At 44.1% G+C, this 126,836-nt stretch overlaps 1 protein-coding gene across 7 annotated transcripts; it reads left to right on the top strand.

Moving 5' to 3' along the window:
* Positions 1 to 10,339: 10,339 nt before the first annotated feature.
* On the top strand, positions 10,340 to 123,521 carry DDX4 (DEAD-box helicase 4). 7 transcript variants are annotated; one of them, XM_075932449.2, is made up of 21 exons: positions 10,340 to 10,463; positions 10,914 to 11,001; positions 16,243 to 16,306; positions 30,911 to 30,985; positions 33,233 to 33,283; positions 39,881 to 39,931; positions 45,708 to 45,806; positions 46,124 to 46,201; positions 56,424 to 56,465; positions 59,339 to 59,386; positions 59,487 to 59,531; positions 62,094 to 62,236; positions 77,238 to 77,390; positions 80,755 to 80,909; positions 82,443 to 82,572; positions 93,917 to 94,083; positions 95,427 to 95,572; positions 99,350 to 99,449; positions 111,833 to 112,103; positions 112,281 to 112,388; positions 122,783 to 123,521. In XM_075932449.2, the coding sequence occupies exons 2-21, from the start codon at positions 10,930 to 10,932 to the stop codon at positions 122,858 to 122,860; spliced, it is 2,076 nt and encodes a 691-aa protein (XP_075788564.1). In that variant the 5' UTR covers positions 10,340 to 10,463; positions 10,914 to 10,929; the 3' UTR covers positions 122,861 to 123,521. The 7 variants fall into 7 exon arrangements, with proteins under 7 accessions (XP_075788564.1, XP_075788569.1, XP_075788567.1 ...); XM_075932454.2 differs by having other exon boundaries at positions 10,413 to 10,557; XM_075932450.2 differs by having other exon boundaries at positions 10,429 to 10,557; positions 45,711 to 45,806.
* The last annotated feature ends 3,315 nt before the right edge of the window (positions 123,522 to 126,836 follow it).

The following is a 126,836-nucleotide window of genomic DNA, read 5'->3' as shown; positions in this document are numbered from 1 at the left end:
CCTGCAGGCACCCTCTGGCAGCCCCGACGTCTCCCGCGCATCCTCGGAGGCCGGGGAAGGATCCACCGGTGAGTCTTGCACTTTGCACTCACAAGGGTGCGGGGGGGAGGAGCATGTCACTCAGGCCACGTGAGCTGCATGCTGTGTAGCATTAGGCAGGAAGCAGCACGTGCAACCACGTGCAGTCTGGAGACCAAGTGGCATGTGGCCGCGGCAAGCAGCTCCAGGGCACGCCTGGAACCGTGCTGCTCACACACATCCGGCGGGACCAGGGGGAAGGGTGGATGCCGGCTGGAACCAGCCAGGGCCCCAGGGACTCAGGCCAGAGCCTGCACCTCCGCAAGGGTGCAGCACGCAGAACAGCAGGCACACTGTCCCATGCCTGGCTGTGAGGCACAGCCAGCTGCTCCTGGGAAAACCACAGCTTCACAGCCCTGTGAACGTGGCCCCCACTGAGCCCCTCGCCTGCTCCCAGTGCCTTGGCTGGCTCCCCGAGGGAAGTCCCCACTGCGGCCACACATGTCCCTGGGCTACATGTGTGAGGGATAGTGGGAGGGAGAAGGGGGGGAAGTGCTCGGGCAGCCCCTAGGGCCGCCTGAGTTTTGCTACAAGGATCGGACACTCCCCAGTCACTCTCCTGGTTCCGTCCAGGAGATAACCCACATGATGGGGATTTGAGAGCCCAGACCACGTCTGCCAGATGTGCTCCCAGGCACTGTGTGGGGATTCATCTCGCTCCCTGTCAAACACCAGTGATTAGCCCAAAGCCTCACAGCCTCCACCGGCAGAGAGTTCTACAGGTTAATGCAACACAAGCTCCCTCCCGCCCTCCACGGGGCCAGGACACAGACTGGTGGTTACAATACATGGAGGAGGACCCTACTCCAGGGGCGGTCCTCTTTGCAAACATACAACACAGAGGGCAGGGGGGGGAACCGAGTGGGCCCAAGCCACACTACTATAGTGTCACCTGGGCTCAGGGGTGGAGGGCATGAGGTGTGGGGACAGTGGCCGGGCTGCCTGACTGACCCAACCTTTCTTCTCTTCCCTGCAACGGGACCAAGCTCAAGCCGGGGACCCTCCAGTCCGGCAGCAGCAGAGGCACCCCCAGCTGCCCAACCACCGAGGCAGAGGCTCTGCCACTGTAGCCAGACATGAACCCCATCTTGTTTTTCCCCTCTACCCCCCCCCCGCCAGAGAGCAAGAGAAAGGCAGTCAGCCTTTGATGCCCTGGGAACGCAGGTGTGCTGCCTGTCCTTGACTCTACCATAAACAGAAACCAGACAGTAAATGGGCTAGCTGACGACCTGGGGCCTCCCGTCACCCTGATGGCTAGTACCAGTAGTTGACACGCCTGTACTGTTCCAGGAGAGGAATCTTCGCCCATCACATACCAGAGGTGCCCATTGTCTGCATTTTCCCAGGTGTGAATTATGCTTTGCACCCTTCGTGGGAAACTTGGCATTCAAAGCCATTTTTCCTAATTGGCCACTTGAGCCCAGGAAGAAGCCTATATGACCCAAGGGGTATAAAGAGGGGTTTAGTAGCCCACCCCATTTGAGCTCCAATCATCTACACCTGCTGGCAGGTATTGATTGTCTCCCGAGGTGTGTGGGACGCCCAACCTCGTCCTACTTCTTCCCTAGGGATTGAAAGATGCTGGTCACGCCAAGTCTGGAACGCAGGGATGAGAATTATACCTGCTAGGTGTCTATTTTGCACGGCACGGGGTCCGACCTAGCCGGCATTTAAAAATGGCGCCGGCTGGCTTTATGCAAATGAAGCCCAGGAAATTCAAATCCCGGGCTTCATTTGCAACTCCGTATGACTACATTACCTCCCCCTAGTTCGAACTAGGGGGTAGTGTAGACATACCCTGAGGTATCTATGTACTTTTTTTACTGCCTGTGATTGACTGACCTTTGAGAAAGTGCTATCACAAAACACAGGGGCTATGTCTACACTGCCCGTTTTGTGCAAAAAATATGCAAATAGGCAAAGCGTGAAATGTCGCCGCACCTCATTTGCATAATTAATTAGGCTGTTTTTGCGCAAGAGGCTTTTGTGCAAACCCCCCTTTTGCGCAAGAGCTGTTCTTCGTCATTTTTTTCAAGAACCTGTGTAAACAACTCCTTTTTGCGCAAAAGCCAAAAACAGAGCCTCATTAATTATGCAAATGAGGTGCAGCGATATTCCACGCTGCACCTCATTTGCATATTTTAACGCAAAATGGGGGTAGTGTAGACATACCCTAGGCTTCTGCCGAGGTGGGTATTTTGTCACTGTTATTAATATTGATGATGTAGATAGAACATCTTGACATTTTTGTCAAATTGTTTTTTCTGCTTGATTGGGGGTTTAATTATTCAGACTGTGTGTTGCTTGTTTTGTTAACACAAATTTCACATCTTGTCTGATGAACACTTAAGAGATTCTATACTCTCAGAATCTGTTTACACTTAAAATGCTACAGTTGCAGGGCTTCAGTGCAAGTGGTCCACCTGCTTGAGAGGCAGTAACTATGTCACCAGAAGAATTCAATGGAAGAAAGGGACTTCGGTTGTCTTAAGTATGCTGCATAAGTCTGTGGATTATTCTCACCCTTAACCAATGTAGTTAAATGTATCTAATTTTCTAGCTCAGTCCAGGTCTCACCCTTTCTCTTAAGATCAGAATGATCATCTCTCATATCCCCAAGAAATCTTCTAACAAAGGAAGATCAGACTTGATATTCCTCACATGTGTAAGGTTAACAAAAAATAAAATAGTTTAAGAAACCTTTTCAGAATTTATTTATATACACAGAGCAATAAAAAAGCACAACATTAAGTTTTTCTCAGTCAGTGTAAATTATTGTAAACAGCTGTAGCTCCCACCGTTTTCCAAATGAAGTATAAACCCAGTGAATATAGTCCAAAGTTGCTCCCCTCCTTGAGTTTTTCTGTATTGTTAACATAAAATTTTTTTCTCTTCATAGTCTAGCTGTTCCTAGGATAGAATTGCTATTCACGTCCCCTCTCATCCACACTTTCTTGAAGAAAGTACTCCAATATGTATTGAAGGTAACAAGGCCCATCACACCTGATATATATCTGGGTGAGTTAACCAAACTAATTCTGCATCTTGTTATAAAACCTGACAGAGTGAGTAAACAAACAAACATTTAAAACTCTTGCATTCTGATGCAGGGTCTCAGAATCTCACGCTGTAACTCCTGTAATGGTGCATTTGAGATATTAATCCTGGAGAAATTCTGCGACACTGTACATGTGCATAACTAACAAGTTGTGCATATTTTTAACTGGGCAGAAACTGAGACTGCTGGAAAGTTACTGCAGTTCCGCCTTTTGACCACCAGAGGCTCGGTGGTGCTAAAGTAGAGCCACAGCTCCCTGATAGCTAGGGAGGGAAGAGGAAAAGCCTGGTTTATTCACCATGCTTGTCAGGCCAGGCCCCCTAGAGCAGCAGTTCCCAACCTCTTCCAGATGGGGACCCATTTGACAATTCAGGAAGACTTGGTGACCCAAGGCAATTCAAAAACAGGGGGAGAAGAGGGGGCAGAGACACCTGGGGAGACACTAGGCAACCCTTTTGAAATGTAATGGCGACCCATTTTTGGGTCCCGATCCATAGGTTAGGAAACCATGCCCTAGACCATGCATGAAAAAAAATTAGCCAAACTCCTCTCTTTCCCCAGTGCCTCCACCTCTTCAGTGCCCTGCTGATCAATTCCTTTCCCTCCCTCCCAGCATCTCTTGCATGCTGCAGAACAGTTGTTTTGTGGTGTGCAGGATACATTGGGAGGGAAGCAGCAGGGCAGGAGAGAGGAGTAGGCAGAAGGGAATGAGTGGGGACGGGGTTGACTAGGGATGGAGCAGAAGTGGGAAGAGGCTGGGTGGGGGCTTGTAGGAAAGGGTGGGTTGGAGGTTGGCCTGAAATGAAATGGGAAACCAACCACCCACGTCCTCCAGATACAGAGGAAGTTGGTGCCTACTATGGGGCCAGGTCAGGACAGACAGAGTGGAGCTTCTGGGGGTCAGACAGGGGCTCATAAGGGCTACTGCTACTGTGGGAGGACAGACAAGGGCAGGGGCTGAATGGGAATTGAAGCACAGGGCCACATGGAGATGGAAGAGGGGATGCAGAGCCACACAGGGACAGGGGGGCACAGCCACACATGGGAATAGAGGGAGGGATACAGAGCCACCTAAGGGCAGTGGTTGGCTGAGTGGGGGCATAGAGACAAATGGGGACGTGGAAGGGTGTACAGGACCACACGCGGATGGATGTCTGAGAAGGGGGGAGAGACATGTCCATAGGGGCAGATGTGCCTGAATGAATGGGAGAGGCTGGCTCAGCCAGGGACTGCATGGGGGAAGGTCCCTTAATTCCTTTCTGCTCCCGCAAAAGACCTGTTTTATATTTTTCATACCCATACCCAACAATCCTTCAAGTTTACACCCAGGCTCCTTCCCTGCAATTACTTCCCCCTCCTTTAGCTACACTGCCCTGGACCTCCCCAAGCCTCTGTATGGCTTCTGAGGGGTGTGAGAAATACAGTTCTGTATTATAGTTTAAATTAATTATTACTCAGAGTTCTGTATTAATATGCCTAATAAGAAATCTATTTGTCAAATAAACATTTCCTGAATTTTTTTTGTGATCTGCATTGTAAGAGACATACTTATTGACAGGTATTTTTGAAATAAATTACCAACAATAAATGAAAATGGTATGATTATATTATGTTATTTTGGCAAGCAAAATATGCAGAATTTTGCAAAATGTAAAAATATTATGTGCAGAATTTTTAATGTTGTGTACAGAATTCCCGCAAAAGTAATTTCATAGGGAGAGCAAACTGAATTGCTTAGGTGGCGAGGAGTCCTGTGGCACCTTATAGACTAACTGAAGTGTAGGAGCATAAGCTTTCGTGGGCAAAGACCCACTTTGTCAGATGCATGACGAAGTGGGTCTTTGCCCACGAAAGCTTATGCTCCTACACTTCAGTTAGTCTATAAGGTGCCACAGGTCTCCTCACCGCTTTTGCAGATTCAGACTAACACGGCTACCCCTCTGATACTTGAATTGCTTAGGATTCCAACATACTGTCATTCACAAAAAGAAAAACAATCCACAAAGCAAAAAGAAAACATCCATACTACTCCCCCCCCTCCAAAACAGCTTGCATAAATTATCCAAATGAGGCACAATATGCTAATCTGCACCTCATTTGCAAATTCACTGCAAAACTGGCAGCGTAGACATAGCCTAAAACAGTGGTTCCCAACCTTTTTGGCATCACGCCCCCTTTTTTAGTTTTGAGAAACCCTCATGCCCCCTCCCCCTCAATAGCAGCAAAACTTGTTGAGAGAAAAAAAAAAAAGGAACTGACCGGGGTTGGAAAACAAAAATAGCAGCAAAACTTGGGAAGAGAGATTAATTTTGGGGGGGTCTGGGTCGCCTCACGCCCCCCCTGGAATTTCTTCATGCCCCCCAGTTTGGGAACCCATGGCCTAAAAGATCTCTAAGTGGCTGTCTTTTTACAGACCAATTCTACAAGTCAAATACACAGAGAAGGGTTGGAATTACAATTCATCCAGAAATTTAATTCTCACACCTATGGCCTCAATCGAGATAATGGATGGCTGGGATATATCAACCAAACAAACAATGAAGGCGCCAACAGCTCTTTGTCTGTATAGATTCTTGTGTTAGTACTCTTCCCTTCTAATTGCTGTCCTATGATCCTTATCTGCTTCTTTTAACTATCCAGGTGCTTACAGATTACCAGTTTTGCCTGTTTGATTTTCCCTTTGTTATTTACATACCCTCTGCTTGTTTCCCTCTCCCCTTCCATTTTTTTCTTCCCCCGACCCCCTTCTCACGTATTTATTTTGGGTCTGGACGTCCTAAACTCAAAACTCCGGTTATCTGAAGAAGTGGGCTGTGCCATGATACCATCTACATATTTTGTTAGTCTCTAAAGTGCTACCAGATTATTTGTTGTTTTTAGTTTATTTGTGAAAGTTGTGTGCATGGAAAGGAGAAAAACCCATACTAAAGCCTTGAAGCAGTGCTGGCAGATAGTTAACTAGCACATTGTAATAAACTGCATATGTCATTTTCACATGCAATATTTCAAAATAATACATATACTTTTGTACAAGTCAGGCACTGAAAACTGAATAAAAGGGGATATTTGTTTGGTGTAAACTCTGTCTCCAGGTTTACAGGATCTTTTGAAAAAGGCTTCTATTTTCGAAAGAACTGTGTCTAGACTGTGGTTTTACTTTCGAAATAGGGCTTTTTCGAAAGAGTGCCATGATGCGATTATGCAAATGAAGCACAGGAAATTCAAATCCCGGCTTCATTTGCAAATTTCGAAGTGCCTAATTTATATCCCTCTGTTGAAAGAGGGATGTAGTCTAGACACACCCTATGTAAACCACCTCCACAAGGGGAATGAGTAGCTAACTGCTGTAGCATGGTTCATGCAGGTGCTTTACAGTGCTGAAACTTGCTATGCTCTGGGTGGTGTTTTTTTCACAGCCCTGAGCCAGAAAATTGCAGCACAGTAAAGTGGCAGTGTAGACTTAGGGCTTGTCTACACTGGCAAGTTACTGTCCTGTAACTTTTACTCTCAGGAGTGTGAAACTACCCTTCCTCCCACCCCAAGTGCAACAAGTTATAGTGGTTTAAAGTACCAGTGTGGACAGTGCTACATGGCTAGGAGCCCAGCACAATTACTACTTCCCTTCATGGAAGTGGTTTACCTAGGGTCCTGCTATGGTGACACTGTCACATTAAAGTGCGGCCACTGCTGCATTTTAAAGTTTTAAATGAAGACAAAGCCTTAGCCTAAGATGTTAGTTTAGTTATCTTTTTTTCTTGATTACTGAGGCTTTTTCTATATTAGAGTAATCTTACATTAATTTATCCCTCTGGATCAACTGGAAACCATCTTGAAGCCAAACACAGAAGTGATTCAATCAGTTAGGGAGGCAGCAATAAGCATAACTTATCCCAACATGTTTATAGGAGTAGTCTGAATTGGTGGTTGCTCAATGGATTGTGTCCCCCCATGTGGCCACAAGATACTGGCACAATTGGCGATGTGAATTCAAAGAGGTCTTCTCTGACAACTGTCAAGACTGACAGTTCCTTTCAGTTGGTGAATTCCTTCTATTCCCTCAGTCATCTCCCCACCCACATTATTTCTCCAGATCCATACAAAACCAATATGGAATGCAGAGCACCTGCATGACTCACAAAAAATTATCCCTTTGAGGAGATGACCCTTTTGCCTTTAAAAGGATTAACAAGCTAGCTCAAACACTGTATTTAACAGACTATCTTGATTTGTTCATCTGGTCCAATTATTCAAGGAATCTGAATAATGGGTAAATCCCCAAACACTCTGCACAGATGTTATACAAGGCTGATGTGGGTGTGGCTGGTGTGGATGCACTCAATTTTATTCCAGTGTTAAATTAGGCCAAACAGTTACACCCACAAGAAATTGGTTCTTGAATGTCCCTCTGCTACGCTTCTGCACAATGGCATACACACAAAGCTTACCCAACAGCGACCCCCACACCTCCTCTTGTGAAATGATACACATAGGCTGGAATCCAGAAACGGATATATGCACTGCAATACTGTGGCACATCTAATTTCTAGTTTCCTAGAAAAATCACAGGAACAATGGGGTGATATACAAATTCTGAAATAGGTTCCTAGGGTCCAGGTACAACAAGTGGAGATAGATATTCATCACAGAATGCAATCCACAACACCTAGCACCCTAGGCACAGTGCCAACTAAGTTAGCCATGGGAGACTGGTGCCTAAACACAGAGTTCAGGGAGGCACCTATCTCTGCTCAGTGAGCCACAAACAGGAACCCATCTCTTGGAGTCAGGTGTCTAAATCATTTCTTGTGGGAACAAGTCTAGGCACCTGCCTTGCTCAATGCAAAGTGGCTGGAAAGTGCATAAGAGCCTTTGTTTTTCTGTTTTTATTTTATTTATTTTTTCCTGAGAATTCACCGGTGTCTATTGTCACAAAAAGCCAGATCAAAATCAGTGCAAAAACTATTACTTTTTCTGGGTTAATATTGGGATTTATTGTGGTGGATGGGAAGAGAAGGGGAAAAGTATTCAGCAGAATAATGCTTTGAATTCTGTTCATCAGTGTGGTTTGCTGCAGTACAAAAATAGAACTGGACATATAATGCTATCTCTGAGTTTAAGAAAACAATATCTCTCTAATCCCCAAATAAAACTTTTATTTAGAAAAAGTTTACTGTTGTAGACTTAGAACTATTAACCTGTCCATGTTTAAGTTTAATAATTGGGCCTCAGAATTTGCTGTGCATACCCTCAATTTAATCCTTTCTCCTGTTTTGTTTTAAAAAAATCTACTTTTGAATATTTCCTTGTGTTCTGAAACATATTCTGATAGAGATTTGTTTTCTTCCCATTTTAGTGTATCAAATCTTGAAACCATTATCTGTTAACAGCTTGAAATGTGTACATAATGGGCAGTGGAGCTGATAGCCTCTGTGGATCCCCCAATAAGGGAGGGACGGCTCTGTTCCCCTGGACATGGTGGAACCGAGGGCAGAAAAGGTATGGCTGAAAGCAGCTGGCCCTCAGCACTGTTCAGAGCAGGGTGCAGGATCTTCCCAACTCTTAGCGCTGCCCAGAGTGTGCAGGATGGCACTCCAGCAGCAATTTAAAGGGTCCAGGGCGCTGCCTGTCACTGCTATTTTGGTAGTGGTGGCAGCCAGAGCCCCAGCCTCTTTGAATCTTCAAGTCCCAGGGCAACCACCAGGGAAACTACCCTCTCTCCTGCCCCCTGACGGCAGGCCTAATGGTGGGCATAAGATTCATTGGTGCTCAGCTGCCTGTTTGTTAGTTGTATGAATCTTCTGGACAAATACATAACCTTAGACAGCTTTGCACATGCCTGTTTGTTAGTTGTATGAATCTTCTGGACAAATACATAACCTTAGACAGCTTTGCACATATATTAGCATAATACATATATTTCATGCAATGTTTCATTAGGAAAATACAAATTTGTATATATTTGAATCATATAAAAAAGGGTCAAAATTAGAAAAAAACAGGCAATACTTTTTATAAAATTTGGAAATATTTCAGTAAAAGTTAGTTTAAACTGAAAGCAATGGGGCTTAAGGATTCAGTACCCATCTTGTTACTTTTAGCCCAGTAGTAAAGGTACTCACATAAGACGTCAGAGTCCCAGGTTCAATTCTTCTCTCTGGCTGACACAGAGTAAGAACCCTATTTAAATCCCATCTCTTGGGAACTTATTTCAAACCCCCAACTAAGGAACATCTTGTAGAAGCTATTCCACTATGGATAACTAATGAAAAAGTATTTAGAACAGGGAGATGGTATCCTGAGTCTTCTATCTCCTAGGTCCATGCCTTGATCAGCAGGTGGGCTACAGAGTCATTCATTTCTCCTCTGTCCCTATTCCAGTGTAGATACTTGGTCTCATTGACCTAGAAAAAGAAATGCCTCTGTAGCTTTGCTGGTTTGGTAGAAACAAGGTAGCTTCACATAAGTCTATCCAATAGTTCAATGGTTAATGTACCTTTCTTAAGATGAATAGGAAACCTCTATATGAATTCTTTCTACCTTTTTTGCAGAGGGCTAAAAATTCTGATGACCTGTGCTATCTCCCCCCAGATTTTGAATGGGGCCTTATCTAGTAGGCAACATCTGAGCCCATCTTATGCCCTTTATCTGTATGTGAGGCAGGGAATAGTCTGCCAATATTCCCCTCAATTTGTGGTTTGCTCTGGGGCTTAAGCAGGAGCTAGGCCTCTGGGAGCCCAGACTGCATACACAAAAACAAAACTATTGGAGCTGTGCAAACTTTACCCTGAAAACTAGGAACTGAGAGAGTGAGATGCCTATAATGTTTTGTAACCATTTGGTGTATGGCAGTGGAGGCCAGAGCTCTATGGTGTGTACCTCTGTGGATCAGGGTGACAGTTCCTTAAATAGTCAGAGCTCTACCACAAAAGGCTCGAACTTGCAGTCTCGTCTTCCCGCTCACAAAGCAAGCTGCGGAATGTCTCACTGGGGCTCCCGGGCGGGAGGCTAAGACAAATATCACTATCCGATGACCCGCAGCTCATTGTTCAGCGCCGCTTCTCCAGCGCCCCCTAGCGCTTCGCCAGGCGCCGTGCTTAGCGTCACAGAGCCCCACTAATCGTCCCTAGACCGGCCTTGGCGCCTTCCTATCCTGGGGCGCGCAACCGCCTCAGACAAACGTGGAGCCAGCGCCACGTGCTCCCGCTCAACTTCCACGGCTGAGAGCCTGACTCACAAGCTCCGCCCTCAGGGCGCTACGGCTGCCGCGGGCCCATTGGTGGGCGGGCGCGGCACGTGACACAAAGACGGGCAGCTGCGCGGGGGGTTGGTAAGGTAGTGGCACGTGCGGCGGCTGCTGAGTGGGAGAAGCCTCGTTGTAGGGGCGCGCGCGCGGCCTTTGTGACGCGTGAGGAGCGGAGGCGGTGAGAGGGCGCGGGGTTCCCGCCACGCCGGGGGCAGAGTCGATGGTTTCGCTGGTCTAGAGAGCGGGCGGAGTTTGGGTGGGAAGCCCCGCGGAGAGAGCGGGGTTGAGGGCGGCGGCCTGCTTGGGCCAGCAAGTAGGGGGAGTCCCGGAGGGACGGAGTGGGAACTATGGGGCACTGCGGAGAAGGGCAACCCTGGGTTGGAGGAGGTGAGGGACTCCTGGAGGATTCGGGCTTTGCAAGCTCTTCCGCTCCCGGGCCGGCTCGGGGACCTCGCGAGTGCCTTGTCCGTTGCTCTGCTTGGCCGGGCAGCTTCCCGTGGCCGCCGGTAACAAGGCCTTTGCCCTCTCACGCAGATTGAGCGCCTGCAGCATGGGAGACGAGGACTGGGACACCGAGATCCAGGGCCGCGTGGCTTCCTTCGTACCAAACTTCCAGCCGCTGGTAGGAGACCATGAAATGGGGGCAAAGGGAGGCCGGGCCCGGCTTCATTTCAGCGTGCCCCATGCCTCTTTGTAACCTTAATCCAGGCCAGGGGAAATCAGCAGGATCCTTCTCTCTTTCTTTAGAGTGGTAGGCGACTTCGTTGCAGGCCAATAGTTTATGGAAAAGCAAAGGAGTATTTATGTAGACTTCCAATGTGTTAGTAGGGGCAGATTGGTTTTGTAAGATGTTAATGTTTGTTAGGGATCTTAGATACTGTGTAACTTAAGTTGTGTAACTGCATGCATTTTTTTTGGTGGTTACATGACTTTTCAGTAGACCTTGGGGGCGGGGCTGGCAGTGAATGTGCTGTGGCCCCACTCCTGTAGAGCACCCTGCTTTGCTGTCTCTCTAGCAGCAGCAGCATGGGATGCTAGGTGGAAGCTGGTCCACAAGGAGAGCTAGTCCGAAAGCCAGTTTTCCTCCGGGTCTGGCTGCATGTTGCCCTACACTGATGCCTCTGATACAGAGGCAGCAGTGTGGGGTGGCAGCAGCTCCTGATTGTGTGGGGGTCTAAGCTCCCCACAGACAGTGGATGCTCTGTGGGATGCAGAGCAGCCTTGGTCTTCAGGGAGCTTGGACTCCTCTCACCCACCCCCCATGGGCAGAGGCTGCTCCTTGGCAGCCTCACCTCCCTGCAGCTTCTGATAGAGGCAATGGAATGGGGGCGGGGTAGGGGGTACCACGGAGCTGGTGCTTGGGTGAACTGGCTTTTAAGTTGGGCGCCCCCCCCCCCCCCCCAACACTGGCTCCTGCTTGTCTGCCTTTGCTGCCTCTGTAGGAGGCAGCAAGGGGGACAGTTGGGTCTGTGGAAGCCCATATGTGCGGGGGCCTGTCTTGAAAGTCCTGCGCATATCTGCTCCAACCTGTCCCCACTCATCCTCCTTAGTGCTGCCTCTCCATTGGAGGCAGCGGTGAGGGGGCACAGGCAGATCCAGTACTTGTGGGGCACTTGCTTAAAGCCAGCTCCTTATGGGCACTGGCTCCTGCTCTTTCCCCCCCCCCCCCCCTTGCCACCTTTGTATCAGAGGCAGCAAGGGGAGTGGGAGTGTGTGTAATTGAGAAGCCCAGGCTTATCGGTTAATTGTTTATTCGACTATGCTTACATCCCTAATGTTTGCCATGAATTGTGTAAATAAAACACTCTTAACCTTCCAGTGTATTGGAAATACTCAGAAAATTATCCTATTCTCAAGTTCTTTTCCCTTGATCACCATTGGATTCTTGTCTTATAAGCAAAATAAAGTTAAAAGTAGGGTACCTCCCCAGTCTTGCTCACTTAATCTTCTGTTTTTGTTTTTCTGGGTTTTTTTTTGTTTTGTCCTTTACTATTTCCTTTTTTTCTGTCTTTTTTTTTTTTTTTTTTTTTTTTTTTTTCAAACTTCCTCCAGGGAGGTTATCAGTACTTGGAACAGTCTCTATACAGCACAAGTGCCTGTCTTCCTCTATATAGAATTTGCAGCATGAGGTATCAGCCAGCTCCCCAGAAGCAGGCCAACTCCCCACGTGCACTGGCTTCTGGTTCCCACTTTGTGGGAGCTGGTTGCACTGTGGGCTCCACAGTATAAGCTTTACACTGCAGAGCTTGCAGTGTGTAACCACTTTTTAACTGTTACATTATTCACTGATGTTAATTAGCCCTAACTCCCTGTACAAGGATGGGTGGCAGAAGGGTCACACTTGAAGTTTTATTCTCCAATTGGGGGGAGGGTTCCAGTAAACAAAAGGAGTGAAATCAGTTTCTCAATTGTTAGAGCTCCCTGAAAATCTCCACTTACAATCGTTAAAAGTCCCAGGTCTCAAAATATAATATCCTTGCTTTTCTAACTTGCTTAGGTCTCTGCTTGTAGTGATGCATGTAACTGATCTGTAAATTTTACTTCAGTGTTTTCTTTATGGATTTATAAAGGATTGGGTAGCTAGTTATTCAATACTTGATGTGTACATTGGGAGGGGAGGGAAAAAGTTGCACAAAACTTACCATATGCTGGCTGTGCAAAAGCATTATGGGCAAATTTTAAAAAAATCAGTCTAAGCCAGGAGTATATGAAAAATTATATTGATTCATATGTTATCAAAGGAACTGACTTCTAGTATACACATCCTATTCCTCAGGCAAGTGTGTGTCAAAAGAATAAAAATTCTGCATGCATATTGAACATTTCTGCAAATGTTATCAAAATAACACTATATAATCATGCCATTTTGAAATATTTTGGTATTTATTTCAAAATACCTCTTGGTAAGTACATCTGTAACAGTACACGCACATTCCTTCCAGAGTTAAAAAAACCTCTGACAATCCAGATCTTGTTTCTCTGCTCTTTCCCTTCCCCTGGGGCCAACCAAGAATCCAGATACTCTCACCCTCATGAGCGGGGGAGGGAAAGGGATACTTCAAAGTGGCAGTGCCTGTGCAGGCACTGCCACTCTGAAACCCTGAGGCAGCAGCAGCACAGCTGATCCCAGGATCAGCTGTGTGGCGGGCTGCCCCTTTAAAACACCTCCTCTGTGGGAATTTGAAGGGGCAGCCCTGGAGCCCCGGGGCAGCTGGGGATTCCCAGCTGATCCTGGGCTCCCTGTGGCTGACCCTGGGGTTCCTGCAGCACTTCCCCGGAACCTGGGGTCAGCTCCCCTGTTTGCTCTCTGAATCTTGCGGAGATAGCAGTTTCAAAGGGGCATCGGCCGCACAGATGATCAGCTGTGTGGACGTTGGACCTTTGAAACTGCTGCCTCAGGGTGATTAAAAGGGCAGGGGAGCCCATAGCACTGGGCCCGGGGTCAGTGGGGTACTGAAAGCCCCCTGCTTATCCCAGCCTCCATGGCTTTGAAATGCACAAGAGCCCCTGCTGGGGACTCTTGTGCATTTCAAAGCAGGCACCCATGTGCAGCCCAGAGTCAGTGGGACTTCCCCTGCTGGGGCTCTTGTACATTTCAAACGAGGAATGCAGAAGTGCTTATTGACTAGTCGATGGAAATTCCATCGACTAGTCAATTGACTGCATTTTAACATCCTTGATTTATATTAAAAATATATTAAGCAGAAATATTTGTTGAAGTTTCAAAGAAGGTCAAGCCTTCTTATAAGTGAAGTGTTAAACCAGCTTTTGACAGCAGTAGTCTCTCCTGCAGGCTAGATAATATTTTCTTCATTTCAGTTTATGCAACTATTTCAGTTCAATGACTTGTTCACTGATAAATTGGGAATTGAAGGGGGGGAACAAAGCCTGTTTTTCCTCTTTCAGTCTATGGGTTAAAAGCAAGCATCTCATCAGAGGATGAGATCTACTAGTTCTAAAGTTTTGAAGGACATGATGAACAAACAATTCAGTTCACTAACTATAGCTAATATAGCCTTGATGTAATAATTTTTTTCTTAGATACTCAGTTGAGTTGAGGTAATTTTATTTAATACTAACATCAAAATGTTGTTTGCCGGTTTCCATCAGAATTTAGCACAAATTATTAAAAACATGAAACCAGAACTTTATAATTTTATAATCTGTTAGATTTGTTCAGATTCTTAATTTCTGTATGCTAAACTATATAACGGATTAAATCTGTATAGTTTAATATTCTGTTTAGCAAAAAATGTCAAATTTTGTATAAAGACTATATTTATTTGCCAGTGAACACATTTAAAATGGTTATTGACCAATGAGTTTTTCTTTAGAACAATAACTAAAAATGCAAAGGTGAAACAAGATTAATATTGGTTTTAAATCTAGGTTTCCTGCTTGCTGATACAAATCATCACTAAAATCTGTAATTTAGATTGCTTTGATTTAACTCAATCCACATCGTTAAAACCAAAATAAACTTCTCCAACCCTTCAAATATAATAGACTAACATTAATAGAACTGCATTGGTGCTTGATAAGAAATGGGTAAATTAGAGTGGTTTTTTTTTTTTTTTTTTTCAGTGAAGGTGCAGTCAGTGGTGAAACCACGGAAATCAAACATGAATGTTAAAATGAATTGGATTTTTGGTTAGACTTAAATGCTTGCAGAAAGCAAACCAGTATAACTGAAATTTTGATTTAAAGTGTGTTAAATGATGATTAACATCATTTTATGATTTAATTGTAAAATCTCGCTATGAACATACTTCTGTGATGTTCTCCAGAAGAACCAGGGAAGATCAGGTGTAACACTCCTAATTTTCTAATGTGTAAAAGTAGGAACTTGCTTCCAGTTCATCTAAAGAAAAGTAAAGCACCAAAAAAGGCCATTTAAAAAAAAAAAGTGTGGTACTTGTTCTGGAGAATTGACTGTGTTTCTGTGTTAAAGGGACTGGTCAAAAGAAAGTATGCATTTGGCTGCCCCTAAAATATGGGTGGTGTTTTTGTTAGGGGTGTTATCGTGCATCTACACAGCAGGGCTTACCTTGAAATACGCTATGCAAATTAAGCTACATCAATTGTGTAGCTTGTTTTGAAACTTCTTATTTTGAAATTGGGAGCGTCTATGCAGCGCCTATTTCAAAATGGGAAGAGTGCTCTCTGGCTTATTTCTTGTACAATGAGGGTTACAGGAGTCAGTGAAGTCCTCAAGCTTGGCTGTATTTTGACAATATTTCAAAATAACTGCCTGCTGTATTGATGCAGGCCGTTATTTTGAAATAACACTAGTTATTTCGAAATGATGTTGCTATGTAGAGGTACCTTAAGCCACTAGTTGAGTAATCTACTATCTGATAAGGGTAGGCACTACTTGACTTTCAGTCCACCCCACCCATTGCTGCTTCTGTATCAGAGTCCCAGACCTACCCCCACCAGGGCTCTGCATTTCAATGTAATAGCAGCTGGGCTACCTGTGTGCCTGACTCTACTACATTTGAACTGCAGTGCAGCTCCTTAGCGATTAATCGTATAGTCAATACAAATTGTATCAACTACGTGATTAGTCAGTTATCCGCTTCTTAACATCTCTAGTTTGTGTCCTGGCAGTATGTGAAAAATGTTGCTCAGTTTAATCATTTAACAACTGTAGAAGGTAAAGATTTTGAGAGCTGCTAATGTTTGGCATATTAAATGGAAAATATTCTTAGGCTTGAAACATGATTTTGTTAGAGCATTTATTATCATCTTGGTGTATTGTGTAATCTTGTAATTGATAAATTTGCAATTGAAGTATTTTTTTTCTTCACTTAGTCCAGAAGTATGTATAATAAGGTCTAATGTGTCTTGCTGGCTCTTCTAGGATGATAATTCTGGAAGAACCAATGACCACTCTTTTAACTACAATCAAAGCATAAATTCAGCAGGTATGTGGTGTAGCATTTCTATTTGTAAGCATTTGTGTTTTGGATCACTTTAATGGCTTAGGAGGTATAGGAGGTTTGCAGTCATACCATCCAATGAGTATTTTTTAGTACATGACATTACAGTAAAGAACATTGATTATAAAACAGCCATTCTTTTATTCTTTAGAAAATGGATCATAAGCTTGCAAAAGTGAGGTTGAGTTTGTTCTTACTGTTTTTAAGAGCTGAAAATAAAATAAAATGTTAATTTTAGAATACCTAAAATAGAGAGGATGACTTTGGGAGTTTAAAGAGCTGCTTATAAACGTTTAACATTAGCAATTAATATAAATTCAGACACAAACTTAAAACTTTGTATTTTGTTTTCACCACGTATTAATAGTCTAAGCAATGTCTAAGATTGCTTTAAGTGAAAGAGTAGAAGAAAAATATTTTTTAGTTTGTGCATATTGCACATTTTAGAATTTACCAAGGCAATAGCTAACTGCTAATCAGATACACTAGGCAGCTAGAGAATGCCCAGAAACTTAGTCTGAATCATATAAATTTGTAAGGCACTGTATAGACTAGCTTTAACAGAAGTAACATTATATAAGTAGTAATTATGCTTGCCTGATTACTAAAAATGTTCATATTACTCAAGAAATCTCATTTGAACCTCTGCATGAAGAGTTAATGGTATAACTTCTGAAAATTGCTTAGTAAAGCTATTCATGAGGTCAAATCTTGGCCATTTTTCAGTAATGTTTCAATTTGTGCTTAGAATGTGGAATGTTCAGAAGCAGCTGATTAATTTAGGAGCTGAATATTCTCACTGACAGTCAACAGGATGTAAAAACTTATGACACTTTTATCCAGCATGTAGTGGGGATGTTAAATTGTGATTAGTCAATAAGGGCTAGCACAGCGTTACGGCTTTGAAATGCAGGGGCTCTTGTGCTTTTCAAAGATTGAAAATCCTCATGTAGCCCGGGATCAGTGGGGGCTCTGGAGTGGGGTTGAGGACGACAGGTTTGGCATGGCAGGGGCTCAAGCTTTAAGGGAGGAGTTAGGACTGGGACAGAAGGGGCTTACCTTGAATGGCTCCTGGTCAGTGATGTAGCAGGGGTGCTAAAGCAGGCTTTTTTTCCTCTACTGTCACTGCAGACCATGCTGTGCCCTAGAAGCAGCCAGCAGCAGGTTTCCAGCCAATGGGAATGCAGAGCTAGTGCTCAGGGGAGGAACAATATGTGGAGTACCTGTGCACTCTCTTCCCCTGCCCCCACCTAATGCTGGACATTGCTAGGGGACAGCCCAGTCTGTGGTGCCAGGACAGGTAGATTGTCTGCCTTATCAACCCTACTGGTCACCCGATCATCCTGCAGCAATGAGACCCAATGTCTGATGTTCCACAACACAATACTGGGTTGTAACCTGCAGTTGGAAAACCACTGGCCTGCCTGCTACTCAGGAAGGGGGTGCCCTTAGACCATAGAGAGAAATCTCTTCTTTCTGTGTCAGTTGTGTCTGTTATCAGCAGGGCTCAACGATTAGGGCAATCTACTCTCCAATGGTGAGTAGATTTTAGCCTGGCATGGTGCCACAGCGCGGTCTGCGCATGCGCAGCGTACCAAACCGCATGGCTGGTGAGCAAGGCTCGCTGCTGCTTGTCAAGCCATGGCTATTGGGTTGTTGCAGCATCACTGCAGTGCTGTAGCTATGCTGGTTTGGTCCCCATAATTTAGACGTGGCCTCAGTGTCTTTTAAAATGGCATGAAGCAGACACACTAACAGTAAAATGATTGTATGTAGGTAACTGATGATTATCAGGGAAAAAATTTCCATATAAATTGAGCCATATTTCCTGTTGTCAAGTCACTGATAAAGTAGGGTCAAGATTTACTGCTGTGGTGTAGGGACAGGTCTCGGGCTCTGTCCGTGATGATAACCAGAAGGCTGCTTTTGTGTGTGCTCAGTGATGTGGGCCCATTGACTACAGCAGACTCTGTCCCCGAAGACCACAAGTCAGATAAGGATCAAAGATGCCCAGCCAGGTTTATTGTTTAACAAAGTGCAGTAATAGTGATCAGTAGACTCTACCGAATCAGTACGTTTATGTACTCGTAACAATGGACTCAGTTCAACCAGTGGGAAACTTGTACTGCCCCCGGCGGGTCAAAGACTCCCCCCCCCTCCCCCCCCCCCGACACCACTCATATATACAGGTACGAACAAGTTACACATTTCTCCTTACATTGTCAGGTTACTACCCTCTGACACTGCTTAGATACCATCTGTCACCCTGTACCTCGTTATCTGATTAGATCATCTCTATCCATCATGGTGTCATTTTAGACCATTTCCTGAATCTGAGTCTGTGTCTGTGGGGAATGTGAGTTCCAAGGTCTTTTTAATGAATTGGTGTTAACATATGCTTTCAAGTTATGCCCAGTACCAATTACTATTTTAGAGTCAGTACCTAGCACCAATTACTGTTCTGCACCTGGGCCTATTACCAATTAGTGTTTTGCTCTTCTGTCCTGTTCATGCCAAGTTTTGTGAGCAGGGGCAGCCTCTTGCTCACAGCTTAGCTTTGTCTCAGACCAGGCCTATGTTACATGAGCTTTTGTTTTAGGCCTTCGTATTACTACACCTCCATCAAGGAGAAGTCTTGTTTGTAGCTTTCAACTGTCCAGATTTTCCCATATTACATTACAACTTCTCTGAATCAAATTTTCACCTGGTTGTGCAGTATACAGTGTACTGGTTATCACTTCCTAACAGAAGTGGTTGCATTTTGGTGTTTAAGTGGATGTTGTATGCTTGATTTGAAAAGTGCTCTATTTCATTCTTAACGTGGCGTGGTCCATAAATGATAGCCATATCTGCATGGCTTATGTCTTACTGAAGCAAGATAAGGCTTTGAACTTAGTATTCATGCAGATAATTCTAAAGTGAATTTAACTTTCCTGTCTGTTGTAGGAGTCAAACTGACATGTAATTGCTGCTTATTTTCTTTGTGTAAGGTATAAATTACTGGAGGGGACCTCAAGAGGTCATCAAGTCCAGTCCCCTGCTCTCAGCAGGACCAAACACCATCTAGATCAGGGCTACTCAACCTGTGGCCTGTTTGTTTGTGGCCTGTGGTGCCGTGTGGGTTTACGCAGGGCCCGCAGGTGGGATCCTGTGAACATATGGGTGGAAGTCCGCAATATTTACCTGTTTTTAATATCAGCAGAACTGACTTAACACACAGACCCCATTTGTGTAGTCTTTCCTTAATCTTTGTATTCAAGCCCATCAGTGTGAAAGAAGCTATTTGCATATATATTTGCATGCATATGCAACCATACTTAAGTTGCAGCCCTCAGCATGTTCTGAGAGGATCATTGTAGCCCCTGGGGCTTCCAAAGTTGAGTAGCCCTGATCTAGAGCATCCCTGATAATTATCTGTCCAACCTTGTCTTAAATGTGTCCAGTGTTGGACACTCCACAATCTCCTTAGGCAATTCATTCAAGTATTTAAGCATTCTGACTGTAAGGAAATATATTCTAATGTGACGTCTAACCTAAATCTCTCTTGCTGCAATTTGAGCCCATTGCTTTTTGTTCTATCAGAGGCCAAGGAGAACAACTTTTCTCCCTCCTTCTTGTAATATCCTTTTAGATACTTGAAAACTGCTATAGATTCATAGATTAATAGACTTTAAGGTCAGAAGGGACCATGATGATCATCTAGTCTGAGCCCCTGCACAATGCAGGCCAGAGACTCTCACCAACCCCCTCCTAGAATAATTCTCTCCCCTATATCTCAGATATTGAAGCCTTCAGATAGTTTGAAGACCCCAAGATGCAGAGAATCCTCCAGCTGTGATCTGCTATTGTGTCCCTTCTCAGTTTTTTCTTTTCTAAACTAAACAAGCCCACTTCTTTCAGTCTTCCCTCTGCAGTCATGTTTTCTAGACCTTTAATCATTTTTGTTACTCTTCTCTAGAGGTGATCCCGGCAATTATAGACTAGTAAGTCTAACGTCATTACTGGGCAAATTAGTTGAAACATTAGTCAAGAATAAAATTGTCAGACACATAGAAGAACATAATTTGTTGGGCAAAAGTCAACATGGTTTCTGTAAAGGGAAATCATGTCTTACTAATCTATTAGAGTTCTTTGAAGCGGTCAACAAATGTGGACAAGGGGTATCCAGTAGGTATAGTGTACTTAAATTTTCAGAAAGCTTTTGATAAGGTCCCTCATCAAAGGCTCTTGCATAAATTAAGTTGTCATGGGATAAGAGGGAAGATCCTTTCATGGATTGAGAACTGGTTAAAAGACAGGAACAAAGGGTAGGAATAAATGGTAAATTTTCAGAATGGAAAGGGGTAACTAGTGGTGTTCCCCAAGGGTCAGTCCTAGGACCAATCTTATTCAACTTATTCATAAATGATCTGGAGAAAAGGGTAAACAGTGAGGTGGCAAAGTTTGCAGATGATACTAAAGTGCTCAAGATAGTTAAAACCAAAGCAGACTGAAGGACTTCAAAAAGATCTCTTCAAACTAAATGATTGGCCAACAATGGCAAATGAAATGTAATGTGGAGAAGTGTAAAGTAATGCACATGGGGGAAAAAATAACCCCGGCTATATATACAATATAATGGGAGCTAATTTAGCTATAACTAATCAGGAAAGAGATCTTGGCATCATCATGGATAGTTCTCTGAAGACGTCCACGCAGTGTGCAGCGGCAGTCAAAAAAGCAAACATGATGTTAGGAATCATTAAAAAAGGGATCGAGAATAAGATAGACTATTTTATTGCCCTTATATAAATCCATGGTATGCCCACATCTTGAATACTGCGTACAGATGTGGTCTCCTCATCTCAAAAAAGTTATATTGGCATTAGAAAAGGTTCAGAGAAGGGCAACTAAAAGGATTAGGGGTTTGGAACAGATCCCTATGAAAAGGGATTAGAGAGTGGGACTTTTCAGCTTGGAAAAGAGAAGACTAAGGGGGGGGATATGATAGAGGTATATAAAATCATAAGTGGTGTGAAGAAAGTGAATTAGGAAAAGTTATTTACTTGTTCCCATAATATAAGAACTAGGGGCCACCAAATGAAATTAATGGGCAGCAGGTTTAAAACAAATAAAAGGAAGTTGTTGTTCTTTGAGTGACTGCTCATGTGCATTCCATGTAGGTGTGTGTGCACACATCGTCGGAGATTTTGCCCTCCGCAGTACCAGTCGGGCCAGCAGGGAGCCCCCTGGAGTAGCACCGGCATATTGGCCAATATATACCCCCGCTGGCCCTCCACCCACTCAGTTTCTTCTTACCGCCGTGACGGTTGTTGGAACAACCCTCAGCTCTTGTTAAGCAATCGTCTCCAGTATTTTATTTTGTTTCCAGTTAGTCAGGCTAAAGAGCTGCAATTTAAGTTAAGACTCTTGTTGCTTTCTGTTTGTTCCCTGCCACGGCATGCCATATGCCCATGGTGGGGCATGCCCTGTCCACAAGGGTTCAAGCCCTGTAAGAAGTGCCACAGGCCCATGTCCTGTGGCAAGCCGCATTCAGCCTGCCTAAAGGCATTCAGCCTGCCTTGGGGGAGGCTCATCTCACAGAAGCCTACAAAATCTGCAAAGCTTTCAAACCCTGCACCAAGCACGTGAGAGTCGCGCCTTAAGGTCATCCTGATGGAGGTGGTCCTCAGGCCGGCACTGGTGTCGGACCCGGCACCGGTCTCCCAGAGCACAGCGGCGTTGGTGTGGGACATGTCAGTGCAGCACATTTCCCCGACACCACGTAGGCCCCAGCACCTGTCCCAGGCCCTGGCACCTCAGAAGAAGAGACAGCCTATCGGGCAGGTCCCCACCAAAGCATGTGCCCTCCAGCGGGGCATATGCCAACCACAGGTCCGGAGCCTGGGCCATCTTGGTCAGGCAGGCGTTCATCCCAGCACAGGGAACCCAGCCCTCTGGGGGACTTTCCTGAGCCTTCCCCCTCAGAGGCCCTTGAGGCAGTGAGGGTCCTCATAGACTGGTCTCCCTCCTCCTCCTCCCACTCGGACCCCCTCCAGATGTCATGGGGCGGGTCTGCACTGACTTCCTTCGAGGTCGCCTGAGGACTTGGCACTGGGGGCCAGGGATCATGGCTCAACTCACCCTGCTCCGCTGGCACTGTTCGCGGTGCTGACAACTGTCACCCCAGCAACCTCTGGGGACTGGGCATGGCGCAGTACCAATGTTCAGCCCCGTGCTTGGCACCGGCCCCTGCAGTACCTACCTCTGCACAGGGCTCCTGCACTGCCATACTGTCGCCTTCTCCCCTGCACTGTGGTAAACCCAAATCCATGGCCAGGAATGCAGCAGCATCTTTGGTGCCCACGTCGGCCCCCACCTGGTCCGCCTCTGAGTACTTGTCTGACTCTGAGGTGGAATCCATTTGGTTATCTTGGGGCTCCAGGTCCCGCTTCTGGCACCATGGTCTGTCCTGTCTCTACCAGCAACAGTGGGTGCAGTGGGTCCCGGTGCCGATGTTGCCACAGACGTGGCCCCTGCAGCCTCCTGGCCAATGGCTATTCTGGACACCCTGGGCATATCACCAGAGCCAGGGTGTGGACCCATCCAGGCTGAGCTCCGTCATTTTGGGCCCACAGGCCACTCCATTGGCGACTCACCCCCCCCCCCCCCCCCCCCCCGACCTGGTCTCTTAACTCGGGCCATTTGCTACCTCCTGGTCAAACCTCCCCAGGCCCTTCGGGAAGCGCAGCACTTGTGAGCTAACCTCCCTTGTCCTGAACATTCGGGCCTTCACAAGACTCATATGAGGCACACCAGGACCTTCTACGCCGACTGGTAGTCCAGGCGGAGAAGGTGTCCGAAGACTCGGACCCTATGATAGACATTGTTCAATTCGACACTCCCTCCCTAGTGTTTGCTTATATTCATCCTTTGTATTTTGACCTAGTTTCCGTTGTTTTTATATGACTTTTTTGACTTTTAAGATCTTCTGGTTAAGCCAACGTGGTCTCTTGCCATACTTGTTATCTTTGCTATGCAGTAGAATAGTTTGATGTTAGGCCCTTAATAATGTCCTTTAGAAAAGTTGCCAGCTGTTTTCATTTTTTTCCCAGCTGTCTTGCTTCCTATGGGATCTTAACCACCAGCTCTCTGAGTTTACTCAAGTCTGCCTTCCTGAAATCTAATCTCTTTTTATTTTGCTGGTCTCGCTTCCATCATTCCTTAGAATCATGACATCTCAACCAGTTCCTCTGTATTTGTTAAAATCAAATCTAGACAGCTTCAGTAGCTTTCTCAACCTTCTGAAATAAAAAAGTGTTTAATGCATTCCAAGAACTTGCTTGAAAACGACTAGAGCATGGCATGGATTATCCAACAGATGTCTGGATAGTTGAAGTCGTGCATCACCACTAAGTCCAGTGCTTTCGGTGATTTTGTTTTTTTTAAAAAAAGCATCATCCACCTCTTCTGCTTGGGTAGGTGGTCTGTAGTAAACCCCTATCAGGGCTCGACAAATCCGTTTATCTACTCGCCCGTAGATTTCAGCTCGTCGCCCCGTTCACCAGCAGTGCGTGCATGTGCAGTGTGGGTCTGTCGCATGCACAGTGTGGGGCTGGCAAGTGGATTTTGCCACAGTTTGTCGAGCCTTGCCTATCATGACATCCCTTTATTTTTTTACCCCTTTTAACCTAACTCTGAGAGACTCAAGACTGTCTCCTATGTCCATCTCAATTTCAGTTGAAGTTCATACATTTTTAATATATAAGGCAACACCTTTATATTAAGGTGTCTGTGGGATGAAGTTACTGTGTGCGCTTATTTGTCCATTTCAGTTTCCTCTTCTGTTTCTTTAAAAAAATGTATTGCTACCAATGACAGAAGTTTGAAAGAGCATTTCTAGTTGGTGATGAAATAAAACTTGTGGAGGTGACTAGAAGAATTGCACTGTTCCTTATCAGCTTTATGGTTTAAGCTGGGTTTGAAAACTTCGAGAAGAACCTTGGAAGTAGGGATGTTAATCTACTGGACTAGTCATTATGGAAGGGCAGTTAAAACACTCACTTCGGGCTCATACTGGGTGTCAGCACAACTCCCAGCTGCTGCTCTACACTCTTCAAGGGACAGAGCAGATGTTGTACCAAGTTGCTGGCTCAGTCTGTGGTCCCCCACCGGGTCTCGGTACAACCCTCCCCATGCTGCTACTCTGCATTCTGAAAGGGACAGAGCAGCTGTCCCGGTGGTCTCGGTACAAGTCCCCTTCCCTCCCCTTGCAGCCCTTTCCTGCTGCCACTCCACATTCTGAAAGGGACAGAGCAGCTGATCCTGTGGGTCTCAGCACAAGCCCCTCTCCTTGCTGCCTTCTGCATTATTGACAGGGGATCTGGTAGTGAGAGCACTCAAGTTCAATGTGTTGGATCCACATACTGCAAATGTTGCACACCAGAGTCCTGTGGAAAAAGGCAAACGTTTCTTGGTTTCATTGTATTTCTCAGAGAAAGTCACAGTAGGGTTACTAGGTAAACTTTCCCTTCCTGAAAAGAAACCGAGCACTTGAACACATTGCTATGGAGATTGCTTCTCCACTTGAAAGACCTTGTAATATGAGTTAGGCCTTCATCCTACAAATGCTCATTGCCGTTGTGCTTGTTAAATTATTTGAGAGTCACTGAGGCACCCTGAAGAACCAAGAGAACGACACTAGAAAACAAAGATCTGGCATCCACCCGTAATAACTTTCAAAGCCTGGCCCTGTCTCCAAAGAAATTATAATTCCACTTGTGTGGAATCCATAGAAATTGTTTGGGGGCACACAACTCACCTAGTGAGTGTCACTGCAGCCCGAGGGCTGGAGTTCAGTCAGACATGTCAGGTTACAACTACTTTGATTCCTTTAAAAAAACAAGACACCATGGCTACGTCTACACTGGCACCCTTTTCTGGAAATGCTTAAAACGGAACAGTTTTCCGTTTTAAGTATTTCTGGAAAAAGCGCGTCTACATTGGCCGGATGCTTCTCCGGAAAAGCACTTTTTGCAGAAAAGCGTTGGCCAATGTAGATGTGCTTTTCCGGAAAAAAGCCCCGATCGTCATTTTCGCGATCGGGGCTTTTTTGCGGAAAAGACTCCTGTGCTGTCTACACAGGCCCTTTTCCAGAACAGTTTTTCCGGAAAAGGACTTTTGCCTGAACGGGAGCAGCATAGTTTTTCTGGAAAAACACTGACAATTTTACAGTAGATCGTCATTGCTTTTCTGGAAAAGCAAGCGGCCAGTGTAGACAGCTGGCAAGTTATTCCGGTAAAGCGACTACTTTTCCGATATAAGTGGCCCAGTGTAGACACAGCCCATGGTTACTGGAGTTCTTGTCCAGCCAGAACTTCTCTCTCTTCTCCCAACCCCATTCCCCCGAGCCCTCTGGGGCTCAAAGGGAGTCCCAGTGCCTTCTCATGCTGACGAATGCAGCTGGAGATCAGACTCTCTCTCTCTCTCTCTCTCTCTCCCGGCACACCTCTCTCCCTCCCCCCCTTCAGGTGGGCTGAAATTGAGGTGGACTGTCCTCTACCTGCTGCCTTAGCACAGCTGCAGCTCTCACTTCCAGTCTCTCCCAGCCCCCTTGCCAGCCCAGCTAGGGCGGCATAGAATGTAATGCTCCTTTGCTGGTGTAGCAGGGGGGACTTCCTTTGGCTGTCAGGCTGGAATGCTACAGGTGGGCAACCAGGACTGAGCCAGCAACTTTGCATGCAGGCTCCCCTGTCCCTAATAATGAAAAGCAGCAGGGGGTAGGCTTGTGCTGAGACCTGTGGGATTGGATGCTCTGTCTCTTTAAGAATGCAGCATGGCAGTGGGGAGAGGGAGGAGAGAGGAGAGGGGCTTGTGCTGAGACCAGCTGCTCTGTCCCTTTAAGAATGCAGAATGGCAGTGGGAAGGGAGTGCAGGGGGAGCCTGTGCTGAGACTAGGGAGATGGCTGCTAAGTCCCTTTCAGAATGTTGAGTGGCAGCGAGGGGGAGGGTTGTCCTAAAACCCAGCAGGGCACCGGAGGTTGAGCTAGTGTCTGCGCCAGTTCCTCTCGTCCCTTTAAGAGTGCAGAGCGGTGGGGGGAGAAGGGAGGGATCAAGTAGTCAATAGTGCTACCTGATGAGCTTATCGGGTAGTCAACTACTCGTTCACATCCTTACTTGGAAGATGGATTGTTTTCCGTTGGCATATCTTAAAATGGATGACTTCAAGGTCTACTACATAGTGTTGTAGTTAGGGAACTACTCAGATTATTATTATTTTTTGTGGTTAAGTAATAGAGTAAAACTCTGATGGTCCGGCACTCCTGATGGTCTGGCACCATCAGGAACCCAGAAGTGCTCTGGGCAGCCGGACCATTGGAGCTGCTCTGCCCCCAGCTTCCCCGATTCAGCAGCTGAATCGGGGAAGCCGGGGGCAGAGCAGCTGGGGTGCTGCCGGGTAGGTCCCGTAGCGCTGCCCCTCGGGGCTGCGGGACCCAACATGGCAGCACCCCAACTGTCCCTGATTCAGCCACTGCTGAACTGACCAGCGGCTGACTCCAGGAAGCCTGAGGCAGAGCTGCTCTGCCCCAGGCTTCCTGGAATCAGCCTCTGATCAGTTTCAGCAGCACCTGACTTGGGTACACCTGGGACAGAGCAGCTGGGGTGCTGCTGGGTGGGTCTTGCAGCTCCAAGGGTTGGTGCTACCAGACCAACCTGGCAGCGCCCCAGCTGCTCTGTCCCAGGCATCTGGATTCAGCCGCTGTTGAAACTGACCAGCGGCTGACTCCAGGAAGCCTGGGGCAGAGCAACTCTGCCTCTGGCTTCCTGGAGTCAGCTGCTGATCAGTATCAGCAGCGGCTGAATCAGGACGCCTGGGGTAGAACAGCTGGCGGGCTGCCTGGTCCGTCCAGGAGCGCTGAGGAGTGGTGCTGCGGGACCAACCTGGCAGCACCCCACTGCTCTGCCCCAGGCGTCCCCAAGAGCAGCTGGGGTGCTGCCGGGTTGGTCTCGCCGAGCCAAGGGTCGACGCTACTGGACCATCCCGGCAGCACTCCAGCTGCTATGCTGCAGGCGTCCCCGATTCAGCCATTGCTGAAACTGACCAGCAGCAGCTGAATCAGGGACGCCTGGGGCTGAGCCAGACTATCGGAAGAGGGGGCTATGAGAGGTCTGGGGTGGCATCCCCCCCACCCAGGCCCCTCATAGCCCCCCCTTCCGATAGTCTGGCAAATCTGATAATCCGGCACCCCCTGGGTCCTAAAGGTGCCGGATTATTGGAAGATTACTGTATGTGCATACTACCTTTAGAATCTTTAAAATCTGAAGGCATCTAGAATCTTAGGTGACAGATGGCAAATGTTCATAAATTTGTATATTTAAAGAAGAGAGAATGAGCACCCGTAAGATGCATTTCTTTTTTAGTTTGATATTCATAAGAATACTTTCCTGACTCATTAAATCAGATTTCACTTTTTTAACATAAAAATTCAACCCTGTCAGATTCATCTACTTTGGTCTTGGCAAATTGTGTTTTCTTTCTGGGAGGGAAATCTTTGAAGACTTAGCATTGCTTGATGCTGAACTGGGACTTTCTTTGGAGTTGTTTGAACCTTAGCATTAGGTTTCCTCTGAACTTCTATCTCTTCTTTGGGAGTTTTGGGGCATTTGATGATGGCCTTTGTTTTGGCCTTGATACCAAGGAGAACTAGAGGCTGGGAAAAATCTAATTCTTGGTGTATTTTTTGACTGTCTGTTTTTAAAACGCCCTGACTCCTTGGGCACTTAAGGATACTTCGGGCTCTTACGGGTCACCAAATGAAATAATAGGTAGCAGGTTTAAAACAAAGAGAGGAACTTTGACTGTGCGCTGCATGAAGAGAATCTGTGGAACTCCATGTCAGAGGAGGTTGTGAAGATTAAGACTTGAACAGGATTCAAAAAAGTGCTAGATAAATTCGTGGAGATTAGTTCCATCAATACTTACTAGCCAGGATGGGTAGGACTGGTGCCCCTTGCCTCTGTTTGTCTGGAAATGGATGACAGGAGAGGGATCATGTGATTGATTACTTGTTGTTTTTCACTCCCGCTGGGAATGTACTAAAATATTCTCTAATATAAATAAAAACAAGGCAAGAGAAAATGGGAAGAAAAACATTTCCAAAACAGTTGGAGAGGTTGGAATAGGTGTAATACAATCTTTTCAAACCCAAGAGTCAAACTGTATCCAAATTCAGAACAAGTTATCAACAAAGAGCCATATAAGACTATCCATTTGCATTACTAAAAGTATACAACTTAATATTATTAATCATGTCAGTTACCGTGAATGAAACATTGTGCTCACAGACTTTATATAAGGGGACCTCTGCTGCTGCATCTTTTCACACATTTCTTTGAAGTTTACGTCATAACTCGTCAAATCCAGTTTCATGCATGTATTCAGGTTATCTTCTGTCAATCTTACGGCAGGGGTTTGGGGAGTTTGATAGGGATATTAAGGACTAGTTGATCCGCATCCCCTTTCCCCCTTGCTCTCTCTCTCTGCCTGCCTTGTCCCGGGCTCCAGGCTGCTTTGAAATGCTGCACGGAGTCCCCAGCTGATCCTGGGGTCCCCCCAGCATTTCAAAGCAGCAGCGCTGGGCTCCGTGCACTGTTGCTGCTTTGAAATGCCAGGTGGAGCCTGAGATCCCCAACTGACCCTGGGATCCACCTGGTATTTCAAAGCGGAAGCACCAGTGTGGAGCTCCGAGTCAGCAGGACTTCCCGCTGGGCCTGGGCTCCCTGTGGCATTCCGCCTCTGAAATGTAGATCGAATAGTCGATGGAAATTCCATTGACTACTTGACTTAATGTATTCATTGCTAGTTAACATCCGCAGTGTGTGGGAGTGCAGAGGCAGAGCATGGTGCTGGGAATGGGAAGTAGAGTATGTTGGAGGACCCTGGGGCTGGATTACCTTACCTGCCCAGGGCTGGCCTGCTGCATCCATATAGCAGTAGGCTAGGATTGCTGCAGGTGGATCATGGCCTCCTGTCCTCCCCATACCACAGGAGGAGGAGCGGATACTGCTGCCAGCCCTTCCTGCAGCCAGATCAGGGCTGGAGTGCGGGGCTTGCCTGCGGATAGAGGCTTGGCCTCAGGATGCTGCATCCAGATGAGGGCTGGGTTCTGATTGGAGCATTGTTGGCCAAGCTGCTGTGGGAGCAGCTGCACTGCAGCCCCAGTCTCAGCTCCAGCACACGGAGCAAGCTGCCATCACAGCCTGCCTTGGCCGCGGCTTTGGACCTGGGGAAGGGCTGAAGCAGGGGGACAGGACCGTGTGTATTGCCAAAAGAGAGGTATTTGATGACCTACTGAGCTATAAGTTGCTGACCCCTGTGTAATAGCTAAGTATATTTTTCAAGTTGTATATTATTTAAGTATAACCATGTTATAATCCAGACTATGTTGCAGTTTAAAGCATTCAGTGAAACTCTATTAATGAAGAAGAGGTTTTTGTTGTATTTAATTTTTATTTCTATGAATAAATGTGTATTGAATCAATGCAAGATTTCTTTAGAAATTATTTTGCGATAATTGCATCAATAACATTGTACTTCATGATATAAATTACCTACCCTATCCCTACTTTAAGGCAATATTCATTAGGAGCATGTTCAGGTTTTTCGTAAAAGTGCCAAAATACCTAGATAGGCCAGCTTAACAGAATGCAGTTTTAAGTGCTTCAGTTGTGCACATTTTGTATCTTTCTAAATTTAAGATTAATGTTCTTGCACTCTTTCCTATACAAGTTACTCCAATAAGTCAATTTGCTGATATACAATGCCGAGGAATGCCGTCATTATACCTTTTTTGTCCTTGTTTGTCCGTCCATGAACACCATTCTGTTTTGTTGTGAGCATGTTTTTAGTTTGTCTAAACTAAAAGATTGTTGTAGTATTGTCGCAGATAAGAGTGTACATACGGCAATTTTAAAGTAAATGTTTCCAGTGACAACTTCAGTTAAATAACATTGGATTTAGTTGTTCAGGACCAAAAAAACCCTCCCCAAAATCCAACCCTGAGAGCCAACTATGTTCATATTGTCTGGTTTTCTGTATGATAAGTAGTATGTTTGCTACCTTACAAGACCAAAATTGGACTCTTGTTTTTAGCACAACCTAGTAACTACAGATTGAACCTCTCTAGTCAGGCACTCTCTGGTCCCGCAACCTCCTGGCATAATTTTAGTTAGCTTGGATGCCCACCTACCAAGGGTATGGCCAAGCTTCTTGGGTCCCGTAAAGTTTGACCGTCCCCAGTACTTGCTCTGTGTTCTGTGCTGTTATTTAGCTCTAATGTATTCCTAAATGTCTTTTAAGAGCCTAGTAAAAAGTGGAAGTGTTGGTAATGCTGTTAGGCAAACTTCCTTTGGTTTTGCAAATTCTCTGGTTTGGCACCAGTTGGGTTCTGAGGTGCTGCACTAGAGAGGTTTTAATCTTCTGTAGGCTGTTTCTTGAGAGTTGATTTCTCTAATGGCTGCAGGTATAGCTTATTCCTAACTTTGGTTATTTTGGAATAGTTAAATGTATTGATATCTGAATCAGTAGTTCTGTCTGTTTTCCCCCCACAGATGCTGGTGTGGGACCTATCAGAAACCAACCCATGCGGGGTGGTTTTGGTACTGGAAGGAGTTTTGGGAACAGAGGTGATTTTGTATTACCTAAAGTTTTATTCATATCAATTCTTAATTTGGAATTAAAAACAAAGGCCTGGTACTAGTGTCCTAGAACTTTTGCTCTTAGAAATTGATTTTTTTTGTACTTGTTTAAATAAATTGGTCCTTGCTGATTAAGAGCAAGAGAAATTTAACTTGCTTTGTAAACTTGCTTTGTAAATGTCTTAAGGATGGCCATTGGTAGAGTGATTTCCTTTAATGGGAAATAGATCTGATTGGTTCCTTGTTGCAATTGAAAGGTTGATTGTGGATATTTCTCATCCTGACAACATATTTCAAAGGAATTTCATAATTTCCAGTGTTTTATAATTTGACATTTAATGAAAACCCATGCAAACCAATAATATATTCATAATTCATGTTCAACAGATCAAGACTTTAAAAATAGTTCACATATTGTTCTTGGTACAAAATAATTATATGGTAGAGATGAACATAGCAGTTCTAGGGTGCTACTTGTACGTACAGAGTATTGTGTGTGAGTGATATATAGATATATTGGAAGAAAGCTTCTCTCTCATGCTTTTGTGCAAACTGGTGTGGAAGAGATTAAAGACCATTTTTAAATGTGGGGATAAATTTGAGACCGGTTAGGAATCAGAGTTTTGCCCATATGGAGTGGGGGAAATGGCTTGGGACTAGGGGTGATCAAAATAATTTAATATGGTAAGTGTGTATCCTTTAAAAATCGTAGCAGTTACAGGCGCTGCGGCTCTGTAGTATAAAGCTAAGCTTTATACTGCAGAGCCTGCTGTGATGCCTCCCCAGGAGCACAGCCATCAGCCTCTGCCTGCTGGACTTAGCTGCGACAGCAAAGTCTCCTCCCTGGGAGTGGAGCTGGCAGAGTTTTTATCAGTTGGCTTTTGCATCTAGTAACTTCCCAGCAATTGATGACACAGCCTTAAAAGGGACTATTGCTGTTCTCATGGATAAAGCTAGAGTATGAAAGGTTGAGATTTTTAGAATTAATATCTAAATATGGAGATGACATACCATAGATTTAAGGTATGACTTAAAGATGGGTTGTTTGGCTAATTTGTGTAACTGATACAATTTGTGTTGACTACAGGTTGGACCTCTCTGGTCCAGTGCCCAATGAAGGAATTTGCCAGACCAGAGGAGAGCCCCTGTCATCTGCTCCCCAGATCACCTGCCCCCCTGCTGCCAGCTCTGGCTGCTGCATGCTCCCTCCTCCCCCCTGTGGCTGTGCTGCGTCGGCCCTGCTATTGCAGCTGCTGTCTCTCTGGCCTTGGCTGTGCTACTGGGGCTGTTGCGGTCCCTGCTGTGCTACCAGCCCTCTTGCTACTGGGGTTCCCAGCCAGGACTCTCTGGTCCTGCAACACCTCTTGCCGGACCACAGATGTTGCTAAATGAGGGAGTCCCAGTTTTGGGAGGTCCAACCTGAATGTGATTAGAGGGCTGCCCTGCAGAGCTATAGCAGAGGTAGCTCCTGGAGCTGGCGTGAGCTAGGATTGAGCAATCATGGCTCTCATTGGCTCTGGACTACTAAAGCTCAGCATTTTACATGTAGAAATGCTTTGTCCCAGTAGTCTGGAGCTGGCACGAGCAGGGACTGCTTTGTCCCAGCTCATGCAGGCTCCAGCAGCCCGTTTGTGGCAGCCCGGGCCGGCCACTGTGAACAGGGGCTGCTTGGTGGTAGTAACCTTCCCTATTACTCCCTCTTGCCCTCACTGCTGCCTTTATTGGGCTGGGGATTGAGGGGCAGGCAGCATCACAGAGACAGTGCTGGGATGAACTAGCTTGTAAGCACACTGGCTCCTGTTTGTGTCTCACTTCGCTGCCTCTCATAAGAGACAAACTAAGTGGGTGGGGTGGGAAGGAAGCAAGCAGTTGAATACTCCACTTGAGTACCCCATAAGCTTGTGCTTATTAGGTAGTCAAGTAGTTGACTATTCTCTTAGGTCCCTACGTAAATTGGTCTATTCTCTCTTCCCCTCGCTGGTGGGATAGGGAATCATCAGTTTTTAGAAGATGTTGGGATGGCTGCCTTCATTGCCAGGCCAAAATCCAGTGTGATTTGCCTTGGGTACCTCCTATGTAAAAAGATCTAAAAAAGGTCTCCACATTCAAGTTACTCTGATCCTAATATTTTTTTGATGTTTGGGGTGAGTTGCTGTGGTCTGTGCTACCTTTCTGATTCTATGGTAATAACAGTGTTGATTCTTCTACTACAGCTTATTTGTCTGTTCTTTATAGCTGCATTGGGAAATAAATTTGAAGAAAGAAACAACTCTGGATTTCAGAGAGGTGAGCTTGATTTTTCTAGTTCATTTTATAGCATAATTCCCCATCAGCGCATGTATACGTATTGTAGAAATGTCATGCTGAACTGTTTGTTAGCGAGGTGGTTTGATATGATTGTGGCTGATACTTTAGTGTGTAAATATGTTCACATGTTAAATATTTTAGGGAGCAAATTAACTGCTTCATGTGGCATATTTTATAATTGCTATTACAAGTATACCAGTGTTCCCTCTTGAAGCTCTTGTGTTGAGACTTCTATGATGACACTGTTTTCATATCTATGAAAGCTTTTCATTGAAAGAATAGAATATTAATGCACATGGTAAAATGCAGTGTTAACTGGTCTTGATCTGAACAAAAAAAGGTTAATATGTCCAAGGCTGAGGGTACAGTTTAGCAATAAACTTAGAGAGAGCTCCCCCTCTCAGTAAAATGTAACCTCTTAGGAAAAACATGCCTTAATTGTTGGTCAGAGAAAAAAGCATAAAATTAAGCTAATGGTTATCAAAAAATATTCTTAATGTTTAAAGGTTAATGGTTGAGATTGTGGTTCAGAGGAATTTGTTCGGTGGTTAAGGTCTTGTCTTTTCTGTCCTGTATGGAATCACATACAGAGGGATTGTAGCTTCATGCTGTAATACTGCATTGTATGCCATTCTTTTCAGGAATTGTCCACTCATTTTTCTGAGTTCTGAACTTTCCTCCAGATATGTTGGTAGTGCCTCTCTTCCTGCAAATAACCAGTGTAGCTCACACATCCTTGCTCTTTCAACTTTTATGTTGGATTCTGTCAGTGGCTGGTAACACTTTGAATTTCTACTGTCCTTACTATTACATCTGACTCTCTTTTTGGGACAGCAGCAAGTAAAATCTTTGCCAAGGGTTATCAGAAAATGCCCTGTAAATAGAAAAATGGACATTCTCTTTGAGGGACTCCAAAGCTTCCTCAGGGATTGACAAGAACCACATATCCTGGTATGACAGCCAAAAGTACAGGGACTTTTTAGAAACATGACTGAATTCAGCATCTAAGCAAATAAATTATAGACTCAAGACTGGCAGCAAAGACCATATCTGTTCTGGACAGTAGATAATAGTTAATATCAAATCCTCTGCTTCAAAATTCTCGGGTAAAATCCTCTATGGATAGAAGCTTAATAAATGTGGTGGTAACCACAACCAAGGACCCAAGCACTCAGCCAACTCAGAAATCTAAGGATTAGGATTACTCGTACTGACAAAATCTTTGTGTTTGTTCTGAGAAGCATGGGACACTGGGTTCAAGTCTTTGTTCTGTCACAGTTCTGATGCAACCATGAGCATATCACTTGGCTATTGCCCTTGAGTTTCTCACCTGTAAAATGGACATAGCAAATTACTGCTATGTTACAAATTGCTGAGGATAAATAGGTTAAAGCGAGAAGCAGTTAAATGGTATGGTAATGGTAGCCTAGTATTTATCTTAAATAGATAACAGTAAGAAAGTTCCAAGAGAAGGCACTCTGCTTTTCTGGGATAAAACCTGTATGGGCAAACTTTGGTCAGAGAATGGATCCAATACCACTTCCGAATCCTACTAAAGTGTGGTTCTATTTGTGTTTATCTCTACCCAGAAGTAGGCCTGAGGGAACGCGTGTTAGTCTGTTTAGAGTGTGGTTCCATTTTATTTCAAACAAGTGATATGTGGAGATAGCAGTACTTATGCTGTACATTTTTTCAGACTTTTTTTCCACAGTTCAGGATGATGAAACATGACATTTCCACCTTTTTTAAAAAACAAATAATTCTCCTATATCTGCCTACCCTGCCACCACACACCTTGTAGCTCCTAAATGTAGGAGCAATAAAACTATGCTTTGAGTAAAAATGTTCAAGGGCTCTCCATACTTATTAATACTGATTTTTAAAAAAAACAAACGGGGGGAGGGGAGGGAGAGGCAGTTAAGGCTGCCTAAGACCAACTGATTTTTAGGGGGAAAAGGAGGGAATGTGGGTTTCTATTTTTCTTTCCTGTTGCTTTTTGTTAATCTGACAATTTGAAGTTGGGAGAGCTCTGGATCCTAGAATGAAGAACATGTTAGCTCTTCTTCATGTAGGTTGATCTTTTCACCATGCATGCATCCCAGCTAAGTTCTGCAGGTACCTCTATGGAGTTATTCTATTAGACCGGGGTGGGCAATAATTTTTGCCCAGGGGGCCACTTCAAAATTTCTTGAAGTAGCCCTGGGCCATCCCGGGAGGGGGGCTACCCCAGCCCCATACCATTATTGGTCTGGGTGGAGGAGCCCCTTTGCCCCCCCTTCCACTAGGCACCCATGCCCTGGAAGAGGCTTGGCATGCTCCCCCAGGCCAATCAGGTGGGGGAGTGCGGGAAGCCTCCTCCCGCCCTGTGAGGAGCACGTATCACTTTTGAGCTTCACGCAGCTCCCTGCCCCCAGGCCCTGATTGGCTTCAAAGTGCAACATGCATTTGGCATGGTCGAAGGAGGCTTCATGTGCTCCCCCATCCCCAGGTCAACTGGGGCCTGGGGGAGCATCAGGGCCTCTGCTGGCCCAATCTGGCCCGCGGTGACCCTTTTGCCTACCCGTGTTGGACTCTGAGAACAAGGCTGTGATTTGGCAACTTCATAGATGATTCTGAATTGCCTTTAGTATTTTCAGAAAAACAAGTACAACCTCAATTTTTCGTTAGGGGAAGAAGTCTGTTGTATAACAAATATTAGATGATTACTTTACATTTCAGATTAAAGGAGAAAACTATGGGTAAACTTAATTATTTTTACATGTTTGGCAACTGATTTTCAACATAAGCATGTGTTCTACAACAGTTGAAACTGAAGAGTAACATTGTAAAAGTGGGTGGTTAGTTAAATTATTAAAGGGAGGAAAAAATCAAGTATATCCGTCAGTGCTTGAAGGTGTTACCTGCACAAGTTTCTTTATCCCTGCCACGCTTTTGGGACATAGGCCTTTACCCAAATCCTAGGGCTTAGGGTGTAACTTCCTGCAGGTCTGTAGGATCTTTTGCCACTGAAAGAGCCTTGCACAGTAATATCCTTACTCTATATTTACAATTACCACGCTTGCAGAATACACATGTTAAGCATACTTTGTCATGCTCACCAATCCTGATACAGGTAGGCAAACCTGCCTGTTGGCCAGGCAGGGTCAGTCTGTCTAGATCCTAGTTGCTGCACATCATGGTTGTGCAGAAGAGTTCTGGCAACTCGGGTCTTTGAGGTGAGTTCTTCTTCCAAGTCTTTATTCCTTCTTGCTGTTCCTTTCTTCCTTTTCTCTTTCCTCCTGGTCTCCTTCTTGGACCCTAGTCTATATAGCGAAACTTGAGTCCTGTTTAGCTATACTGTAACTAATTACTTAAGAATAATTTTACTAACCAGTCATATCATACTGTAACAATTATCTAACCAATCATACCCCACCACCTTAGTTGATTGATGTCTAGCAAAACGAATTATTCAGCAGACAAACAATTGAAAAGCCAACAGAGATCATACAGACAAACGATAGGAAAAAGAGGACCATAATCGTGCAATGAGGATTCACAACCTCAACGATAAACAGTTTATTGTGAGATGGAATACTGTTAAACTAAGTTTTCTTTGACCATCTTGAGATCTATTTCTTTATCTGGTGACAGTAGGTGCCATTAGGACAGGATCTTTCTAATAGCCTTGTGTGACACTATTTTAATACAATTAAATATGATGTGAGTATTTAACTACAAGCTTTACAGCTAATGGCTGCTGCTCTTCAATCTAGCTGCAGAGAAAAGCGTTGGCTACAGGAAAAACCATATTCTTAGAGGCAATATACAATTTTTCACTTACTGAAAGCCATCAGTAAGAGAGAGTCTCTTAGAATGACTTAACACTTTATTCAGGTTTACTCCCACCACTATAGTTGTTATATCCTCTTCAGGACTAATTTCCAGTCCATCTCATGTACTTTGTAAACGTGTAACATGCACAATTATAGTCAGGATTTGCAGGAACAATTATGGTAAATGCTATTTGTATCCTCTTCCAGTGCTTCCTAATATTGGGATCTTAATGCAATATGGCTATAGGAAATTGGTTGCAATGCAGTGGCAAAAGCGATGAGGAGTCCTGTGGCACCTTATAGACTAACTGAAGTGTAGGAGCATAAGCTTTCGTGGGCAAAGACCCACTTCGTCAGATGCATATAGTGGAAATTTCCAGAGGCAGGTATAAATATGCAGGCCAGGATCAGGCTGGAGATGACGAGGTGGATCCAATCAAGGAGGATGAGACCCACTTCTAGCAGCTGATCTGGAGGTGTGAATTCCAAGAGAGCAGAAGCTGTTTTTGTAGTTAGCAAGCCATTCACAGTCTCTGTTTAATCCAGTGTTGATTGTGTCAAACTTGAAGATGAACTGTAGCTCAGCAGTTTCTCTTTGAAGTCTAGTCCTGAAGTTTTTTTGCTGCAGGATGGCTACTTTTAGATCTACATATGGCATAATATATGCCATCATGTGCCAACAATGCCCCACTGCTATATACATCAGCCAAACTGGACAGTCCCTACGTAAAATAATCAATGGACACAAATCTGATATTAGGAATGGCAACATACAAAAACCTCTAGGGGAACACTTCAATCTTCCTGGACACACAGTTGCAGATCTAAAAGTAGCCATCCTGCAGCAAAAAAACTTCAGGACCAGACTTCAAAGGGTAGGATAGGAAAGAGGCCCTTGTGGACAAATTTAGGCTAGTGTAGATAAGCATGTGAAGTCCATGACCTCCCTGGTGGCAGTCTCTGAAATGAACACCACAGAAACTTGGTGGAATGGAGATAATCAATGGGACCCAGTAATACTAGGGTACAAAATATATGGGAAGGACGGAACAGTTCATGTGGATGGGGGGGAGTGGCATTATATGTGAAAGCATAGTATTGAATGAAAATGTTAAATGAACCAAATAGTACCGTAAAATCTCTATGAACAGTATTTCTGTGCTCGAATAAGAATATAGCAATGAGGATACATTACTGATCACCTGAATAGTGATTGCAAAATGCACAAGGAGAACAGAAAGGTTATATCAATTAAAAAGAAAAAAAACAAAAACCCCAAAGTAATGAGGGATTTCAGCTATCCCCATATTGACTGGGCATATGTCACAGCAGGACTGTATGCAGAGATTAAGCTTCTTGATAATTTAAATGATTGTTTCTTGTGAAAGCTGATTCTAGAACCCACAAGAGAAAAGGCAATTCTTGATTTAGTCTTAAGCAGAGCACAGGATCCGGTCTGAGATGAATATAGTTGAACTGCTTGGTAATAGTGGCCATAATATAATTTAACTTAGTATCCCTGTGATGTGGAATACATCACAGCAGCCCAACGCTATAGAACTTAATTTCAGGAAGGGGAATTACATAAAAATGAGGAAATTAAACAGATTTTAAAAGATAAAATGCCTAAAGTAAAGTAAAATCCCTGCATGCTGCCCAGAAACTTTTTAAAGACACCATAATATAGGCTCAAGTTAAATGTATACCTCAAATTTCCCCCCTAAACTTAGAAAAGTGCCACCATGGCTAAATAAAGAAAGTAAAAGCAGCAATGAGAGGCAAAAAAGCATCCTTTAAGAAGTGGACATTAAATCCTAGTGAGGGAAATAGAAAGGAGCCTAAACTTTGGCAAGTGAAGTGTGAATATATAATTAGGAAGGCAAAAAAGGAAATTGAACAGCTAGCCAAAAACTCAAGAAATAATAACAAATATTTAAAGTCAAAAGCAGGAAGCTTGCTAAAACAACCAGTAGGACCATTGGATGGTCAAGATGTTAAAGGAGCATTCAAAAACGATAAGGCCATTGAAGAGAAATGAAATGAATTCTTTAATCTAGTTTTCGTGGCAAAGAGAGGGAGATGACCAAATATGAGGAATTGTCCCAGATTGAGGTGTGTGTTAGGGAGGTTTTAGAACAATTTGAGAAGTTAAACAGCATTAAGTCACTAGGACTAGATGGTATTCATAGAAGGAACTCAAATGTGAAATTGTAAAACTACTGATTCTGGTCTATAATCTATAATTTAAATAAGATTTTGTAAAAAATGAATGGAGAGTATAGCTAATGTGATGCCAGTTTTTAAAAATGGCTCCTGAGGTGATCCCAGAAGGCTTGTGAGCCTGACTATACCAGGCAAACTAGTTAAAACTGTCAGACACATACATGAACATAATTTGTTGGGGAAGAGTCAACATGGTTTTCATAAAAGGAAATCTTGCCTCACTAATATTCTAGAATTCTTTGGGGAAGGGGGAGGTGGGTCAAGAAGCATGCAGACAAGGGTATTCAGCATAGTTAAATTTTCAGAAGGCCTTTGACAAAGTCCCTCAACAAAGACTTTTGGGCTGACCAAGTATGAAAGTTTTTTTGTGTTCTTAATTGTCTGATATTAAACAGCTAATGTAATTTTATGTACGTTTCAACCCAGTTTAGCCTTCCAAGTATTAAGATCCAAAATCCTTATTGATGTATACAGTTAAGCACAGCACAGACATGACAAGTTTTGTTTAAATTTTCATTTTAATGCATTTGTTTTGAAGACTCTACTGGAGACAGCCAATCAAGAAGCAGAACACTTTCCAGGAGAGGAGGTAAGGCAACAAAGAACAAGTGATATGGATAGAGCAAATAAATTTGCTGCCTCCAAGGGAATCAAACCTTCTCAACTGACTGTTCATATAAATTCAACTTTTAGTGCACATTTTCCCATGTGTTAGAGATTGCAGCCTTTTGACTCTTAAGTCTGAGACCAAGCATGTGCTCTTCCTGAGGGCTCGTAGAGCAGACTGGGCCCAGCTGTCCGTCAGAACCTTCTTATTATCCGGGGCTGAGAGAGGGAACTCCAGTGTCTGTCTTGGAATGCTTTTTTCTAACCTTAATGGAGTTATGTAGATGGATATGCATATAATAGTGTGGTTGGGTTTAACATGGGATAGCATCTGAGTGGGTAATTTTTTTTATAGTCACTCTTTTTGGCTTTATTTTGACAGGAGGATTTGTTTTTTGAGTATTTGCTCATGTTCATTCAATGTAGGTGTGTGTGCTCACCACATACGCTGGTGCTGTAAGGTTTTTCTTTAATAGTATCCATAGGGGGAATCAGGTCAGGTGCCCACTGAAGTGCTGCTCAAATGCTGTGCTATATAGGGCGCCTCCAGGCTTCCTTTGCCCTCAGATCCTTGCCGCCAGTGATAATGCTTAGAACTTGCTCTCCTTAGCATTTTCTTTTGCTCCCTCTTCCAGTTTGTTGGACTCTATTTTCCCTATAAATAGTTCTTATTTGTTAGTTGACTGTTATCTATTAGATAGTCATAGGTCCTGTAGGGAGTTAGCCTCAAGTTGGGGCACGCCCTGGTACCCGGGTTTCAAGTCCTGTTGTAGTTGTGATTGGCCCATGCTAGTTGTCACAGTGGGGGTCGCTAATCTGGGGTGCTGAGGAGAGGTGCACATTAGTGATATGTACCACATTTGCAAATCATTTAAGCCTCACACCAAAAAGGGGAGAGATGTGCATCTCAAAACTCTCCCAATGGAATCTGCCTTAGCTCTGGTTCATGACCAGTCAGACTCCAGGTGTGGTTGATGCTGGAGGCCTTGCCAGTGGCCCAGGACATCATGTTGATGCTGGTGCTTCCCTCGCCTGTAATTGTGGGATGGTTCCATAAAGGGAAGCCTACCATAGCACTGCCTCTATCACTGCAGAGACCTCACTCCCTCTTGCAGGATGTCTTAAGGTCTCCCGTCCATGTGGACAAGGACTGCAGCGCTTGAAGCCCCATTTGGTTCCTTGAAGGATCCAGGGCCATAGAGGACTTGAGGCAAGGTTCTCTGGGAGTTAGGCGCAGATCCCCAAAGGCATGCCCTCCTGGTATAGATGGTAAACCTGGGACCGATACTCACCAGGATTGTGAGGAACAGGTTGCTGGCTCCCTGGCACTGCTCCCCATGTCAGTACTGCTCCCCTGCAGTGGGTCCATGAGGAGCACAGGGGTAGGTGGTACCACTCTGCTTCGTGGCACCTCTCTTTGGGCAATTAGCACTGTTCCAACAGCCACTCTTGTGTACTTTACCAGTAGCCAGTCACCAGAAGAACGGCCATACTGGGTCAGACCAGAGGTCCATCTAGCGCAGTATTCTGTCTGCCAACAGTGGCCAATATCAGATGCCACAGAGGGAGGGAACATAACAGGTAATCCTCAGGTGATGCCTCTCCTGTCATCCATTTCCAGACAGATTCATAGACGTTAGGTCCATCAATGGCTATTAGCCAGAATGGGTAGGAATGGTGTCCTAGCCATTCTATCTAGGTCTTTTTTTTTTTTTTAACCTTGTTAAAGTCTTAGTCTTCACCACATCCTCTAGCAAGGAGTTCCACACGTTGACTGTGCCTGAGTGAAAGAAAACATCCTTTTGTTTGTTTTGAACCTGCTGTCTATTAATTTCCTTTGGTGACTACTAGTTCTTATATTGTGGGAATAAGTAAATAACTTTTCCTTATTCCCCTTTTCCACACCAGTCATTTTTTTATAGACCTCTGTCATATCTACCTTAGTCTTCTCTTGTCTAAGCTGAAAAGTCAGTCTGTCTTAATCTCTCTTCATATGGGACCCGTTCCAAACTCCTCATCATTTTTGTTGCCCTTTTCTGATCCTTTTCCAATGCCAGTATATCTTTTTGAGATGAGACAACCGCATCTAAATAGTATTCAAGATGTGGGTGTACCATGGTTTTATATAGAGGCAATAAAATATTCTGTCTTATTCTCTATCCCTTTTTTAATGACTCTTAACGTTTTGGCTGCTGCATGCTGAGTGGATGTTTTCAGAGAACTATCCACAATGATGCCAAGATCTTTCTCTTTAGTAACTGTAGCCAAATTAGCCCCCATCATATCGTATGTATAATTGGGATTATTTTTTTTAATGAGAATTACTTTATATTTATCAACGTTAAATTTCATTTGCCATTTTGTAACCCAGTCGCTTAGTTTGGAGAGATCTTTTTGAAGTCCTTCATAGTTTGCTTTGATCTTAACTATCTTGAGGTGTTTGGTATCATCTGCAAATTTTGCCACCTCACTGTTTTCCCCTTTCTGTAGATCATTTATAAATAAGTTGAATAGGATTGCTCCCAGGACAGACCCTTGGGGTGGGGACCCCACTAATTACCTTTTCTACACTCAGAAAACTTACCATTTATTCCTACCCTTGGTTTCCTGTCTAACTAGTTCTCAGTTCATGTAAGGACCTTCCATCTTATCCCATGACAATTTAATTTACTTAAGAACCTTTGGTGAGAGACCTAGCTAAAGGCTTTCTGCAAATCTAAGTATACTATATCCACTGGATCCCCCTTATCAACATGTTTGTTGATCCCCCTCAAAACTCATAGATAAGTAAGGCATGAATTCCCTTTACAGAAACTATGTTGATGTTCTCTCATCAAGTTATGTTCATCTGTGTGTCTGGCAATTTTATTCTTTATTATTGTTTCATCTAATTTGCCCGGTACTGATGTTAAATTTACTAGTCTGTAATGGCCAGGATCACCTCTAGAGTCTTTTTTAAATATTGGGGTCACATTAGCTATCATTAGGTACAGAAGCTGATCTAAAGGATTGGTTACAAACCATAGTTAATAGAGAATGCCACTGGTCCCAGTCACTTGTTACTGTTAAGTTTATCAATTAATTCCAAATTCTCCTCTAATGACACTTAATCTGTGACAATTCCTCAGATGTGTCACCTACAAAGGACGGGTCAGGTTTGGGAATCTCCATAACATCCTCAGCTGTAAAGACTGAAGCAAAGAATTCATTTAGCTTCTCTGCAATTACTTTATCATCTTTGAGTGCTCCTTTAGCATCTCAATCATCCAGGGGCCCCACTGGTTGTTTAGAAGGCTTTCTGCTTCTGATGTACTTTTACTTTTTGAGTTGTTGGCTAGCTGTTCTTCAAACTTCTCCCTAGTTTGATTATATTTTTACACTTAATTAGACGTGTATGCGCCTTTCTGTTTTCCTCCCTAGGAATGGTCTCCCAGTGGTCATTTTCCAGGGGACCATTCACACCACTCCTCTGTCCTGCATGTCGGAATCTTTTGACGGGTGCTTGGTACCATAGATGTCCTTCTTGGTTTCCTGGCATCGCGCACACTGTCAGCTTTCCTCAGGCACTCCTATCTATGGCTTGGGTACTGCAGATGGATTCCCAGACAGCTTAGTGGCTGCAGACCTGGTTGTCCCAATGGTACCCATGGAATCCTTGGAGGTTCTTTGTGCCATCCCACGTACCATGCTTGGTAGCTGGCACGTCAGTTGTACTGTCTGCTGTATTTGCTACACTCCCTCCAGCTGCAGGTGTCGCTCAAGCTTCATCCCTCAGGTGGAATGTGATTTGGAGGTCCAGACCTTTGCCTCCCCAGGTCCTGCAGAGGCCCTCCCAGCACAGGCTTCCTCCTTCTCCTCTCCCAATGAAGCCATTGTGGAGGGCCCCTCTGATGGTTCCCCAGGGTGATGCACAGGCTCATAGGAGTTTAAGGGGGTGGCCATGAACTTGAATTGCCAGGTGGCAGAGCTGGAAGAATCAGAAGAGATCTTCTTTGGGGTCCTGGGACAGGCAGTTCCACCCAAGGTGGCCTTACTCCCTCCATGAGTTACTTTTATTCTTACCCTACTCCAAGTTCCCTGGTGGTGAAGACTATCAACTGCCATGAATGGCAAGATCAGTGGGCAGCCCCAAAAAATAGACTCTAAGAGACTCAACTTATTTTTGCATTAACTTGATTAATCTTCCAGCCTTCAACTCCAGATAGGTTATGAGGGCCTACTCATTGCTGCTACAGTGTTAACATGTGGCAGACTATAGTAAAGTTTGAGCCTTGTCTTTCAGAGGAGTTGAAGGAGTTTCAGGCCATGGTGGAAGAAGGCATCCTGACAGCTGGGGCAGCACTCCAGGCTGCTTCAAACATGGCATACATTGCAGCCTGTATATAGCATAAATGGTATCGGTGAAGAGGGTTTCCTGGTTGCTCTTATTGGGACTCTCTGTTGCAGCCCAGTAGTCCATGCCGGACTGCCTGTCTGATGGTGCATCCCTATTTTGTGGAGCTGACAAACAAAGTTGCATGGCTTGAAAGATTTCTGCACTGCCCTCTGCACGGTGGGGTTATACATTTTTGGATACTGCTTGAAAAATTAAGCCTCAGGGTCTCTTCGCTAAGCCTTCCCAATCCAGATAGGATACTGAGCAGGACAAATATACCAGGTTCAGGAAGAGACAGTCCAAGCAACCTCAGTCTTCATCTCAGTCTGGCTCCACCTGCCCCATGACCATGTTCAAACTCCCTTTCGAGGGTGAGCTTAAGGATGATATACATGTTGGACCACCGGATCTTTGCCACGTGGCTTGTTTTTTTTTCTCCTACTGTTTGCACCCCCTCTTCACTTCTTGGTGTTTCGTAGCTACAGACCACAAGATTCTCATTCCAGTGTGGCAGGGCTGTAACACTGCAGCTCACTTCTAATCTTCCCTCCCATCCCCTTTCCATTCTTTAGGGACTCATCGCACAACACTGCTCATGCAGGAAACCAGAAGGTTACTACAAATTTTGGGAAGGATGAGGGTGGAATTTCCAGGGGTTTTATTCCTGCTTTTTTTGATCCTCAAAGCCGAAGGAGGGCTGTGACTCATTGAGGAGCTTTGCGACTTGAACCACTATCTGGAGAGGCTCAAATTTCCATATGATTTCCCTGACCTCCATTGAACCTCTTTGCTTGCCAAGCAGAACAATGTCTATAGCAGAAGCTTTAGTAGTAGGTGGGTGTGGACGTCTCTCTGACAGACTTGCATTTATTTGGTGGTCTCGTGTCCTGTTTACCATGTTCTCTTCCCCTTCTCTCCCTCCCCCTCCCTCCCCAGGGATATGTGTTTTCAAGAGTACACTGACTCCCTAGGCTTCACTGTCAGTCCCAGCTCCAATATCAACCAAAACTGGCAAGAAGATGCTTTCAAGCTATAGAGGTCATGAGGAGTTGGAGGAATAGATTGCAAATAAAGAGTAGTTGTGTATCTTAATCCATAAATCAGCAAGTGCAGTGTGGAAGGAATACTCCAAGGTCTTAAGTCCTTCCACTTGTATACCTCTAGGTAGCTTTTCACTTGTGTTGTCTTGTGAACTATGATTGCTTCAGAATAGCTTTTCTATAAATTTGCTTTAATATAAAGAGTAGCTTGCTGAAAATAACTTGAGTCTGAAATTTTGGGTAAGTCACTTAAAAATTGTTGTTCCTAAGTTTTCCCTGTTGTAAAGTTGGGATTCTGAATAATAGTGTGAGCTGAAATGCTAAATTGCAATTATTCTGTATAGCAGGTTTTCAAGAAGGGAACTGTTCAGAAAGATCTGGTACACAAAGAAGAGGTACAGGCGGTTTCAGAGGTGGTCGTGGAGGATTTGGACAAAGTCACAGTAAGTTGTTGTAAGGCTTACTGATTGTGCTATTTGTGGAACAAAAATTCTGTTAGATCGCTTTCCCAAAAATTTATAGGAATAAGTGAAAGAGATAGCTTTATGATTTGATCTTTGTACTTCAGAAGTAGACGGAAACTTAAAATGTGTGTTAAGTGGCTCCTGATATTGCGGAGTGGGAAGTTTTTGGAAATAATATAACCTGATGGGATTGCCAGTTACGTATTTTTAGTTAATTGTGCTGAAGTTGCTAATTGAGGCTTGAACACTTAGGCTTTGTAACACTTGCTGATTACTTTTGGTATGAATTACTACAGTTAACGAAAATGAGCAACAAGAGCAGCAGTCTGGTAGCATCTTTATCTCTAGGAGAGGAGGATTCGGTGGTCCTACAGGTAAGATTATACTTTTACAAAAAGTTACTGAAATCATTTTTTAGGATTTCTTTGGATCTTCTTGCTCCTTGACTCATTCCCTTCCACTTAAACCCTGAGCATTCTTTGCCCAACTGTTGTATTAATTTAGGTTTGTTTTGTATGAGTGGAGAGAGAAACTAACTGACATGGGAGGGCTCTGCAAAACTTTTAGTCTTTGCTCTTTTTTAAGAGAAAAGCAGGTTATCTGCTATTGGGGTAGCACATGGAGGAACCAAGTTAAATAATTGTTTTGTTGTTGCTGACCTGATATGCGTGCATAATTATGTGTATACTCCCAGTCTTGCTGCTTTAAATTTTTAAGATCTATTAATGCATCAGTGGAGTGGTCATGTCTGCTATCTACAGCCCAAATTAGCAGGTTGGGTTCATTTAATTTACCCATCACTTCCTAAGAACTGACACACCTCTTTCCTAATCTTTGTTTTAGAATTAGTATTTTAAATTTGTGGTTCCTCCAGAGAATCAGTATTTCAGATCTTGAAATTATATGTGGCAGCTAACTTAATTTTTCAGACTGTCCAGCAGGGCCTAACAGTTGGTTGTGGTGCATATCTGAGTTGATAATCTGATATTTTATTATGAGACAATAGATAATTATTTAGTTTGCTGTTTAGTGGAGTTGTTAAACGCTTTAAAAAATGCAAGATTAAAGAGTCATGATCTATTTCAGTTCTAATAGCACTTTAAAAAAAATAGAACAGCATTGATTTAATAATTTTGGATGTTTACTACATTAGAAAATATATACATTTGCAACACAGTACAATGGTCACTTTATATTTTACACTGTAACAAGAAAAAGTTGACTCATGAAAGGGCTCTGGCTTGGTATGCTCATGAAACTGACAATGACCTCTCCCTGGCCTCTACCCAACGGGACCTGCTGTCTCAAGATCATGGAACGCTGCAAGGTTGTGGTGCAGGAGTCTACCACCTCTTGGTTGTGTTGCTCTATGGCTGTGTTTGGAAGAGTAGACCTGCTCCGAGGAGGTCCAGCATGTCCTGGGAAGTAGAAAGTCTGACTTACCTGGACAAGGTTTTCCCGATGGGAGTCGAAGCATGGCATCTTTCCCTGGCATTCTTCTGTGCAGTCCATCTGAGATGATCTGCACTCGGGCTCTGGGGCCTGATGCACTCCTATATCCAAGTTTCACCTCCCAATGCAGGGCCAGACTGTGTTTTCTAATAACACATGGGTCAGATTCTTGAGACTCTTCCCAGGGATGCAGATCCCTGTGCTTCCTCGGTCCTCTGTAGACTCACTGGGCCACCTTTTCAGCTGCTCAGCTCCTGCTTCCTTTCCCACTTAAGAAAAGTTGCCTTCCTGGTAGTGGTGATGTTGGCAAGATTAATATCTGAGATTAAAGCTTTAATGTCAGATAACTGTCGTATACAGCCTTTTTGTAAGGACAAGGTGCATCTATGATCCCACCCATCCTTCCTGCCATAGGTAGTGGTTACTTTTTCCATATGAATAGGATATTTCAGTCCTTTCCCTTCCCTTTTCTTTCTCCAAACCACACTAGACCAGTGAAGAGAGACATTTTCATGTTCTAGCTTTGGCCTTTTTATCTAGAAGGTACCAAGCCTTTCTGTAAGTATCAACTCAGTTCTTCATCCTATCCACTGTAGTGATATAGGGCCTTCTGTTTTTCCTCAGTGTATTTCCAACTAGTTCTTCTTTGAGTAGTGTCCCCGTGGGTGCTCCACTCTAGGTGAAGGGTCTCCCTGAGCTGCAGATCGGAGCTTTGCAAAGCAGCTTCCCCCCTGTTGAGCCACGCATGCTCAGAAGGCGTCTCGAGCCCTTCCCGCCCTCTGCAGCGCGCGGCTCAACCCCCTCCCTTTCAGTTCCTCTTTAACCGCCCTCGTCAGCAGACGGAGCGAGCAGGAGCTCCCTCTCAGTCTCTCAGACTGTAATTTCCATTAGTTAGGTTACCACAGTTTTTCCCTTGTTACTCCAAGTTAGTTTCCCTTGTTTTTTCTCTTTAAAATAATAACAAAATATTTTTATATAAGAAGAACGAAACTGACAAAATTCCCCCTCAGGGACTAAAACTCGCTTCAGACTGGAGCCCTGGTGAACCGGTGCGCGCTCTCTCTTGGCTCCTCAGCTAAAAAAAAAAAATATAAACCACATGAAAGGAAAGGACTATAACAACAGTCACAAATAAATAAAACACTGAAAATACCAACAGTTTAAAGAAACAAGAAGCTCCCGAAATGTGTCTGCCTCCTCAGGCTTTAAAAAATGCGAGCAGTGCCACGAGCCTATGCCGGCTTCTGACGGCCATACAAAATGTATTCGGTGCTTGGGAGAAACTCACTCACCCCAGAGCTGCACAGATTGTGCTTCCCTCATGGCGAGAGCTAGAAAGGACAGAGAGCTCCGCCTGAGGATGATTTTGTTTGAAAAGGCTCTGCGGCCTACAGAGCAGGGGGAATGGCAGCATGAAACCCCCTGCTACCAAAAGCTACAAGGCAGAGAGCCTCACCGTCACACTCTCTCCTGCCTTCTTCCTCCCCTAAGACCCAGGGAGAGGGGCAAAGAAGTCCGAGGACCCCTGCTAATAAAGCAGAGGGAAAATCCTCGTGTTCAGCACCGGGACCGGTGCGCGCTGCCTCTGAGCCATCCCGGGAACGCGCTGACAACCCGGGGTGGAAAGAAAAGCTGGCGCTGCTTCAAGCCCTGGCACCGCAAAAAACTCCGGCGCCGCTTAAAGGGACGGCGCCGCTCAAATGCTCCGCGCCGCAGCAGAAGAGACCCCATACACAGCCGGCACCGGCTGCAACTGTAAACCAGAGCTCTGCACGGGCGCCGGCAGCAGACAGCGAGAGGCATCTTCATGAGTCTGCTACAGAGCTCTCTAAGACAGCGTCTGACACTCACAGCAGGCAGCAACATTCATGCCTCCCTCCCATTGACTGCTCACCTGGGAGATCCTTTGCAAGGCATTCCCCTCCCAGATCTATGTCCCCAGTGTCCCTGCAAGACGCTCCGTTACCGGATGATGACCGCCACACGACATATTCTTCGCAACAAATGTCGCCAAGGGGGTCTCGCTCCTACTATCATAGGGCTGGACCACAACAAAGCCCATGGCACCCTTATTGGTCTTACCCGCCCCAATGGGGGCCCTGGGATCATTGGGATCCATACAGACGCTGGTCCTCAGTCCACTCAACACCATCTCGAAGGGGTCTGCCTCATCCACAGCCCCTACCTCCTGCAACACACACAGAGGAGGAGGAGGAGGAGGAACAAATTTCGGACAATGACTCCGATATTCAATCAATAAACATCACACACCCAGACGACCTAAGTGCCCAACAGGAAGATGCAGTTACATCATCAGATACAGTAGCGATTGACGACCTCAAACAGTTTCAAGAACTATTCAAGCGAGTAGCAACAAGTCAGCATGTCTCCCTACAAGAAGTGCAAAAGAAACAACATCACTTGTTAAAGAACCTGCATCCTACGTTGCATAGTAAGATTGCCCTGCTAATTGACGAGGCAATCATGGAAACATCTGAGGATCTGTGGAAGACACCCGCATCCATCCAACCGACTAATAAAAATATTGACAGAAAATACTTCGTTCCACCAAAAGACAACGATTTCCTCTTTACACATCCACAAGCAAACTCCTTAGTGGTTGAATCTGCACAGCAAAGAGTGAAGGTACTGCAATACAAGAATGGCAATATGGACAAAGACCATAAAAAGCTAGACTTCTTTGGCAAGAAGATATACTCCTCTTCTACCCTACAACTAAGAGTGTCAAATTCTGCCCTCTTAGCGAATCATGCCTTTGATAATTATTCGAAGTTGGGAGAACTGATACCACATCTCCCTGAGTCCAAAAGAGCTATCTTCAAAGCAGTAGTCCATGAAGGCCATACGGTCGCTCGCACTGCTCTCCAAACAGCAATGGACGTTGCTGACACAGCAGCTAGGACTACAGCTACGGCGATAGTCATGCGCAGAACTTCCTGGCTACAGTCATCTGGAGTTCCCCGAGAACTTCAGCCCAAAGTAGAAGACTTACCATTCGATAAACAAAAATTATTTGCAGCTTCTACAGACAAAATGCTACACAACAGTAAGAACTCGAAAACCACACTTCGCACATTGGGCATGTACAACACCGCCTTTCAAACGCAGACGATACACCCCAATAACACGTACAATCGCTACAGATATGGGCAATACAACCGACCACAGAGACCCTATGAGGACACTAGGCCAAGACGACAACCTCAGAGAAGGCGGCCTAATCAAGGCTGCCCACCAACTGCTCAGTCCTCCAAGCAGCAAATTTGAAGAGGTGGTCAAGGGTCTGCAATACCTCCCTCACGATCTAGCAATAACGCAACATGACCATCGTTTTACCCACCGTTTGCGGCCGTTCCTCCCACAATGGGAATCTATAACATCGGACCGCTGGGTTCTAGACATAATTCGAGTAGGCTACACTATCCCATTTACCACTACCCCACCTACCCTTCCCCCTACCCTGTCCCTTTTCAGGGACCCCTCTCACGAGACTCGACTAAAACAAGAGGTCGATCGACTCCTTTCAATTGGAGCCATAGAAAGAGTACCAGTAGAGTTTCACAGGAAAGGATTTTACTCGAACTATTTCTTGATGGAGGGAAAAAAGGGGGACAGGAGGCCCATATTAGACCTCCGCAAACTGAACAGGTTTCTCGGGAAACAACGCTTCAAAATGGTCGCACCTTACAATAATCATTCCTGCGCTAGATCAAGGGGACTGGTTCGCAGCCCTCGACCTGCAAGATGCGTATTTCCATGTAACTATCCATCCTGCCCACAGACCCTGTCTACGCTTTACTCTCGGCCCAGATCATTTCCAATACAATGTTCTCCCCTTCGGCCTCTCGTCAGCTCCGAGGGTATTTTCAAAGGTACTAGCAGTTGTCGCTGCGTACCTCAGATGCCAAAATGTCGTCATATTCCCCTACCTAGACGACTGCCTTTTAAAGGGCTCAACACAGGACGGAACCGCCTCCATGATAAGTATGACCACATCCCTCCTCAATCGTCTAGGCCTTCTACTCAACGAAAGCAAATCAACACTGCACCCAGTTCAAAATATAGAGTTCATTGGTGCACGTCTCGACTCTCACAGCTCGAGCATACCTACCTCGACAACGTTTCATAACTATACAAGAAATTATAAGCGTAATGTTTACAACTCCTACCACTACAGCACTTACTTGTCTCCGACTAATGGGCCACATGGCTTCCACCACCTATGTAGTCCACCACGCTAGTCTGCATTTTCGATGCTTCCAACTCTGGATAGCAAGTGTGTACATACCGTCACGACACTCCCTGAACAAGACGGTGACTATTCCTCCAAACGTTCTTGCATCCTTACGATGGTGGACGATACCGAACAACCTCCTGACAGGTGTTCCATTCCAACAGATCGAACCCACTATACAGATTACCACAGATGCTTCCCTTCTTGGCTGTGGAGCACATATGAACGATCAAGGGGTTCAGGGAAGGTGGTCCCCATCCGAGGCACGACTACACATCAACCTCCTCGAACTGCGGGCAGTAAGGAATGCCTGCGCACACTTCGCCTCCAACATTGCCAATCAGACGGTCCGCATCCTAACGGACAACATCTGCACAATGTTCTATATAAACAGGCAAGGCGGAGCCCGCTCCCGCTCCCTCTGTGCAGAAGCTATCTGCCTGTGGAACTCATGCATCCACAACCATGTCACCCTGATAGCATCCTACCTGCCCGTGGTGAACAACACCAGAGCAGATTCACTCAGCTGCAACTTCACCTCTGATCACGAGTGGGAGTTAAACTCAATCTTCAACCAATGGGGATGGCCATCCATAGACCTCTTTGCGTCTACCCACAATGCCAAATGCCCCCAGTTATGCTCACGCGCAGGACTTGGCAAACGTTCCCTGGGGGTTGCCTTTCTAATCAAATGGACAGCCCCCCTACACTATGCCTTCCCCCCCATAATGCTAATCCCAAAAACCTTATGCAAAATCTGAAGAGACGGAGCCCTAATCATCCTGATAGCCCCGTCGTGGCCCTGCCAAACTTGGTACCCGTACCTGCACAGGCTAGCGGTTCACCCTCCTTACATGCTACCACACCGTGTAAACCTGATATCTCAGAGCAATGGAACGATACTGCACCCACAGCTCCATACCCTACACCTTCAGGCTTGGCTGCTCTCTGGTTCTCGGAGATAGAAAATCACTGTTCCCAGGAAGTGAAGGACATCCTCCTCCACAGTAGGAGACAGTCCACTCGAAAAACTTACCTGCAAAAATGGACACGATTCTTTCACTGGTGCCTGCGAACCAAGGTAGAACCCCGTGTCGCCCCACTAAATACAATCTTGGACTACATTCTAGACCTTAGTGTCAGGACTGTCAATCTCTTCAAGAGTCCATCTTTCTGCAATAACAGTGTTCCATACCTTCATTGATGGCTTCTCCATATTTGCCCATCCTATCACTAAAAGATTCCTTAAAGGGCTCCAGAACGTATACCCACCCTATAAGGCACCACCCCCCTTATGGGACCTAAATCTTGTTCTCCACCACCTCACCAGACCTCCTTTCGAGCCTCTGGCTACAGTACCATTCCCCTTTCTCTTTATGAAAGTCTGCTTCTTATTAGCTATCACGTTCGTCAGACGGGTGAGTGAAATTGGGGCATTAATGGCAGAACCCCCCTACACAGTTTTTACAAAGGATAGGATCATACTTAGACCTCACCCAACATTCCTGCCAAAGGTCTGTACAGAATTCCATGTCAACGAACTGATCGTACTACCTACCTTTTTCCCAAAACCGCATGCATCACAGAAGGACGCCACTCTGCATAATCTGGACATTCGGAGGGCTCTCACCTTCTTCCTGGAGAGAACGAAACCATTTCGTAATCCGAAAGGCTTTTTATATCCATCGCTGAGCATTCAAAAGGAACACCTCTATCATCACAACGAATCTCAAAATGGATCTCGACATGCATAGTCAAGTGTCATATCTTGGGCAATAAGCCACTACAGTGCCCACCAAGAGCGCATTCCACTCGAGCCACGGCCGCTTCTACAGCCTTTTTGAACAATGTCCCCTTAAGGGATATTTACCGAGCAGCAACATGGTCTTCAGACCACACCTTTGCCAGACATTATGCAATCCTACCACAACTTAGACATGACTTAGCAGTAGCTACAGCGGTGCTCTCTACCACCGCTAAACATTGACTCTGGCTCCCTCCAGCCATACATTGAATACTGCTTGGTAGTCACCTAGAGTGGAGCACCCACGGGGACACTACTCGAAAAAGAAAAGGGAGTTACTCACCTCATGCAGTAACGAGTGTTCTTTGAGATGTGTGTCCCCGTGGGTGCTCCACGACCCTCCCTTTCTCCCCTCTGCACGGAGTCTCAATTACTCGGGTGGAGACGAGGAACTGAAAGGGAGGGGGTTGAGTCATGCTTCTCAGGAGGCGGGAAGGGCTCGAGATGCCTTCTGAGCATGCGTGGCTCAATAGGGGGGAAACCGCTTTGCAAAGCTCCGATCTGCAGCTCAGGGCGACCCTTCTCCTAGAGTGGAGCACCCACGGGGGGACACATCTCGAAGAACACTCGTTACTGCACGAGCTGAGTAACTCCCTTATCACCTTTTAAAAACCTGTTACCAGCTGCTGGGGAGGGGAAGAGGAGGGGAGAGAACCATTGCTGCCTGTCATCAGAGCCCATTTGGCAGGTATCCTCAGTGGTCTTCCTGGTATCCGTTGTTACCTAGGATATCTGTAGAGCCACAAAGTGGTCCTCTGTCTATGTTTACAGAATACTGTTCATCCCTCAGTAGGCCAGAGATGACTCTGGGTCTGGCAGAGCAGTGTTGCAACCTAAATGTTGATAAACTCCTATCTGCCTCTTGGTATAGCTTTGAGTTAATATGGAATGGACACAAGTAGACACTTCTTCTATGATTGGTGTTCTTTTGAGATGTATTGCTAGTAGCCATTCCATGACCTACTCTCCTTCACCACTATTGGAATTTCTGGCAAGAAGGATCTGAGGGTAGGGGAGCCAGCAGTGCCCTTTGTATGGCAGCATGCAGGTGCTTCTCCAGAGGGTACCAGAGCTGTTCCCCTACAGATACTGATGGGGGAAACCTCCAGTACCAGTGCATGTAGCAAACTCGTGTGGCTAATATGGAATGGACACAAATAATACTACTTGAACACTAGTTACGGAAAAAAGTAATTGTCTTTTAGTGAACAAAATTAAACAAGTCCCATAATTGAATGCAGGTTGGCTTTTTGGATGGAAGCTGCTGTTTTATCACATACCGAGAGATGCTTTATAGGACTGGTCCACTGGAGTTAAAGGATTTCAAGTACCTTAGTCACTGTCCTTCCTTTCCACTCTGATTTAGTCTACAAAGTTCTACTGACACAGCTATGTCTGCTAGAAGTGTGGAAAAATTATAGTTGTTGGAAAAACCCTAACACCGGTGCTTCTTTCAACTTAATTGGTGTTAGTTTGACGCATGTTGTGGCTATACCAATAAAAGAATAACTCCTGTCAGACACTTCGCCAAAGAATCAATGCCCACAAAACAGACATTAGACAAGATCACAAAGAAAAAACAGTTGCTTGCCGTTTCAACCAGAAAGGACACAGTCTCAATGACCTGCTAACCTGCATCCTACTTCAGAAGACATTCAAATCTGCACTTGAAAGGGAATCCTCTGAACTGGCATTCATGCTAAAATTCGACACTCTCCGCACGGGACTTAACAAAGACCCCAGCTATCTTACACATTACAAAGATAGGTTCCCCAATTATCACCTCTAATACTATTAACTCACAGACATTTCCCCTTCCCCACCTCTAATATCATTAACTCACTGGCATTCACCTTCCTTTCCCCCCCCCCCCCCCCGCATCCCCCTTCTGTTCTGTAATGTGATTTGTCCTTTTCATGTGTGTTCATTTTTTTAAAATTGTATCCTTTGGTATATATGGTTGTGACTATTTTCTTCCATTATTTGATCTGAGGAAGTGGGTCTGGCCCACGAAAGCTCATCATCTAATAAACCATCTTGTTAGTCTTTAAAGTGCTACATAGTCCTGTATTTTATTTTTACATAAGGATTTACTAGTAAGATGGCTGACACAATTATTGCCTGGTGTTGCTTATTGAGGATGTGGTTAAAAGTAAAAGGTTCGGAAATGTGGCTAGTCCCAGGGAGGCGCAGAAACAGGCAAACTATTACTAAATATCTTTTAAACTTTTATTAGAATACTTCCAATTATAGTTTTTCTTTTAGTCTCTTACATGCGTGGCCGCCAAATAACTATTAGTAGTAGCAATAAGCGAAGTGCAATACAATAACTGAAAATTCTCTGAGCTTTTTCTAAGTCCCAATAGTTGTCAATAAGGGACCAGGGATTATCAACAGTTACGTTTACATTAATCTTACTCACAAGTCTAATTACTTATCTAAAACTCTTAACAATACTACTTAAAACTTTTAACTAAGTTTAGATAGCAATACTCACACTTAGAAAAAACACAAAGTACAACAGCAACAACAGCATAGTTGGTATACGTTACACTCTACAGGAACTCTGGTTTGGTGAGCAGGAGGTGGCCTTCGGGTGATTAGTCCTTGGGCCTGGCTCGTATTCTGCCATCCAATGTTTATTCGGGATTCCTCAATTTGATATAGGAGGGGTAGCTGGTTTATAGAGAGCTTTTGCTCACTTTTTGTGATAGGCTAGCAGACCCTGTCTGCTAAGTGACAGGAGTAAGGAGGTGAGATGGTTTCCTGTTTTTCCTTTCCTGCCTTATTGGGCATGGCACAGTCAGCACAACCAGCATGAACTTTACATGAACTTTTTAGGTCTGGTTTTGGTTCCTGTTCGTGGCTGACCTTTAAGTTACATAGTGTAAGGGTTTTCATCAAGGGGAAGTTGACCTTTTGCATGGATGGCAATACGTGCGAGAGGCCTGGCCAACAAAGAGCCTGCTTCCACAGAGGAGAGATCCTGCTATCTGTAGTCATAAATGCTTAAAGATAATATATTAGGATTTGTAAAGCACTGTCATACCCAATTAATTTAAATATTTCTGTCTTTATTTTTCAGGTGATAATGACAATAACAAAAGCAGAGGATTTGGAAGACAAGGTCAGATTTGTATTTATTGGGGTTACACAAGATGGTGTATTTACTAGTGATTTGGAAGGAAGTGGGAGTCAGAAGTTTTGGGTCTTGTATTCCTACTTTGCTTCTGTGGCAAGTTGCGTAAATCATATGTCACTGCAATGCCTCATTTTCTCTGTTTATAAATGGCATAATATCTACCTTAAGAGGCTGATTTATTTTATTATTTTTTGGAAAGTGCTTAAAGTTGCATTGGCTAGTATTTAGCAGAAGTATCTTGACGTGATATTGGTTAAATTTCTCTGTCTTAAATTTCTGTATCCACTATATATGAAATATTTTTGTTCCGCTTTTTTTAAAAAGGTACACTTGCTTTTCATTCTGTTTGCTTATTTCATTTCCCTCCTCTTGGATAATGAAAATATAGTACCAAGGATGGTTTTTAAGCATTTCTGTTAGGTTTTCAAGCATTAGACCAATGTTTGCAGTGTAACTGTAGTGTTCAGGATGTAGAAAGGGCAACTAGCTAGTTAATAGATTAAGTTGCCATGGCTACTGTGCATATGCTTAAACACTAGTCCGGGCTGGCATCCATCTTTTTCCTTCCATCAAACCATTAGGGTAAGATGCTGCATGTCATTCACAAATATAACATTTTTAGTTTTCCAGCATTTAATTCCATCCATTGAATTCCTTTATCATTTGGTTCAGTGACTGTTGAATTTTGAAGGAATCTTGATCATGTTGTAGAGAGGTATAGGATACTTTTAGCATCTCATGATCATTTTTGTCACTAGCTATTAGGAAGTGGTGGTGTAGCTGTATATTTTAGGAAAATAAGTTTCTAATGATTGTTGGAGGGCTTCCTCATGTCCATTCCAGAATAGGTGTGCACATGTGTGAAGCATTATTGGAAGATTTCATCCCCCTAGTGGTATGTTGAGTTGTATTTTGTACCCTTTGAGTGGTACCATCCTGGTGCAGTATATAAGCACCTGCTGGCCCAACTCCTCTTCAGTTGACTCTTTCTGTATGTGGCAGTCATTGGAATGCTCCTATCTCTTGCTCAGCAAGAGATGCCCATAGTTTTCTCCCTGAAAATACAGGTTGAGTCTCTCTGGTTTGGGATTCTCTGAAAGACTGGCAGCCCGGTGGCAGGGGAGCCCAGCCAGAGGCTGGCAGGTACTCAGGAGAGCCCCAAGGCCTGACCTTCCCTACTCTGGCAAACTCCTTTGTTTGAGACCAGTCGGGGGGGGGGGGGGGGGGGCGGCAAACTTGTAGACTGTAGTAGAAAAGTATAAATAGCTCAGACATAAGTGTAGTGATAGTAGGTAATAGTGGGTAAGTACCTGCCTAGCGAGGCTTTCCTGCTTGGGCCCTGTGACATTCCTTGGTCCCAGGGATCTAAACACAGTGGGCAATATGCTGAAAGCAGATGGCAGTCAGTGACCTTCAAGAGAACTATTTAAAGTGATTGGGAGAAGGTTATATTCAGGATGAGAGCTAGATCTTTAGGAACTTCAGACTAAGGACCAAAGAAGAGGCAATAGTCTGAAGTTCCTGTTTATGGAGATGGCTCTCTGTCCTGCTTCAGTAGCAACCAGACCCAGTGCAGAACACCTCTTGTACCAGAAGCATACCAGAATTTGGGACACGTAGAGTGGCTTGAGCTCCCTGGCACCATTCTCCTAGTGTACTTCCTCGGTGCTCAAGAAGGTGATGCCCACTATCTGGTGCACTGATCGTTAGTGCTGAAGAAGCAGTCGTTATGACCGGGGATATTCCCCTTCGAAAGATTGTGCAATCTATGGCAGGCCACACTCAATTGAAGGCAGCTCAACCAGCACCGTAGACTGTCACCAGCAGGAAAACCATTGAGTGTGGCACATAAAACCCCTAGCTATAGGGGGAGCCAAGATGGGGACATAGCTGTGGCAGCACCATCGATGCCATTGGTGTATGAGGTGGAACATAATCTCTTAAATCTCCTGGCATGGCTGTTTCCAAGCCCAGGTCTGCAGAAAGTAAACCAGGCAGCTCGGGTTCTGGCCACAAACGGGCAAGCATCGACGCTGGACAAGCCTGCATTGACAGAGACACTGCTCTCCATCCCATTCATTATCAGGAGACTGCAGTAAGACCACACTCACTGCAGCAACATGGCACCCTGCTTAGACCCCAGTCTAACTCTCAGCATTGGCTGCAGTCTCCACTCCACTCCACTCCCCTCCCTGTTGTGGCACTGCTTGTTGCCTAGGAACCGATTTCAGCACAGCTCAGCGTCGAGACATTGCTCTTCAGCATGGCAGTGCTGCCAATGGTGGCACCATTATTCATTGTGCTACTCATCAAGATAAGGACAGTTGGAACCATGGAGCATGACATTGCCCTGGTAGCCTAGCAGTGGGTCCTCTCACTTAAAATTGCAGGCAGAGTCACAGGCCTCATGATGAATTGAATCAAGAGTAGATTGTAGATGCTCTGTGGGTGACTTGTACTATCATGGTAGGTTTCAGCAAACAAGGAATGATGCAGCATTCAGGACAGTGATCCTCTAGTTTGGCTTACAGGAACTCTGACCCCCACCATGTGAGTGTTTATGTGGCTGTCACCTATATTGAAACAGACAGGACAATCCTTTTTTCCCAACTCACTGCTTTCATCAGGTCACACTCTTCTTTACTGTATTAAACGCAAACTTTGGATAATAGTCTTCAGTAGCTTACTACTGTCTGGCACTTACAACTCTCTGCCTCTATCATCCATTTTTTTTATGTCCACAAGGACTTAAGCTCCTTCCATGCTGTCCATTGTACATGTTTGTATGGTGTGACTGTACTTTTAATTTTTGAAAAGCACTAGAGCCTGAAGTTTTCTTCTATGACACTTTTTAACAGGGGGATACAGAGGTTACAATGAAGAAGTAATTGCAGGTTCAGGAAGAAGTAAGTAGTTTATCTAAGGTAGCTTATAAATAATTCAATGTTTTGTTTTTTTAATTGCCAGACTATTCTTTCTTCTTAATATATTTCTTTTCTACTTAAGGTTCTTGGAAGTCAGATGGTGAAAATGAAGATGGTGATTATCAAGGTAAATAGAGAAATTCATTGGGAATGCATGTAGGTAGAATTACTTACAAGGCCAGAAGACCCTTGTTTTTTATTCCATTTTAGATTTCATTAATTTGAAAATATAATTTGAGTGAAGTACTCGTGCCAAGCACGTTATATAAAAATGTATTGTAAATACCTTCAGGTACACAATGGATCCATCTTAGTGTCCATCCACCAAGGCAATCCACAGACCCATTAAACGTTTTCAAAACATTTCAGTTGCCATAGGCACCATATAACCAGAATTGGGAATTATCACTTTGCCATAATTTTTGTGACACTTTAAAATATTTTTTCCCTAGATGTTTGATGAATAGAATTCACTTAAGTGTATTGAATTTACTTGAAAGACAGAAGCCTTTCACCCCTTTCTTGATCCGTCTTAACGGACTCCTTTCACAAGCTTCTACTTAAGCAAGAGGTGGATTTTCTTCTCAACTAGCAACAATAGAACCAACCTTTTTTCCTTATGGTGCAGGGACTTCTCAGAATACTTCCTACTACCAAAAAAGGATGGCGGTTGCAGGCTAATCTTACTGCTAAAAAATTAACAAGTTTGAGAAGCCTCAAAAGTTCAGGATGACTACTCTGGCATTTATAATCTGTTCTGTAGAAGAAGGGAATTAATATTTGGAGTTATGGGAAAACACCAAACTAATTTAATCAAATTCCTTTTTTAAAGTCTAAGGCCAACTAAACATGCCTAAAAATAATCCATTTATTACATCCGAATAGTAATAAAACGTAAGTATGTGATCAGCATACTTAAATGGGCTAAACACAGGGGTGTATAGACCCATATTGTCAGCTCTGTGGTCAGTGATAGGGATGTTAAAATGTGGTTAATTGGCTAGTCGATGGAATCTCTATTGACCGTTGAACTAGTTGATAGTCTGAATCTGCAAGAATGAGGAAGTGCCTAACATGGCTACCCTTCTGATATTAGGTAATATGGATGGTTTAATCTAGTAGATAACAAGAACTCAGTGGAAGATGAAGCCAGACAAATTCAAATAGCAAATAAGATGCACATTTTTGAAAGGGTGACTAACCATTTGAAGAGTTTACCCCAAAGCAAAGTGATGGTCTCTGTTTCATCAAGTATTCAAGACTTGTTCCTTTCTGAAAGATATGTTTTAGACCAGTGTTTCTCAACCTTTTTATAAACCCCCTTTAAAAAAAAGAAGTACTCCCAGTACCTACAGTTTTCAGACACAATGTTGTTTTTTTCTACCATTGTAACACATTTTTTTTAAACAACTTAATTGTAGCCGGGCAGGCGATGAAATTTTTGGGTGTAAAAAGTACAAAAATAATAAAACACTCTAAAACTTAAAACACAAATTCTGCTTTCTCCAAATTTCAGTTGTGTTGATGTACCCTCCTCTTGCTCCCCCACAGATGTCTGAAGTACCCCAAGGGTACTTGTACCACTGGTTGAGAGAGACTGCTTTAGAGAAGTATAAGTTATTGTGCCTAATTTCACCCATTATCTCTAAAGTGCCTGTGACACACAAGAGTTCAGGCTAGATGATCCTTTTTGGCCTTATAATTTATGATTTTACTGTACAATGTGTTAATTAACAATTATGCATGTGTTACTGTTTTCTTTTTATTTAGAATTTTTATAATAATAATGGAGATTGCCTATCTCCTAGAACTGGAAGGGACCTTGAAAGATCATAGAGTCCAGTCCCCTGCCTTCACAGCAGGACCAAGTACCACCCCTGACAAATTTTTGCCCCAAATCCTTAAATGGCCTCTGCAAGGATTGAACTCACAACCCTGGGTTTAGCAGGCCAATACTCAAACCACTGAGCTATCCCCCTCCCCTCCCCTCCCCAAATTAAAGCTATAATCAGTAGTTATGATTATACTTTGTCGATGGTCAATATTGAAAGTCACTCTACAGTTGCTTTTCTTGCTGCTTTACCAGATGACTTTCAAATGAGTCTTGAAAAAATTTTCTAGATCCAAATTTTTTTATATTCTGATCAAACACTTGTTCTAAAACATACTTTTCTGAACAGTTTGCTCTTCCTAATGCACTTACAAAGAGCTTCACTTCCACATACAAGGGCTACTTGCAGTTTACTGAGGTGCCAGACAAAGTTGGGACTAAACTTGTTTTCAGCACTTTCTAGTGTCAAAAACACTCTTGTTTTTGTAGTTACATGGTAGACTCTCACTAATTATCTCTATTGATTGGAAGAGCCATTTGTACATAAAAAATGCTAAGCAGATAGCTTTGTGATAGATTCTTCGGCAACTATAGGTACGTTTTCCTCCTCCCCCGCCCCAAATGTTGTTTGATGTCTTATAAAAGTACAATAGTATATTTTGGGTTAAAAAAAGGTATTAACATCAGTACTGTACAGCACACTACTGAGGTCTTTGCTGAGAAATGGGAAGGGTTTTCTCGTACGTGAATTATTAAGTTCAGATTAATAATGTGGAGCACCCAAACAATTCAGTAGAACATGGAACAAATTTACTGTTCATGTATCTGAAATAATTTATTTTCTTTTGTTTTCTGAAGGTCCAAAGGTGACCTATGTGCCTCCACCTCCACCTGACAATGAAGAAGCCATATTTGCACACTACCAGACAGGAATTAATTTTGACAAATATGACACAATCCTTGTGGAGGTCTCAGGACTTGATCCTCCTCCAGCAATACTGGTTAGTGCATTTTTAGCCTTTTACTTGTAGCTAGTTGCAAAAGATACTTTAAAAATTAGTTTCTACACCTTTTGATGCTTTGTACTATATAAAAAACTTCTTCGTTTTTTTTTCCCTTTTGATGAAAATGAGTAGCAAAATAGGGCTATGGTGGGTGTGGGTGTTTTTTTATTTTTGTACAAATATTTCTTTTTTTGGGGAAAGGGGTAGAGTTTCAGGGACTTTTTAAAATGACTTAGAGGTGTAGCCATGTTAGTCCATACATGTCCTGTGGCACCTTAGGTTAGCAAAAGGTGTCACAGGACTACACTTTGTTTTTAGGGACTTATTTTATTAGCTCTCACAACTTTGAAGGGTGACAAAAAGCCTTAATGTGGAATCTTAATTTTTTCCAAATTGTTACTGAAATTAAATGTCAGTCAGACCAAAGCCTGAGTGTGTAAAAAAACAAACAAACAAAACCCACCTTTCACCTCTCAGCTGATGTGCTTTGTGTATTAGTATTGCAAAATTTCACTAGCTCCACCATTAAATTGTTCCAGATTTACTAGGATTCTAATTTTTAAAGTAAAGAACCCAAACTATCTTTTGGGCCTTCAGATATTTATTAAAAAGAAGCAAAAGGTACAAACCCATTTTTTCCCTTTGTAATATTTTTTATAAAAAATACTGACCTCTAGAAAACCATGAAGATTTTAGTAAAAAGTACATTTTGTGAATCTGTTCATTTTAGAGCAAATGAGAATCCTTGGTTAGAGAAAATACAGCATTTTTCCCCTTGGATAGTCTGTTTCCATTGCTCATAATGAGAGAAACTAAAACACCATGGCTGTATCTACATTGGCATCCCTTTCCGGAAAAGGGATGCTAATGAGACGCATCGCAATTGCAAATCCGCGGGGGATTTAAATATCACTCGCGGCATTTGCATTTACATGGCTGCCGCTTTTTTCCGGCTTGGGGATAAGCTGGAGAAAAGCGCCAGTCTAGACGTGATTCTCTGGAAAATAAGCCCTTTTCCAGAGGATTTCTTATTCCTACTTTCCTACTGCAGGTTGCACCTCTGTAAACCAGAACTCTCTGGTCTGGCAACATCCATGGTCCAGAAGGATCACAGATGTTCCAGGGTCAGAGAGTCCCGGTGTGCTGTAGGGGGTCAGGAGCCCAGAACTATGTGGGGGGAGAGGGTAATGTGCAGTTTACATGGTCTGTTGTGGAGGAAATGGGAGATGGCATACATCTCAGCTGTGCTGTGGGAGTGTGGGGAGAGGGGCTGGGAGCCAATGTGCAGCTGAGCTGGGCTGCAGGGCAGATTAGACCAGTCTTGAGTGTCATTAGTGTGTGTGAACTTGAAAATGACCCAGAATCCAAGACACAAAAAACAAACTTTATAACTTCAATTGGTGATCGTCCGGCTATTTAGGGATACAAAACTAAGAACTGAGAGCCAGTTGCATACTTTGATACTGAATGGTTGGGTGCTCCATGTGGAACAAATGGCTTTAACTAAAATTTTCCCTGAAATTACTGTTCATGTGTCTAAAGCAATGGTTTTCTTTTGTGTTCTGAAGGTTTTTGGCCAAAACTCTATGGCTGTTTGTTGCTGATGTGTCAGGTTCCCTCCCTCTGACGTCAGGTTAACATCCTCTGATGCTACTTGAGTACCACCCATTGCCCTGTACCTTCTCATTGGATTAGATCATTTCTATCCATCATGCTTTCATTTTAGATTCTTGCCTGAACCTGGGTCTGTGTGTGTGGGGAGTGTGTACCAAGGTCGTTTTAATGAGCTTCTAGTACCATGTACTTTCAACTTATGAAAGCACCAAATACTGTTCTACACCTGGGCCTATTATCAATTAGTGTGTTGTGTTTTCTCAGTCCTGTTTCTCAGCCTGCCTCTTGCTCACAGCTTAGCTTTGCTTTGTTAGCCAGGTTTTGTCTGTTGTTAGATAGGTCTCAGGCCTCTCACCAGGCCTGTGCTACATGGGCTTAAGTTTTAGTCCAGGGCTACTCAACTTTGCAAGCCCTGGGGGACAGTGATACTCACAGCACATACCGAATGCCGCAACTTAAGTGTGGTTGCATATACGTGAAAATAGCTTCTTTCACACAGATGGGCATGAATACAAAGATTAAGGCAAGTCTATACAACGCACAGACCCCTTTTAAGTCAGTTCTGCTGATATTAATAAAATGTAATTTTTACCCAATTTCCACCCATATGACACAACTTTTAATGAGCAATGACAGTCCAGAAATTTAACGACTAAAACACACACCAACAGAAGACCCCTATATTGACTACTTTTACCTGGTAAGGGAAGCGTATCTTAGTTTTTCTTCAATTGCTGTCAGGTAGATACGAGTCTTGGAACTCAGAGTGATAAACTTGCAACAGCACCGTGAATCTTGTTTTCTTTAACGCAGAAATAGTCTTTTGACAAAGACAACACATTGGTTTTCCATTTATCTCCTCAAAAGCGAATTTCATCTCCCAAACATAGTTGAAAACCCTCTGTTGTTCTTCGAGTAGTGTCCCCGTGGGTGCTCCACTGTAGGTGAAGGGTTGCCCTGAGCCGCAGATCGGAGCTTTGTATTGCAGTTTCCCCTGTTGAGCCACGCATGCCCAGGTGGCGTCTTGAGCTCTTCCTTCCTCCTGAGGAGTGTGACTCAACCCCCTCCCTTTCAGTTCCTCTTTAACCGCCCTCGTCAGCAGACAGAGCAGTCAGGAGCTCCCTGTCAGATTATCTGACTACTTTCCTCTTAGTTATTGATGCATAGTTAGCTTCCCCTGTTTTATCCTAGTTACTCTTTCCTTGTTTCTTTATTAAAAAAAAAAAAAACCCTAGAAATAGGAAAAATAAATGTAATTAAATCCCCCCCTCAGGGGGCTTGAACTTACCTCAGACCGGGACTCTAGTGAACCGGCTTTCTCCCGCCTGTCAAAAAAGAAACACATAAAGACTTTAAAAAAAAAAAAAGCAAAACCACATAAACTATAACAATATAGAAGATAAATATAATACTTTCAAGAGGGAGAGAGCCTGCAATGTCCGGCTCCTCAGGGTTTAAAAAGTGCGGTCAATGCCGGGACCCAATGCCAGCTTCAGATGGCCACTCGGACTGCATACGGTGTTTGGGGGAGACTCACTCTCCCCACAACTGTACCCACTGCAATTCCCTGACGGCGAGAGCCAGAAAAGACCGTGAGCTCCGCCTCAGGATGATTTTATTTGAAAAAGCTCTACAGCCTGCAGGAGAAGAATCTGCACCGCGGCAAGAGCTGCCTCCGCCGCCTTCCAGAAATGCCCCGAGACCCAGAGCCTCTCCATCCCGCTCTCTTCCAGCCTCTTCCTCTCCCAAACATAGAGGAGAGGCACACCAGGCTGGGAAGTCCCCTGCCACTAAGGCTTCGAGGCGATCCTCCCACTCTGCGCCGGTATCGGGGCGCTCAACACCTGAGCGGCCCCGGGAGCACTCTAAGCAGCCGGCACGGCATGAAAAGCTGGCGCTGCTTCAAACCCTGGTGCCGCTTGCAAGTGCGGCACCGCTTCCAGCCCCGGCGCTGCTTCAAGCCGCTGCAGCGCTGAAAGCTACACCATGGCTTAAAGCTGTGGTGCCTCTTAAAGTCACGGCACCGCAGCAAAACGATGGGCAGCCTCTGAAGCCTCTGGCAACAGCTGATGCTCCGCTGGTCCTCCCACAGCCAAGCAGCCAGATGAGGCTTCTAGGGATTAGCCCCAACAAGAGACTGATCCATACAGCAGGCATCATTATCTGTGCCTGCCCTCTACTTCTTACTCTCCTGAGGGGTCTCCATCAAGGCAATCCCCTCCCAGGTCGATGTCACGGTTGTCTCTTCACGATGCTCCCCTTCCTGATGATGACCACCACACGGTCTATTCCTCGTGACATCCGTTACCTGGGAGGGCTCGCTCTCACCATTATAGGGCTCCGCCACAACATGGCCCATGGCACCCGTGCTGGCCTTACGCACCTCCACCTTATCCACCGCAATGGGGACCGTGGGAACACTGGGAGCCATATGGACACCGCTCCCCACCTCGTTCCACTGCATCCCGGAGAAGTTTGCCTCGGCCACAACCCCTACCTCCAGCAAGTTTTTTGGAGGATGAGGTGGAACGAATCTCAGACAACGACTCAGATACTCCGTCAGTAAATGTCTCACACTCTGATGCCCTTGATGCACAACCAGAAGACGCCGTAGTACCATCAGACACTGGAACGATTGACGATCTAAAACAGTTCCAAGAACTAGTCGAGAGTAGTGACAAGCCAGAATGTCTCCCTGCAAGAGGTGCAGAAGAAACAATACCAATTGTTAAAGAATCTACATCTGACATTACCCATAGACGAGGCAATCATGGAGACCTCAGAAGATCTGTGGAAGACGCCTGCATCTATCCAAGCAACTAACAGGAAAATTGACAGAAAGTACTTTGTTCCCTCAAAAGACAATGACTTTCTCTTCACTCACCCACACCCTAACTCACTAGTCGTGGACTCAGCACATTTTTAATGCTTCTCAGTAAAAAAGAAAATTGTTATACCAGTGTTTTGGGTGTTGAGCTTGAAGCTTGAGGTTGTGTTTTTCTTGGAGTGATTTTACTGTAAAAAGAAAATTTACCAAGCCAGAGTGCTCCAACCTGCAGCGGGCAGGGAGTTGGGCGAGTCAGGCCAGACATGTGCCTGGGAGCAGCCCCATCCTGGATTTCCAGCGGGGCTGACATCCCCACATGGGCATCCATCACTCCGTGCGGGACAGAGGCAGGGCTGCCCAGCTGCGCTGCTGGCCCCAAACGTGGCCAGTATGAGCCAGTAAGCACCCTTCAGGCTCTGTCCACAAGGCTAAGCAGCCAGCACTTTCCACAATGTCTTGGTGCTCCTAGAACCTCCTCCCTGAGGGCTAGAAACACTTGACACCTTATTCCTGTCTGTTCAAGTCACTCCATCCACTTGTCTTTGAATGCTCACCCCTCGTGGGAGATGCCTTACTGTTGTGGAGTGTGTTCCCAGTGGAGGACATGTTCAAAGGATCCCAACCGTGATCTGCATGTTGAGCCCTGCTGGGCTGTGTGTGTCGAGTGGCCCTGTTTTAGGCCTTCATCTTACTACTGCTTAGTGGGGGAAAAAATTCTGCTTTGAGGAACAGGTGTTTTGGGAAGACCATGTTTTTTTAACCAATTTTTTTTAACTAATTAGAAGTTGCTCAGAGGAATACTTTACTAAATATGATTCTCCAAAACATTTTCTTCATTTTTTCACCTCTTTTTCAAACTTCCTAGTATAGTTTTAATTTGAACTCTTTTTTTTTTTTTTTTTTTTTTTTTTTTAAGGCTACCACAAGAGAAGTCAAGGTTACAACCCTCACTATTAAAACATGTTAAAACACACTCCTAAATTAAAATTGGAATTTGTCTGTAGCTAGATTTTATGGTATTGCTGAAACGTTGTCTCTTAAACTAGCAGTATGAGCACCCTATGCAAGAAACTCTTTATCTATTAAAGCAAGTTGGATAGCAGCTTAGCCTGAAGCAGAGCTCCCATACTAACATGACTAAAATAAAACTTGTTCAAAGGTGGCTTATGGCAGTAGAAGGGTCAGATGCCAAAATTATTTAATTTTTAAATTGATTTTGTTTTGTTTCTTCTTCTGCAAGATGATTCAGGGGGTGCCGCACAGCTGATCCCGGGCTCCACTTGCAGTGTCCCTTTTGAAATGCCACGGGGGCGTTTCAAAGGGGCAGCGCTGCACGTAGCCCGAGGTCAGCCGGAGTCATCTTATTTAATAGTGTGACTAATCATGTGATTAATTTTTTAATCGCTTGAGAGCCCTAAATATCATAATCATAAAACAGATTAAGTGTTTTAACTTCATTTTAAAAATCACGTAGTCCTATTGCACCTTACAGACTAACAAAACCATATAGGTAGCATAAGATTTTGTAGGTAAAACCTACATCTTCGAGTGATGTCCCCATGGGTGCTCCACTGTTGGTGACAGGTCACCTGGAGCCATAAAATGGAGCATTGCAAGGCAGTTGTTGTCCCCACCCCGCCTATCAGGCCGCGCATGCGCAGGAGGCATTTCGTGCCACTACCTCCCAAGCGCCTCTCACGCACGGCCTGGCCCTTCCCTTTCAGGCCTTCTACAGATAGACTTCAACATACGCTCATTACCTCAGTTATTTAGTGTTTGGACAGTTCCTTTTATAGAGTTACCATTAGAAATTTGTGTAAATAGTTTCTCTCCTTTATTTTTATCTGTTTTTTCTTCCCCTCAGGACTTGAACGCAGTGTTAGTTGCTCCAGCCCAGCAAAGAGTGCGCCTCTTGGTTCCATGCTTATCTGGAGGGAGGGAAGGAATGGAATCAGATTAACAAATATTAACTAATATGTTTGCCGCTTCAGGTTTTAAGAAATGTTGTGACTGCAGAGAGGCCATGCCAGTATCTGATGGCCATTCCCTCTGTATTCGCTGTTTGGGGGGAACCCTCAAAAATGTGAGCACTGTTCAAGTCTGATGGCAAGAGCAAGAAAAGTTAAAGAATTCTGCTGGTGAAGGATACTGTTTGATAAGGCTATACAGCCTGCTGAGGCTCAAGACACCTCCTCTAACCAGGATGGCTTCCTCTCTATTCCCCCCCCCCCCCCCAAAAAAAAGAGGCTGCCTCCACACCCCCCAGGAAGCCATGAAGGAGAGCTTCTCCAGCTCATTCTCTCCCTCTTCCTCGTTCCCAAGAAAGAGCAGAGGGGAAGAGAGTTCAAACATTTGGAGGCAGAGCCCATACTGTAGCACCCACATTGGTGCACTTCCTTGGTTCCTAGAGAAGCAGCAGGGTGCTCTACTCTTTTGTACTGCTTAAGAGCTTGGCATCACAAAAAGCCATAGCGCCGCAGGCAAAAGTGGTGCGTTCTAACAAGCTGGCACCTCCTTCAATGCCATCACCCTAAGCACCAGCCACCCTGGCTCTTGATACAGACCCGCAGTTAACACGAGCAATATCTGGTAGGTCTAACTCATTACTTGACAGGGCAAGCACTCTGACATGCCATGCTTCTACAGGTCTGTCGCCTGCAGTATCTCCAGCTTGCACCTCCCCACGTGGGATTAGGTTTCCAGTACTCTCTCACCATAGTCCTTTGCCTCCTGATAACCAAATCAGTGCGTTCTCATCCCAGCACTCACCACTGACAGGCTCACACTCACTGTTGCAGAGAGACCTCATCAGTTTGCCTAGTACCAACACTTGGCTTAACTCCTTCCACCTTACCCACCACAGTGGGCATCTTAGGATCATTGGAATCTATATAGGCAGCGCTCGACAACCTACTCTGCATCAGCAAAAAGATGTTTGCCTCCATCCCGATATCTTCCCCCTCCCAAAGATTCAGAGGAGGAGACAGACAGATGATAGGGATCCAGACTCTCATATTCTGGATACCTCTCCCACAGATAACTCTTCATTATTTCCACATGTGTTCATAACGTCTGATACATGCCCAACCAACTGTCTTAAACAATTCCAGGAGTTACTCAGAGGCATAGTGTAGAGGGGCCTTCCATTGGATCAGGAATGCATCCCTAAGCAAGGCCTTGCAGAGACTTGCTCTGGAGTAGAATCGGGGGCATTTGGTGTTGTGGGGAGAGGCAAAAAGGTCTATTGTTAGCAACCCCATCGAGAGAAGATCAGACTTGTGATCTCAGGATTCAGCTCTCATTCGTGGTCTGCAGAAAAACTGTGGCTCAGAGTCTACTGTGGTGTTGGTACGCCCGAGGTAGGTATAATACTACAAGTGTAACCTGGTTGTGAATGCACCAGTTCCATAAGTGAATGACCTCTGTGTACAGGGAATGGGAGCAGGCATTGTCTTGTAGACTTACATAAAACATTGTGGAGATATTGTACGTGAGGACTTCAACTGTATGATTGGCAATTTGGGACACGAAGTGTGTGTAGGCATTTCTCACTGGCCTGAGTTCTAACAGATTGATATGCAGGGACATCTTGTATGGAGACCATTTGCGCTGGACTACCTGTTCTTGAAGATGGGCTCCCCAAACCAGCAGGGATGCGTCTGTTGTGATTTATGCTATGGACTGGGGTTGGTGGAAGGGGACGCCTGCCAGGAGATTGTCTACTGATGTCCACCAGCATAGGGATGTAAGGACATCTGTTGATACAGTAACCCTCTTGTGCAGTGAGTGGTGTGAGGGAGTGTAGACAGATGCGTTTCTGATGTTTTCAGCTATGGATAGCAGGAGTACATAATAGATGACGTATATAGTTGCAGCTGTATGACTCATCAACTGAAGGCAGGTAGGTATTACGGTAGAAGGGCTCATGGATATGACTGAGATTTTAGATGACTGCGAATCCATGTTGAGGTAAATAAGCATGGGATGAAAGTGAATTGAGTTGAGCACCAATTAACTTTGTGTCTTGAGTTGGCTTTAGCTTCAACTGTTGTGCATTTATTAGAAGACCAGGATGAATGAAGAGGGCTTTGGTCTTGTTCATGATGGAGGCGGTCTCATCTCTTAACTCCCATTTATCAAGCAGTTGTTTAGGTATGGGAAGACAACTAAGTGTAGCTGTCATAGGTATGCAGTGGCTACAGCTAGGACCTTTGAAAACACTCAGGGAACGGAGGAGAGGCTGAAAGGCAGAACCTTGTATTGGTAATAGTCTGCTCCTAGTGTGAAATGAAGGTAACAGCAATGAGCTGGGTGAATGGTAATGTGAAAGTATGTGTCCTGTAGGTCGAGAGCTACCAGTTCCCTTGATACAATGCTGGAATAATTGTGCTTAGCGTGACCATCTTGAAGCACTGCTTCCTGAAAAACTAGTTCAGTCTGCAGAGATCAAGGATCAGTTTCCAACCCTCTGTTTTTTTTTCTCTGTTAAGAAATACTTTGAGTGGACCTCCCGCTCCTCCTTTCCATAGAATCCATTGGATACTCTTTCTGTGGCTCTGAGCATCAGGAGACATTAACCTCCTGTTTTAGCAGGCTTTCGTGAGAGCGCTGCCTAAAGAGGGGCAAGGTAGGAAGTAGGGTTGGGGGGTAGAAGTAAAGAGGATACTGTACCCCATACAGATTATCTGCAGCACCCAGAGGTCCGATGTTATGGACTCACCAGGGTGTTAGGAAGGGACACAAATGGTGGGTAAAAAGATGGCACAGCTGTGTTGGCATTGGATTGTGGGGGAGGTCATGCAGACCCTCAAACCTGCAATTTTGAGGCCCGAATGGTAGCGGGGTGACACTGGTTGGGACGACACCTCTGAGGACAGTGTCAAGATCAAGTATCCTCATAAGATCTTTGAGGGAGCTGCTTATATTGGCCATATCTGTTACAGTTATATGGAGTACAACACTTGAGCTGGTAAGGTGGAGTATATATGCCCAATATGCGCAGCATGGTTCTTGAATCTTTGCTACTATGAAGGGACCTTATCTGTGTTGGATGCAAATAACTTGTCACATGGGAGGTCTTCCACCTTAGACGGGAGTTCATGAGGAACATCCGAAGCTTGTAACCTGGATGCCTTTCGCACCACAACCACTGTGGCTCTTCCCTGGCGATAGTATCAACCACGTCTAGAGTGGTATGTGTGATAGCGTGGCCCTCATGGACTATTGCTTTCAATATAGACCTCTGATTCGGAAAGGTGTTCTATGAGCTCTCCCAATTTCAAGTAATTATCAAAATCATGATTTACCAAGAGGGCATTATAATTTGCTATTCTACGCTGAAATGTGGAGGAAGATTAGACCCTTCTACAGTAAAGATCTAACTTCTTGTAGTCCCTGTCTTGATTAGCTGTTGTATTCTGGGGCAGTTTAGATCTGTGCTGAGCTGACTCTACAACCAAAGAGTTTGGCTGCAGATGTGTGAACAAAAATTCAGTGTCTTTGGGGGAACAAAGTATTTTCTGTCTGTTCTTTTACAAGTAGGTTGAATAAGTGTGGGCGTTTGCCACAGCTCATCATATGTCTCCATTATTGCCTCATCTAGGGCAAAGCAATTTTCCCCTGCAACATGGAATGCAGATTCTTCAGCAAACAGTGCCACTTTTCCTGCACTTCTTGAACTCCATCATAGTTTCCATTCCTGCACAGGCTGTTGACTCAACCTCCATACCCATTGTCATGTCAATATGATCTTTTCTCCCAGAATCATGGGACAATGCTGCATCTTCAGCCACACACCTTACATCTACATGTGTTGCTCCTACCTGGTTTTGGATATTAGAGACCCAGTGCTCTCAACAGGTGAAGGATGTTCTTCTCCGCATTAGAAGATCTTACACTTACAAAACTTACGTGCAAAAATGGACTTGTTTCTCTCACTGGTGTCAAAGAGCAGTGAGGGACACTCGTACATCTCCAGTGAATGTTCTCCTTAATTACATTGTAGAACTTAAGACAGCTGGACTTTCACTTGCTCCCCTAAGAGTCCACCTTTGGGCTATAACCGCTTTTCCACACCCTGGTGGAGAGCCTCTCCATTTTTACTCACCCGGTCACAAAAAGCTTCTTTAAGGGTCTCCAGAATATATACCTACCCTGCAGACTTCCACATCCAGCATAGGACTTGAACCTTATTTTTGGACTGTTCGACTAGTCCTCCATTCGAGCCTCTGGTCACAGCTGCACTTCCCTTCCTATACATGAGGGTCTGTTTTCAGTTGGTTAATACCTCAGTGAGGTGGCTTGTGGAGATTGGGGCCCCTACAGCATCCACCACGGGCACATTTCACTCTAGCTACAGCTGTCTCCACAGCCTGCAACATGTTCCTCAGACCACACTTTTGCGAAACACTGCAATACTACCACAGCTAGCATCTGACTCAGCGGTGGCCACTGCAGTCTTGTCCACCACCGCCAAACAATTACTCTGACATCTTCCATCCAACTTGAATACAGCTCTCAAGTCACCAACACTGGAGCACCCATGGGACCATCACTCGAAGGGAGGGAAAAAGGGGGAGTTACTTAGTTCATGCAGAAACGACTGTTCTTTGAGATGAGTCTTCATATGTTCTCCACAATCCTTCCTTCCTCCCCACTACTCGGAGTCTTAGTTACTCAGACATAGCAAAGGAACTGAAAGGGAGGGGCCGGGCATGTCAGGAGCTCGGGAGTAGGTAGCGTGAGATGCCTCCTTCGCATGCATGTCCCAGCGGTGGGGGGAGGGGAGGTACTGCTTTGAAGTGCTCCGATTTTGTGGCTCAGGGTGACCTTTCACCAGTAGTGGAGCACCCATGGGGTTATGCATCTCAAAGAACAATTGTGACTGTACGAAGTAACACTCCGTTCCTCAGATGAGCAGAGATCTTCCTGTTTTCTTTTAAAGCTAAAACTAACATGGCTACCCCTCTGAGAATTTTCATCATGTTAGTTTAACAAACTAAGTTTGAAAAAGATTTAAATATTAATTTGTGTTCAAACCAAAAGATTTCAACCTTTTTTAAGAGCAGGGATGGAGAACCTTTTTTTGGGTCGGGGGCCACATAGAAGAAAAAGGCCACCACAAACCCCACACCCCCCCCCCCCCCACTGAAGTGGCCCCAGACTGTGATATCTTACTTCCCTCACACTCCAGCCCCCAAGGGGTGGGAGTGAGGGGGGGAGGTTCTTCTTCAGGTGGTGTCCCTGTGGGTGCTCAGCTGTTGGTGATGGGTAATCCCTGGAGCTGCAGTTTGGAGCTTTTCCTAGCAGTTGATAGTTGGGCTGCACATGTGTGGGAGGCACCTTGTGCCACTGACAGGTTGGTGCCTCGCACAGCAGCCTGACCACCCCCTCCCCTCCAGTTCCTCTCTAGCCCCCCTTGGTCATGGACAGAGATTTTATCTGTCTTCTCTCAAGCGCTCACTTCTTCACACGTTTCTTGTTACTAAGTTTCTTTTGTTACACGTTTCTTGTTACTAAGTTTCTTTTGTTACTGTTAAATGATTCCTTGTTACAACTTCATTAAATAAAAAGACACTTTTTTTCCCCCTAGTCCCAGTCCTGATGGACCGCTTCTGAGGTGGCAGCTCTGATTTTTCTCATGACCTGTTTCATTCATCCTTATCCCTTCACTCGCCCCCCCCCTCAAGTTCCCCCCCCCCAAAAAAAAGATAGAGAAGAAGGAAAAGAAATAACGCAGCCTGAGCTTCAGCAGTACTCTACCATGCCCAGCTCTTAGGGCTTTAAGAAGTGCTTCCAATGTAATGAGCCCATGCCAGCCTCGGATGGGCACGATTCTTGTATAAGATGTTTGGGGGACACACATGCCCCCCCCAAAAAAAATTTGACCACTACAGGAGTCTCTCAGCCAGGGCTAGGAAGGACAGTGAAATGCAGCTCCATATGATATTATTTGAATGGGCGCTGCAGCCTTCCGAAGAGCCCCAACCCGTTTCGACTCTGGGAGATCTGAAACCTAGATCTGTGTCTCCCTTGCCCCACAAACACCACAGGATAAGTCTCTCCAGCAAGATCATTTCCGGTCAAGCTGTCCCCCAGATTGACCACTAGGGACACATTGAGTGCATCAGCAAAGCTGATGGTGAGACCTTATCAGGCACCACCACAGCTGCACTCTGCACACTGTCAGGTTAGATGTTCTCATAAGCAACACGAGAGGGACTGTGCTGACAGACTATAGCACCGCCACAACACTCGGTGCAGTGAAGGAGTGCGAAGCCACCTGCCAAATGGCCCCATAAGTCCTCGCCACAGCCTTCTGCCGAGCCAACACCTACAAAGGAAGCACCCCTCTTCACCTCCCACCCACTGGAGGGTGCAGCACAGGTGCAGTAGGCTAACTAGGTGCAAACAGGACAATTGCACGTTTACAGCTGAAGCCTGTAGCACTCAGCCAAAATCTCCCCTGGCATCTGCTTGCTCTCGGAGTCCATCTCCCATTGCGCTAGACCTCCGTTGACACAAGAAAACGCTGCAGTTGCTGAATATGATCAGAGGAGTGTGTTTCTCCTCGCAACATTCGCCTCTAGCTACATCTCCTCAGTTTCAACACTACCCTGAAAGACCTCGCTATTCCCATTGGTACCTGGACTGGCAATATTCCCCTCCACGTTATCCTCCCTGGTGGACACCATGGGATTATTGGGGGCCTTGCAGACACCACTCCAGGAACACATCTGCATCATTGAAGAGCCTTCCACCAGCCTCTCCATCCCATAGCCTTCTGGCCTCAGCAAACTCGGAACAGGTGGAAGAGGGTCAAATTCCTGATGACGATAGTGTCACACAAGCCCAGCAGACATTTGAGGATAATCCATCTGCATCTTTTGATGAGGCTATAGTACCAGAAGTTCCCCCGCTAATCTCTCGCTTCTTAACATCCCTAGTTTGGGCAAGAGGTGGAGTGCAGTTGGGGATGCTAGTTGCTGGGAAGGATGGAGGATGCAGGAATAGGGTGTGGGTGGGTGTGGGTGGATGTGGTCTCATTGGGAAGGTGTGTAATGTGAGAGCAATTGGGGTACAGAGTTCCGGCATGGTAGTGGGGCTTATTACCTGGCTCCACAAGCCTTGCTGCTCACAGGCACTGCCCCCTGCTGCTCCCATTAGCTGCGATTCTGGCCAGTGTGAGCAGCAGGGAAAGTCTCCAGGCCAGCATGTAGAGCCCTTTCTCTTCGTGCGAGCTGGTTCTGGCCTGCAAGGCTCAGGACTCCTGCCTTCCCCCCCTGTAGCGGGAAGTTGGTGCTAGTGCTCTAACTATATGGAAGGGGGTTGTAGGGCTGAAGTGTCAGTGTGGGCTCCTTGGGGAGTGGAACACTGAGTCCCAAGCCCATGACCTGCAGATTACACTTTGAGAACCACTGAGCCCCATAACAGTGTGTTTCAGAGTTTCTTGTACCTCTTCCAAAATATTTTTGCTAGGTACTGTTGATGGGGAAACTGATGGACCCTCTGGACTAATCCTGTATGTTGACTTCTCTATTTCCATGTTGTATCTAGAAACTATTTTAATACAGGCAGTCCCCGGGTTAAGTACAAGATAGGGACTGTAGGTTTGTTCTTAAGTTGAATTTGTATGTAAGTCGGAACTGGTACATATTGTAGGGGAAACTCTAGCCAAACATTTCTCCAGAGCTCAGTTTTATTCTCCCACACTTCACTTTCCTCAGTCCTTTATTCTCAAGCTGAGGTGTCTGCTGAGAAAAGCCGCTCCGCGTCTCCGTGGTCTGCTGCGGGGGGCGCTAGCTTCGTCTCCCTGGTCTGCTGGGGGGAAGCAGCTAGTGCGGGGTTGCCTCACCCTGTTTGTAAGTAGGGATCCGATGTAAGTCGGATCCATGTAACCCGGGGACTGCCTGTACTCCACTACTTAAGCCAGTCTGAGGCACTTTGGGGATAAGTTGATTAGATGGAAAAGGCAGATTAAGAAGAAATTCACTTGGACTTGGGGAAGTGAGACTTGCAGCATGGGAAATCGTCATTCAGTACACGTCCACAATCTGAAGAAATGGCTTTCAGCTCTGTCTGCAGTTTCTTTAAACCAGATACAGTAGCAGAGTTTCCACCTATTAAGATACCAAAATGGCATTTGAATCTTGTCTTGAAATCTGTAACTGTTCAGCCATTGGAACGCTCCGTATTACTCTGGCAAACATTTAAACTTTTCTGAATGACACTCATATGGAGGAAACTTAAACAATGAATGGTTCTCCTTAGAAACGTTACAAAAAATGTAGATGGTATAATTTTTTTGTGGGCACAACCCATGTGTTATAAACTAATATGGCTATCCCTCTGAGACTCAGTGGAGGAGCAGTTTGAGGATATTGCGGGGGAACATTGTCAAGTACCCATGGACATTGAGAACTCTGACTCCTATGGGGCAGTGGGGTAGTTCTGATATTTCAAGCATGCAGTTTACTTACTACCTGTAATTACCAGCTTGTGATTTTGAATAATTTTAATATAATCGTATACTGTTAAAGACTTTCTCTTTTTTTCTAGACTTTTGAAGAAGCTAATCTTTGTCAAACGTTAATCAAGAATATTGCTAAAGCTGGATATTCAAAACTGACGCCGGTGCAGAAGTATAGTATTCCCATTATTCTCGCAGGGAGAGATTTAATGGCATGTGCCCAGACAGGATCTGGAAAAACAGTAAGTCGTCTTCAAACGATGTACACACACAAAACATTATTTTTGTGACATGAGAGAGTTGCAGAGAGGCTCATCAGGAATTTCTAAGTCAGTGTTTCTCCATCTTTTTTTTTTTTTTTATAGTGTCCCCTTTAAAAAAAAAAAAAAATACCCCAGTACCTACAGTTTTCAGACACCATATTTTTTCTACCATTGCAACACATTTGTTTTTAAACAACTTAATCATAGCCAGGTGGATGATGAAATTTTTGGGTGTAAAAAGTAAAAAAAAAAAAAAAAAAAAAAAACCACTGTGAAACTTAAAATGAAAAATTCAGTTTTCTCCAAATTTCAGTTGTTGCTGTATCCCCCAGACTTCTCTTGAGTCCCCTTAAGGGTACTCATACCACTGGTTGAGAAATACTGTTCTAAGTAACAAATAGTATTTCTTTGGTTTAAGGGTTCTAACACTAATTCTGGTAAATTCTGAGCTGTATGTTAATTTTAGTTACACGTGGTACAACTTTGTTACTTTTGGTACAAATGGGAGTTAGATACCAAGTCTACAGATTTCTGTTAAATGGAACTCTGTTTTTAGGAAAGCATATTTCAGTAAATTGTCTTGCCATAGCAGTAGCTCTTTGGTTTTTAATCAATTGAATAGGTAGTAAGTGTTTTCAAGTAAACACTTAGTAGGCCTGGTTTTTCTTAAAATTTAATACTGCCTTGTTTCCAAAATGTAAACCTTATAGGCTTTATGCTAAGAGCTTGCAAACTCTGAAATTCAGTGCTCAGTTTTTATGCAGTGTATTAGCTTATTTGTAACACTGAGAAATTCCTACTTTCTGCGCAAATCATAATTTTAGGGGAAAAAAGGTTGAAAGTTGGTTTGACAATTTATTGCAAAGCCCTAATAGAAATACTCTGAAAATCTGAGAACACTATTTTGGGTATACTTTTTTCTGCTTAATTGCAAAATAAAGTAACAGTATTTTAGCAACAAAATCACAAATATAATACTGAACTATCTCAAGTATCTTATTTTATATGAGATGATATTCCTGTCATGGACATCAGTCCAGGGGTGCAAATCCAGGCCTTACAATTGCCTGCCCTGTAACCCCAGATGTCTCAGTGTTTTGGTGCTATAGCTGCCAACCTGGTCCACTCACAGTTGGTCTACCAGGTTACACCCTGGGTGTCTGTAGTTAGACAATCCTGGTTCAGAATATGGATGTGAAGGTTTAACTGGTTAACAGTAAGCATCACCCTTAATGTTTGAGGTATACCGATTAAGGTTAACTGGGGGGGGGGGGGGCTGGAGCAGCTCCCTGCCTCCTGTGAGCAGGGGCTGCTCCAGCCCCACAGGGGGCCAGCCATGGACAGGTGCTGCTCTGGCTAGGCTGGATCAACCCTCTGTCTGCATTGGGCCCGGACCCCCTGCATGCAAGGACTTCTCAGACTGGGATGCTGTAGCCCTCCACATGCAGAGATGATCTAGCATCCCAGCAGGTGCAGCCTCTGCCTGTGGTAGTGGGGGCTATTCCTGTGTAGTGAGTGGGGGGAGGGGGAGCTGCTTGTCTCCTGTTTAATGGGTTAATGAGTTAAACAATATGTTGAACTGGTTAGCCACTTGAATGAGATTTTACATCCCAAGTTCAGAAGCTTGGACCCCAGCCGCCTTGTGTATAGCCCCACAATCCTACCATAACTTCCATTAGCCTCGGTTAAAACCAGCAAGATGATCCTAACACACTCCCAGTCCTGAATTTCCCCAAATCTATGTCCTGAAGAGTATGAGAAATATTTGTTCTTTTAAAGATTAAAAAAAACCACCTCACTGCTTATTAACTTAACTAAGGGTAAATATACCTTGTGATGAGATAGGAGTGCTGGCCCCACCCAGTGACTAAGGAGTTAAACTCGGGTAGCTAGCAAGGGTGTTGGCAGGAGACCAGAAGAACCAATAGGGATACAGTGCTGAAATTTGAACTCTATGAAAGATACCTTGCCTGCTTTCTTTGTGGGGATATTAAACCAGCAGTTGAGACACAAAGAATGATTTATACCCAGGCTGGATTACCATGCCTTCAAGCAATTCAGGGCATGGACATGGACTGAACCACGAAGGGATCGTGAGTAAATAAAGGAAAACTTGTGTTTCGTCTCAATTAGGGCATTTTTCTTTATTTTTATGGTTTGATTTGAACTGCTCCGTATTAATCCATTCCTCCCCTCCCCCATTCATCATCTAAGAGTTGTTCCCAGAGTTTTTCTGTGTTTTTAATTTGTTTTACTTTTGGGTGCTCTGTAACACCTCACAATCAGGTATGCCTTATCAAGTATATCTTTGGTTTTATTAATAAAAATCACCTTTTTTTTTTTTTTTTTTTTTTTTAAGGTGATGAGTTTATTCTTGTGTTCTGGAAAGGAACAGTGGCTTTGTGTGTGTGTGTGCTTGCCTGCCTAAGACAACTGTCAGATACCACAGACTTGAGTTTATTTTCTTTGTTTTTCAATCTCTGTCTTGCGGTAAAGGAGTTTGGGGTTACCCCTCTGGAGGAAGTCAAAGTGCTTCTTCCTGGGTTCAAGAAGAAAGGGGTTTTTTTTTTTTCTTTTGATCCAGTTGGTGGTGGTGGCAGCTGCTCCCTAAAGTCAGTAAATCTGTGACTCTGGGTAGGTTTTTTTGTAAGCAGAGCCTTTAATGACAAAGGTATTTAAGGTCTTTTTGGGCCCCCACCTTCTGCATGCAGTGCGAGAGTGGGGAACAGCCCTGACATACTCATTCTTTTAAACCTATCACTGAGTTGGTATATAGGAAAAAGGAAATAAATTTATTAACAAAATATACGTAGAGGTAAGTGATTTGAAATGTAAGCTAGGGATGTAAATAGTGTAGGTGTTTAAGTAGTAAACTGATAAGCATCCACTTACTGGTTAATCATATCAACCCCCACCCTCCGCAGCTATGCAAGTACATTTTTTGCAGGCTGGGTCCCAGCACTAACTCCTGCTGCCGCTCTGCATGGAACACGAGCTGGTACACGGGCAGGACCACAGTGGGGATTGATGCCGGGACTGAGCCAGCCTGCCCATGAACCAGCTCTTAAAGTGCTTCTAGAGCAGTCGCAACAAGGGTAGTTGCTGGGACTGAGTGGTTGCAGTTCTAACCCTTATCAGTTGTGTAATTGACAGAATTTTTGTTGACTACACGATTAATGAATTACTTGTCTCTGAATTTATATAGAACTTGCTAGTTTTTTATAACTTTATATGAAGTTAGAAAAGTTATTTCCTTGAACATAATTGCTGCACAAAATTCTGACACTACTGAAACAAAGATTTTAAATCTGATGTTAATAAAGTATTCATGTTTGTTCTCCAGGCAGCCTTTCTTTTGCCAATTTTGGATCATATGATGAAAGATGGAATAACTGCCAGTCACTTCAGAGAACAGCAGGAACCAGAATGTATTATTGTAGCCCCAACTAGAGAACTAATAAACCAGATCTTTCTCGAAGCAAGAAAGTTTGCATATGGGTAAGCTTAAAAAAAAAAAAAATTGCAAAATTGAGGCTTAATTTAATTACCGTAAACGAGGCATTGCCTTAAATCCCTACTCTCATCTATTTCGGTTTATATTCAGATCAGAATGGAGTTTAGGCCACAAAAAGAGTGTTTGGGTAGGCTAGTTTAACTTTAATACATGGACAAGAAGATAAAATGGATAGTTTCAGGTGATTTCTGATAAATTTTTGTATAAGCACAAAACGTCTTCTAAGGAAATGAATTCCAGTTTGTTCGTTAGATTAAATTACCTCATTTTACTGTTTTCCTTTCATAATTTAAGGTAAGGTTATTTGGCATTCTCTCATCTTAACAATTACAGTAACTATGCTTCAGTGTTTCTATTTTTCAAGTTTTTCAAGTCTTTTCTTAACATCAGTTTCTGTTGCCTCAAAGGAGAAGGATAGAAATTCAGCACTGAGCCCTTAAGTTGAGTAAGAGTACGTTTTGTTTTTTAATTTAATAAAAAAATCTGTGTGTCCCCCTTAGCAGACGGACCAGCTAGAAAAATATATTTTATACAAGCACTGTAACTTCATAGTCTTCCAAACTTCTATTGATAAAGCATATATGTGCAACAATTAAATACAATTTTAGGTACTATGTTTTTAAACAAATCACTCTTTTGATACACAAAGCACTTTGCTGCCTTTTCTTCATTGAAAATACATCTTGTACAAAACTGATTGGTCAACCGTAGTAGTTTTAAACTTTCACACGGTAGAATTTGTGTCCTTTTAAAGCAAACAACTTGTCAGACACTCAAGAAGTGTCTCAGTTAAGATTGCTTGCACAGCATTAAATCTGTGCATTTGTTACTGTACTTACAATGATTGCATACTGGGTGCAACTGCAAAGTTACTTAAGAATCCTGGGCAAAAACTGGGAAGAGTGCCTAAGTTGTTCATCTTGTGAGTTGATGATGCCTGTTGAATAAAACTAGGGACACTATGAATGAAATCTACATATGTCAAAGCAAATTCTACTTGTAGTTGTTAGTGTAGACCTGGAGTAAATCTGTCAGCAGATCCATTTGCACTTCTTATTGATGTAAGTGAGAGCATGTGCAAGCCCTTGGTGTTCTTGGTAGCTGCTTTAATCACTTTGAGAGGTCATGTGGGAGCAAGTGTTACGTAACCATGTAAGACAGTCATGATATATGTGCCCAACAGAGCAAAATAAGTTGTGCAAGAAAAATTAACTGTGACACTTCTCTCTATAGTAACGATAAGGAGGATTAATTAATAAATGAGAGAATGCAGAATTACCCAATGATTTACTATTACTTGTCCTAGTAAATCCTCAGAGACCACGAGCACACAATCTTGGTTTCGTCAACCAGAGTTTAAGTTCTTGACTAGAGCAGTTTATTTCATGCGAAGTTGTAAATGCTGTAGCTATGACAACATTACAGTAATTCCTAGGTGCATGTGTGTTATAAATGAAGGTGTGTAACTATAAATTGACTTCTGCATATGTAATCACAGTTTCTTGCCAATTCAATAGCACTTGTATAAGGCCAGTCGTGATATATGGAGGTACGCAAACAGGTCATTCAATTCGTCAGATAATGCAAGGCTGTAATATATTATGTGCTACTCCAGGAAGGCTTATGGACATCATAGGTAAAGAAAAGGTAAGATCTTACCTAATGTTTCTATTCAGTTTTAAGATATCATTTACCTTGAATTCCTTTAAAGTTTGTATAATTTTGACTACATGTCAGTGCTAGTGTGACTTGACCCAGGGAAAACAGATGGGCACACTTGTCAACATTGTTTAGAATGAATTTGCTTGTGAAATAGTGATTCCATTTGCATGACCTAATTAGGTAACATTTTTGAAAAAAATACTAAACTTGTTGCAGTAGTATAACTAGCCAGTGTAAAATTAACATGCTGGTAAGTAGATGCATATTTAGAGCACTTAGTAGGATTTATATTTAGACTCTTTTGTAACACCATAAAAGTACATGGCACCTTAAAACATGTAGTTGTGACAATATTCTTGTCCTCAAACTTGAGTGAGACATAATACCTGCCAGGGAGACCCACAAGTGTTTGGAAGGTTACATGGCAGGAAAAGGATTACACAATTTAAATGTAATGAATCCCATTTACTTATAGGCACAGTCTCCTTGTGTATTGATTTTTTTAGAAAATTAAAACTTTGGAGCAGGCCATCAATTTGTGTTTCCCCAGGGGTCTCTCTTTAAGGCAAATTCTATCTGACCTAAGCTGTCGGAGTCATCTTTTGGTAGTAAAATCATTAGGATTACCAGCTTTTAGTGTTTGTATATAACTTAATTTGTAAAATTAAGTTAAACCTGTTTGAAAATAGCTAATTTTTTCCATTATTCAGTTTGTAAGTTGGTGAATGGTTAACCAGAACCAGGAGGCTTTCTGGTTAACTGGTGGGGCTGGAGCAACTCCCCATATGCCACGGGTGGGGGCTCGCTGTGGCCAGAAGGCTGATTCAGGCCAGCTGGAGCATCCTGTCTGTGATGGAAGAGCTGCTCCAGCCCATCCCTGACACATGGGAGGAGTGTACATGGGCTGCTGTAGCCCACCTGCTGCCTGTTGAATCAGTTAAGTGGTAACCAGTTAAATGGGATTTTACATCCGTAGCTTGTAGTGCTGTTGATTAATCAATTAGTGCCTGACTAAAAAATTGTGATTAAATGCATTGTTAAACAATAGAATACCAATTTTATTAATATTTGTGGATTTAAAAAAATTTCAGACATTTCAGTTACAACACAATACAAAATGTACTGTGTTGATTTTATTATTTTTATTACAAATATTTGCACTATAAATGATAAAATAGTATTTTTGCTTCACGTCTTTCCGGTACTGTGGGGCAGTCTATTATGAAGGTGCAGTTTGCAAATATAGATTTTATTTTTTTGTATGTAATTGCACTGCAAAATAAAACTGTAAAACTTGAACCTATACATCCATTCAGTCCTACTTACTCAGCCAGTCGCTAAGACAAGCTAGCTTATTCACATTTATAGGGGATAATTCTACCAGATTCTTGTTACAATGTTACCTGAAAGTGAGAACAAGCATTAGCATGGGACTTCTGTGGCTGGAATTGCAAGACAATCGTTCTAGAGGACATTGTCCTGTGATGATGATCATTAAAAAAAAAAAAAAAAACCAATAACCTTAATTCTGTTTATGATTGGAAACTTTGGATAGAATTGTGTCTCCTTCTGCATTGTATGTATTCTGCCATACATTTTACGTGTTAGCAGTCTCTGATGATCACTCAGCACATGTTGTTGTTCATTTTAAGGATGTCTTTTGCAGATTTGACAAATCTCAAACAATGTACCCATTTGAGATTTCTAAAGCTAGTAAAGGACAAGGCATGGTGTATGCTTTCAAAAGCCTTAAGACTAACACTTGGATTTAGAAAGTACAAGTCCGAATACAGTAATTCCTCATTTAACACGTTCCTGCTTACCACGTTTTCATGATGGCATGATTTTTTTTGGGGGGGAACCTTTTTTGAATTACATGACTGTCCCCGGAATAATACGATTTCCCCAGCCACCTCGTAGATGGCAGCGGCGTGGGGCTTCCCCCACCTCCCTGCAAAGCGGCGGAGGGTTCGCTGCTCGCTGTGCTGTTTCCCAGCAACCTCCTCCCCAGCCCCCTCGCTTTAAAACCTGTCCTTTTTCCCGGAAGCCTATGCCTACACGAGACCCTCAGCAGTCTTCCTGTAAGTGCTTGGAGGAAACACACCAAATGGACATGGGCAAGCTCTGTAGGGTTTTCCGCCCTGGCATTAACCAACAAAGGGATGTCAGTCTAAAGCTTGTCCTTATGGAGTTAGCTGCTCCAGCTTAAGGTGATGTTCTGGTGCCAGTACTAAAACTAGTCTCACCAGTGCTCAGCACTGCCAAGGATTCAGCGCCCAACACTTCCTGGCACCACCATGACTCCATTGAAGATAGGCACAGCAACATCTCAGCACTGTTTTCATTCTCCAGTGTCTTAAAGTGTCTTATAAAAGGTAGATGTGACTGGAGAGAGGCAGGTCATCTACCACCGGGGTGACAAAGCTAATGGATTGCGTTCCGTTTCTGGACATGCTGCAGTGCCCCGAGAGTAGCCTATGCCATTGCGTCTAGTGCATGTTGATACCCTATCCTGAGAGAGCCATATGGGGATTTGGACATGCCTTGTACCCCCAACACTTGACAGAAACCTCATCAGCAGATTGTACAACAGTCCCCATGCAAGTTCAGCTGAATTTGGGCCTCTAGGGTGCTGGCACCATCAAGAGGCAAATCTGCCATGCGGCACCAGCTATTTCCCTTACCTTGCTGATGACCCCAAGATCACTTTCCCTAGCACTGCTCCTCTTTTCACTGCTTGCCAGCAGGTTTGGGACAGCAGCCCTTTGGTCCTCAGTTGGACTTGACCATGGACTTGGAGCTAGACTTCTATGTATCCTGGAAAAGTAGGTACTGTTAAAGATGCTCTTGCAGGAAGCAGCCTCTTGGGCCCTGATGATGCCCTGGATACCTCAGTGGCAACCACTAGCATGCACTTGGCTTTCTGGATGCCCCGGGCATACCACCAAGTCCAGGGCCCCAGTTCTCGGTCTGTCTCAGTGGTGTTGGATAGGAGCACCTTGCTGAATGGCAAAAGAACCCCCGAGATGATCAGAAAACAGTGTTCTGGGAGGTTCCACACTGCTTCATTGGCTGTCTCTGCAATGGTCATCCAGCCCCACTCTGCAATTGGTGCCACATTTGGCACCCAGCCCAGTACTGCGTCAGATGCAGGCCCATAAATGCCTGCAAGGGTCACTAGTGTGCTGGTACTTCCTCCCACACCATCTTCTTCCTGGGAGCTTGAAGATCAGTTGGACCTTCCTTGTCCTCATTAAACAAAGCAATACAAGACAGATCAACATCTTTGGCAGCCATGGACAATAAAGCCCACCGATAGTTACTTAGGAGGGTGGGTCAGAACTTGGGCTTTCAAGGTGAGGAAGTGGACAGGGTTGGAGCCCACAAAATCTACTAGGCTGGCCCCCCCAGCCTCTGGTGTAAGAGTATGTGGGGAGTGTCAATGAGTGAGGGTTTTTTGTTCGTTTTGCTGCTTTCTTGTTTGTGGGCCCCGACTGACTTTTTTTTTCTGTGGGTCGGTGGCCCCTGACCCAAGAAAGTTCCCTGCCCCAGGCTCTACACTCAGCCCAGGTAAACCTTCTAGGGCAAGGATGGGCAAGATACTGCCTGCAGGCCAGATGCAGCCTGCCAAGCCATTTGATCCAGCCCACGGCTGGCCCTGCCAAGACTCTAAGGCTGTTCAAAATGTCTGGCAGCTTCCTTCAGTCGGTGCACACTGCCTAGAGGGAGCAGTCAGCCATTTTGAACAGTGAGGTGTGCACCTGGCAGGGGTAGGCTGGGGGGACTGAGGGTGAGAGATTTTGCATTCTCCTCCACCCCAGGCCCTGATTGACCTGTTGAGGGGTGCGTGTGAAGTCTCCTTCCCCTCCACACCAGCGCGCACACAGCATGTAGTAGGAACCACCAGCTGTTCAAAATGGCTGGTGGGCCTTCTAGGTACTGAGATTCCTGGTTGTTGGGAATAATTCTTGGACACACTGGATGCAGGTGAAAACAAGCAGAGGATTTATTGGTTCACACAGCTGGTGGAATACTCATCGGGGTAAACCCAGTGAACACTAACTTAACCAAAACATACATTAGATTATATAGCAGATGGACAGAGGAGGAGTGATTTGATAGGTCTAGCAGCAGAAGTGAGATATGCACATAAGCCAATAGTCTACGCAATTACATAGTATCTCTGCCCATTGCCAATTAAACATGTTATTACTAATACAAGTAGTTATTCCTAACAAGCTAAATAAGCCAACATAAACAAAGGTATGTTGATGGTCATTTTGTCGGCTGGAAATATAATGCGTCTCCTGCGAGGTGGTATTGCCTTAGCGCCGTGGTCACCAACCAGTAGATCGCGATCTACCGGTAGATCTCAGAGGCTCTAAGAATAGCTCTCGAGCCCTCTCTGAACTGCGCGCCTGCGCAGTACATTTACATTAGATTTCCTCATTTGAGGAGCAGCTACTCACCGAGCAACAGCACAGGTAAGTAGCTGCGAGGAATGGTGGGAATTTTTTTTAAAGTAGCTGTATAAGGATTGGGGATAGCAAGTGATGGAGAAGAGAGAGGGCGGGGCTTCCTGGAAGGGGCGTGGCAGTAGATCTTGGCTTGGTCTGTCATTTAAAAAGTGATCTTGGGTGTCATTTAAAAAGTCATCTTGCCTTGGCGCAATCTTTGGGATCCAAGCTTATTTTCTAGGAACAAAGCAGACAGTGAAAAACAATCTCGAGTGGTTGTTTGGTACCGGCCTTATCAAAGTGAGGCCCTTTTGGAATGTGGTTGCCAGGGTCACAGTAACTGCTGTACTATATGCTTCTCAGGCTTGGCCTGATACTTTTAGATTTGAGTTTCAGTTCTCACCAAGATACCACGGACTGCCTCAATTTACCCTACACTGGTGGTGGGTGAGAGATGGTGCACTCATGCATTTCCTGGCCCAGCTCCGGATGTTGGCCCTTGGGGTGGGGGAGCATGTGAAGTTTCTCACCCCACAGGAACTCGCAGCCCTGAGTGGCACATGCAGAGAACCTCCTTCAGCACCTTGGGGCTGTTGCATGAGGGAGCCTGTTGGGCTGCTGTCTAGGAACCAACTAGCTAAATGACTCTCAGCCAGACTCTGCCTGCTGTACCCCACCCCCTGCCTCCTACATTCCAGCCCCTCCCACTTCCCAACTCCCTGCCTCAGGTTACTACCTGCTCCTGCCCTGTTACCACCCAAATTCTCTGCAGACACATCCCACTTGAGGTCACAATTCTTTCCCAGACCTTGTACTTGCTGCTCTATCCTTCTCCAAGGTCAAAATTCATTCCTACATCCCAATCCACTGCCCCAGGTCATAATCCCCTACTTCACCCATACTCCCTTTCAGACCCCTTACCCACTCCTGCACCTCAGTGTCTACCCAGAGTTTCCTTCTGCTCCCAACTTGATTCCCAACCCCCCCTCCCCCATAGAGAAGTATGGTACTTGACGACTATCAAAAATCTTGGAGTAGCCCCTGCATCAAAAATTGTCCACTCCTCTTCTAGGGAGGCAATTAACACTGATCAAAAACCATTTCCAGCACCACAAAACTTTGTGCAAACTTTGCCTCTATTCCTCCCACAGTAAAAGAGGAGTGGAGAAGATATAGTTTGTTCCCTCAACCCATGAGCATTCTGGTTGTGAATGTAGCGAACACCAAGGAGAGGCAGGAACAACATAGTCCCACCCTTAAATCAAAGGAGGCAATAAAGCTGTACCTCTTTGGCTATAAAAATCTATACTATGGAGGGTCTCCAGCTTAGATTTCAAACCAACAAGGGTGCTGAGTCATTATTTTAATTCTTGGTATTCCTTGACTAAAGAATTCCCTGTGGATTCTCTCTGAGTTCATGATCCTATTGGAGAAGGGAAAGATCATTGTCAGAAGTGCCTTGTAGCCTGCATTAGGTTCTGCAGACTCTATAGTCTGCTCAGTGTCCACCAGCATCATGATATATAGGAGCTGGTGGCTGCAAGTCTTTGGCCTCCCTCCAGAAGTGCAACATATACAAAGTCTCCACCACGCTACTATCGTTCCCAGCACAGGCAGGACTTTAGTATGGGGTAGGGATGTACACAACTAGTCGACTATCCAATAAGCAAGCATATCGGATCATTGACTAATTCCTTGACTGGTCAATCTCCGCGCCCCCCCCCACCCCACCAGCTGGTTCTAGCAGAGGCAGCAAGAAGGGAAGCAGGAGCCGGTGCGGGGGGAATTCAGCTTAAAAGCTGGTTTTTTCCCCCAGCACCATCTCCGCAGGGGAATAGCAGGGACTGGGCGCGAACCTGGAGTCAGCTGATTCCTGATTCATGCCCAGTCCCAGATGCTGCAGCTCTGCTTTTTAAATTTATTAAGGGCTTGCCTGCTCTTAATACATTTAAAAATCAGAAATGCAGGGGGGGCTGGGGCTGGCGCAAACTGGGCAAGCTGATTCCCAGCTCATGTTGTCCCCCTACTGCACTTTAGCCCTTTAAATGTATTAAGAGCCTATTGACTCTTAATATATTTATAAGGCAGAGCTATAGCGGGGTTATTGCCAATACTGGGAGTTGACCCTGCTTCAGCTCTCCTGCTTATGGACTAGTGGATGGATTTTCTATTGACTAGTCAAATAGTTGATTATAATTATTATTCCTAATATGGGGCAGCCATAGCAATAGGATAGGGCCTCTTAGCTCTTCCAACAATCAGAGCCAGCGCTCAGTGAGGCAGTCTCCAAAGAGACCTTTTGGAGGTGTGCTTGAGGTCAGTCTACCAGAGGTGACCCTGAAAACTTTTCCACTGTTTGGAAACCATTTATCCCACTTTTGCTGTGTGTTGAGTTCAGACCATCTCAGATCATTGGGTCTTAAGCACAGTAGAACTAGGACATTCCCTTCAATTCTCCATTTCTCCCTTTCCAAGCCTCTTTAAGAACTTCCTTGCAAACAACTCCTTACACAGGAGATGCAATCATCCTGCAGTTAGGAGCAGTAGAGACGGTCCCTCCAGAGTTCAGGTGCGTGCAAGGTGTTTTGCTCTCATTATTTCCTAATCTCCATCGCCAAGAGTGGGTTCCAGTCTATTTTAGATTGGCACAACTTGAACCAGTTCATGAAGAGACCGAGATTTCATATGGCCTCCTTTGCCTCCATCATATCCTTGCTGGAGTCACACAGCTGGTATGCTGTCCTTAATCTGAAGGATGTGTATTTTCACAACATAATCCCATCCCACAGGAAGCTTCTTCAATTTGGCTACGTCTACACTGGCCCCTTTTCCGGAAGGGGCATGTAAATTTCACTAGTCGTCGTGCCCTTTTCCGGAGGATCGGGGCCAGTCTAGACGCTCTTTTCCGGCTTTTTTAAAAGCCGGAAAAAAGCGGCGGACATTTTTATTTAAATGCCGCGGGGGATATTTAAATCCCCCGCGGATTTCCCTACGACGACTAGTGAAATTTACATGCCCCTTCCGGAAAAGGGGCCAGTGTAGACGTAGCCCTTGTGATAGGCAAGAAGCACTTCCATTTGTAGTCCTCTCTTTCAACTTATTGGTGGTCCTGATGTGTTCACAAAATGCATGGCTGTTGTGGCTGCCTTCCTATGGAGAAGGCAGGAGTTCCCCTACCTGGGTAATAGATCGGGGCAGGTCTCCTGTACAAACAAAGGACCATCTGAGACTATGCAGCACTCTAAGACTTGATCTGGCCCTGAATATGGCAAAGCTAACTCATCCCTATTCAGAGGATAGAGTTTCTATGTTAGAAGAGACCTTATAACCTTCCCTACCGTGACATCATGAAACAGTCTAAAGTTATTTGGTCATATCAGTCTGTACATGCATCGTATGGCATGCCAGGATTTGACTTTGCCCTCTTCAGGCGTGTCTGGCCCAGGTCTCCAGACAGTCAAGATAGATTAGACAGAGAGGTCACTCATACCCCAGGTCTTGCCCTTCTTTAGTTCAACTTGTGCACACTCTGTGCACACATCGCCTTTCCCAAATCACAGCTGATCTTCACTCTGGTCATGGATGTATCGGTGATGGGCTGGAATGCTCACTTAGGCAATCTCAGAACATGTGGCCTTTGGTAGCAGGCAGAGATTCTGCCACATGTCAGTGTCAAGGAACTGCCTGCAGTACGCTTTACCTGACAAACTTTCTGCACCCACTTCCAGGGCAGATGTGTATCAGTCCTAAGTGTGATGTTTTATATAACCAGAGTGGTGCTTGCTCCTCTTCCCTGTGTTGCAAAACCCTCAAGCTCTGGGACTTCTGCATCATGCACAAGATACACCTAAAAGTCTTGTATATGCTCAGTACATAGATTGAATTGGCTGACCAGCTGAGCAGATCCTTCCGCTGCCACAAATGGTCCTCTTGCCCAGATGTTGACAGCTATCTTTTCCAAAAGTGGGGGTCCCCAGATAGACCTCTTTACAGTGTACCAGAACAGGAAGTGCCAGCAGTTCCGTTCCTTGATCAGTGGGTCATTGGCAGACATTCTGTGGAGGGTTTGCCTCCTACTATGCATTCCCGCCACTTCCATTCACCCACAAGGCCCTGTTCAAGATGGATCAGGACAATACATAGTAATTTTTGTAGCTCCAGCTTAGCCCTGTCAACATTGGTTCACAGCGTTGCTAGATCTCTCTATGGGCATAATCACACCTCTGCCCCAATTCTGGATCTAGTCACTCGGGACCACTGTCGACTCCAACACCCCAACCTGGAGTTCCTTCACCACATGGCCTGGAAGCTCCATGGCTAAATCATGTAGAGTTAGCATGTTCAAACAGTCAGAGAAGTCCTCCTAGATAGCAGGAAGATTTCCAGCTATGCCACTTAGCTAAGTGGAAGAGATTTTTCCATCTAGTCTTTCCAAAAGAGTATCCTGCTAAGGGAGACCTCCATTCCAGTTCTCCTGGACTACCAACTTAATCTAAAGCAGAAGGGTTTAGCAGCAGTTTGAATAAAGGTGCACTTGCTGGAAATTTCAGCACTCTATCCTGGCTTAGTGTGCTGCTACTTGTTTATTAAACCAGTGGTAGACTGCTTCTTAAAAGATCTGGACAGGCTCTATTCTCATGTGAGGCAGCCAATTCCTCTGTGGGATCTTAACCTCTTGCTGTCTTAAGTTATTGGGGCCTACCTTTGAGCCATTACAACCTACTTCCTCCTTTCTTTCCTAGAAGTTAGTCTTCCTAGTTACATTCACTAGGAAGGGTATCTGAGCTTAAGGCCCTGACATTAGAGCCCTACGTAGTCTTTTGTAAGAGTAAGGTGTAGTTTTGACTGCACTCCGTCTTTCTGCCTAAAGTAGTTTCGTCATATCCTGCCAGTCGGGACAGTTTTCTACCAGTCTTATGCAAAGCCACATGTAACCCACAAGGAATGGTGGCTGCATTTCCTGGATATTACATGTGTTCTTTCTTTCTATATAAAATGTACTAAACCCTTTAGGAAATCTAACCAGCTGTTCATTGCTATCACAGATGGAACAAAAGGCCTGCCTGTCTCCTCCAAGAGGACTTCTTCTTGGATCACAGGTTGCATTAGGACCTGTTATGATCTAGCCAAGGTTCCAGCTCCTCACTTAATTTCTCATTCCACACAGGCATTGCCTACCCAAATTCCTGCCTCATGTTCCCATCCAGGATATTTGCTAGGTGGTGATTTGGTCTTCAGTTCACACATTTCACATCTCACTACAATATTACCCAGCAGGTCAGAGACAATGCTGCATTCAGTAGAGAGGTGCTCCAATTTGAAATGTATTGATCTTACCCCTCTACCAGATCACTGTTTGGGAGTCACTACCAGATCACTGTTTGGGAGTCACCTACTTGGAATCAAATGTGCAATCATTCAAGAAAAAATGGTTAACTACCTCTCCTAAGTGATCAAGATGTGTTGCTTATATCCATTTCAAGACCCATCTGCTTCCTGTTTGTTGTTGTATTCTGATAAGAAGGAACCAAGTGGGCAGGGAGTTGGCAGTAACCTATGTACAGCACTGGTCCAGGGGCTCCACAGCCAACCGGACTGGTGCTGCTAGGGGGAAAAAATCTTTTGACTGTGCATGTGGCACATACAGTCCTACTTGGAATAGATGTGAGCAGTACATCTCAAAAGAGGTACTATGAGATAGGTAATAGTTTCTTTCCTCACTTTCAGGTGACATGGTAAGCAAGAATCAGGCAGCATTATCTCTTGCAACTATAAACAAACTTTTTTAGCAAATGGTTAAACAAGAAATAGGATTGAGTGGTCTAGTAGGACTCTATAAAGTTTTACTTTTGAATGCAGTCATTTTTGTATATAATTCTACATTTGCAGGATTAGTTTCCATGATAGTGTAGTGTTCTCTCTTTATTAAGGGAATTGAAAAATATTGTTTCTTTTGTTGTATAGAGTTCACATTTTTGTAATAAAAATAGTGAGCATAATACACTTGATAGTCTTTGTTAATTCAAATCAATATATTTCAAAATGAAGAAAACATCCAAATTATAATTCTATTGGTTAATGAAGGGTTAATTTTTTAGTCACTTGACAGACCTAATAATTTGTGCTTTAATGATTGGGTGTTTTTCAGCCAACAATCTATGTATGGTGTTAAAGTAGTGCTCATTAAATGGACCCCTGGGGAGTAAAGATACCTCAGATCTTCCTGCAGATTTATATATTCCTTGCTACCAAAGAACTATAAGGTGTAGGATTTCCATCCATTTTTCTAGGACTACTAGTCAGACTCTTACTTCTGATTTGTGACCATCATAATCAAACAACTGTTGTCATAGCTAGTTAATTCTGTGACCTAGTGTCACTAATGCAGACCTCTATTAAGGGGACCTGTCACGGAACAAAGGGTATGGTGTATTGGGGGCCTGTCACTAATAAATGTCACATACTTGGTTTTGATGAAATGTATATGTCCAAACTAGACTGATATTTTAACTACATTGAACTAGATCAGAAAACAGTGTTGTACTGAAATTCTATGACATTTTGTGGTGCAAGTAAGCACTTAATTTCTTTTTCCCCCACACAAATTATTAGATTTTTTTTTTAGTTGTGTACTGATAGAAAAGAGCAGGAATAAGAGGATTCTAAGGAGAAATATGAAGCATTTTAAATGTGATCTGCTATATGAGAGTACAAAGGAATACCTTATCACTGATAAAATAGTCTCAGAAAATGGCATTGATAGATAAGGAAAGTTTCTTGGTTTTAGCCTGTTCTGTTTTGAATGTTTCTTTGTTGAAATATTTTTAAAGCTGTTTTCTTTCTTACTGTATTTAAATAAAAATCCACTGAAGATTGGACTGCATAAAGTGAGATATCTGGTGTTGGATGAAGCTGACCGTATGCTTGATATGGGTTTTGGTCCAGAGATGAAGAAATTAATCTCTTGTCCAGGCATGCCATCAAAAGACAGGCGTCAAACACTAATGTTTAGTGCCACTTTCCCAGAAGAAATTCAAAGGTGTGTGATAATTTGCACAAAGCTGGAAATGTACTTGAAGAAAATGTGTGGTTTTTTTAAAATCTGTGATCTGATTTTGTTTGGACAAATACAAATATTTAAAGTTGTTACTTATTACTGTTGTACTAAGTACTAATATTCAACAGACTTGTTAAGATATTAGGTTTATTGCTGTAAAGTCCTTGGTTGAACTCATTTTGTGTAGTTTATGCATTCACTGTGTCAAAGAGTTAACATGAATTATTGCAGCATAAATCAGTATATTCTCCGCAGATAAGCAGAGGCAGTACTGATTTATGCTAGAAGCAGTAAGGTCTGGTGAACTGCTGAACAACTGAACTTGTTGAGATTCAGTAATCCAGCACTCTAATCCTGTTTCCTATGTGTAGAATTGGGGTGAATACTCATTTTGCAGATATGTTGAGAATTGTTTGTACAGCAATTTGAGAAAGCAGAGCTGTTAATTTTGCTTCTTACAGAATGTGTTAATTATTTTAAAAAAGTAGAGCAAAAAGTCTTCCTGTAATTTGTATGCAGGATTCCTGTAACATTCATGGGAATACAGGCAGTCCCTTGGTTACGTACAAGATGGGGACTAGAGGTTTGTTCTTAAGTTGAATTTGTATGTAAGTCTGAACTGGCTCCAGATTCAGCCGCTGCTGCTGAAACTGACCAGGGGCTGACTACAGGAAGCTGGAGGCAGAATTGCTCTGCCCCCAGCTTCCTGGAATCAGCCACTGATCAGTTTAAACAGTGGCTGAATCTCGAACCTGGGACAGAACAGCTGGGCTGCCAGGTAGGTCCCTGCAGGACCAACCCGGCAGCACCCCAGCTGCTCTACCCCAGGGTCCACAACAAAAGCCTGGTCTGCTGCTGTGCACTAGCTGTGCCGTCCCCCCCCCCCCCCCCCCAGCAGACTAGGGACACGGGGAGCAAAGCCGCAGTGGCGGCGGGGTCCCGCGCCTCCCCGGCTTTGCTCCAGGTGTCCCTGGTCTGCTGGAGACGGTCCCCAGCAGACCAGGGGCACCCGGAGCAGCTTTCTCGCCCTGGAGGTCGGGACCACTGCGCTCTGGGCGGTCCCACTGCCTGCGAGCTCCAGGGCGAGAGAGCCCCGTTCGTAAGTGCGGATCGGACTTAAGTCGGATCCGCGTAACTCGGGGACTGCCTGTACTATATTTCACAGGATATATTTTGGCTGGAAAAGTCCTAATTTTTAAGTCGAAACTTATATTCTTTATCTGTGTTCTGGTAATTGGGTTTATATATAATAAAAAGCTTTATGCTACTTATCTGATGTGTAAGTAGTTTGACTCATTAAAATAAGGTATACCTTCTTTTTGAAGGCTGGCTGGAGAATTTTTGAAGCCTGAATATTTATTTGTTGCTGTTGGACAAGTGGGTGGAGCCTGCAGTGATGTTCAGCAGACCATTCTTCAAGTTTCTCAGTATTCCAAGAGAGAGAAACTGGTTGAAATTCTACAAAGCATAAGTAACTTTCCTTTATTACCTTTTCTCCTATTCTTTCTCTCTTTGGAAAAGAATTTAAAAGTGAATAGATTTATTTTAGCCCTTGATTTCACTGCTCAAGCAGGTCAGGCCCCATTTTTCTAGTTACTGTACTGTTGTTGTATATAGCAAGACACTATCCATTTCAGTAAAACATTTTTTTCTTTAATGAATTTCATTGCCTTGGTTAATTTAATTTACTTTGTTTTAGATGTGTTTATGTTGTATGTGGCATTCTTTAGGTAGTCTATTAATATAGGGTAGTGCTGGACAAAAAAAAGTTTCCTGGATTGCTGGCACCCATAAAGCAAAAATTGCTATGAAGGAACTATACAATTTGTAATTCCGCCTATAAGTCTGTCTTTGCACTCTGATCAAATTTCAGTTTATTTTTTAAAACTGGAGTTCGTCAGGGAAATATTGACCATCAGAGTAAGTTTGTTTAGTTGGGGGGGGGGGAGGCGGCACTGGATTTCTGCCAATTGGCTGGGAATGCAGTCCACAGTAAAAATATCCCAGTTTGTGGATGATTTGTTGATTTGCAGAAATGCCAAGTACAGATATAATCAAATTTTATCTACTTGATAGGTATTCATTTGTGATACTGCATTATTAAATGTTGTGTTCTGTATCTTGTAAATGTAATATTGTTGTTAATGCTAGGTCTCAACACATGTCCTATTGCATTTTTTTTTGAGAAGTAGGGGAAGTACTGTTTTGTGACTGGTGCTCTCCCTCCCCCGATCCCTTCCTCCAGCATGCCACTTGGAATTGGGGTATCTATAGGCATCTGGTGGCTTAAGCGTGGGAAGGCTTTGTTTTCCCAAACTACCAGCTTGGTCCCATCCACACTCTGTCCCCTAAGAACGCCTACTTTAGGAGTTGTGGGGGTGGAGTGTTGCTGCCCCCAGCACCTGGCTCTCCCTGTGATCTGTGCTGGGTAGGCTGGAACTGTACGGCCTCCTCCCTCCCCGGTGCTTTGGGAGCCAGGCCGTGTGGCCTTCTCCCCTCCCCTAGTGCTCCAGGGAGGCAAGGGAACTGCTGCGCACATGCGCTCCCTTGCCTTTCATCCCCTCCCCTGCTGCTCGCATGTGTGCTCCCTTGCCTCTCGTCCTCTCCCCTGGTGCTCCAGCTACAGAAACGTGGTCAGGCAAAGAGTCTCTGACCTGAAGATAATGTCTAAGACAAGGACAGCCTTTTAGGGTAAGTATGCAATAAGCATCAGTGTATTAGAACTAGCTATGCATTTTCTCTTCACTTCAGTACTGTAACTTACTTTGATCTGTTCACTTGCAACCACTGAAATTCTGTTTCTATATAATAGAAATACTTTTGTTTACTATCAAGTCAGTATAAATAATAGTTATGAACAATCAGTGTGCACATCCCTCTTTCATTGATGAAGGGGGCTTACACAATGAAAGCTCATTTAGACAAAACACTTACACAAAGAGACTGATTTATTTGCGGTTTTGATCTCTTTTTGAGGGTTGAATTCTTGTGTGTTGTGCTCTAGAACTGCATTCTCAGAGCTGAAGTGGTTCAATGTCTACATTGGTCTTCATTGAAGGCAGTTACCTTTGCTCTGTTCCTTCCCTCGGAGACCAGAGAATCTGGCCCATGAGGGCAAGTACTGAAATGGGTTCCCTAGGGAATCTCCATCCCTTGATGTTTTTAAGTCTTGGCTTGACAGAGCCCTGGCTTGATCGATTTAGTTGGGATTGGTCCTGCTTTGGGCAGGAGGCTTGACTTGATGGACCCCCTGAGGTCCCTTTCAGCTCTGTGATTCTATGACAGAGTGATGCGGAGCTGAGAGCAAGAAGGCAAGGGCCAATGGCATAATCAGCACACCAGGGAACAGTTCCAGCAGTCTTGTGACCACACTCCATCATACTTACAAATAGGATAATCATATTCAAGAAATCATAATTTTTCCAAGGACCCTTTACATGACCTGTCTTGCATATATTACATGATTATTATGCTGCAATCTTACAATATCACTATGAAGAATATGGCATGTAGTTTCACACTGTAGTCCTGCTGATGTGAAATGTGCTAATAACATAAGAATGGCCGTACAGGGTCAGACCAAAGGTCCATCTACCCCAGTAGCCTGTCTACTGACAGTGGCCAGCGCCAGGTGCCCCGGAGAGGGTGGATGGAAGATCATGATCAAGCGATTTGTCTCGTGCCATCCGTCTCCTGCCTCTGACAAACAGAGGCCAGGGACACCATTCCTACCCCCTGGCTAATAGCCTTTTATGGACCTAACTTCCATGAATTTATCTAGCTTCTCTTTAAGCTCTGTTATAGTTCTAGCCTTCACAGCCTCCTCTGGGAAGGAGTTCCACAGGTTGACTATGCTGTGTGGTGAAGAAACTTTTGCATGTTAGTTTTAAACCTGCTACCCATTAATTTCACTTGATGTCCTCTAGTCCTTATATTATGGGAACTAATGGATAACTTTTCTTTATTCACCTTCTCCACGCCACTCGTGATTTTATATACCTCTATCATATATCCCCTCAGTCTCTTCTTTTTTCCAAACTGAAAAGTCCCAGTCGCTTTATAATGAGGTGTTATAGCACTAATCCTTGACTTCCTTCAGCATTGTGAGGGGCAGCCTAGGTTAGTGAGTGGGCCATAAGATTATTATAACCAAGGTAGTCTCCTGGGATAGGGTAGTTTGGTTAACTATGCTTGCATACCTAGAATTTGCTGAGTGAGTTGATGAACCATAGCAGCACTTCCATTGGATGCAGAGTATAGATATTAAGGACTAGTCAACTATCTGATAATCAAATGCTTATCAGATAGTCAGTCAACTAATCCACTAGTTGATATCTCCCTCCCGTCCCCACCTTGCTGCCTCTATCAGACAGAGACAGCAAAGGAGCGGAGAGAAGAGAGGGTACTTCAAAGTGGTAGCGGCTGCATAGCTGAGCCCGGTATCAGTTGTGCAGCGCTGCCACTTTGAAATGGTCAAGGTGGTATTCAAAGGGGCAGTGCTGTACAGCTGATCCCAGGTTCTGCGGAAATGCCACGCTGGAGCCTGGGCTCAGCTGTGCGGTGCTGATGCTTTCAAATGCCCAAGTGGCAGTTCAAAGGGGCAGTGCCACACAGCAAGCAGCATGGAACCCGGGGTCAGCTGATCCCAGCCTCCATGAGGGCGCTTCTGCTTTGAAATACGCAAGAGCCCCCCGCTGGGGACCTTTTTATAATTTTTATCCATCTATGAAGGTCCTGTAATGGAGACCATTTAAGTAAATGGCAGGATGGGCAGGTAAAATGAGCTTGAATCACTTAGACCTTTTAGGTACCTGACAGAACTCTCCTTCACATGCATGCAGTTATTTTGAAATATAAGCCCTCAAATGTTTAAAAAACTAGGTGACTTGTGCTCCTTGTGCCCAAGCATAGCATACTACTGTTATTTCTATTGCTATTGGTGAGCAAAGACTAGGGCAGGAGCTGCAGATTGCATAAATTGAGTCATGCATGCATTGAAGAAAGCAATACAAGATACTTCATCCCAAAGGCATCGGCTTGATGCAGGAATTATTAGGTGAAATTCTGAGACATATTGTGCAGGATATGAAACAAGATGATCAGACTTCTCTCTTGTAGCTTTAAACACTGAATCTATTTAAATTATTGCAGTGTATTCATGGTATAAAGTTAAAAACACATGAGTGCTTTTGAGACTGTCTGTCTGTCTAATGTTCCTCTTTACCAGACTGTCTTGAATCTGTTGCAGGAGATGAGCGAACCATGGTCTTTGTGGAAACAAAGAAAAAAGCAGACTTCATTGCAACTTTTCTTTGTCAAGAAAAAATAGCAACCACCAGTATTCATGGGTAAGTGTTTTACAGAACGAATTATTTTTCTCTGTTACAGTTCATTTAAATGTAAGATGACTTCTTGTGTTAAACTTAGTCCTGTCATGAGCAAAGCCGGTATTGGAACAAAACACTTGGAACCAGGATTCTGACTCTCAGTGCTTTTTGGGCAGCATAGGAATTGAGGGTGGAAAGAATCCTATTCTACCTACCAAAAGAGTACATATATTTTTCAGTTTTCTCTAGGATAAATTGTATATGTAAGCCCCTCTTGTTTCCTTTTTTAAAATGAATTTTTACTGAAAAATTCCCAGTGTTTATGAAAAGTATTACTCATTTTCCCCCCATTTTCACCCTTTTGTATCATTGAAATATATACAAATAACTTGTTAGGAAAAAATACCCTGAAATTAAATAAATAAATATATAATATATATATATATATATATATATATATAAATAAAATAAATAAATAAATAAATAAAAAAATACATAGTCTGTGTATATGCAAAGTTACCTGTTGAAATAAGGCTATATATTGGTCTCTAAGAGATGCACATACACAAACAGCATGCAAATTCTGAAGTGCATCTGAATATACTGAGATCTCACACCGGTTGTATGCACATTTCAAACTGTTAACAGATAATGGTTTAGAGATTTGATGCACTAAAATGGGAAAGAATGAGAATGTTTTGCAGCACAAGTATTTAATAGTTACAAAAATAGGAGAGAATGATTAAATTGTATGTGCACTCTGCAAACAGTGTGGCCCAATTAAGTGTAAATATTTATAGGCTAATAGTTCTAAGTCTGTGACAATAAACAGTTTATTCAAATGAAAGGTTTTACTTGGTGATTAGAGATTTATAGTGATCTGAATTTCAGAGGTCGCATTGTGTTCTGAGTTCTGTTTTAGTTGTACAGCAAACCACACAAACAGAATTCAAAACATTAATCTATTGAATATTTTTTCCTCTTTCCATCCACCAAAATTAATCCTGATATTTACAGGCAGTCCCCGGGTTACGTACAAGATAGGGACTGTAGGTTTGTTCTTAAGTTGAATCTGTATGTAAGTCGGAACTGGCGTCCAGATTCAGACACTGCTGAAACTGACCGCCAGTTCTGACTTACATACAGAATCAACTTAAGAACCCCAGGCGTCCCCAAGTCAGCTGCTGCTGAAACTGATCAGCAGCTGATTCCAGGAAGCCCGGGGCAGAGCAACTCTGCCTGGGGGTTCCTGTAGTCAGCGCTGGTCAGTTTCAGCAGAAGCTGACTTGGGGACGCCTGGGGCAGAGCAGCTGGGGTGCTGCTGGGTTGCTCCAGTAGCGCCGCTCCTGGGTGCTACTGGACCAACCTAGCAGCACCCCATCTGCTCTGCCCCAGGCGTCCTGATTCAGCCGCTGCTGAAACTGACCAGCAGCGGCTGAATCAGGACCTGGGGCAGAGCAGCTGGGGTGCTGCCGGGTTGGTCCAGTAGTGCCCAGAGCGGGCGCTGCAGGACCAATCGGCAGCGCCCCAGCTGCTCTGCCCCAGAGTCCAAAACAAAAGCCTGGTCTGCTGGGGGGGAAGCACACTAGCTGCCCTCCCCCCCCCCCCCCCAGCAGACCAGGGACACGGGGAGCAGAGCCTCTGAGGCTCTGGCAAAGCCTCAGAGGCAGGGACCCCGCCGCGGCTGCGGCTTCAGTCCGGGAGCCTGTGGTCTGCTGGGGAACCGCCGCTGCTGCCGCTTCAATCTGGGTACCTGTGGTCTGCTGGGGACCGTCCCCAGCAGACCACAGGCTCCCGGACTGAAGCCGCAGCCGCGGGGGGGTCCCGCGCCTCTGAGGCTTTGCTCTGGCAAAGCCTCAAAGGCGCGGGAACCCGCCCGGTGCCCCTGGTCTGCTGGAGACGGTCTCCAGCAGACCAGGGGCACCGGAGCCGCTTACGAACGGGGCTTTCTCGCCCCGACTTCCGGGGCGAGAGAGCCCCGTTCGTAAGTGCGGATCCGACATAAGTCGGATCCGCGTAAGTCGGGGACTGCCTGTACTTAACTAATATTTTTGCACTGGGGTTTTTTTTTTTTCACCTGTTTTGGTTGTGGTTATAAACATTTGATATATTTTCAGAAAAAATTAAATTCAACTAGCTGGACTTACTCAGCATTGCCTGGGAAACGGGAACAACAAAATTTAGAAAAACAGAAGCTGGTCCTGACAGCCTCCAGCCACATCGCAGCTGCCAGTGCCTGACATCTGGCCATTATGGCAGACCCCCATGCTTTTCTACTGCTGCATAAAGCAAAATCTCTGACTCAAAAAAGAGGCATTGCAATGTTAAGAATCAGAGCTATTTGACTTGGCAAACTTAGTTTCTATTGTGACTTTTGTATCTGTCTCTGTTTTCTTCCCATGTCATGAGTCTTGGAGCCATTAAAAGCACAGTGGAAGCGAGAGCCCCCAAATCACCATGGCTTGTTTCCCCATCATTGCTGGAAGCATATGGAGGCCCTTCTTCAATAATGCAATGTTTTGCTTCCTATCAGATGGTATCTTTGCTAATTATCCTTGTAGAAGCTAATGGTTTTTTGGTAGGAAAGTAGGGGATAGGCATGCTGGATCTGCAAATTCTCATCTAAGAGCTGAACATAGGAATGCCTCAATCAATGGGGCTGGCCCTATTGAATCTGAGAGATTTCAAGGTGACAACCTCAAACTCTTCTCCCATCTTTTTTGATGAAACTGAGTCAACTACGGGTAAGTCTACACTACATGCCTCTGTCGCCAGAGGCATGTAGATTAGGCTACCAGACAAAGGAAAATGAAGCGGCGATTTAAATAATCGCCGCTTCATTTAAATTTACATGACTGCTGTGCTGAGCCGACAAACAGCTGATCAGCTGTTTGGACGCGCGGGGGTCAACATCAAAGGTATTTGTCGACCACCCAAGTATGCCTCCTGGGATGAGGTTTACCTGGGTGGTCGACAAATACCTTTGCTGTCGACCCCCGCGCGTCCAGACTATCGCGCTGAGCCGACAAACAGCTGATCAGCTGTTTGTTGGCTCAGCGTGGCAGCCATGTAAATTTAAATGAAGCGGCGATTATTTAAATCGCCGCTTCATTTTCCTATGTCTGGTAGCCTAATCTACATGCCTCTGGCGACAGAGGCATGTAGTCTAGACGTACCCTACCTAAGCCTGCTGGCACCTCTATAGTCCCTCCTCCAGCACCACTCCCTTGACCAGCTGCCCCTCCCGTGGACTACATCTCTCACCTTCTCCCCTCTCTCTCAGACCCCCTCCCCACACACAGGATCATCCAGTGTCAAACCCAGGACCAGTGCCCAGATTTGAGGGATTCTCCTCCTCCTTCCCCCCTCCCCACCTTGGATTAATTTCTCACCCACCCAGCATCATCCACTGCTGTCCCTTGGGCCAGTGCCCCTCAAAGGAGGATCCCCCTGCCATAGGCTTCATTTCTCACTAACTCTCTGCAGAATTGTCCAGCCCCACTTCCTTCATCCCCCTACAATCTTGCCCTCACCCCCAACAGTCCAACTCCATCCCACCAATCCTGCCCTCCCCCCACTTGCCCCCCCAAGGGTCCTGCCCCCCGGCCCAGCCCCCCATTTACTTCTCCCCCCGCCCCTCCCCCGGCTCTCACTTCTGGGTCCCCGATGCACCTCCTTCTTGACACTTTTTTCAAAGTGGCAGCTGAGCAGTAACATCAGCCCCGCCTGCCTAGAGCAAGCCCTGGCAGCAACCCACCTGCCCATTGGTGGGCCATTGAGCCCCAAGCCAATCGCTGTATTGAAGAGGGGCTTCCATATGCTTCTAGCAATGGCGGGGAATCCGCTTCTCCCCGCACTGCCAAGTTCTGTGTAGCCCCAGGGAGAGGCATTGGTCTCATCTTTTCCATGTAGTCCAGGGTCTCTCATCTTTTACCTTAAACTTTTCTCCAGGAGAAGATTTTATCCTATGGAGAGTTTGGTTACGGTAGCTCTTATACCCGAGTTATTAGAGCACAAACATTCTCCTTTACATATTAGATAACAGAAAATGAAGTTTCCTAGGTACATGTAATTGTGCGTATTGCATGTAGAAAGTGGATCTTTTCCATACACTGTACTAGTGGAGTGCTCTCCTGCGAGTGGGTCCCCGTCTTTATGAATTGCAGTAATTGAGGTCATAATGTCCATCTAATCCATAATGCTATTTTCACTTGATAGATATAATTTTGTAGATTGAGAAAATGTTGACTTGTTAATGAAAATTGAATGGCAGTTATAACTGTTCGATTAGATTTTTACACTGTCATGAAAACATGTGGGTGTATAAGTAAACTTTGTAACAACTATAGCTACAAAATATTTTGAAGTCGTGTTATCTGAGTCATTATTTATTGTCTTTGAAAAGCCATAGATCATGGGAAAGATTCCAGAAAACTGGAAAAGGGCAAATATGTCTGTAAAAAAGAAATGACAACTCAGGAAATTACAGGCCAATCAGCTAATTTCTGTACCAGAAATATAATGGAGCAAATATTAAGGAATCCATTTGCAAGTATGCAGAAGAGAAGGTGATAAGTAACCACATGGATTTGTAAAGAACAAATCATGTGAAACCAACCTGATAGTTTTCTTGGATAGGTTAATAAGCCTTTTGGATAAAGGGGAATAGTTGATGTGGTCGTCTTCACAACAACATGAGCAAAAAGCCAAAAGCAATACCTCTACAATTTTGGTCATGGAACTCCAGTATGCGGATGACCATATGGTCACTGCTGTTTTCCCTGTAGCTTTTCAGACCACATTAAGCACCTTCGATGAAGCGTATGAGAATCTCGGCCTCACACTGAACATCAAAAAGACCAAGGTTTTCTATGAACCCTCACCGACAGGACAATCTCATGTACCATCTATTGAAGTCAACAGGGAACTGCTGGAAAATGTAGAGCATTTCCCATATCCTGGAAGTCATCTCTCCACCAAAGTTGACATTGATGCGGAAATCCAGCATCACCTGAGCTGCGCAAACTCTGCTTTTGATCATCTGAGATGAAGGGTGTTTAAGACCCTGGACATCAGTGCCAAGACACAGCTTCCAACACTGCCATATGCATGTGAAACCTGGACAACATATAAACACCAGCTGAAGGCACTTGAAAATACTGTCCACGCTGCCTCAGGAGAATCCTAAATATCCCTTGGGAGGACAGGCGCATGAAACGCTAGCGTCCTGGAAACATCAAACATGACCAGCATTGAAGCGATCATCATCTACCAATAACTTTGCTGGACAGGTCACGTGATCCAGATGCCTGATCAGCGCCTCCCAAAATGGATTGTTTTCTGAGCTGAAGGAAGAACGGAAGAGCATTGGGTGACATTGGGAGAAATGCTACGCATTGTCAAGTGCCCACTTCAAGCAGGGCTTGAAACTGCCAATGTGTCTAAGCAGATCAAGCAACAAGTAGTTGCTTATTGTCATGTAGTCATGATGTTGTTGAGCTCAGAGTTAGAAATCTTAGCGCACAGATTTTCTTGGTGAATAATACAATGAAAATTTATCATCGGGTGGCCAATGTGATTCTTCATTATGCTTACAAATCGTTTCTGTTTTCCAAGCATAACAGGGGCCCTGCCAGTTGTCACAGAAAATGTTTTTGATGTAAATTCCTCTTCCCTCAAAATGATAAACATCTTCGTTCTATCTTCTCCTGTTGTTGTGCCATTCGTGGGTTTTAGGCAGCACCGCTCTTCTCAAACTGTCTGAGGCACAGTATCTTGTAAGAACTGCTAATCATGGTACAAATGACTAGGGAAGAGTATAAATATATTACTTGAGACTGCAGGGGAGTTATCAGGTGAAAGCACAATTGGAATTGCAGCTAGCAATGGATGTGAAAGGATAATGAGAGGTTTCTACAGGCATGTTAGCAATAATAGGGTGATCAGAGAGAGTATGGGGCCCTTACTGGATGAGGAAGGTAACCTAGTAACAGATGATATGGGAAAAGCTGAAGTACTCAGTGCTTTCTTTTCCTCTGTCTTCTCAGACAAGGTCAACTCCCAGACTACTGCACTAAGCAGTGCAGTAGGGGAAGGAGATGGGCAGCCCGTGATGGAGAAAACAGGTTAAGAACTATTTTAAAAAGCTAGACATACACAAATCCATGGGTCTGGATTTAATGCATTTGAAGGTATTGAGGGAGTTAGCAAATGTCATTGCAGAGCCTTTGGCCATTCTCTTTGAAAACATGTGGAGATCAGGAGAGGTCCTGGATGATTGGAAAAAGGCAAATGTAGTACCCATCTTTAAAAGAGGGGAGGACAATCCAGGGAACTACAGACCAGTCAGCCTTACCTCAGTCCCCAGAAAAGTAATGGAGGGGATCTTCGAGGAATCCATTTTGAAACAATTGGAAGAGGAGAAAGTGATCAGCAGGACTTGACAAACTATAGAATCTACTCTCCTCTGGTGAGTAGATTTCATCTGTGCGCCCGGTTTTCGCCGCTGTTTGTCAAGCCCTGACAATCAGGAATAGTCAACATGGATTCACGAAGGGCAAGTCGTGCCCGACCAATCTGATTAGCTTCTGTGCTGAGGTAACTGGCTCTTGGACATGGGGAAGTCAGTGGATGTGATATATCTTGACTTTATCAAAGCTTTGGATATGGTCTCCCACAACATTCTTGCCAGCAAGTTAAGGAAGTATGGATTGGATAAATGGACTGTAAGATGGCTAGACTGTTGGGCTCAAAGGATAGTGATTAATGGCTCGATCTCAGGTTGGTGGTCGGTTTCTAGCGGGCTGCGCCGTCAGTTTTAGGGCGGGTTTTGTTAAACATCTTTATTAATGACCTAAATGAGGGGATGTATTGCACCTTCAGCAAGTTTGCAGATGATGCTAAGCTAGGGGAAGAGATAGATACATTGGAGGGCAGGGATCGGGTCCAGAGTGACTTAGACAGATTAGAAGATTGGGTCAAAATAAATCTGAGGTTCAACAAGGACAAGTGCAGAGTCCTGTACTTGGGACAGAAGAATCCCAAGCATTGTTAGACTGGGGACTGACTGGCTAAGTAGCAGTTCTGCAGAAAAGAGCCTGGGGATTACAGCGGATGAGAAGCTGGATATAAATCAACAGTGTGCCCTTGTACCCAAGAAGGCGAATGGAATGGAATATTAGGTTGCGTTAGGAGGAGCATTGCCAGCAGATCTAGAGAAGTGATTATTCCCCTTTATTTGGCTCTCCAGACTCCATCTGGAGTATTGTGTCCAGTTCTGGGGCCCCTCTATAGAAAGGATGTGGCCGCATTAGAGAGGTCCCAGTGGAGGGCGACCAAAATGATTAGGGGGCTGGAGCACATGACGTACGAGGAGAGGCTGAGGGATTTGGGCTTATTTAGTCTGCAGAAGAGAATAGTTAGCCTTCAATATTGATAGAAGCCTTCAACTTCCTGAAGGAAGGTTCCAAAGAGGATAGAGAGGGGCTGTTCTCAGTACTGACAGATGGCAGAACAAGGAGCCATGTTCTCAGGTTACAATGGGAGAGGTCGAGGTTGGTTATTAGGAAAAATTGTTTCCCTAGGAGGGTGAAGAAGCACTGGGATGGGTTTCCTAAAGTGGGGGTGTGTTAAAGGGTAGGTTCCCCTCAGGCTTACACCTGCCTCATCGGGGCTATCTGTGTCTGACTCCCCAACAGCTGAGTGCTCCCCACTTCCCTATCGAGTCTTTGGCTCAGGCGAGCCTAGTCTGAGTCTACTGCTGTGGTCAATAGGCTTATTTGGGCCTCTTTGCTGGGTGGTGGAGTGGAAGGGGGACCTGGTCCTGCTCCCTCTCCAGGTCCCAACCCAGGACCTTAAAGGCAGGGGAAAGGCTCTGCTGCCTGGTTGGTGGGGATATTCCCTGAAACTCACCAACCCTTGGGGATTTTAGGGGTTTTCCTTACACGGTCCTGGGCCACTTCCTTCCCTCTGTGTCATGCTGTCAAGGCCCGGTGTCCCGCCTACTTGGAGCCCATCCTCGATCCCCGCGCGGTTCCCCCCGTATTCCCTGGGCGTCCTCCCAGCTCCTCTTTTTTTTTTTTTCCTCTAAGAGCTAATGGCTCTTGGCTGCCATTTGAATCTGCGCGTCAGCGTTTCCACGCCAGATGTGCCCCGCCCCATAGGCTCTTTGTGCCACAGCCGCCGCCTGTGCTTCCTCCCTCACATGTGGGGAGGCGGCTGTGGAGCAGGCCCAGCAAAACCAGTGGCCAATGCTTCGGCTGCCTTATGGGGAGTCCGGGGCTTCGCGGGCTCAGTGCCTGCTGGGTCCCTTGCCCCGTCACAGGGTGGAATCTCCATCCCTTGAGGTTTTCAACTCGGCTTGACAAAGCCCTGGCTGGGTTGATTTAGTTGGGATTGGTCCTGCTTTGGGCAGGGGGCTAGACTTGATGCCCTCCTGAGGTTTCTTCAAGCCCTATGATTCTATGATCATTTAGGTCCACGCACTCATAAAGCGCAACACTAAATACCATTGCATCTTTTTAATGCCACTGTCTGTGTGTGTTAATGTTTTCTGCCATTTCACCTATGTACTTCCCCATTGAACTGGCAGACAAAGGCAAGTCTTTTATTCTGGAGAGGATTGTGTCTTTACTGGGCAAGCCATTGAACAAAACATCCGAAGAACTGAGAGAAGCCTTTTCCACGAGTTCAGTTCCCATGCTAATGGCCTCAATTGTGATGAGAGATGGTTGGGACACTATCAACCTAACATTTAATGACGATGCAAACAGCTCTTTGTGTAGATTCCTGTTATTGCCTTTGATTCTTATCTGCTTCATTTTAACTACCCAATCTTCAGGTGCTTACTGATTCCCAGTTCTGCCATCCTGTTTTTCCATGTGATATTTCCATACTATCTGTTCCTTGTTCTCTGCCCCTTCCTTCCCTATTTATTTCAGGTCTGCACATCCAAAACTCAAAACTCCGGTCATAATACCATCTACATATTTTGTTAGTCTATAAAGTGCTACCAGACTATTTGTTGGTTTTTTTAAGTTTATTCAGATCATTTTAGTAACTTGAATTTAAAACTCTTGAAAGGTAGGAGATGAAAGTCTTATTTATCTTCAGAGAGGAGGAAACCAGAAGCAGTCAAATTAAAGCTGTCCATACCAAGTTAGTTGTGTCTCACAATGGAGGGAGAAATGAACAACTTCAGTTTTCATTACTTTAAGTGTACTTTGTCATGTGGTGCTAGTGTAATGAAAGTATTACAGAGCAGGCACAAGCATCTAGAGTTGGCTTTTCCAGTACTAGCCTTGACGTCTCATGTTAAGTAATAAAAGGTGGCAAGGAGATGGAGCAAGAATACATGAGGAAATGAGATCAGTAATATGTCATTTTTACCATCTGCTTTTTCCTGCGGTGATCTTTTTTCTTTTCTATTTTTATCTTCATTTCCCTGTTTTTTTGAAGCTCATGGAAGTTTGGTTTTACTTTCTGGCTCTGGGGCTGAATGTTTTGGTCTGCCTAGAGGTATTGTAAGGCATATGGAGGGTGGGGGAGAGTACTTTGCTCCAAATATGCTTGGATTCCTACCTAACTCCAGAGATGTAAGAGTAATGTTGTTCTCTTAGACATTGAATCCTTGGCTTCTTACAACATTTTTGATTGTGGCATTTTCAGTGAGGAATAATGCTCCCTGGGCCTGGAGTGAGAGGGATGTAATTTTACAAGCCCTCAAATTCCTCTTTGGAATCTGTGGAGTTCTGTGCCAAAAGTTCTGAGGAGTTCTGTGCCAAAAGTTAAAAAGTCCTGGCATCATAGTTTAAAATTTTGCATATTTGTCAAAATACTGCAATAGAATCATGCCAGTTTGATTTATTTTTATAATTTATTTTAAAATGTCAGCAAGTATGTTTGTAATACAGACAAATTCAGAACATGTTTTTGATAAATGCAGTAGTAAGCACATTAATACAGAAGTTTGCTTAATTAATTTGAACTACAGTACAGAAGTGTTTCCTGCACTGTTCAGAATCAGTGGAAAGACTTGGGGGAATTGGGGATAATGGGGGAGCTGAGGGAAAGGTAAATGGCTGGGAAGGAGCCATGGAATGTACCTGGAGAACTTATGGGTACGGGTAGGAAACGTATGGAGCATTTTTTGAGTGGATGAGGAGCGATTGTTGAACTTTCCCCCATGCAGACTTAGGCGGATTTCTAGTTTTTCCAGTTTGGTCAGTCACATTTGCCCCTCTCCCTCTGGGTTCCTGTACCCTCATTCAGCCACCTCATCTCATCCCCATGTGTCCCTGCACTCACTCCCATGCACTCACTCCCATTTAGTCCCTGCCTCTGTGTGGTCACCTAACTAGTTTCTGTACCCCTGCGCCAGTCTATATCCCTAGTTCCTGAGAAACCATCTGATCGAGTCCCACCCCCATCAGCCTTCCTGATATTCCATATTGCCGTACCTGGCCCTTTGGGTAGGACATTGTGAGGCATGCAGTTTCTTCTCTCCCTTTCTTTTTTTGTAGCTGGCTGCTTGGTTGATGCCATTTGTTCTGGCACCAAAGCAGCTCCTGTTGAATGAAGGTATTAACACCACCCCACAAGAATGTATTTTCTGCAGAGACGAAAACAAAATTTGTGGTTGACATGAATTCTGTACAATGGTGCAGAGTTTTCCAAGGAGTACTTTAAGACATTAGCAGACTGGGCCAAATTCATATTGGTTGGTTAGAGTCAAAATGCTTAGGTAGCTAGACTTGTAGCCTCTTTTTGTTTGGAGTAATTCCATGCCCACCTGTGTGCCCATCCCAAAGTGGGATGTGATTTAAAAGATTTAAGTGTAATAATTTATATTGGGGAAGCAGATGTCAACCACTGCTAATAGTACATCCTCCATGTGTGCCTTTTGATCTGAGCTACCTTGTTTCCATTTTATTGCTAGCTAAATAGTCTTTTAGGGGTAAGAGAGTGATCTATTGGGGCGGAGGGTGTCTTGTACAGCACAAGATGGAGTAGCAGTCCAGTATGTAGGGCCTCGATGAGGCTGGGGACCCTGCCTACATTCTTGAATCCATGCGCTCTCTGAGGATTCCCAAGGGAAAGATGAGCTAGTGGGGAGCATCTAAGATATTTATTTTTTGGATTATCTGTGCTTTAAGTGTAAGAGCAGTGGTGTTGAGAATCTTGTGTAGTGCATTATAATACTAGGGGCCCTCCTGAGTGTTGTACTGTAATTCAGAAGGCTTACATCTTGGGTTGGAGATTTTGAGAGGGTATGTTTAAGTTATGGGTGAGTCTGAAGGGGCGTCAGCACTGAGCCTAGGGGCTAGGCAGCTCTACTGCAGAATCCAGCTCTTTTTTTCTAAGTAAAAGGTCTATGGCCTAAAGGTATTTACAAGGCCCTAAGTATGCCTAGGCCCAAAGACTTGGTGGAGTAGCTATGCTCCATTTAGCCTCTGGAAGCATATAACACCTAAGGACTGATCAGACAGGTTTTTTCATGACAATGTAGTGAATGGTTGGGGGAGCAGTTAGCTGGGATCAGTGATGTCCTCTTTTAGGGCTTTGGTAATAAGGAGCTGGCAGAAACTATCTTGGCTATGACTGGAAGTTGGTAGACTGATGCTTTACTGGATATGGGTAATCTTGAGTTTGTCACAGCAATACATTGATGCAGCATAATTGCAAATGTATATTGAAGCAACTTCAGTATGAACATAAACATCACTTTTTTTTTTCCTCCAAGCACAAAACTGATCTGCAGTTTCCATCATTTTTTCTTCACATTTCAGGCTGTTCCTTCTACACACTATATTGTGTCCCTGAGCAAAGTGGGGGACCCCTGCTTCACACCTCCAGAAGGGACAGGGCCTTGGTCAGAAGGGGAGGGGCTGGAGCTAAGCAGCTGTCAGCGATTCCTGGAGTGCACAGCACTGCCTGCTGGGAATGATTTCAAAGGACCAAGACTCCAGTGGGCGTTGCTGCCACACTAGCAGTGACCAGGAGCTCTGGCCCCTTTTGTATTGCCAGGCCCTGGAGTGATTATCACCTTTGCCCCTACCCCCATGTCCCTTGCACCTGTCCCTGGGCATTTTGCGAGAGTGCTGCGGTGATCATTGTACTCTCAGGTCTGACCTGAGGTGCTCCTATCGAAACAATTTGCTGGAAGTCTGCAGAGCTGAATTTATCTCTAAAGGTACAAGTTAAGCATCCCTGTTGTGTATTTTAATAGTTTTACTTCTCAGTGAAATGTTGCCAGTTTGGTTGTATAACATTTGAAGCATTCATTAACCAGTATAGCCCGCATGTCTTAATATGCATAGCTTTTGTTGATCTTTCACTTGCTGTATCTTAATCTGTAGCATTTAGAGAGAAATCTGTATTCTAACCAATACTTACTTTGTTTTCAGTGATCGAGAGCAGAGAGAACGAGAAGAGGCTCTTTGGGATTTTCGCTCTGGAAAATGTCCTGTGCTTGTTGCAACTTCAGTAGCCGCAAGAGGCCTGGATATCGAAAATGTTCAGCATGTTATTAATTTTGATCTTCCTTCCACTATTGATGAATACGTTCACCGAATTGGACGAACTGGACGCTGTGGGAACATTGGCAAAGCGATTTCTTTCTTCGATTCTGTTTCAGACAGTCACATAGCCCAACCTCTGGTTAAAGTTCTTTCAGATGTATGTTGTCCAGTTTTTTACAACTTAACTTTAATATGTTCTTTTTTCATATACTACTAAGACTTCATTATAATGTATGAACTAGACATTTTTTCTGTGATGCACTTGAAAAACTCTTAATACGTAGTTTGGCAATCTAATTAGCATTTAAATTTGAGTGTTTTTTTTCTTCTGTAGGCTCAGCAGGAAGTTCCATCATGGCTGGAAGAAATTGCTTTTAGTACTCATGGAATGGGCTTTAGCAATCCAAGAGGAAATATCTTTGCATCTGTTGATACTCGAAAAGTAAGTTTGGAACAAAAGCTAGATCCATATCAGTGTAGAATGCCTTCATTTGTCCTTTAATATTGTAGTTTGAGTAGCTGAGACAGTTTGGTCAAGATGGCACTTGAAATAATAAACAACTATGTATAGAATTCAAGGGTGAAGATAGACAGTTCTCAGGTGTTACAAAAGAGCCTGAATTTTAACTTTGTATTTGAAAAGGAGGCTGTTTTAAGCTGTTTCTCATTCCCCTGCCCTGACACTTAGCTATACTGAAGCTACTAACCTAGAAGCAGCAATTACATTTGTGGAATTGTTGTATCTGCCTTGCGTGAAGGAGATACATGCTGAGTTCCATTGAGCTGCTTTAGTATGGCTCACTTGTTCATCGTTTTGAACTGGGAGGTGATGGTGTATATAGAAGTGAGCACATTGCTTTTTATCTAGACATGATAGTGATGGGCACAACTACGAAGTTGTTGTAGAACATAGATCCTGACGACTCTTCTGATTTCAAGACATTTGGGTTCTCTGTCTCCCTGTGCATACTGGGAGCAGTTCAGATTTGTCCATGAGACTCAGGGCTTGGCCACCTTCCATTTCAGCCCTGCATTAAACTTTTCTACCTGCAGTGCTGAAAACTAAGTCCTGGTTCACTGTTTCCACCTCATTCGTTATTATTGCCATTTCATTGTATAACTTTAGGACAGGATTGGCCGATATCTCTCCTGTCCCAAAAATTCCTGTTTTTTTTTTTTTTTTTTTTTTGACCAAATGAGCCCACTTTCTTCTGCTTATCCTGATTGTGTCCGAGTAGGCCATAAAATGAAACCAAAGGCTAGTGCAGCTGATCAGAAAACACCTCAAGACCTTTAGAAATGGAGCTCTTCCATAGTTCTGGACATGAACTGTTGGGACCTTCCTTTCATGCCACATCTCCTGAGATGCCTCTGATGATGGGGGCCTGTTTAGACATAGAAGCCAGTTCTTTTTGTTTCTTGAGACTCAACAAACTCCACTGAACAAGATCTGATAACGTACAGGTCCAAAAATTCCCTCAATCTCTTGGTTCAATCACTTCTAAAAGATAGCTCTAGCATCTCCCTCACTGACCAGTGGAAGGCCTGATATCTTTTAAGGATGTTCCACTTCACAGTGTCTCAATACAGATCAGATTTCCTGCTTCCACAAACACTTTAGGGGCTAGTATGTCTCATTTCTCAAACGCCACCAATTTTAAAAAGGTGGATACAGAGGATGATGTCTGTGCTGCATCTCGTATAGCTTCAGGTTACTCCATATCTGGCTTCCTGGTTTCTGAAGAATGGAAAGATCAGCGGACCTGAAAGATATCATCTAGAGTTAAGGGTGTCAAGGCAGTTTCCCACTCTGGCACTCAGAGTGCAGAAAGTGGGGGCCCTCAAGAGACGTTAAAACATCTTGCCTCTGTCGACTTCTGCTTAAAAGCTCTCCAAGGTCACAGATTCCTTGGCCTTCGGAGGTAGCTGCCACCATCCGAATGAGGGGGGAAAAAACTTTTCTTCTTGAACCCAGGACAGAAGCACTTGGTAACTTTTTCCACAGGGGTACCCCAAACTCTTACCACGAGAGCTTGGAAAAAAAAAACTAATCTCTGATAGCTGACTTCTCAGTCTTAGGCATACATACACAGACTACCTATTGCCTTCCAGGACATAAGAATCAGATCATAGCCTTAAAGGTGATTTTATTACCAAAACAAAAAGACATACTTGGTAAAGCATACTGGTTTGCTAGGTGTTACAGAGCAACTGAGGAAAAACAGATTAAAGCACAGAGAATTGTTTCCCTGGGATTCAGTTTAGTTACAGTGTATTGCGGGGGGGAGGGAGAGAGAACACCTGGACTTAGCACAGAGCAGTTCAACCAAACAAAGAAAATAAACTGATCGTGTCTAAATAGGGAAAGTTTATCTATTCAATGGTCCTTGAAGTACAGATACGTGAAGTAAGTAGGCATATGGTATTCCTGCTTGGTTTGATTCATCTTGTTCCCCCTAGCTCCTGGCTTAAACTCATAGGCTATGTCTAGACTACAAGCCTTTTTTGAAAGAATCTTTTGAAAAAGCCTCTTTTGAGAGAGAGCATTTAGACTACAAGCAGACTTTTTGAAAAAGTGAGCCGCTTTTTCTGAAGTCTAGATGTTCTTTCGAAAAGCAAAGTTCGCATTCAGTAGCGCTTTTTTTTGAGTACTTTCGAAAAAAGGTGGTGGTCCTCGTAAAATGAGGTTTACTACAATCAGAAAAAGGCTACTTTTTTCTAAAAAAAACTCTGTAGTCTAGACACACCCATAGAAAACAATACAGCAAGCAGAGTTTCTTTCAAGTTTAATCTCAACACCTTCTCCCATTGGCTCTCCTGGCTGCCTGCCAACATCTCCTAGCTACCTGAGTTTAAACCATTTGCCACTGAAGGCTGGAATGCCCAGAAAATGAAAGCACTCCTCCCATCCATCAAAAAAGGGCAAGAACCTGTCATTTGGAATAGTTGGTGTCCAGAGCCATACTTTGTATTCTAATATAATTTTAAAGTCGATCAAGGTTTTAAACTTTGAAAGACAGGATAAGTCAATGAAGATTGAATTGCTAATGTCCGTGAATCTGTCAAACTATATTCTGTTTGGCTCTCGTCAAAGCAGTTTTTTAATTTTTCATTAAATTCACCATTTCCCATATAAAATAATACCCATTACTCAGTACTTTAGTGAACACACTGAAACTGACTCAGAAGTTTCTTTAGAGAACACATTAATCAAAATGCAATGCTTGTGGACCTCTCTGTAAACAAGTCAAAGTCCCTCTGTTTACAGTGTTCTGAATGCTTGGCATTGATGATTTAAGGAAGAGCTCTTCCTTTGTCTGAGAATTATCAGCCTAATATCTGATCTATAAGGAGACAGGCATTGTCTTCCCAATATAGAAAATTTTTAAAAGATCTAGCATATATAACATCATTATATTTTACTTATAGATACTTAGGTCTTCTGCTCTCACGAACAGGGATTACTCCAATGGCAAGACTCTACACTAGAGTGTGTGGTTTCTTTTAAGGGCTTGGAACTATTTCCAACAGCAGATGCAAGAGAAAATGAAGGTACTACCCAAACTTATGCAGTCCATCAAGTAGCTCATATAGAAAAATCATATAAGGTTAAGGTTGGAGGTGGTCAGAATATCATCTAGTGAGTCTAACCCTCTGCTCAAAGCAGGACGTAGATGTTAGAGAAGAAACAGGAAACCCAAGAGCAGATGGAGTAAATGGACCTCTTTATTGTAAATACTGGTTCCACCTCTTTTCCCCAACATGACGTTCAGAGTGAGCAATGATTTTGGCATCAGTTTCACTCCTTCATCCATTTTCGTATGTTTAATTCACACATTTATCGCTGTTTCCCTTAAATCCTTATTTAATCATATTAACTCCTATACAATGACTATTAACAGGCACATGATGAATATTATTACCCCTCCTCCCCCAGTTTGTTTACAAAATTTTCTTCACTACAGATTTCCTGAATCAGCAGGTTACAGAGATTACAAAGTGTATGTCCCTGAAAGTACTTTTATAGAACAAGTGAGAACAAGCAAGAAGAAAAACAGTTATTTCATGAAAGTTATAGTCGTAGTGCAACTGCATGTTTATCTATCTTTATAGGCTGCAAAAATGAAGGGAAAAACATGTTTATACATCAGAAGGGACAATGCCTTCTCTGGCCAGACCCCTACCACTATTGTATTGCCTTCCTAGACACACTTGGGTTCAGTCAGATAAAGTTTGCAAACATCCTTTCCCAGATTATCTAAATGATATCTCAAGTGTAAAGCTGGCTAGCTCCATGGAGGCCATCCACATCAAAGGAGACACTAAAAAAAGTATGCTGAATGAACTATCTGCTAATAAGATAGATGACCATTTCCAGACTACTGTACCCTTCTGACTTGTCTTACAAAAACATCAAGCAGTTCTGTGGCATCTTAAAGACTTATTTTTGGGGGGCATAAGCTTTCATAGGTAAAAACCCAATTTGTCACATGTCCAGTATATTTGTCTGCCTGTAAATTCCGCTTCATGCAACTGATAGTGAGCCTTTGCCAAAACCCAAGTAAATACTTAGGATGCCACAAGAATCATTGTTTTTGTGGATACAGACTAATACAGCAACCCCTCTGATACTTTTCTAGATGATATCCAGGGAACTATGTAGATGTATTTACATTCATTTGAAACAAAGTTGAGGCTGTACAAAATAATTCCATGTTTACCTTGCACCATAAGGCCATGATCATGGAAAGACAAGGACTAGAACAGAATCTTTCTTTTTTTAGGTTGATTTTAAGAAAATTCATTTTTCAGCTTCTCGGTTTCTTTATAGGATGGCCTGGTCTTGGGTCTGGCTTTCAACAATTAGATCTTATGTCAGAGTTAAATAGTACACTTAAATCTCCATACTGTAGGTGTCTCTCATCTGGGAATGCCTGTAGTATGGAGGAGGAAGTGGCTGTATGTGTTGCCATTCCCCCTCCCACCAAGCTGGGTGGGTGACAGTGTGCAGAGCTGCTTCATCTGAGGCTTTTCCCCACCGCTCCCATTGCATTGAGGGGCAATGTCTACGAGTGGCAGGGAGCATGGAGCTGTGTGTGCTCCCAGGAATGTGATGGCAGGTAAGCACCTGTATTCTCACATCCAGACGCAATAGCAACCTCCCAGGCCTGGCAAAATCTTTAATTGAGCATATCTGGTTTCCCAGAGTTACTGGATTTAAGAGGTTCATATATATTATAAATACAAGCTCTTAGAATCATAGAGCTGGAAGAGACCTCAAAGGTCATTGAGTCCAGCCCCGTCCTAGGCAGGACTAATCCCAACTAAATCAACCCAGCCAGGGTTTTGTCAAGCCGAGACTTAAAAATCTCTTGGGATGGAGACTCCACTACTTCCCTAGGTAATCCATTCCAGTGCTTCACCATTCTCCTAGTAAAATAGTTTTTCCTAATATCCAACCTGGACCTCTCCCACTGCAACTTGAGACCATTGCTCCTTGTTCTGCCATCTGTCACAACTGAGTCTCTTACAAGTCTCCAGTAGATTATCTAAAGGTATTCTGCCTTGTCTTCCATACCTGGGATTTTGTAAATGAATTCTGAGACACAGCCATTGAAACCAGTGACCTCTAATGCCCTGTATTTTCTTCAAGACATATTTAGTTGCAATTATGGCAGCAAAAATCTCCAAAATGACTGCTCTTGGAGGACACAATTCTTGGTAGAGGTAATCTTCAAGAACCAGGTTTACTTCATATATAAACAAAAGTAGCACATTATTCCCCTGTTTTGTACAAAACCATCAGTGCCCCAAATAGAAAATATAGCTATAAGAGATGAGCAGTCTAGTCAGAGTTCTTCTAGCGATTGGCCACATGGTTTCTACTTACGGTGTTCATGTACTCAAGACTGGATGTGTTTTGACCAGTATCTGTTGAGGATGTCTGCACTTCTAGCATCCACTTGTGAGCATAAATGATGGAGTGGGCCCAACCATCCCTTAATTTCTTCTTCTTTCCCATGACAGCAAGGTGGAGCCCTTGCTGTGCCAGATTACTTTTGACCTTGTGCATCTTTTTCCTTGATGCAGTTTAGCAGTCTTCTTTATTCAGTGCCTTAAAAATTAAGAACAACAAAATCCCACCTCTATTGCTATTGTATTTAGGGAACTCAAGTTACTGGGATCAATTAGCAGTGGCTGAATTGTTGTCCTCAAGGTTCAAAACAGGCCCCTCTTAAGATGTGGCTATTCCATTTAAAAACACAAATCCTATCTGTCTCTATCTGATGGGGAAAAGGACACATCCCAAGTATATAGTCAGATCTTTTGCTCCTTTTTCACCACCATCTTTGAATCAAGAGAGATCAATCTTGATCTTTCTCCTGGAGAGCTTAGAAAGAGCCTCCTTGAGACAAAAGGCCCTACCAAGCCTGAACAGCTTTGGTTGGTGCTTTTGTGGGCTGTGGCCCTACTCCAAGCTCCTGGTGTTCTTTCTCCAGGAGACTGAAATTTTTTAACCACACTCACGTACAGCAGCCTAGACCTTCCTCATATCCAGCCTCAGAAAGGGGTAAAAAAAGTACACTATAGAAACCAAACAGGAGCCTATGTCATCATCTGTTGGACCTAGTAAAATGAATACAAAACCTGACCATGCCACAAAATCTCTCATGCTGCTCATCCAGAAGGCAGTTCATGGCTCACATCAGGTCCCTTTAAAGTATTGGTATAAACCAGTCACCAAGCACCCAGAAGTGTCAATCCATACTTCCTTGTTTCCAGTTTCTGGTGCTATTATCTGTGCACGTGACTCTTGTGCTAATGACTCTGTTGCTGATACTTCAGGTACTTAGGCATTGAAGAGATTCTTTGTACTGGGCAATAATTCAGTGACCACCCTGACAATCACCCTTGCTGCTCTTTTTTGACATTAGGAAACAGTTTGCCTCAGTAATGATGGGTGCTGCTACTCAGATTGTGGTGGATATTTGAGAAACCATAAGAAGGGAGGGTGGGGGAGAATCTATGGCCTGTGAGCTGCTTTTGACATGTCAGTAATTTTAATCTAGTCCCTGGGCTCCTGCTGGAGAGTGGGGCCTGAAGCTTGCCCTGCTCAGCACAGCTCCCAGAAGCAGCAGTATGTTTCCTTTCTGGCTGGCCTGTATGCATAGGGGCAGCCAAAGGGCTCATGCCCTGACCCAAGCACTGCCCATTTCCTGTGGACTGTGGCCAAAGGGAGCTACATAGGGGTGCTTGTGGATAGGAGACAGCACACTGAGTTGTCTAGTTGTGCCTCTGCAAAGGAGGCAGCCGGAAGGGGGGATATGCTGCTTCCAGGAGTTGCTTGAGGTAAGCTCAGCCCAGAGCTTGGACCCTGGAGCGCCCCCCACACATACACCCGAAACTCCTGCTCCAAGTTCCTCCTGCATTCTGAGTCTCTCAGTCCCAGTCCCAAGTTCTCTCCTACACTTCCAAACCATGAGTGCCAGAGTCCCCACACACTTCTGTGTTCCAAACCTCTTGGTCTCAGCCCAGGCCCTCTAGCACCCTAAACCTCTTGGTCTCAGCTTGGAGCCCTCACTCCCTGGTGGGCTTTTTTTTTCTTTAAACATCCCTACTCCAGGCTTGGCTAGCACACTCCTCTTCTTATCTGTGGCACCCTCATCTAAAAATCAGGTAAACATTATGGTGGCTTTAAAAATAACAAAGGCTTACAACAATGGCTACAGGAGACAAAGATCCACCATGACATTGATTTGTTTGATAGGAGAGTTCCATACTAAACTGGGTTTTTGAATCTTTGTATCAAATTATTAGGCACTTGTACAAATGAGGCGATAATATTTTGATAGAATAGCTCCCACAAGAACACATGGAGGTTCTGAAATCCATTGTATCTGATGCATAGCTAGTGATCCAAATATTACTGTGTATTAGGCACTTCTGACAGTGAATAGACACTTTGGTTGCCCATACAAGTCTCCATGCTTTTATATTCAGGAATAGTAAAAGAGATAGAAACAATCATTGATGACCTTCCCATTTGAATGTTGTGACCTTTTTAAGGTGTCTGTGAAACCATTCTCAGGTTTGAGCCACACGGTACTTGTGTGCCACGGTCTGTGAAACCATTCTCAGGTTTGAGCCACACGGTACCGTTGCTCTTAAGATAACACAGCCAAATCATAAAGCTTCACCAGACAGAGGCCCTTTGCTTACTACTTTAATCCACAAAGGGACTTTTCTGCTGATCCCAAAACCCAGTGTGAAAAGTAAGTTCTAGTATCAAGTGGAATTATTCACCTATTGTGGTGGTCTTCCTTAAATGTTCCAGTCATCGAGATACAGGTATCCTGGATTCCTTGTCTCCTCATGTGAGCTGACAACTACTAAATATTTGAACACTCTTGGTGCTATTGCAAGGCCAAAGAGAAGGTTTTTGTATTTAGTAAGACACTTCTACTTTGAATTGGAGATATTTTGTATATGCTGCATGAATCATAATGTGGAAGAAGTCATCTTGCAGGTTGAGAATCCTAAAACTGTCCTGGGGTTCTAACAAAGGAATTCTCAAGGAATGGGGTCTCATTCTAAATCTGAAATTTGGAATCACTCCAAATTAGCTCTTGACAGTGGCATAAAACTAGCTGCTGCGAGGCTGATGTTGGATGTTCAGTAGAGGAAGAAGAGTAAAAGGGCTGCTTGTGTTGGAACCTCTGCTTCTTCCTTGGCAACTTTTGACAGTTTTGAAGACCTAAACAATAGAATTCATAGAAATAGATCTGGAAGGGACTCAGGAATTAACGCCTTTTGTTGACAGTTCTGTCGACAGAAGGCATTATTGCATCTACACTGTCCTTTGCGTCTACACTCTCATGTTGACAAAGCAGCTTGCTTTGTTGACAGAACTGGATGTAGTCTAGACGCTCTTGTTGACAAAGCCTCTGTTGACAAAAGCCTGTAGTCTAGACATACTCTGACAGGAAGTTTTTTCAATGTCTAGCCTAAACCTCCCTTGATTCCGGTTTTCTATTGCTTCTTGTGCTATCATCAGAGGCCAAGGAGAACAATTTTTCTCACTCCTCCTTGTGATACCCTTTTGGATACCCGAAAACCGCTATCATGTCGCCCTCAGTCTTCCTCTATAGGCCATGTTCTCTAGACTTAGTCATTCTTGTTGCTCTTCTGTGGACCTTCTCCAATTTCTCCACATCTTTCTTGAAATGTGGTGCCCAGAACTGGACACAATACTCCAGTTGATGCCTGATCAGTGCAGAGTAGAGCAGAAGAATTTCTTCTCGTGCCTTGCTTTCAACATTCCTCTTAATGCATCCCAAAATCATGTTTGCTTTTTTTGCAACAGCATCACACTGTTGACTCATATTTAGCTTGTCTATGACCCCTAGATCCCTTTCTGCAGTACTCCTTCCTAGACAGTCACTTCCCATTCTGTATGTGTGAAACTGATTGTTGCTAAGTGGAGTACTTCTCGTTTGTCCTATTTACCGTAGCCCATTTCTCCAGTTTGTCCAGATCATTTCAAATTATGACCCTATCCTCCAAAGCAGTTGCAACCCCTCCCACCTTCGTGTCCTCTGCAGACTTAAGCGTACTCCCTATGACAATAGCTAAATCTTTGATGAAAATATTGAATGGAACCTGTCCCGAAACAGACCCCTGCGGAACCCCCCTTGTTATGCCCTTCCAGTAGGATTGTGAGCTGTTAACTACTCTGAGAATGGTTAGTCAGCCAGTTATACATCTGCCTTATAGTAGCCCCATGTAAGTTTTATTTGCCTAATTTATTGATAAGATCATGCACAACCATATCAAATGTCTTATCATGTGAAACCATATCAAATTAATAGGAATCAGATTAGATCTGAGAATAGCAAGGAATTATTTACTGAGGAGAGGTTCTGGATTTTGGTAGACGTCAGCCATCTGTACACTTACCCATAGACACCTATAAAAGCATGCCTCAGACTCTATGTATCCCATCACACACTGGACTTCACCTACAGTCCATTCAAAAGTGACTGAAATCAGTACACATCAGATATCACATGGACATGAGAGTACAGGTTGCCTGAGACTTCCTTACAAATGGACCACTGCCAGACATAAGGCTCTTGATTCACCTGAAAAGTCACTTCCATCTAAATGTTCTACAACTCGGAGCCAATTGCCTTGTGTGCACAGTAGTTTTCTAACTCTGCTGCATGCATTGACAAATCAAGTAATGACAGACAACACAACTGTAGTGATTTATATCAAGAAGAAGCACAGTTCTCCCCTTTGCCTTAGTCAAGAAAATTTTACTCTCCAGAATTGACACATCATAACATTCCATCAGGTAGCTCTATCTGCCAGTCTTACAGAATGTCCTAGAGCATCAACTTAGTAGGTAATTTTCAGGTGACCATGAGTGCTGTCGTCAGCTCGATCTGGAACAGCCTCTTTCAAAGATGGGATTATACAAGAATAGATCAACTTGCTACAGACTAGATCAGGAAATACGCTGGGGGGATTGCAGTGGAGATGCTTGAACCCAGGAATTGTTTCCATATCATCTGGTCAAATACCAGAATAGGCATCGCCAAACCCCATAATCCTGTGGACAATCCTGAACTGCCTTCATTTCCCAGGAGGCAGCCGCAGCCCAAGTGCCTGACACTGGAGAACAGGTCAGTCTCAAAAGGGAAATCACTAATGGATTTTCTGCTGTGCGCGCATACGTAGTCCTGTTGTATAGTTTTGACTCAGTTTAAAACAGATGAACTTCTAAAATAAAATTTAAATGTATACAAGTTAGTATCAACTTTTTTTTCCTAGACTTTCCAAGACAAAGACATGAACGCAGGAGGATTTACTATGTCATACGCTACAAGTGCAGCTGAATCGTGGGATTAAGACTAACAAGTTCCAAGTTACAGATTTTGGTTTTCATACAAAAGCTTTCATTTTTTAAAAACTTGTGAAATGAGTGATGTTGCACTTAGCTAGGCAGGAAAGGATTTAGTTATGTAAAATATTTAATGTTTACAGAACAGTTGGTGTTACTGAAAAGTGGTGTTTCTATCAAAAAATGTGGATCTACTAAATGTATAGTGTTCCATAATTTGATTGCTACTTTTGGAATACTTTGAGAGACATTTTAGCAAGTTTCATGTGTCCTGGAGCAAGACTTCTGTTCTTGAAAATATATTACAGTAACTATCATTAAGTGTGTTTACTGATTATACTTTAGCAATGAGTATTCTTTGTTGCAGAATGATTGAAATTTCCCTTAATTGTGTTTATTCCTAAAATGAAAACAGTAGTTTGGTCCAAATTACCAAAGTCACAAATCTATGGCCTATATGTGAACTAAACAACTATTACAAAAAGATGCTTTGAGAATGAATATTCCAACATACAAGACTTAAATTTAAAATTGTAATTGCACAATAATTGAACTTTACAAATTTGTCAAAGGTAAAATAGTGTGTGCGCCAGATAACATCATGTTAGCCTATAAAGAGCTATTGCAGATGACTGCTTGTGAACATACTTAATAAAAATGTGAGGGTCACGTGTTGTGTTAGTGATTTTCACCTTAAGTTTGATGTAGGCTTTTATAATGTTCCCTTCCTACACATGAAGTCTTTCAGCTAAATACTGAACATTGCATGTTGTATTCTAAACATACTATTTCTGTACAAAACAAAAAGGTCACTGTATCCATCCTGAATTTGACTGTAGCAAAGTACAAAACAGAAGTTTTTTAAAAATCAATCTCAAAACAGCAAAACTCAGATATTAAATCTTGATGTCTACTAGACATTAATATCATTTTGCCTTCATATCGACTTAAGTGTTTGTAATTTTAGTAGGTGATAGTAACGTTGCCCTACATGGCAGAGGATTTAGACTGGGGTAGGAGGCTGAACCTTCCCAAACAGCCAGACGTGGCTACACTCACGCTTTGCTCTCAGGCTCCCTCCTGCCAGTTCTCCTGTCCAGTGCAATGATTTTAGTTTGGCTGGCAGTCGTGCTCTGAGGCTGGGTGTTATGCTGCTTACCCTTCTAGAGCTGGGGGCACTTGCTTGGGGTAAGTGGTTAGGGTGCTCCCAGTTCCAGTGGTGGTGACACTTGGACTAGCCTCTCCAGTTGACATGTTACTCTGTCCCAAAGAATAGCTGTCTGGGGCCTTTTTCACAAATCTTGTTTAACAAACTTTTCCCATTGTTTTTCCTTTTGTTCATGCGCTCAGCAGCTGGGTAAGCCATACTTAGGTTGATACCAAGACCGTGTAACCTAGAAAGGTGACAGTGTATGTGTATGTTTACCCTCCTTTTGTCTGGTTCTTTTGTTCTGCAAAGCAACTAGAGCTTTAACTTTTGGACAAGATTGCTCTCATGATCCTCTGTATTCATTTCATCTTTGTGTCCTTTGTGCTTTACGCCAGTGACTATAAGGCGCAGAATATTAGCACATTTTGCTGTAACTGATATTCCTTTCTTTTTTTGCTTACTATGAACAGTAAAATGGCTAACGAAGCTTTATCCTTGGCAGCTGAGTTAGCATATTTAAAGTTGTTTGCAAATTGACACATCTTGGCATAGCATACACTTGCTTCACATTTTGAACGTTTTGTTCACAACTGTAACTACAGACTTAGCTTTAACTTTTAAAAATTAAGACTCTAGAGCAGGGTGGGCAATAATTTTTGGTGGGGGGGCCACTCCAAGATTTTGGAAAGTGGTCAAGGGCTACGTGTTACTGTGGAGATGTAGGGTCTAGGATGGAGGCTGCAGCCCCCCAGGCACTTAAGAGTTGCAAGCTGTTACTTCCATGTGGCTCTCCCCTCTGGGAGGGGGAAGAGTATTGCGCTGCTCCTATTTTCCAGGCTAATCTTTGAGCTCCTATTGTCTGGTTGTTTTTAGCTGATAGGAACTGAGAGAGTGGCTGGGATCAATGGAACTCAGGATGAGGCTGGGGACATCATACGAGGCCGCCTCCTCCCTCCAGAGCAGAGAGCCACCAAACTGTATTTGAGACCTGTGGCAGCTGTGTGCCCGAGGGTCCCAGCAGCATGGTCTGTGGGCCAGATCCAGCCCCTGGGCTATGTATTGCCCAGCCTTGCCCTAGGGAATGGTTGAAATCTTGGCCCACTCTGCCTATCACTGATCATATGCACATCTTCTAGTTGGAGAAAATACTACTTTAAAGCATTTTTGCCTACAAACTAGATCTTTGCATGGCCTGAGATGTTTAAACATTGCAATGAAAATAGTCCCCACTATTTAAAAATTTTATTTCATCAGTGACACTTATCACAAGTTTCATGGTAGCATCAGGGACCCTGCATGTAAACATGATCAAGAAACTCCCCTAACTCAGTTCTAAGCTCTGGTTTTAGGAAGATCCTCCTTTGTTACAATCCTGTTTTTAGGGTACATTGGTTGTTACCACTGCACATGGTCAGTTTGATAGTCCTGATTCCTTTTTATGTTGCTTTGTTGTGATACTTGGATCTTCAAACCCTTTAGTCCCATTCTAAAGAAGCTTGCATTTGGAACAGGTCTGCTTTGGTGTGGATATTTCTGGGGTTTTATAAACATCTGACCATTCTCATTTCAGTATTATTTCATTCCAAACTTCAGCTGTTTCCTGATAAAACTTGTAAATTCAGCAGGCTACATTAAGTATTCTTGTGTATTCTCTATCTGTTCTTTCCTTTTTCAGGATGGTGTTAAGCACTGAAGTTCCAAGAGCAGACACATGTCCTCAACTCAATTAACAAGTCCTGGGTCAAAATTAGTTCAGATGGAGCATAATGTTGTAAATAATTGGGTCTAGGAGAGAAGTCTTAATTTCACTAGTGACTTCAGATGTGTATGGCAAATTTAGCTTGAAACTGAAGATTACAAGGGATGTAAAAAAATCTTTTGGATACATGGTTACACTTGCTGCAGGCTGTGCAGTATAATGTTAAGCTTTATACCATAGAGCACTGTTCTTTGAGTGCTTGCTTATGTCTATTCTGATTAGGTGTACATGCACGGATTCTGGAGCTTTTTTCCCTTAGCAGTATCCATAAGGGCAGGCAGGGAGCCCCCAGGAGTGGCGCTGGTATACTGAGGCATATATACACGCCCCTTCTGGCCCCTCCACCTTCTCAGAATCTGACCTAGGCCCTCTGTCTATTTCTAAACTGGTCAGGACAGCCATTATTGTGCCTTCTCCTCCTGGCCCAAAACCCTGTTGGAAGGGTCTATGGTATAGCCTAGGATTGATGGGTCGGCTCTGAGGCACTGGGGTATGTATCCTGAAGGATTTTAGTGTTGCCCTTGACTCTTTTAGGCTGTGGAGTTTAGTGTCAGTTTGCTTGGAGAACAAGCCCAACCCCTCAAATGGTAGGTCCTGAACTGTGGTTTGCACCTCTGATGAAATTCCTAAAACCTGTAACCATGCACTATGCTTCATGACCACAGCTGTGGCCATGGTTCGTGCCACCAAGTCTGCAGCATCTAGGGCTGCTTGGAGGGCTGTGCAGGCTGCCACCACCTTTCCTTCCTCCATGATGGCCCCGAATTCCTGCCAGGACTCAGGGAAAGCACTCCCCAAATTTCTGCACTGATGCACAGGTGTTAAAGGCGTAGCGCCCCAGCATCGCTCGATGGTTCCCTATGTGGAGCTGCAGGCTTCCCATGGAGTAGGTTTCCCTACCTAGGAGGTCCAGCTTTTTAGGGTCCTTAGCCTTCTGGGTTGGCCCCAGAAGTCTCTGACGCTCCTTTTGTCCTGGTGCCTGCACTACTATGGCCGGGGTGCGTAAAAAGATGTTCATGCCCCATTTGAGGCGCATAGTAGCGCCTTTCCACCCCTTTCTCTGTTGGCGTGATTG

This window comes from Pelodiscus sinensis, chromosome 6 (assembly GCF_052426305.1).
Source record: "Pelodiscus sinensis isolate ZL-2025 chromosome 6, ASM5242630v1, whole genome shotgun sequence".
Lineage (NCBI taxonomy): Eukaryota > Metazoa > Chordata > Testudines > Trionychidae > Pelodiscus > Pelodiscus sinensis.
The sequence above is the reverse complement of the archived record's forward strand: the minus strand, read 5'-3'. Positions and strand labels throughout refer to the sequence as shown.

What these genes read in the sequence shown, in the direction of transcription:
- DDX4 (XM_075932449.2), top strand. Translation starts at nt 10,930, where the DNA reads ATGGGAGACGAGGACTGGGACACCGAGATCCAGGGCCGCGTGGCTTCC. An exon ending in AAGGAGTTTTGGGAACAGAG is followed by an intron (nt 30,986 to 33,232) that starts GTGATTTTGTAT and finishes TGTTCTTTATAG; the next exon opens with CTGCATTGGGAAATAAATTT. An exon ending in CATCTGTTGATACTCGAAAA is followed by an intron (nt 112,389 to 122,782) that starts GTAAGTTTGGAA and finishes TTTTTTTCCTAG; the next exon opens with ACTTTCCAAGACAAAGACAT.